Below are 144,179 nucleotides of genomic sequence, written 5' to 3'. Positions count from 1 at the left end.
TGCTATGCATGAATCGGACTAGAGGACTCTCATGGTCCCTTTTGGTCTTAAAAAATAAACACACATTCAAATATTTGATTTATTTCTCTCAGTTTCAAAGTCTGCAAAAATGAGGAAATAAGTAACACTTCTGTGAAGCAGTTGAATGTTAGGAGGCCATGTTTGTGAATGTCTCTAACTCCTTGCGCATCTCTGATGGAAGATACTATAGAAATGATGCTATTTCGATACATGGGGGTGGGTGATTAGAGCTTTCTAGACAGACAGAGGGGGAAAAAAAGAGAGGCTAGATAATATTACCAGAGCCATCTGCAGTTGTATAAGCTAAAGTAAGGGTAATCAAATCTCATTCTTCAGGGTGGAAACTGATCACCAGAGAGATCAGGAAGGAATTTTTCCTGCCCACGTACAGCAAGCCACAATTGTTAGGGGAATTATAGATTGTTGGTGAGGTTTTTTGTTTGCTTGTTGTTGTTTCATCTATCATAATTGACCAGTATTCAAGTCCAGTTACTAGACAGACTAAAGGTCCCACCCAGTAAGGCAAGTCATATCTTCCTTAAATATGTTAATAGATGAAGAGAGATCCTTTACAATGGTGCACAGAGCAGCTAGCCCTTTTAAAAGTCTCTTATGGTTTCAGTGTGAGCTCCGAGGTCCAAATGGCTATCCAATATACAGTACAGCCCCTAATGTTGACTTAAGGGCTTGTTAAAGCTTGCATGCTACTCCACTGATTAAATCTATTAGCACCACTATTATTGTTCCATCCGCCCAGCACAGCAAGTCCACTGATTACGTTTACGAATTTTCCATATGCCTGTAAGTGATGGCTCTGTCATCTCTGGAAAAAATACTGCCAAAAAAGAATGACATGGTCCATCTTTTTTAATTTATTGTCCTAATAAAAATTAATTACCTGGGGCCCAGCTTCCAGAAAGCTCCAGGGAGAATAAAATCCTAACAATGACATATTCATCAGTGGTAAATGGAGTAGAAAGTGAGTCATCACACAGGCTTAGATGCAAAAGACAAGTGACCTTGGAATTACCATCGACTGTGAAAAGTTCACATTTCGCTGAAAACATTAAGATGAGCAATTGGAGACAGCTACGTTGGTTTGGAAATGTTCCGGTGCTTCTAAGTGCGTGGGGGGGATGGGTGGCAGTGTACCCCTCAGCAGCACTGGCTTTAAGATTTTGGGGCCCCCTCTAACTCAGCCCCGTTGTTATATACCAGGAAGTTTACATGATGGGGTCATATCCCCGTATGCAATGTGCTGAAACCCACAATCGATTTAGGATCTAGTTTGCAGAATAAATGAAGGGGCAGATTCTGCCACTGCTACTCATTGTATCTAACTCCATGAGCAGTAACAATGAAATCAACAGAACTAGGGGTTGCAACATGTAATCCTAGATTTGGAGGGCAGAGCCATGAAGAAGCCAAATTTCAAGTTAGTTGACAATCCCACTCCGATTGTTGGGGAGGTCTCACACTGGTGACTAGCACTGCAAATGCCTAGTGCCAGCTGTGCCTACCGCTTGCAGAATGGGCGAGTATGTTACTGCCTCCACCTCACCGTCCAGGCCTGTTTTATTCAGTCTGAGACTCATGACTGGCACCTGATAACATGCAGCTTTTATACAATGCTTCAAACGTCAGAGTTCTTTGCAACCATTAATTAATTCTGACAACACGTAAAGCAGCAGCTGCCCCACTGTTCAGCTGTCACTGTTTGTTTAATGGCAAGACATCACGCTCCTATAACACTTTTCATCCAAGGAGCTCAGTGGCTTTGCAGACATTGATGAATGAAGCCTCAGAACTCCCTGTGAGACAGGGACATACTATTCCATTTTAAGGAAGAGGAAACACACACACAGAGTCAATGGCTTTAAAATCCTCCAAGGCTTTAATATGAACGCCAGTGGTCTGGGGGGTGGAGGGAGAGGGTCACTGGAACTAAAAATACAGCCAGTGATTTGCAGTCCCACTGCTTTTCACATCCATGCATCAAGAGAGGTCATTTATGTGAGAAAGGGGATGGTCTTTTCAAGAGACTATTTCCTGAGAAGTCCATTCAGGAGCTGTGAACGTTGTACTCCATGTGCTTTATAAAAATATGTTTATAAGTGTGAATATGGTGTAACTGGAATATGCTTTATGGAAAAGGTCTCTTGTAAGGTAATGCACAAAGCTTATAATCTACTGAGTGTGGTCATCCTATTTGTATGTATGTATCATTCTTGTATCTAAAATTAGAAATACGAAGTATAACTCTGAAGTCCTAATGTAATTATGCAAAGTGTGGGCCATTAATGATGGCTTGGAATCTTGATGGCTCCCATTGACTAGCAGAGTTGGTTGTAAATGGCTCCATCAAGCCTTCCTGCAATCCTGTGAGTCAGGCTGGGAAGAATGGAGGCTTGGGGTCTCACAGGACATGTGACCACGTCACCTAGGTACTGGAATCCATCTTAAACCTGGTTTCAGAGTAGCAGCCGTGTTAGTCTGTATTCGCAAAAAGAAAAGGAGGACTTGTGGCACCTTAGAGACTAACCAAATTATTTGAGCATAAGCTTTCGTGAGCTACAGCTCACTTCATCGGATGCATAAACGTGGAAAATGCAGTGAGGATATTTTTTATACACACAGACCATGAAAAAATGGGTGTTTATCACTTCAAAAGGTTTTCTATCCCCCCACCCCACTCTCCTGCTGGTAATAGCTTATCTAAAGTGATCACTCTCCTTACAATGTGTATGATAATCAAGGTGGGCCATTTCCAGCACAAATCCAGGTTTGTGGTGCTTTCCCATTTAGAAGGAGGGGTGGGGACCCAGAGAGACAAAAGATTCCCGCCTTGTGCCAAAGCGATCAAAGGGGGCGGAACAGAACAAAGGGGGCTGCCAGTCATGAGAAATCTCCTAGTTCCCACCTGAGCTGGAACTAACAAGGAGTGTACTGGGGAAAAGGATTGGGCCCAGACCAAGCCTAATACATTAAGGACTGTGAAAGAAGCTTATTGGAACATCCCTGAGGGTGAGATTTACCTGTATTCAGTTTCTTAATGTATTAGGCTTAGACTTGCATGTTTTGTTTTATTTTGCTTGGTAACTTTCTTTGTTCTGTCTGTTATTTCTTGAAACCACTTAAATTCTACTTCATATACTTAATAAAATCACTTTTGTTTATTATTTAACCCAAAGTAAGTGATTAATACTTGGGGGAGCAAACAGCTGTGCATCTCTCTCTTTCAGTGTTATAGACGGCAGACAATTTTTGAGTTTACCCTGTATAAGCCTTATACAGGGTAAAACAGATTTATTTGGGGTTTGGATCCCATTGGGAGCTGGGTGCTGGAGACGAGTACTTGCTGAGCTGTTTTCAGTTAACTCTGCAGCTTTGGGGGTGTGGTTCAGACCCTGGTCTGTGTTGCAGCAGGCTAGCGAGTCTGGCACAACAAGACAGGGTTCCGGAGTCCCAAGCTGGCAAAGAAAACGGGCTCAGAGGTAATTTCAGCACATCAGGTGACAGTCCCAAGGGGCTCTCTGTGACTGAATCCGTCACAGGAGCCTTTGAGCCCCAGTCCTGGTTCTGCCACTGAATTGCTGCATGACCTCAGGCCATTCACTTTACAGGTGGGAGACAATGGGAAACAGGGTAATAATACTAACTACTTACCTCCTTGTGTGATGCAGGGAGAATTAAAATAATGTTTCTCAGGATTTTGCAGGTGGGACACTCCAATAGCTCCAGTGTTTACTAGCCAAATAGGACATCACACATGCATCTCCTGGGATTATCAAGAAATTCAGACATTGTGGACTCACACCAATCTACAGAAGGCATATGCTCATTTTCAGAATTGAAAGAAGTGTCTCCCAGGTCATATTTTTAAATATCAAACTGTGTACCAAAGATCTCCATAGTTACAGTATCTGGCAGCAAGAAAATGCAGCCCCAGGGGCTTGCAATGGAAGATTCACTGATTACAGCAGAGACAAGACTTACAAACCTGTTTGCTAAGCGTTGTGCTTCAGACTAGACTGGTTTCTGATGACACTAAGAGATGCACACCAACAAGAAGTAATAAATACTGGTCCAGATCACCAGCCAGTGTAAAGTGTCAGAGCCCTTGATTTCAGCTGAACTATGACCATTTACACAAGGGCCCACAGGGTCTTAGGAAACTTGGAAAACATGAGTTCTTGCTTCTCCTGCTGATCTACATCTCTTATAGAGACCATTCCAACCCAAGGGAACTTCCATTGTCCCCCACTTCCCATTCCAGATCAAGAGCCCCTTCCTTTTGCACTACCTCTTGGGTAACCCACCTGACAGCATCACATCTGTCTATAAAAGCAAATCAACTGCCTAGATCCCTGGTTGTTATTTCAGTTTGTATAATGCACCTGTCAAAGATGCACTAGGTCCATCTACAGTTCCTAAGGAAACATTTTACAAATACATCTGAGTGACATGATGTCCACTAAAAATTCTCCCAGTCACAAAAATTAAGATTCTCCCCATTTAGCCCTCACCACAGTAAAAAGCAATGTTAAACAGATATATTTTGCAATTTACCCAGAAGAGTAATAATCTCAGAGCCAGGGAGAAATAAATGCCGATCATGTACAGAAAATTATTTATTATGGCCCTGATACTGTAAATGTGTTCATAACGCTACTCATGTGATTAGTCCTCTTGAAGTCAGACTACCCACATGAGTAAGTTTACACATGTGATTAAAGGTCTGCAGGATCAGGACTTAATTATCATTACTATAGTCTGCAAACCAGCCTGATCAAGTCTGTTTATAGACTTCTTGGGATGCTTCTCTCTCTTTCTCCCCAACTCATATACCTACCCACCTGTGCAGCTTCTACCAGCAACACTTGCCTACTACCCTGCCTTTTATTAAAATTATTTTTGAAGGCTGTCATTGGGCAAATGAAGAACAGTAAAATGCATAGGGCTAAGATCACTCATATGCTTGAAGTGATTTTGGAAGGCACAAGGTAAGCACTAGGTAGAGACAGAAGCAGCTGCGATGAAGAGGTGTCTCCCTGTGAACAAGTTGCTACCTCAAGGCCCCTGGCTGCCAGTAGTATTCCAGCAACTTTTGCCACCGTTTCCCTCCACTGTCCTATGACCTACTGCAGCCATCAGAGCTTGGGCAAGAGGGCCTGGGCATCCTGCCCCCCCGAATCCTTTACCCAAAGCCCAACAGAACTGCCTGCAAACCAAACCTTCAGCCCAACTAGCAACCATCTCCCCCTAGGCATACCTCTGTTGCTCTGGGATGTCCTTCTGTCTAACCCCAGGCTTCTACTCCTCAACCCCACACCCTAAGGCTGGCACACCCGTCCCAATGACCAGGCAGGCGACAGCTCCTCAGGGCCCCTGCCTCCACTCAGACTTCTACTTTCCCCTAGATTAGCCTGGCTATTGTGCGGTCCTTCTCAGCCTTCTTTCAGCTCTTTATTAAAGAGAGGAAACTCTCCACTAGGTCTCCTTCCCCCAAGCTACCTCACCCAGCTCTTTATGGAACCAAGCTCTATTCTTCCCCCAGCTGGGCTTTACTTCTATATAGGCCTGGCCCACCCTCCAGGTGCAAGCAGGCAGGTAAATTGGCCTCTCAAGCCCATATTAACCCTTGCCCAGTATACCTAGGTGAACATGCTCATCACTCCCCCAACCTACTACTCAAATGCCCTTCATCCTTTCCCTCACTAGCCATCACAGCCCTCTTCTATCCCCGGTGTAGACACAAGTCCTGACTCCTCCCATGACACACCCCTATTTTCCTACCCTAAACTCTCTTCTCTTTACCTCTCCTTCCTCCACTTTCCATATGCACATGCCATCCCCCCCCATGCCTCTTCCTCTCCACCCTCCCCCAGCACACACCCTTCCCCTCCCCCCACACTCCTGTCATACACCATACCCAATTCCTCCTGATGTGAGCAATTACAGTGGGAGTGGAGTCGGTAGATCTTGGTCTTTCCTACCTTCTACTGCTATGCTTTTAGGTCTCAACCACTCCTTGTGGTGCCCAGGATGCAGTGAGCTCCTTGAGATAACTAGGGTGCATTGTCTGAGGCAATTAGCAATTAATTATTTAATTTGTCTCTACAATAGTCTCCCAGCTGTAGAGACAATAAGTAAACTAAGCACTTAAGTGCTCTAAGTGTCTATCATATACAACAGCCTAATTTCTCTGTGACTCACCTTGGAATGGAGAGCCATGAACCTTCAGTGATGGAGCAGCACCTGCCTGTGGGTCAAATAGCATGAGTTTGTTGTGACCCGGTGTGCCTAGAGCAGCCCTCACTGGAAATGCCAAGGTCAGGGCAGGCTGCAAAAGGGAGAGCAAATCCTCCCAAGACTAATGGGTAACTCTGAAGTTAAATTCCCCAACCAGTCACAAACTGTGCCTCTAATCCCCACACTGGTTATCAAGAAGCAAAAAGGAAATCACACAGCCCCCTTAATTGCATTCCAGTTCTCTGGCTGCCAGTCAGCACCTAGGTCCAGTACAGTGAGAAGTTATTTAAAAAACTCTTCTCACATATACAAAATGTTCTTCTGACCCCAAAGGGCCAGCCACATTGCCAGGTCAATATTAGGTTGGATCGTACCCAAAATACCATATGGCCAGACAAACCTTTAGCATCTAAAATGAAAAGTTTATTATAAAGAAAAAAGAAAGAACAAGAAAACAGCTGTTAGATGGTAAAGCAGTCACATACATACAAAGACTTCAAAGTCCATATATCAGGTTCTTAGCAATATTGGTGAGTTTGCTGGCTTGAAAGTCCCCTTAGAAGCTTGGAAAGGTCATTCAGTCCTTTGTTCAGAGCTTTGTTTGTAGAAAGGTTAGTCCAGAGGTAAGAAGCAGGACTAAAGACAAAATGGAGAACATGCAGCTGCCTTTTATATTCTTTTTCCATGCAGCTTGTATTTTCTTTGTTCCAGACACAAGCTGCCCAGCCCATGGCCTGGAAGTCTCAGAGTTCTGTCCATAGGCATGTCCCTGCATACCTTGCTGAGTCATAAGGTGTATCCCTTGCCTTCTCTCAATGGGTCAGTTGTGTAGCTGATGTCCCTTGATGCGCCATCAAGCAGGCTAGGCAGAGCTAATGGCAATCTGTCTGAGGGGTCACCCAAATGCACAGCACAAGTTTGGAACTCCAGACATATCATACATACTACTTACAATACAAAGGTGATATAAACGAGATTATAATACCTGGCAAATTATAACATTTTTTCAGATACCTTACACGGCATATCTGACATAACTCATTGCAATTTTACAATATCGGTATTCATGATATCCTAAAGTGTCCCCCCGATTCCATACAGCAGCCCACTTGTGTCCTCATGTAAAACCCTTTTGCTGTAGGATATTTTGCTCCCTTTACTCTGTGCATGACTTGGAATCAGAAGCTTTGGGCCAAGATCAGACCAGGTGTCAGCAGGTGCCGCTCAGTTGGCTTCAGTGGAATTACTCCTACTTATATGTGGGGCCAGATCCCTGGTCCTATTGCTGCTCTTTTACACCACTTTGGTAGCACAAAGGAGCCATAAATCTGGCCTAGCGACCCCTAAATTTTCATCCAGAGGAGGGGGAACCCTGGGTGGCATAAGGTGCAAGGCTGTGGAAAAGAGTGCATGGCTACTGCATTGCAGCTGTCCCTGGCTGCTGGGATGGCCCATGGGGCCTGTGGGCAACCAGGTACAATTTAGGGCAGCCCTGAGGCCCCAAGATCAGGGAGGTAGAAAGGTAACATAAAGCCACCTTTTCCTCTGTCCCTCATCCTATGCTGAGCCAGCTTGGCTGGACCACTGGATCCAGCCCCTGGTCAAACTTAGAGCACTGGGACTGAGTCAGATTTTGACAGGGAAGTGCCAGAGTAATTTATGGGGCAATGCCAGACCCAACAAGATTACTGAAAGGGCACTGCCCTGAAAACAGCCCCTGGATGGAGTTAATTGAACCTTCATTTGCCAATTTTGGTTAATATGCTTGTATATATTAATTATTATTATTAATAATAATTTATGTGTACATGGTAACACACCTAGCAACCTCTGCCATGAATTAGTGCTCCATTGTGCAAGAAACTGTACACACACATTAAAGAGACAATCCCTGCCCCAAACATATCACGAACTAGGTTACAACAGAATACAACAAGTGGATGACATGAACAAATACAGACGCATGTGGGGCAGGGTGGGAGGAGAGGTTGAGGATGAGGTAACAGTAAAATCAAGCATAACTTGAGCTAAATGAGCATTAGTCAGCGCTCACCATTGTCAGCGGGTGAAGTCTTGGCCATCATGGGAGAGGTGTTTTATGGAAGGATTTGAAGTCAGATTCAGTGGTGGCTAGATGGATTTTGTAACAGTTTTTCTGATGCATATAGCGAGGTCTGGAAGAAAACATGGAGGTGTTTGTGGGCACTGAAGCCTGGGAGCACTGGCAGAGAGAGAGAGTGGTGTTTGAATCATGATGATTAATAGAACAACTAAGTTAGGTAGAGCTAAATTTTGAAGGGCTGTAAGTGTGACGGTATGAAGCTTGTGTTTGATAATGGTGCAGGGGTAGCCAGCGGAGGCATGAGGAGATGGGTGGTCAAAGTGACAATACAGGACAATTATTATGGCAGTAGCATTTTGAGTAGATTAGAGGCCTGGGTGAGTGGAAGTGTAGACCATAGTGACAAAGAAAGGAGGGAAGAGAGGGATTGTGGGGGAAAATCAAGAGCTTAGTATTGGCCCTATTGAGCTTAGGTTGGTAGCTGGACTTCCACAAGGAGCTGTCGGAAAAAGAGGCCAAGATTTTAATTTGGACAGAGGGAGACAGATGTGGAACAGAGAAGTAGATTTGAGAATCATTGGTTGCAGCTGTGAGGAATCAAGTGTAGCAAAGCTCCAAGCCACCCCCACCTCCTCTCCCCACCTTTCTCTCTTTGACCTATGCTTTGGCCTTTGCCATGCTGTGACACAGGCCCCCAGGGGAAGGGTCCCCTGTTCTTTGCAAACAACTCTTGTCTCGGACCTGACAAACTCACTACATCAAGTACATTGCTTACAGGGTATTTATCCACAAAGAATAACATGAAAGGTCTCTGTTGAAAGCTTGCAACTTATCAATGTTCACTATCATGGTCTGATGTAGGTACAGGTGGTATGTAAGGAATAATGTAATTATATTGAGGTTTATGCCCTTACGGTCTTAAGGTTAAATGGCATCACCAGAGAGCGATATTACTCGGTGACAGCTTGTTCATTCAGGAGTGAGTTGCCACTCCTCCCTGGTTAGCTGGTGAGGTAATGCCAGGCTCAGTTGTCTTCCATTGCCTCATCCCAGAAGAGTCAATGACAAACCATCAAAGACACCTGCAAACAGTCCAAGCCACTTGGAGGTAAAAATGGACCATTACAATAGACAGGGGATTGCCCTGCCTATGAATAGAGACAAACAAGTGTTTCCGTAGAATACAGAATGGGGAAAGGTACTCTGGATCCATTCACCAAGGAGACATCATGAAAGTTTGCATCTTAGTTCCTGTGAAACCAGCCAGCTCTGCAACAGACTGAACTTTGAGGGGAAAGCCTAGTGTATTAGATAGGAATGGTAACTATTAATAAGTGTAGGCCCTAATTCTTGTTTTCTGATTTTGTTTTCCATTGTAACCATTTGTTTCCATCACTCTCTCTTGTTTCTAGGGGAATCACTATGCTTTCTTAAATAAACCTTCCTTTGTTTCGTTACAAGTGCTGTATGATATAAGAAATGATTGTTTATAGTAAAATTGGTAAACTGGGGCACCCTGTTACTTTGGGGGCACAGGATCTGGGATTTCTGTGAGTAGCCAGTGTGAGGTGCTGAATATCACAGGGGAATGCTTCAAAAGGACTTGGTAACTAGGGTGCACTTCTTGTTAACCTGCAAAGCAAAGACAAGGCTGGCTTAGCCCAGAAGAGAGTGTTTGAGTGACTGAAGGTCTGGTGGTGTTAGGGAGCTAATACCCAGTTACCACAAGCAAGATTCCCTCCTGCTAGAGGCAGATGGTCACAAGGTGACTCACCGTCCTGGGTACCCCAGGAACAATCTCACACACCTTCTCCCTTTGCTTACATCAAGATGATGAGGTGGCTGACATACCAGAGGAGAGAACCGTTTCCACCGATTTTCTGTGGGTGGAGTTACCCAGCACAGGGGAAATTCTCCCCTAATCACCACCCCAGGTCTTTTAGGTCAGTTTGGGTTACTTAGGTATTGCAAAGTGACCTTAGTAAACTAAAGAATCTGGTACTAACTCCCTAAATGTAAACTGAGTGACCCTGACAAAGAAAACTGCTGTAGAAAAGCAAATTCTCCTTTATATTTCCAACCTGTCATTAATTATACATACCAAATATACATAAGACTTACAAATGTATTATCAACATATTTAATAACACTCAGCACTTATACTGGGCTTTAGATCCATACAACATTTTGGACACTGATGAGTTCATCCCCACAGCATCCCTGAGAAGGAGGGAGGGAGGCAAGTACAGTAAATATTATCCCTATTTTGCAGATGCAGGAAGAAGACACGGAAGAAGCCAGTGTCAGAGCTGGGACAACAACTGAGCAGGAGTCAGTATGGCTCAGTGCATAGAGCACTGGGCTGGGACTCAAGAGACCTAAGTGCTATTCCTAGCTCTGCCACTGACCTGCTGTCTGAGCTTTGGCAAATCACTTCACCTCTGTGTGCTTCAGTTTCCCCATCTGTAAAATGGGGATATGACAGCTAACCTTCCTTTGAGATCTAGGGCTGAAGAGTGCTATAGAAAGGCCAAGCATTATTATTCCTGCCTTCTCATTAGTCCATTCAACGCCATTGTCTCTTGATTAGTATGTTGGCTGTGCTTCTCTTGCATAATATGGCCCAATAGAATGACTTCATATAGGCAAATATGAATACAACACATTTCTTAGCAACATGATGTAACATGGGTAGCATGCAAGGTTGGTTTGTTTGCTTTCTAAATATTTATTTAATATCTCTTTAGCCATAATGACTTTGGTTTTGTCTGCAATGTACAAGCAGAGCAGGACATCAATATTCCATGCTTTCAGGGACAGAAGCACATAAGTTAAACGGTGCGTGTTTCAAATGATAAGTCGTTCGTTAAAAAACACTGCAGGCAGCGGCTAAAGGCTTCTTCCAGAAGAAAAAACAAGAACATAGTATTCAAAGGTTAACTGGCAAAATAGTACAAACGTTATGCTGCCGTGAGAGCGCATGCTTTAGGAATATACCAGGCAAATCTGTTTTACATTCCTGCAATAAATTCAGATAAACTCATAAAGGACCCAATTTGTCCCCAGTGTAATCCCATCAATTAATGTGCCCAAATACGCAGCAAACAAAATCATTAAATGTGGCCCAATCTTACAGTCCTTACTAGAGCTGTCCATACTCACATGATTGATTCCATTCTCTTCAAGGAAACCATTCACATGAGACCAACTCACGCAAGTAAGAGTTGCAGGTTCAGGACCAGGGTGTTTGATGTATGTGCAACATGTAACAAATAAAAAGAGTCTGATCTTGCCCTCACTGATGTCATATAACTGTCAGTACAGTTGTAGCTACAAATGTATTATGGACGCATCACTTGTTATACAGACTTTTTCTCTTAATTTTAATGAAAAATGAAGGAATTTAAATCTCACTGTAACACATTTAATCACCAAATACAACAGTTACTTAGCAGAGCCACACTCAATTACCTATACAATTATATTAAATGAATCAATGTTTTTCCTATTCTACACACTTGTAAAAATCACTCCTTTTCTGACATGTTTTCAGAGTCCTATAGCATAAGAAACACAATGTAGACTTCAGATTTTCAACATTTATTACCACTTTTCATGAGATTCCCCCCCCCACCCACCCAGGGTAATTAAAAAAAAAATCTACCATCAAAAAAAGGAAAGAGTTATTCCTGTTACTCAACACAGCTGTTTTCGCATATGCCAGGGAAAGCTGAGGGAGAAGGCAACAAGCTCTGAGACTATAAGCAGAGACCTGTTCCCCAAATCTGTCTCCTGTAACTTGGGAAGCCCATGGGAGGAAAGCTCCTGCACTGACCCTGCTGAACAGCTTGGAAAGCTCCCTTGGCCACTAGCCCCCCAGCCAGTTCATTGATACGTGCCATGGGGGTAAGTAACAGCCTTGTTGAACTGAAAGTGAGTATATTACAGGGGGTATTGGGGCTTGATTTTGCAACGTGGCCCTGATCCAACAAAGCTCTTATGCATGAGTAGTCTCACTGACTTCAATACTGATCAGGGGCCTGCCTTATGCAGGAAGTCAGGCTACATGATCAAAAGGACATCTTCTGGTTTTAAACTCTAGGAATCTATGACTACTCTCGTGCTTAAGGTACTTTGCTTGATAAGTTCAGCGTCCCCAGCGAGCTGACGTGGTTGAGTATTGTGATGGTAGTGAGCTAATGCTTAGAGATTTCTATTGTGTTGTGTGTGAATGTCACTCTAACTTATAATTTCCTTGCTTTTCAGTGTTTGCATTGTATTCAAGAAATACACCAGAACAAACTCTTGGAGGCACAGTCAGCTTGGAAAACTCACATTTTGGACTGGAAAAAAAGGTGTGTATGTACAAAAGGATTTGTTTCTATTTTTGGGTCCTTTATTTTTTACACTTTGAGAGCATTTATAGTCACTTTCACTGCTCCCCTTGCATCATCACATCATTAGTAATTTGCTTCATTTTTGAAAATACTATTATGAACATCAACAGGGGGAAAGGTAAACCTATACCATCTGTTTAAAATATAACTTTAAAAAGTATCAGAACAGGTTATTTAAAGGGTGATTGATAAGAAACTAGAATTTTTAAAAATTAGTCCATTTCAATAAATGCAAGTTGATTGTGTCCCTTTTGAAAGTCACAGTTGGCTGTGCATTTTCTGCAGCAACATGGGGGTGCAGTTTTAGAAAGTGATGTGGGACAAAATTCATCCCTGCACCAGTGCTAAGTCTCGGGCAGAAAGAGAGATAGAGGGGAGGCAGCTTGTGTCGCCCTTGGTTTGGGACTGCCAGGGACAGGCTCAGTCCTCCAGTGTAGACTAAAGTAGCCTTTAGGGCTGCCTTACCTTGCAACCCTGCTGCCCCAGGGGCCATGGCAGCAGCACAGAATTTCCTGAGCATAAGAATGCCCCAGCCAATCCCTCTCCCACCTCCCCGACACACTCTCCTGCCTGTCCCAGACTGGCTCCTGTGCCAAGGCTTTCTCCAAGGTGGAAGGGGACAAAGCCAGTTCAGTAACTCTCACAGAAGGCCTCTTGGATATTCCCTGGGGGAATCTATGCGGGTACTTTGCAGACCCTTTGCAAATGGAATTTGTGGTCTCTGCCATGGGGTGCATTCAACTGACTTCAGTGGGGCAATTCATGACTGTAAGAATTCTGCTGGGTAGTAAGTATTTGCAGGATCAGGGCCTAGGTATAGAGGCTGGATCAAAGCCCCTTTGAAAATGGCATGTTAAACAGTCTATTGTGCAATTAAAATACATTTTCAGAACCATTATTTCTACAGCTCCTCAAGTACATGAAAGAGAGATTTGATGATCAAAGGGCAGGTGTTCCCTCAAGCCTCTCAAAAGGGCTCAGAAAAATGATGGTGAGATGGACTCTGACTCAAGTCCTTGGATGTGAATACTTCCCCACAGTTCAGAAAGGCTGGATCTGGATCCAGATTCAAGCCTTACCACTCGTATCTGCCACGAGACAGGGGCAATGTTAAGGGAGCTCCAATCCCTCCAGATTACCTTGGTATATTGTACTGAATGGGCCTGATAATGACTTCACCCATGTAAATCAGGAGTAGGTCTACTAAAGTCAATGGAGTGACAACAGGGTAAAGCCAATGAAAGTGAGATCAGAATCAGGCCCCAAGTCTTCAAACCTGGTATAACCCAAACAGGGATTTAGCTACTTCTCTGAGCTAGAGTGAGAGCCTGAAATCTTACACCAGTTTTAAACTCTAACCTAAATGCCTCTCTGACCATAATTGGTCACAGCTGGGATCCCTTTGTTTGGCTTCAGCTAGAAGAAAGTCTACAGTCTGTAACGCAAAACATATGTGAACTACAGCTCTTGCTAACCAGCCACAGTCAGAGGGTTTTTTTAAATTTCTGACATGGTGGCTTTTTGTGCAGCAGCAGAGTGGTTGGAGAAGTGCAGCTTCACCGTTTGCTCTTAGCCATTCAGACAAGAAGTAGTCTCTGCATATATAATGTAGGCTACCGGTGGTATGACCTTATACAGCAACAGGCCCATGTCAATAATGCAAAAAGAGATTGGGAAACTCAGACCCAGGGCCCAATCTGTGAAATAGGGCTTCCCCATGCATGAGTGAGGGTTGTAAGGGCTTGTAAGGCATTTTTGAAGATGAGAAGCACTTTATGGGCTACGTTTTCTTATAGCAGTGGCATTGGATAGCAGGGTATAGCTATGGGACTGTACAACAGGGCATAGAAATGCTGCTGCTTATTTCCAGCACAGCTACCTTACAACGGTGGAATAAAATAACACACCAGAGTGTCTGTGACATGCTTTTTGTGGTGGGATCCTCTACAGAAAGTCAAGTCTCACTCAGCTGCCCTTTACATACCGTTCCAATTAGAAAAGGTTGTGGAAGGATTAAGACTTTCAGGCTCTGTAGAGATGCCTAGATGGACATTAGCTTCAGTTCTGGTTTCTCCTCATCTTTGTTTAATAAAGAAGAAAAACAGCCTATTTAAATTCGGGGATGATGGGCAGAGCCCACTAGAACATCAGCAACAAAAGGCCCATTGGAAGGGGCCAAAGGATCCAGCAGATAAATGATTGCAGGGAACAAAAATGAAAAACAGAGACAGGAGTGTAGGTCACTGTGTCAAAACAAGGGATCCAGACGGGGACTTGAGCAGAGAACCCTGAACAACACCTACTGCCCTGAGAAGTAATCTAAGGAGTCAGTGGATGCTGCCCAGAGGAACTTTGCCCCAATATGTGCACAAACGAGGGATTGGCAAAAGGCCCCAGAGTTGCGAAGAAACCCTTCCCCCACATCCAACTTCCTCCTCCTGAACAGATGGATGGCCACCTTGACCAGTGCCAGGAGGTGGTTGATGGGGAGATCTCAGGACTTTCTGAGCCAATGGATAGGGAATACACAGAAGAAGAGGTGCAGGAAAGAGTGAAGCCAGCTGTATCCACAGAACAGGTACAGCATAGGTAATTTTCCCTTGCACTGCTCTAGCCCTGTTGCCTGTTCATTCATTTCCCCAGAAGTTCAGGGAAGTGGAAGCCGACTGAGGTGGGGAATCTTGCCTGAATAAGACATTTCAACTGCTCACCTTCAACTTCTGGTCACTGACTTCCTTCCTTGATGATCAAAGAAATTTGGAGGGAAGGGCGCACGAGAGAAATACCCCAAATTGTGGATTTCAATGAGTTGGGAGCTTTGGGAAGGAGAACCAATCACAGACCGGTGCCCCCTCCCCAAATAAAAATGTTTCTGCCCCTCATGACTGTGGAGAAAAGCTTGAACATGTGAACACCAAAGGCTCCAACACCAGAAGGTAAATAAGAAAAATCTGAACAGTTTTATTATTAATTTTAAATCTCATGATTCTGGGGGGGCCTGACTCAGGATTTTTGGATACCTGATTTTGGCAATACTGCAGCTGATTGCTGCTGGCAGCTTGCCTGGGCTAGATTTCTTCATTTGGGAATGAGACTGAGGGGGCTGAGAAGGGAAGTCTGTGCTGGCAAGAAGTGAAGGGAAGAGGAGGTGGTGACTGAGCTGTGCAAAACAATCTGTTTGAGGTATCCCAACGTTTTTCATTTTTGGGGTGAGAGGGGGAAGAGTGGGGTGGATCCTACCTGAGCCTTAAATCCCCCTGAGGCTTTGTGAGCTCTCTCACACATGCCCCGGCGTTGTCTGCAGGCATTTGTGAAGCGCATCGCTCGCTGAGCTATTTTTAAAAAGTCTCACAAGGCCCATAGCCACTTCCAGGCCTCGTGAGAAGAGACGTATGAGCAGCCAGATGCAGAGGGCCTGAGGAAGTTAGGAAGGTAGCTGCCACAAATCCACTTCTAATCCTCCTTTAATTGCACTGGTGAGTAAAGCATTAAAGCTGAGGCAGTGCCATGCTGAAGTGGGCCACAGCAGCCATAAAGGCGGCAGCAGCAACGGATGATGCATAGCTGTGCAGTATGGGGAATATACAGTGTAGACTGTAATTAGGAAACCACTTAACTGTGAAGCAGGCTGCCCATTAAAAGCAGCTGATGAGGCCAGCTGACTGCCTTTACACAGACACTAGCCTGCTAGTATTATTGATCTTTTTTTTTTTTTTCTGGGATGCTTCTGAATGTCTGGGGTGAGGTAATCCACCAGCACCTGGAGACTGAAAATTTGCCTTTAAATTGCACCATTGAGATCTGCCCCAGCTTGTCCAGTACCACAGCCATTAAGCTAGCAAACAGTAGGGCAGTTTACCTGCAGGCACACCTCTGGGCAGACAGCCACGAGATGCTGGATGCATCATACACCTGCTTCCCAGGCGCTCTCTCACTGCACTGGGAAAATTTAAAAAACTAAAAACATTTTGAAATGTTGTAAAGGAAAGAGTCTGGACTAAATCTAAATAGAAAACTATATAACAACAGCATCGCAAGTTCTTCTACTGCAGACTTCATGCAAGGATCTCAGACTGCTTTACAAACGTGAATGAATTAAGCCTTTTCACCCCAGCACCATGAACTATATAAGTGTTTTAGCCCAATTTCACAGATGGGGAAACTGAGGCAGAGAGTTGTTACGTTACTTAGGAACAGAACTCAGGTCCAATGACGCTCAGTCCTCCTGCTACCTTCATGTCTCATTAAGCTTTATTAAGCCATCTAGTCCATCCATCCCCTGGCTAACACAGGAGTGTACCCTGCACTGTATTACTTAGCGCTTTTCGTTTGTCCAGACACTAAAGTGACTGATCCAGCAGCTCACCTCTGAGGTTGGTCTCTCAGATCAGGCTGAGGATGTATTGGCAGAGCCTATGTGGTAGGCGCTTGCCCTACTGCTGCCCATGCTGTACCAGCTCTGTGCATAAAAAAAGAGGATTTCAGTCTCCAGGGCTGCCAGGTTAGCACCTCACAAAAGCACTAACAAAGTCGCAACTTTGTTGTTGTTTTTAAAGCAATTAAAAAAACAAACCCTCCCTCCCAGCCTTTCTGTACCAAGAATTGCTGGGAAAGGCTAGAGCGGGAGAACCATTCCTCGTGTGCTGATTAAAGTGCCACTTCATGGGAGCTGACATCAGCCATTTCAGAGAGGCAGAGAGAGCTGCTCATTTGTCCTCTCCTTGTTTGTGTTCCATCTGGATGGGCTCCAAGGGGTGGGCGGAAGGGGGAGGAAGCTAATGCATTTCAAATAGGTTTCTGGACTCCTCTGGCTTTATACAGGGAAAGATTCCAGAGTGACCTAACTTTCAATTACCCAGTTCAATTAAAAAAAGAAACCAAAGGCCGCTTCTGCTAGCAGCCAAGCTAAGCTATAATTAGAATGTAATAATGAAGGGGAGTGTGGTAAGGCTCCAAAGATGATTGCATGAAAGGACACTGGTGCATAACGCAAGCTTAGGACTGAATAATTGATAGATGCAGGCATAACTCCAGTCACTCAGATCCAATGGTGCTGGAACTAGGGGTCCTGCTGCACCCCCGGCTTGAAATAGTGCTAACAAACACCAAATACGTGGTTTCTATCATCAGCATCCCCACTGTAAAAATTGTTCCAGGGCCCTTGCCTGGATCCCCTCCATCTCAGGAGTGCTTTCCTTTAAAGTCTGATCTAACACAATAAAAGCCTTTGATGTATCAGGTTTCCACCAAACACACAGCAGCAGGGGGGTTATAGAAAACACAGGAGTAATTCCCTGACTGAGCCTCCGTTCTCAGGTCAAAGGCTAGGCGGGACGAGCATTATGGTAACCATTAAAGCAGATCTCCCTTCCTCTGAACAGACCAGCAACCAGAATGCCTCATACTTTCCTACTTCCATAATGCAGGATTATGGGCTGAGGATGGCCCTGCTAACTAGGTCACGTGGGGTGGCTTGTCGGAAGATGGGAGCCCTGAGATTAGATGCTCCCTGATGAGACAGGCAGCTGGGACTCAGCCTTATATGGAAAGGCATCTTTATTTGTTCTGGGCTGCAGCTGAGACACACTGTGAAATGTTTGGCCAGTAACACCGTTTCACACACCCACATACTGTAAGGTTTCAGAGTAGCAGCCATGTTGGTCTGTAGCCGCAAAAAGAACAGGAGTACTTGTGGCACCTTAGAGACTAACTCATTTATTAGAGTATAAGCTTTCGTGGGCTACAGCCCACTGCATCGGATGCATAGAATGGAGCATATAGTAAGAATATATATATATACATACAGAGAAGGTGGAAGTTGCCATACAAACCGTAAGAGGCTAATTAATTAAGATGAGCTATTATCAGCGGGAGAAAAAAACTTTTGTAGTGCTAGTCAAGATGGCCCATTTAGACAGTTGACAAGAAGGTGTGAGGATACTTAACATGGGGAAATAGATTCAATTTGCGTAATGACCCAGCCACTCCTAGTCTCTATTCTTACATTTTGTATGGCAACTTCCACGTTCTCTGTATGTATATATAGCTTCTTACTATATGTTCCATTCTGTGCATCCGAAGCAGCAACAGGAACCTGGGTGGAAGTAGGGAAATTGGTTCTGTGAAAGGGCAATACCCCTACCACAGCTAATCCATGTGTCTTTCATACCTCAGACCCCTGAACCTGCCTCCTCTTTCCAAAATTAGATTGACATGAATGCCAACATTTGGCACAGGTCATTGTTCAGACTAGGATCCCTGCTTTACCACTGATTAAAACGAAGGCCCTGGACAGAAATTTGGAGCATTCAGAGGTGGAATTGGTTGACTTTAATGAATTAAGCTAACACCACTTCCATCCACACACTCAAAAAGGAAAGACAAGTGCTCCCACAATACTGGGAAATAATGACTAGAGTGGCTCAGCTAAGTGCAGCACTAAGAACCATGCGATATGCCCCTCAGAAGTCTTTGTGCACCCCACAAAGGAGTGCAACACCAATGTGGATACAAGTCATTGCAGCCTAGCATGAGTGAGAGTTGCCAACACAAACAAAGTCACCCAACTATAAATCACTCAAGTTAACTCTGCAGTGAGGATGCACCCAAAGCGCTTTGCACACTGGAATGAAATTAAAAGCTGTTCTGAAAATGGAATTTTCATCTGAGGGGAAATGTTAACAATTCAAAATAATTTTCCATTTCAAAGCAGCACAGAAAGTCAAAAGATCAGTGTCAACTTGGCAATATCAAAACCTTTTAAAAACGTATTTTCAGTCAAAACAAAGCGAGTCAGCACATCAGGACATTTTGCACATCTAAACAAGTTTTGTTCCAAAGATAATTTTTGAAGTGACATTTTGAAATGACTTGGTTTATTTTGACTCTCCCTACTGGAAAACTAGAAAAAAAAATACAAAGTGACATTTTCCAATAGGATATTTCAACAAAACCACATTTTCCACCAGCAACGTTTTTTTCCTGTAACATTTTCATCCCACTCTAGCCTCACAGTGAGACCTAGGTGCAGACCCTACTAGTGCCTGGTCCCCAGTTCTTTGATCTAAACACCAGTCCACACTCCCTCCAGCACTGAGTAAGCCCCATGAGGATGCCATTTGCAGCTTTGCCTTCTGGCTGACAGGAGGCTGATGCTGGCTAAGTAACTGCTGGGGTGTGGGTAAAGCAAGTGGGAGCATGACAAGCAGCCACTGAATGTCTCTGCGTCTCTCCTCTCCACCCTGCAATAATTGTAATTAGGCTGGACCTCTTCCAAAGCATTGCTGAGTGCTGAATGCTCCCTCCCAGGGAATGTGACATCAGCACTGCCCTGATTCTCAGTCATGTGCAAGCTTCATAGAGTGCAGCTTCCTGCTTTCTTCTCTACTGCTGCTGACTAAGGATGTTCTGTTGTATTTACATTAACCAGCTAAGAGAAAAACATGCTTAAAACTGGTATCTTGCCTGGTTTAGTCACGCAAGTTGTGCAGTAGTTACTCAGCAGGAAGTTCGGCTGTGTGCACATGTGGAATCAGGCCTGCTGGGGGGGGTCTAATTTCTGCTCTGCCATTGACTCACTGTGTAATCTTGGGCAAGTCACTTCACCTCTCTGCGCTTACATTTCATCACCGGGAAAATGAATGTCAAAATACTAACTCAGAGGGGTGTTGGGATGCATAATTACAATCATTAGCATTTGCAAAGTGCTTTGGGATCCTCAGACAACGGCGTTATTGAAAAGCTGAGTATGTCATTGTTGAGCATAAACAAGTGGCAGCTCTGGGAATGCGACTTGGCTACGTGTTCTAATTAGCAGACTGCTGTATTTATTTATGTACTTTGCAAGACAGATTATTGGCAGCTACACAGAGGAAGCAGCTTAAGCTGGCGAAGAGGTGAACAGGTTGTTCAATTGGTGCAGCAAGAGCAGCAGAAACCGTTCAGCCCATGCCATAGGGAAAGTGTGAGGAGACATGCACTTGTGTGTGTGTCTGAGAGAGAGACAGACAGACAGATAGCCATGGTTCATAGCTAAGGCTAAGATTCTGTCACGCATATTTTATTAAAAATCACGGGCAGGTTACGGGCAATTAGGGTGACCAGATGTCCCGATATTTAGTTGTTTGTCCTGTGTCCCGACCAATGTATGGTTGGGATGGCATTTGTCCCAATATTTTGCTTCAGCGGGACTCTGGCTTTTTTTTTTTTTTTTTTTGCTTGGAGCGGCAAAAACCTAGAGCCGGCCCTCGTGGGGGGTGGGGGAGGGGAGCCTGTGGCTGCCCCCCCATATGTCCCGATATTTTGTTCTTGTCATCTGGTCACCCTACAGGCAATAAAGAAAAATTCATGGAAGCCCGTGACCTGTCTGTGACTTGTACTAAAAATATGTGCGACAGAATGGGGATCTGCAGGCTCTGTACATCACCCAGGGGGGACTGGCTTGGAGGTGCAGGGTTCCCCCACCAGCCGCAATGGCTCCAAGCTCAGGGCTCTGGGGCACCCTGGCTGCCACCGGCAGCTCCAAGCTCCGTGCTGCCCACGCAGGCTCTGTGCTCTGGGGTGCTCGCGGAGGCTCCAAGCCCCAGGGCACCTCAGATGCCTGTGGCGGCTCCGAGCTCCAGGCACCACTGCCTCTGCCCTGGCTGGGAGCTGCCTGCGGGTCAACCCTGCCTCCCTCTGAGGCTGGGAGCTCACGCCCCTGCAGTTCCCAGCTGCCAGGGGAGGTGGGGGACCCTGCAGCTCTCAGGTGCTGGTGGCTCAAGTCACGGAGGTCTCTGGAAGCGTGACTTCCATAACAAAATCATAGCCTATTCATAGCACTCATGTGTGCATGTGAAAGTGAGATGGTTCCTAGGCTTTTAAGCCTTTGGCCCAATCATGCTAATCCCGTGCCTTCCACCTGGAAGGACATGGCAGCTGCTCTCCTGGGGACAAGAGGGAGGAGGTAAAATCGGCTTAATGTGTTTGGTAACATTTTGAGTAGGATTAAGGAGACCACGAACAGGGCCAACCTTGAGCGTTCCAGGTCTTCAAGCTACCATAGGACCCTCAAACAAGTGGGGTCTCTTATCTCCATGTGGGAGGGAGTCTGGTGGCAGTTTCTCCCTCTCCAGCAGCAGGTTGGGAGGCAAACAGAGTGCTGAACCGTGAATTGCTGCGGTATTTGCTCTGGCCCACTACACCTCCAAGTGCAAAGCCCCAAATAGACACTTGCCTCGTTTGCCTCAGAACTTGGCCATGGCCATGTAATCCATCTAGGTGTGTCCATATCGAATTCAGCGGCTCAGTGTGTGAGCATTTCTTCCTCTAGTGGCTGGTTCCAGGAAAGAGAAAGCCAGCTCATTGTTCACACCTAATAGTTACTCTTTTTGCTCAAGTGTTAGGGGCTTATGGTGGGTTTGATCCTTGCTGATGGCTGTTTGCCCTCTTGCTCATTCCCGATTTTTCCCTCCCACCCTGTTTTAGGGTCTCCATTGTGCCTCTTGGTGGATTCAGGGGGAACTAGGGCTAAAATTCTGCTGATTTAAAATCCCCCTGAAGTTTCAGGTAGATAGATTTTTCCTTTGCTTCTTATCCTGCACTGTGGTGTCTTTTGTCTGTGAGAAGTTAAACAGCTGCCATATTCTAGTGCCAAGATAGCTGCATTTCAATGATGTACGATCATTTCAGCAGTCCCTATATATAGTTTGTGCATCAGTGTATTGTTAACATTTATAAAGTGCTGTGAGATCCTCAAATAAAAAGCACTAGAGGAAAAAGTGTGTCAGATGCCTAGTGAATCAAGATATGCATTACACAGAGAAAAGATGGCATGACATCTGGTACCCATGAAAATTAAGCGGTGATGAAGGCTTAGTTGCTGACATTGCTGTGCACCTTCCTTTCACGTGCAGGGCTGACACAGCCTCATCTTTTGCAGCCCTTTGAAGCTCCTCTCAGTTCTTTGGATCATCACAATTCATACTTGTGACAGGAGTGGTTTTAATGTGGGATGGTGCTTGTACTTTTATCACCTTGTCCCAAGAACTCACTATTTCCCTTAGGTAACCTACGAATCACCCTCTGGAAAGGGTTTCATCCAGGCTCGGCTGCTGCTAAAACCCAAAACTCGCTTTGGCTTCAATGAGCGTAGGCAGGAACAGACTCAATGTAGGAAAGGCTGAAAACGAGCAACTGCTGAAAATGTGCTATCCTACAAAGGCTTTTAAATCCTGATTACACAGCTGTGAAAATCTACATATCATCCATGTCTGAATGATGTGATTCCCAAGCTCCCTATCTCCAAAGGAGTCTTGTTTCACCACAGGCCTCTGGCCAAACTTTTCCCCAAAAGTTGCACAAAACCCTCTCAGATTTCCCAGTCTACAACAATGTGCTTCTCACAACCCTTTATACATTTCACGTAGGCCATTTATCAGCCATTAGAAGGTGGTAACTTTTAGTCACTATCTACACGGATCCAGTGATCTGCAAGTGAGAGGGCCACATCCACTACCAATCCCCGGTGCCCTTATAAATTCAGCTATTTTAAATCTTCTCCCTTCCTTTTGTGTTTTGCCCAACTTAAATGAGCACCTGCTTTGGACTCTGGGCCAAATTTATCCCTAATGTTACTCCACTGAACCATCTGATCATATATAGCAAAATGTCGGCTATTATAGCAGAACAGACAGACCTCAGAGTCTAGAATCCCTAAGTTCCATTCCCACCTCTGCCATTGACTACCCATAGCTATGTTATAAATATTAATTAGGCCTCACAACTTTTCTTTATAAATAGTATTATCTCCATTTTGGAGATGGGACTACTCCTCAAGGCTAGCCAGCATCCTAGAAGTCAACAGCACTCAACAACCCTACACAAAAGTTCAGGACAGGAAATGACAAATACTATATCCAATTGAACTGCACAGACAATTTAAATTAGCAGAAAATAATAATTACCCACACTGGAATTTGATGTAGACAGCAAAGTTCATGCCCCGAAAAAGCGTCCTGGGATCTTTACTACGCACAAGCAGTCAGCACCGGGATGTTAAGGGCCCTCCAAAGGGAATGAATCTGTAAAATTTGTCCTTCATAAGATTACAATTCAAAATGCACTGTAAATGAGGAAATACATTTCAGTGGCTTGATGGGTCAGAATTAACTAAAATTTCATTAATTTCTGGTGGGTCCGTTTAGAAACTCAGACGTCCGTCCAAAGTCTCTCATCCTACTTTGCTTCACTAGGCCAGTCTGTCTACTTAGCTGATCCAATGAGGTAAAATGCTAAAGGGTAATCTAAACACATGGACCATTATTAAAGGAAAAATGAAGGAGATGTGGTAAATGGAGAAATGTCACAAGCAGAGATTATACCCTAAGTCACTGAGGGTAAACTACGGCCCGCAGGCCAGTGTTTTAAGCCAGCCCATGAGCTCTCACTGGGGAACAAGGTCGGGAGCCATACCATGCAGCTCAGCCCCTCTCCGGTGCTCGGGCCGGCTTGGCCCTGCTCCAGCGCTCCGGCCAGAGCGCTGGGTCAGGGGCCAGACCACGCGGTTTGGCCCCACTCCAGCAAGGATGCTGGGTTGGGGGCCACACCATGCGGCTCGGCCCCGCTCTGGTGCTCCAGTAGGGGTGCAGGGTCAGGGCTGCACCACACAGTTCCTGGAAGCCGCGGCATGGCCCTGCTCTGGCTCCTACATGCTCCAATGGCCTCCTCCAGTGCTCCAGTGAGAGCTGCAGGGATGGTGCCTGCAGACGGGGAGGCGTGCAGAGCCACTTGGCCGCGCCTCCATGTAGGAGCTGGAGAGGGGACATGCCATTGCTTCCGGGAGCCACTTGAGGTAAGCACCGCTCGATTCCTGCACCCCTGAGCCTCTCTCCAACTCCCTGCCCCAGCCCTGATCCCCTTGGTCCCAGCCCAGAGCACCCCCCTACACCCCAAACTCCTCATCTCCAGCCCCACCCCAGAGCCTGCACCCCAAACAGAGCCCTCACTCCCTCCCGCACCCCAACCCCAATTTTGTGAGCATTCATGACCCACCACACAATTTCTATTCCCCAATGTGGCCCTTGGGCCAAAAAGTTTGCCCACCCCTGCCCTAAGTGCAGTCAGACTAAGAGCCAAACATGAACAATTTGTCATTCATTGCAGCTGACTGTTACCTCCGCTTAACAAGGACAGAGAGAATGTTCTGCATTCATATTTGCAACGAAACAGTTTTGCACACGAAACAGCTGCAAACTGTATGAGCGTTGGGGTTTTTTAACTGTCAGTAGAGCTCTTCGTTTACTTCAGTCCACACGGGAAATCTGCAAGAAGTATTTCCACCAAAGAGAAACTAAGGGCCCCATTTTGTTCCCTGATCTAGCCCTGATAATGGACTCGACAGACTACTGGTGACCAAGCAAGAGGGTAGGGGTGATGTTGCATAGCACTGGTTGATCACTTACAATGTTTCTGTGTTTCGTGCAAGTGAGGCACAACTACTTCTAGTCTATATCTCAAATGCATTGATGCTTCCTGCTGCGAAGCTGCATAAACGGTTGTCAAAGAAGATGAAATTCCTAGCAAGGAGACTCACAAACACACAAATCTTATTCACAATAAGGAGCTTTGAGAGCAGACTAAAAGAAGGCGTTAGTGGAGCTGTGATTCTGCAAACCTGATTATCCCAGTGTGTTTCATGTCCTATCTCCATCCCTGCAAAGATCACACAGGGATGAGATGGGAAAATCAGGGCATCTGTGTGTGTCTGGAAAAGTATCTTTTGGGTGAATGATGAACAGACTGAGTGTCCAAAGCTGCACACCTTTTGCACTGGGAACCATTCCAGTTACACTTCACCCCCAGTATTCATGATTCCTAGCATGGGAACAATACATCCCTTGCAAAAACACAGCAAATTAAAGTGCTCTTTGGCTTCCATAAAATTAGAATTTCTTAATTAAAACGGATAACAGGAAATTACAGGGATGTCAGAAAACAAGGTCCCAGACAGTCTGTCTCAGTCATCTCCCTTATGTTAGAAAAGTACAAGACAGTGAAACAGGTGATCTTTGTAATGTCCACCGAAGATCTCCTCCATGTTCCTGATCTGAATCTCTGGACAACTTCAATAAAGAACAGACTGCAAAGATTCCGGGTTGGGGTTTGCGCATGTTGAAACAGGTCCTTTGAGAAAGGCTTAGTCAGTTCTATTTGGACCTTTAGCCAGGTTAAAATGATTGAATAAAGCTTCCTTTTTCTTAACACCGAGTCTTATTGTATTAACACAGGGGTCTCACTTGACTCCAACGAAAGATGTTGCTGCCTTTCTTTTTGAATGTATTACCCTACTGGGGGGAATGGTTAACAGTCCCTAACAATGATGCCCAACCATTATATTCAACCCAGTGTCCCTCACAAAACAGGTGGGGAGCATGAACTTCATAAGGCTAAAGCATACATGAATAGTTTTCTCACTCCATGCAGGGAACTGGCATCCCAAGCAATTTCAGTCATACAGAGAATTAGTGCATCTCGAAGGAGGAAGACTTCATGCATTAAGAAATGTTTGTTTCCTTCCTAGACATGGCCAATGTGCAGCAGACACTGCCAGGTAAAGCAAACCTTGTACTGTCCTCTGTCATCATGGTGACTGGGTAGAGAATCATTGGCCAATACCTGTACCTCCATTTTTAAATTGGCAAGTTTGATTAGCTTAAAAAAAAAAGTTAGATCTCAAAAGCTGCTCTTCCTCCTGTTCTCCCCATCACCTCAGTCCCAGTGGAGGAAGATGTAAGTTCTCTATATACATCTGGTTTACAGAGCTGTTAAATTCACTTCTGTTGCTTTCTTTCTCCCAGGCTGGTGTTTCTTGAGTCTTCTTGACATCAAAACCCCAATGAGTACAGAACCCACCAGAACTCCACCTACTGCTGCCAAAATCACAGCCCAGTAAGGTACCGATGGGTCACCTGCTCCCAGTACTGGAGCTGTATTTTGCAATCCACTGTTTCTGGATGTGAAAAGAAATGGATTCTCCTACAAAGGAAGGAGAGAGGATTTTACTGGCCACAAAACACTTCTGAGCAGCATTCAGTCTATATGTCACCCATCCCCTATTGAGACGGGACAGTCCTTATTTCTTTAGCAATAAAAATTGACCATTTCTACATTCTGTCTGTTGTGAAAGCTCCCCTCCCTGAACAGATTTATATTCCCCCCGCCCCCAAGTGTTCCTTTTTATACATTTCAGATCACTGCAGCTTTGGCATTGCTTCTGAACCCATTTATTGTAGATAACCAAATGCAAAAAAATAAAACTGGTTGAAATGAGAGGTTCTCACTGGGGCAATGATGCAGTTTTTCACTAAATCCCAATGAGCAGACCTTCCTGAAAACCTGTTTTTGTCAGAAAACCAGAGATGTTTTTGTGCTTATTTAAACCCCTCCCCCCGCAAAATGCAATCTTTAATATGCTTGAATTATATTGCTGGCAAGAAGGAAAGGGAAAACAAAAGGGCCACATGGGTGAGGCTATAGTGTGGTGTTTACTTACTGAGGTTGGACACTTGAGTTTGAATCTGTCATGGGAGAAGTTATTGTAGCTCTGCTTTTGACCAACTGGCTCCAGCTGAGGGAGAGAAGAGGGATAGCAAACCTAAAAGTGATGTTTTCCTCCAAAACTCTCCTGATTTTGGTGGGTTATACTGTTCTATCAAATCACACACTCCTTTGCACCCTCAAGGGGTTCTAGAATATGATGGGTCACAGGACAATTTTTCTGCCATTTTTCAAGTCCGGGACCAAAAGAATTAACTACTGTCCTATCTGTGGCAGATGTTAGTTACCTTATTCAATGCACTACTGGAAGGTGCTCAGATACCAAGGGGATAGTAGTGGTATAGAATAGATCAATCTCTGCAGCCCTTACTCAGAGAAGGAATTCACTGGGAATTTTGTTTACGTAATGACTGCAGGCTTTGGTCCATAAAGAGAGGCAGAACTTTCTCTTGCAGCAGTTTCTGGAGAGAATAAAAACCAGCGCAGGGTGAATGTGCCACTCCCTTAAACCACCTAGTATTGCATCTATTGACCTCAAGTGATGAGAGAGGCGGGAGGGAAGAAAGTGCCAATTGCATGCTAGAGAGACATAACATCATTATAGCCCCAGAGAGGAGACAGGGAAAGGGACTCCAGTAATAAGATTCAGATATGTTAATACTGGGAGTGCTTCCTGGCTCTATGGTATTGTGAAAAAGTAAAAGTAGAAACTGAAGGCAAGATGAGAGAGGTGAGCCAAGGAACATGTGAGGTGCAGGAGATAGTGCCTTATGTGTTGATGACAACAGCAGAGGAGAAAGCTACATGGACAAAAACCCCGCAGAGATGATGTGAAGCGAACCAATGAATTCAAAGATTTGCTGACTATCATGGAATTCTGCTGCCTGGTAAAGGCCAGCATCACACAGGAGTCTAAACCCTCTGGCTTGCCTACTGGTGCATGCTTTGGAGCATAGGTTATTTTTTCTGTGCCTTGGGGGAGGGCAGCAAGCATCCCGAGGGGAGTTCCCTGTAACCTACATGGTGGGTGTTCTGTCTGCGGTCCCCTGGCTATCTGTACACCTGGTACTTCCTGTGCCAGGGTGGGAAAGAATCTGGCATGGAGTCAAGAACAAGGGCTGATCACGTGTGGAGATTTTCAGCAAGCAGATCCATATCACATTTGTCACTCAGTGTGAAATTGGAGCTCCAGCCTGCTAACCTGGGGCCTGATAGCACCCCCAAGGCCCAGCCTATGTTACAGGTGTGCTCTGGGTGGGAGAGGCACAATTCCCATTGAGTTCCTCAGCATGCAGAGAGAGTGCACATGCTGAACAAACCCTCTGGATAGCAGCCTGCTCTCTGCCATGCCACTGGCCATCTCAGTGTGCTTGTGGAGGTGAGGTGAGCGAGGTTGTAGACCTGATAGATCAATGATTGGCAATGGCATGGTAACTTCTACATTAGTGAGACACAGTCAAATCAGTACCATTAGCAGTGAAAAGTTAGTTATTGTCTCACCCCTTACATATAGTATATTAACTTTGCTATATTTTGCAAATAGAAAAAAAGGACAGATAATAAAGCGGTAGATTGAATGCTCCTGACATTTTCCCACTTGTTTTGGCCCTTCTTTAGCTGGAGAAAGACACCAATGTCAGGAAGCAGAATGATTTCCCTGTGGGACTTGATCTAGTGCACTGCCACAGCCAGCAACTTCAGCCACTTGGAGAAAAAACTATGTTGTGTCTTCCAAAAACCGTTCCAAGGGCATCCTAATATTTGAGGATAAGGCCAGTCTTCTTGTACACTGTGGGATGGCAGCTACATTTGGGACCATTTGCTTGCTTTATTATGTACTGCCTGAACCTGTTTGTGCACGATTTGTCACATGGTGATAAAATCAATTAGAACACACTAGCTATGGCGCAATATTATCTAGTAAACTATAACCATCAAAGTTTTACTCTTTCCAGCTCTGTGTACTATTAAGTTATTGAGTGATGTAGATTAAAGCACAGCTGGCATGCAATTTAAGAAAAGGAGTTAATGTGTAAGGTGTAATAGATTATGATGAGATCTGTCTGCTTCTTATATAGCCCTCATCCCCATCGGACTTTTCCATAAGGGTTACCCTTGTCCCCCTTCCTTCATGACCTTCTATCAGCTGTCAGCCGGCCCTTCTAAGATGTTACTCTATATGAGTAACAGGCAGGTGCAGGAGAGAGGCAACAGCTGCTTATTGTTGTTTCAACGTCAATACCATGTTTTCCATTTCTAAAGTAGTTCCAAAGTTCATTTTCCTGATGGAAACACTGAAGAGAGCATAGTCTGTTTGTGTTCTCATAAACTAGTACTCAACTATTTTTAAACCCAACCCAGACCTACATTTTCTCCCTCCCCCATGTCTTCAGTTGATCGGTTTAGTTTAGTTTTTCATTATCCCATAATCCTCTGGGGCTGGAGACTATAGGGGTTGAGTTTTATTTACGCAGGCCAATTATATAACGAACATGTTCACAGTAACTAAGAGCCTGATTTATAAACCAAAATGCAGCCACCTACTATTCACACAGGATTTGTCCTGTCCATATGATTAACAGTACCAGCTCCCCAGCTGATGTAAACAAGTATAGCTCATTGAGTTCACTGGAGGCCATATAAGTACATATGGACAGTACATACGGTTCAAAAGTGGCTTTAGCCACAGATTTGTAAAACAAAGTTCCAAATGAAAGGATACATTCTGCCTTCACTGACACACCCAAAGTATCTGTGTATCCATTGAAGACTACCAGCATCACCAAAGCTATTTCTACTAACTAGTTTCCTTTCGTTGGCAGTGTACAAGCCAAGGTTGAATTGAACTAACCTGTCAGCTCTAGGACTGACCTCTCCATAACAGAATTGAGGTACTTTATTTAATCAGGAGAGAGAATAAAAAGAAAAATATACAACCCCCTCCAAAATGGTTACAAATATCTGTCAAAGTCAGATTCAGGACTCACATAATTTGTCAGACCACTCTGTTTATTAGCAAAGCGCTTTGCCAATGCACCCAGATGTGAGCCCCTCTCTGAGGCTAAAGATAACTTATTTATACAGCTAAGCCAAAGCCAATTTAACATAAGAGACAAAAGGAAGCAAAAACTGACAAATATACATACATATCTTATTTGCATACTAATGTTCACCAATCTCCTAGCTCAGAAGGAGCTTTAAGTTAATTAAAAAAAGAAAAGGAGTACTTGTGGCACCTTAGAGACTAACCAATTTATTTGAGCATGAGCTTTCGTGAGCTACAGCTCACTTCATCGGATGCATACCGTATGTATGTATGTATTCCACGGTATGCATCCAATGAAGTGAGCTGTAGCTCACGAAAGCTCATGCTCAAATAAATTCGTTAGTCTCTAAGGTGCCACAAGTACTCCTTTTCTTTTTGCAAATACAGACTAACACGGCTGTTACTCTGAAACCTAAGTTAATTAGTTTGAGGACCCATTGTCTCACGCGCCTTAATGTTTCTCTTCCTGACAACTATATTTCAACAAACCCTTCAAGTAGCATTTCTTTAATGAATTATAATTTCAATATAATTCATTCTACTTTCACAAATCCCAAAGCTGTATAAAGTCTTATAGTCTGGGGATGGGCACTGGGAAATAGTCCTAGGACTATGGCTCCTACATCTCCCTGTGAAGGAGGAGCAGTCCCCTGTACATTTCCCCTGCAACCACAGGGACTGGGACCGAGTTTAGCCCTTGCACAGAGCAGGAGAGACAGAACACAAGGGATGCGGAGGGCTTCTTGTGCCTGCCCCATCCCTGCATACTCACACATGGGGCTAGAGACAATCTGGCCATTTATGTGTATTGAGGAGAACTCTCATTTGGCCAGCAGCGTGCTGAGCTCTTTCAGGGAACAAGACAGGGCTGCTGAGCAAAGCAGAACAGAAAAACAATACTCTCTTACAAGAATCACACACAGCCACTCCGTACACAGACACGCACTGGAGTGCAGGGACAAGGGGTTACAAGAACACCACTAATATTAAACAACAAAGGGCTAGATCCTCAGCTGGCATAAATCAACAAAGCTCTGTTGATATCAGGGGAACTGATTCACAGTAGCTGAGGATCTAGCCCCCAGATCAGTTTTTTTAAAAAAGAGTAAGAGCTCATTGTCCCCCGTGGAAGGGTTTGTTCTAATTTGTGTAGGAGATGAGTAGCAGCCTTAACAGAATGAGAAACCCTGGTAGTGTGGAGTAAAGGGCAATCATGTCTGGGTAATGAATAAGGGGCAGTGGGAACTTACGAATGCCCCTAAAGAGGGGTTTTCCACATTGCAGCAAACATCCAGAATCAATTTATTACTTTCAATGCTAGAGGATCCTGCACAGTTACTTATTATGTAACCCAAGTCTAACTTCATTTTAGAATGGCCTAGATTCATCCCTGATTTATCCCAGCTTCTGCAGGCATAAACAAGGGTGCAGGACCCCTGCAGGCATAAAGTCTTCTCGGGGGTATGTGGGGGTGGAACAAAGTGTCCGCAGCTTTCTTCACAGCCCAGGGCCCCTGGGGAACAGCCCTGCCCCAAACCTTCTGGGCAACGGGGAATGCGCTGGCTCGTTCAGCACATTCCTTCTGCAGTGTCTGCTGATGGGACTCCCGCAGAATTCTAAACCTGCCATTCCCCCAGCAAAACTAGGCTGATGGAGGGTAGAAGAATAAATATCTCCTGCGCGTCCCCTAGGGGTGAATGCCCCTGCAGTGCAGGGAAGTAAAATCCGAACTTCCAAAGTAGTAGCTGTCATGACTAGCAGGATAGCAGCAGTATCTAGGATGCTGGGGCATAAGCTCTGCAATGTGAGGTGGAACACGTTCTTATTATTACAGAAAGCAGGACTCCGGCTGCTGGGGAGCTAAAGAGGTTTTGTACAGATTCATTAGGAAATCCCATTCTCTGAAAGAAGGGAATACCCATTAAAGAGAAACAGAATCTTAGCAGATATACAGAACCAAATGTTTACCAATGTTGCTTTAATGAACCTTGGTTGCCCAATTGGGAAGACGTTTTCCTGCGGGGCATATTAACAGGACTATAAGGATTTCTCATTTTCCTCTGGAAGAAAGAAGAAGGATCATCTGCTAGGATGAGGTTGCGTTATCTCAGGCAATTGCCAAGGATTGCAGGCCAAGAAAGGCAGAAAAGAGTCCTGGTCATTAACGAAGTTAAACACTTATTGATCTATCCAATTATACCTCATTTATCCTCGTTGTATCTGAGCATTTTCTCACATGCACCTTCTGGGCTTCTCTGTAAAATATATATATATGGATCTGTTCTACGACCTCTTACCATATTATTCCAGAGCGCTATGGCCATCTCAGCATGGCCTCTCTCAGTTAAATGAAAGCAATCCATGGAAAAGAAACTCAGGTCTGGCTTCTCATTCTGCAATTCAAAAAAATGTAATAATTCACCCCAGCGCCAAAGGATCCTTTCCACCTGGTAAATGAGACTGTTATTTCAGCCTCATTGGGCTCCTTTCTTCCTGCAGTTGGGGGCAAACACACATCTTGATTCCACCTCCAGGGGGCCACAGTCCACATGATTAGTCCATATAAAGCAGAACCTACAATTTCAACCAATCAAAAGGCAGTGCTTGTTTGCGTAACATCCATAGATATTTAAAGCCAGAAGGGCTCATCATGATAACTGACCCGAGCGGTTCCTCAGACTTTGAGACCCAGCATATCACACTTAAAAGCCAGAAATACTTGGCAAACCAATTTAGTCATTCTAATCAGTGTGGAGATAATGCATTCTTATTCTGATGCTGTAAACCAACCTAAGTAGCATCTCATCGCAGCTCATGGATTGCATCTCAGGAACCAAAGATCTAGTTTGATCTCCTGCATAACACAGTCCATGGACTTTCATCCAGTAATTTCTGCATAAAACCCAAGAACTTGTGGTTGAACTAACTATCTAACTATCGAGGAGATCATAGGGGCACCAATCACTGCAGTATCGACCCAAATGCTGAATCTCATTCAAGTTCGAAAGATTGCAACTATTTATTATTGTTTGTTGAATTCTTGAAGCTCGGCTTCAGTTTCTTAAACCTTTCAGGCAAATTTGGGCTGCTTTTCAAGTGAACACCCAAGACTGTGGATCGATACAGTGGAAGCACAAAGGTTTTATGGGGCAAGCTTGCCCTACTACTGCCAACATGGTAGCTATTCTTTGGTCTCCAGATGTCAATATTGCACCTTTCAGTAGAACCTAAGATCACTTCTTAAAATGTGCTGGAGTTCTTTGGGGATAAGGCAAAAGGGTAGATATTATGCAAAACTGGTTGGTTTGTGCCGAGTTTCACGCTGAGTTTTTGCATTCCTAACTACCACTGCATGCAAGATACAAGGTTAAAGAATGGAAAGAGAGCTGGTCGATGGCTTTTTAGAGAGGCGTCAATCAGTGCATTCCCAGCTCACATATTTCCTGAAGTCACTTGATGTCTCCAGCAGATTCACAAGCAATACACTCTTTCCTACTTTCATCTTTTCATTATTATATTTCTGCAGTGCCCATAATATGCTAGAGTCTGTGCAAACATAAAAGAAGACATGGTCCCTGCCCCACAGATATTACAGTCCAAAATAAATCTTCACGTTGGCCTCAAAAAAGGTAGGTAATGAAACAGGACTCACGCTGTCTAGGGGGATGATGGTATTTCGGAAAAAAGGCTGCACCACAACAGTAAAATCCTCACGCTGTGCATAGCGACCGCTGTTAGCCGTCAGCATGCTTTTGATCTATGTGGGTTTGCAAGATGCAAAACAAAAAGGTCATTTACAAGATTTATCTCCCCCATCAAACAAGGGTTATAAAATATGAGCCTTTCACCTCTCTAGATCATTAGTATAAATCCAGCCTAGATAGCAAAGAAAACTATTGAACATGTGGAGAGACTTTCATAGAAGGAGAATGTGAATAGATTAAATGTGCAAAGATAAATGATTCTGAAGTGGATAAAAAGAAATTTTATGTCTATTAATAAACACAATGCATAAATTAACTTGTGCAACTTAGCGTTAAATGACATCAGTCATCTGCGTTGGGGCTGAAAGGCCGGGGCCCGTCTTGCCTCTGCCCCCTCCACCCGGACTCCCACCCCACGCTCTGCGAGGGGAGGACGGAAAGGGCTGGGGCCGGGGGGTCGGCCTGCAAAAGTTGGGGATTGGTCCTGCTTGGAGTAGGGGGTTGGACTAGGTGACCTCCTGAGGTCCCTTCCAACCCTGATATTCTAGGATTCTAAAAAAGGGTTAGGGCCAACATTTTCAAAAGTGACTAGTAAGTCTGAGTGCCTCAACTCACACAACTGACACATCTAAAGAGACCTGGTTCTCAAAGGGTCGATGCTCAGTTGTTATTTTTTTTTAAATCAGGTCCCATAACGGTGTCAATTTTGGCACCCAAAAATTGGGGCACCCAAAATTAGTAGTCACTTATGAAAATTTTGGCCATAGATGCTTATATGGAAAGTGAGAATATCCATTATTATGTTAGATAGGACAGTAGTTTATGGTTATAAATCCTGATGCTTCCAGTCACAGATCAACTGTATCTTCCCCCTCTCCTGAGGTTAGGGAGAATTTTCCCTTATGGGTGGATTATTTAATAATCGTCCGGTACAGGGATTCATTCATCTTCCTCAGAAGCATCTGATACTGTTCACTCTTGGAGACATGATACTGAACTAGTTGGAGCCTGGGTCTGATCTGATATGGTAATTCCTATTTTCATAATAATGACTGACAATTCTTCTCATCTAATAGCTATTGGGTGGCCTGTGTGAAATCTGACTAGATCTTAGTTAAGTTAATACTGGACAAATGAACATAACCCAAAATAAACACCACTACATTGGCAATAATTAGCCCTTGTTTGGCAGTCCAAACAAAAGAGCCAAAGTCTAAATAGGCCAGTTCTTTCCCCCATTGAAATACAATGGTAGGGAAGCATGAGGAGACTTGCATCACCACTGCCCAGACAGTAGCTGGGTCTTCAGTCTACACATACATCAAAATGGGGTCTTTCGCCATCACCAACCACATCTGAAAATATGCTACAGTTCTATGTGGAAGATGAGACACATGACAAAAAGGGGAGATGTGGCGGGGCAGGGCAGAGATGAACAATTAAGGAAATAGAATCCAGGTGATACCTGAAAATCTCTGTTAATTATTTTCATTTCTTGTAGTTCAGGAGAGCTTTCCTGGGGGGTTAAGAAACATGGGCAAACAGTCCTTGAAAGAAAAAAAAAAACAAAATCAACACCAACCCTAGACAGCCTGTGTATTCATTAATAACATGGTGTAGTTCCAAGAAGCTCAAGATGGCTTAAATTATTAAATGCAGAAATTAAATCACTAGACTAGTTTCAAGGTAGATAGAAGAGCTTTGGACACCCACAACTTCCACTTGCAGTCAACAGGAGTTGCAGGTGCTCAACTCTTTTGAAAATCAGATCCAAACTGTTTAACATGACATAGCAGTAGCAGACAACATGTGTTAGACTTTAAAAATCTACAAATACGTGTTAAAGCAGCATTTCATAGATTCATAGAGTTTAAGGTGAGAAGGGACCATTAGATCATCTAATCTGACCTCCTGTATATCACAGGCCAGTAAATTTCACCAAGTTATCCCTGTATTGAACCCAGTAACTTGTGTTTGACTAAAACACACCTTCCAGAAAAGCACCCAGTCTTGATTTGATGACGTCAAGTAATGAAGAATATACCACTTACCTTGGGGTTTTTTCCCCTGAAGTCAATCACCCTCACTGTTAATTTGTGCCGAATTCCTAATCTGAATCTGTCTGGCTTCAGCTTCCAGCCATTGGTCCTTGTTATGCCTTTCTCCATATGATTAAAGAGCATCTCAGTCCCAGGTATTTTCTCCCCGTGAAGTTACTTATACTTCTATATTTGATACACATATATCAAGTCACCTCTCAATCTTTTTTGATAAACTCTTTTTGATTTGAAAGCCAGTTCCTTATTTACTTGCCTGCAAAGAACTGAGTGCAGGGTTTTGCACTACAATTGCTGGTCCTACCAGCAGGGTAAGGAATGAAGCTGAGTGTGGATTCAGGCATTGGGGATTCCACTGACTGTTGTAGGACCCTGATCTGGAATTGGGGCAGGTGCAAAAGGGCTTTGAAGTTTAGCAATATGAAAATTATACTGTGTTTGTGGCATGTTGCCCAGCTTCATTGAGTACCGGGGAGAGAGGTGGTGATGTTTGGCTGATGTTCACTAGAGTGCAGAAGCTTTTTAACAGTGAGGTAGGTTTCTGTAAGCCTAGACTTACTTTAGCCTTTAGTGTTCCCATGCTGACTAGTTCAGTGATCTTGAGTCAACAAGATAAAGTGTTTGTGCTTTGCTGGATTGAGGATCTAGTTTCTGCCAAAATAAAATGTTATATAGAGATGGATCAGAGCCAGAACTCCAGTTCCAAATGTTCCTGGATGTTGATGATGTTCAGATCCAGTTTCATCTTCTCTGGCTTCAGCCCAAAGCTAACTTTATAGTTGAATAAACAGGAATCCGGTAACTGCGATGCTGCCCTCATTTAAGTGCGTGCTACTTTTGTTGAAGTCAATGGGAGAGGGAAGAATTGGACTCAATATCATCATTATGATGTATAGTATCTGTAGTATTATCATTCCCAGGTTCAATAAAATCCAACAAGGTAGAGGCTTTTAAGCCCTGTATGGTTGCCTTACTAATACCAGTGATATTGATTATGCCTAAAAATAGCATCCAGTAGAAATAGATATTTGATTTGCGCACTTACGTCCCTGGAACGACACACCTCGAAGTTTCCTTTTCTATCTGACGCAGTCCAGCGATCTCCATTATCTCCACCAGGTTGACAAAGGCTCGAGGGAGCTGCAGAGTTCAAAAAAATCAGGCGTGTTAATGCACAAAGCACAATACAGTTACATAATAAGGCAGGGAGGCTACTTGTAGGAAAGAGTGAGTACAGGCTGCACTGAGAGAGATTAGTAACATACAAGGGCAGTGTAGAGGAGTGAGGAAGATGTACAGTGGATATGAATCAACAAATTCACTGGCTGCCACTGCAGCCTAACTCACTGGAGCATTTCTGTTGCTCTACAGTAAATAGAGGCTTGCCCACTTTGTTTAGCAGTCAGAATGGTACGTAGGGCTGTGCTGTATGTGCTGAATCTATGTAAGGCTCAGTCTTGACTTGCAGCACTCCTGCCCTGTGCCACGACATGGTTTTGCCAGGGATCTCCAACCTGACCAGCAACACCACCTCCTGTGCTAATCCTGAACTATCATTGAGTGGATACCACCAGCTGTGCCAGATTTTTGATGTGAATAAATCTCTCTTGGGGGCTTGATGGAGAAAACCATTTAAACATAATTTGTAAGTTAAGTTGGAGTCAGCCCAGAGAAGAAATGCTTGGTGCACTGACCTGCATTTCAACCAAGGTCCCACACACCTCTGTGCCCTAGGCATAGTAGGATTAAAACCATCTCTCTTCACCTGCCTGGCCAGTGCTGGTGTTGAGGGACAAAGCAACAAACCAGATCCTGCTCTCTGTTACATCATTGTAAATTAGGAGTCACTCTGCTGAAGTCCAAGAAATTACACCCATGTAAAAGGATCACAATCTGGCCCTATATATGGTTCATTGATGTTGTTAACCCTTTGACTGTGGTATTCAGAATTTGTCTGTGTGACTTGCCCACGCAGCATTCTGCATCATTACTAGCAATAGGCATTCCAGTCCAGACCCTCTGACTCTGAAGCATTAAGCCCAGGGCAGAGTCAGAAGGGAAAGTTTCTTCCTCATGTTGATGATGGAGAATATGGATAGTGTCCCATGATTAGCTGCAGCAACTTGACTCCACCCTCATGGCTTAGCCAAAATATTAAGTAGCTAATTTAGTGTGTTTTCTTGGACTAAAAAAACCCAGGAATGGTACAGATGGGCCATATGGTCACCTCTTGCTCTTTGTAGCAGAGATCAGGTGCCATTGTGTTACAGTCGGTTCCGATGCTATCTATTAGACACTGCAATATTATGTGTGGGTACGTGTGTGAGAATATGGGGTTATAGGTTCATATGTAGTGGAGTGTGTAGGGATCAGTGTGCAGAGGTCTGTGAATGTATTATATGCTTGTGTATGAGTGCCTTGCCTTTAAGTCAAAATATTCTTCAGGGAACGTATATACTCACAAACAAACAATTATGTATCTTTCTTCAGTTCTTGGATGGTCCCATGACCATAGTAGCTGAGCACTTCACAGTCTTTAAAGTATCCTCACTACTCCCCCCTCCACTATGAGGCAGGGCCGTGCTATTATCCCCTTTTTACAGATGGGAAACTGAGGCATGAGACTAGGTGACTTGCCCGAGTTCACACAGGAAGTCTGGGATGGAGTAAGAAATTGAACACATCTCTCCCAAGTCCTAGGCTAGTGCCCTAACCACTGACCTCTTCTTCTGTCCTCTCATGGTTATTTTCACAATCACAAGGGCTAGAAATGCAATTTAAAAAAAACCCAAACCCTAAAAGAATGGTTTAGATTCTGGAGCAAAATGCCAAGGCGAAGAGTAGGCAAGAGAAGGATTCTGTAGAAGTCCTGTGGTTGCATGATTGCATCATGTATAGGGCCCATAATTTTACTGTTCAGCTTCTGCAGTGTTAGTGTAGCCTTTTCCCTCCCTCCCCTCACTGAAATGTGAAAATCAAGAACAGCCAGTTCTTCCTCTGCTCCTGTGCTTTCTCTCTGGAGAGGTGAGGGAGGCACTATCTGACATATACAGGGAAGTCTGATTCCTCAGGAAACATCTCCTAAATTCAACTGAGCTAGGTAGTCCACGATCTGATGACATTTTTGCTCATTCTCTTTTTTTATTTTCTTTCCCCAGCTCATGCCAGTCACATGTGGGAATTACTCCTGGTACCAAAAGGAGCCCTATGCTGTAGTTTTCCCCAAAGCAGCAGCCCACCACTTTACTGCCCATTAGCTAGCAAGGTCATTGGACTATTAGTCAGTGTTCACCTTGCTACTCTAGCTATCTGGAGAAAGGCCTTGAATGAAACATAATCAGAGATACTCTGTCAGAGGTGAGAAATATCTGAGTGTGATTGCCAAGAATTCAGCCTGCTAGAGTATCTTAAAACCTTACCTCCCGGTGTAGAATATCAAGAGCGTCCTGAAGGTGTTTTACGTAATTTTCTACTGAATAGGTCTCCTGTATAAAAGGAAAATTAGATCAGTCATTTTTCCAGTGTGCAAGAAACTATAGCTGGAAAAAAAAAAACCAATGGGTCCATTCTATGACCTCTAGTCCCTAGCAAAGACTGCAAGAGGTTAGATTCTATACTATTGACCAAATGCTCCTTTTTATCTCCAATAGCAGAGGCCTGTATTTTTTGAGCAGATAGCTACTGAGTTCTGTTCCTATTGTGACACATGTGCAGCTTGTCTAGTAATTGTGGCATTTCCATGTGACAAGATTGACCCCTTAATCCAAATTCAATCTTGTTTTATAACTATTCTTGTCAGCGTTCTTTTAAGGTGCATTTTTACTCTGAAGAATGAATGAATAAATCATGTTTAATGTGTTTCACTGACTGCAGATCAAGTTTGCTCCATTTACAAAAGGATTTGTTTTCCTAACTGCCCGCCCTGGAAATTAAAACTGGGATCTCAGAATCAAGCTGGGTTCTTTCCTCCAGTACATAATCTCCAGTAATAAATGTTTCTGCAAGCCAAATTAGGTACTGAGTGATACCTATGCAACCCCACTTTGCACGTGGAGTTGTAAGGGTGTTATTGGACACATGGTGCTAGATTGAGGCCTCACTGAAAGTCAATGGAAAGACTTCAATTTATATCAGTGAGTGTTGGTTCAGGCCGATAGTTTGTCCTACAGAACCTTTACTACTGGGGATGATATGTGAGAAGGAAAGAACCCAGGCTGACTCTCAGATCAGCATGGTAAGCTTGTATGGCTGGTAGTTAGGAAAAGACATTTCTACTTGTAACATGATCATATTTGCTCTGGAGCAGGGGTGGGCAAACTACGGCTCACAAACCATTTTAAGCCGGCCCACACGGCTAGGACCCGCTCTGGCATTCCGGCCGGGGTGCTGGATCGGGGGCCGCACCACACAGCTCCTAGAAGCTGTGTCATGGCCCTGCTCCGGCTCCTACGCACTCCAGTGGGAGCTGCAGAGGGGTTCCCGCGGATGGGGCAGCCTGCAGAGCTGCCTGGCCGCGCCTCCATGTAGCAGCTGGAGAAGGGACATGCCCCTGCTTTCGGGAGCTGCTTGAGGTAAGCGCTGCTCGGAGCATGCACCCCCTGAGCCTCTCCCCATGCCCCAACCCCCTGCCCCAGCCCTGATCCCCCTTCTGCTCTCCAAACCCCTCGATCCCAGCCTAGAGCACCCTCCTGTACCCCATACCCCAAACCTCTCATCCCCAGCCCCACCCCAGAGCCCACACCCCCAGCTGGAACCTGCACCCTTTCCTGCACCCCTGCCCCAGCCCTGATCCCCCTCCCACCCTCTGAACCCCTCGGTCCCAGCCCAGAGCACCCTCTTACACCCCAAACGCCTCATCCCCAGCCCCACCCCAGAGCCCACACCCGCAACCCCAATTTTGTGAGCATCCATGGCCTGCCATACAATTTCTATTTCCCAATGTGGCCCTTGGGCCAAAAGTTTGTCCACCCCTGCTCTGGTGCCATTGTAGGGTTGCCAATTTTGGTTGGATGTATTCCTGGAGGTTTCATCACATGGCATAATCTTTAATTTAAGATTAATCTTTAATTCCTGGAGACTCCAAGACAATCCTGGAGGGTTGGCAAGTATAACTAAGACAGACCAGAAACATGGAATCCCCCTATGGCATTTTTATGGCGTCGCTTTCCGGAACACAATGGCATTTCAATGTCCCAGTAAGAATACACATGTGGCCTTTCACATTCGGATTGTTTCTTCTATTTAGATTGCAATCTCCTCAAGGCAGGGACTGTCTCTTCTTCTCCTGCACTGTACGGTGCTGGATAGATCTTTAGCTCTTAAATAATGACTACTACCAATGAAGCCCTGGTCTGGAGCGCCAATCTCCCACTGTAAAAACAGCACACTCATTTCAGATAAGGGAGATATTAAATGAACACAAGTTCCTACTGCTTTTTAGAGGTACAAGGGCATTGACTGTCTGACAAAGGGGAAATGAACGGACTGCTCACCTTGTTCATCCGCCAAGCACCCAGAACTATGTGCCCAGTTTCTAAACACATACCCTGTCCAAGCAGTATTGACACAGGTCATTGGCTCCAATGAAGAGAGTGATCAGTTTCCAGTCCTCCTTGAAGTTAATTTTCTAGTGACACATAAAAAAGAATAGAGTGCAATGTTCTAACAGCTCGAAATTGCTTAGGGACGCGGAGGCAACATTTACAAATACAGTTAAATGGGGTATATATCAAGAGTGTCAAAACAATGAAAATGAGCCACTCGGAATTAACAATGGGAAAAGTGAAGTCAGGAAACTGTGTGTGTGTGTGTGTGTGTGTGTCTCCGAGGGAAAATGTGGTGGGTGCAATACATCTTGGCTTTTGTTATGAAATTCCCAACAGAAAGGGGAATTAGCAGCTGCCTGGTAGGTTGTCAGGGTAGCTGCTGTACAAAGTTCTGTTTACTGGGAGTCAGAGACCACAGTTCTAAATGGATTTTGGCAGCAGGGGTCGGGATGGGGAGATCTACCAGTTAGTGCCAAATGCTGGGTGCAGTGTAGCAGTAAGCAGGGGAGGGAAAAAGGATTAGACGATGATGCACTAAAGCTGCTTCAGTGGAACATGAGTCACTGGAAATCCCTGCCAGCTGAGTGAGTACTACCAGGAATGCCGAAAAGGAGAGAGGCAAGCTCTGTGGGGATAGACATTTGGATTAAAACAGAAGAGTCCAGGAGGCTGGTGACTTTACTGGGCTCATAAGGGCAGCTGCTAAATCCACGTCACCACCAGCCAACAATAGGGGCTGCTGAGAGCTGGAACTCAGTGGAAAACGTTCTGTAACATGTAGTACAAAGAAAGGAATGGAAGGCATCTATTTTTAGAGCAGAGAGTTTACATAACTAACGGCTGTGAATCTATCCCACAAATAGAGGAAGGGCCTGGGAATCACCGAAGGGCTAAATTCTCATCTCATTCCCGCCCCTTTGCCCTCCAGTGGGGTGCCAGGCAGGACAAAGTCCTGCCCCCTGTTTTTAAAGGGGTGAATGATTGGAAACACACCCTGCTAAATCTGAGAACAATTTAGTCTTTTGCTCAAATGCCAGTTTTTCCACTCAGCTCTTCTCAGAGAGGAAGACACCCTGATGAAAAATTAATAATGCAGAATAACAGACAGTAACGTTGGCCCAAGGCATCTGTGCGGCTACACAGGGACACATGCTTTGGAGAGCCCTGCCTTTTCAATACTCTGACCCACCATCCAGCAGGAGCCAGGGAGCACTGGGCACTCCCATTCTCTCATGGTGATCTTCCTGGACCAACAAGTCTCTTCCCAGCACCCAGCATCCCACGTAGGCCCCACCAACAGGTGTCTCCTGTCTTTCACACACCCCAGAAAGAGCAGCACTTATGACTTTAATAAAAGCCAGGGAGCCCTTCAATCCCCTTCCCAGCTCCCATTGGACCAGGAACAGTAGCCACTCTGGAACGAGCAGCTGGCCACCTCATGCCTCCAGAAAACCTGTGACATCCTCAGGATTCCCCCTCCCCCAACACATTGCACAGTATTGTGTCACTCAGCTGGCCAGGACCATAGCTTCAGGTGGCCTGACCTACTGGCTAGGCTACAGCCATCCCCTCACCAGCACAGCATACCAGCATCGCCAAGCTCCTCGGGGCAGGGACTCCAGGGGTGAGGGGCAGTTCCTCTACACCAGACACGTGGCTCACTGCTTCTGCCTGTTTTAATTCACAGGTTTTTGACTCCACATCCTCACCAGGCCACCTGCTTTCATCTTTGCCCCTGCTCTTAACTCTCTCCTCCCCATTCCAGTCCCCTGGCCACCATTCATACTAGTATCCCAGTCCCTTCCCTTTTCTCCAACCTACCTGTGTACCCTCCCATCTTCCTTGCTCCAACTTTTGAATGGCTCAGAACCATTAAGTTAGGCCATTGCTCACCTCTGTAACTCTGGGTCCTGTACCCATCTCTCTCCTATTCTTTGTTACACTCATTTGTTGCACCTTGTCTTAAATGACATTTTTAGTTCTACAGGGCAGGGACTGCATCTTCCTATGTGGTTGTTCAGCAGCTGGTGCAATGGGAACCCAGGCCCGATCAGGGTTAATATAGAGAACGGAGTAACAATTTCCTGGCTGCCGTGATCCACCCACTGCACACACACCTTGACACCAGTGAGAAATGCCTTTATCCTTTCTCCAGCTGTGAAACCCGCCTCTCCCCACCACCCAAACATGTTACACAGGTTATAGAAGCTATGCACTTACTGAGCTGCCTCTCATTAGCTCCACCAGTTCACGCGCCTGGGTTGACATACTGCTATGGAGACAGGAAAGAAGAGCATTCAGATCCTTGTTCTGAAATGATGAGCAGAATGAACACAACTTGGGAAGGCTTCGATTTCTCCTCCTGGCCCCATTTTATGGAACTTCAGGACCACCAGGGCCACGCAGGGAAAGTGATGGCGTACATGAGAGAACAATTATAGAATAATCTGAGCTGCAAGGGCTCCAGCCATGAGCGACTGAGATGAGTTATTCTTCTTGAAGGACTGGCGCAAATGGATTGTGTTTGGAAGAAAACATTCAATTCCCAAACCTGCTCTTGGAGACAAGGTATTTCACATCCATGCGAGCTTTGCTGGCTAACTTGCTTTCAAGTAAATGGAGTGCTGGTGAAAGGCACTGGATCGACAGTCCTGGAGACTGAAGTCCTCTGTGTAGCCATAGATTGTGTGCAATGGCAATAGAGGCTGCCTGCACATTTTACCTATCAGTGGCTCTGAAGGAGTCATTCTCCAGGGTTAGGGGAGTTCAGTCTCCATAGCTCATTCAATCCTCTGCTGCTCTGCTGGTGCTGCTAGCCAGGATAGCTTTTAATGCTGATAATGGGCTCCTATTCATTAGGCACTGGGCTGTGACATTCCATCTCGTTACCCAGAAGTCATCCAACAGCTGGGACATGGCAGTGGCTTTCGGGTCTTTACCGCCCTGGTCTGACACTGAGCCAGTGACCTACATGTAAAAGACTTATGGGAAAATTCACTGTGGGAATAAGGAGTGTCTTGTGGTTAAAGCACCGGTATTGGACTCGGAAGATATGGGATAGGAAGTTCTAGTCAAAAGATGACATCTCTCCCATGTAGAAAAAGTCATAAACAAACACACACTCCTCAAATATTCAGAAGAAAGAATATTATACCATAGAGATTTATGTACAGTATAGATAGGATCAGCCTTTAAAGTTTGATAATTAGTATTAACTCAAGAGTGACCACAGGCTTGGGATGCTGCCAGTCCACCAGCTCCACATCCCACTATCTCCCTGACTAGGGTGTGATTATGCTTACTTTGCTTTGGCTCCTCCCACGGCTGAGTTGAACCCGGCTGTTTCCTTTTCAGTGCCAGTGGAGAAGCCGAAGAGTTCTGAATTAAACTTTTTCAAAATATCTTAAAGACAGGAGAAGACATGCTGGTTATCCTTTGCACTGCGAGCAAGGATCAGCATCCCCTCCTACAGAACCCACATGCCAGTCTTGTGGTTGAGGCATGGGGCTAAAAGTCAAGACATGTTCACTGAGACTTTGGGCACTTAACCTATCTGTGCCTCGGTTTCTCCATATACACATTGGAGGTAATGACACCTATCTCACAAAGGTGAAACAATACTTTAATTAATGTTTGTAGAATTGATTCAGATCCTCAGCTGGAAGGTATTATATATGCAAATTATTATTATTGTTACTGTGTCTATAATGCAGTAGGTGGAGTTCAAAGCCTCTTTGTAGTTAGCAGTACATTTACAATACTTCACACAGTATAAACAGACTCCAATTTTTCTTTAAAACTGAGTGATGCCCATGGCACATGGATATAAGATAATGATTGAAATAAAATCCTACACACTCTCAGGCATTGTCAGACTGTTCCAGAGCATGGATCGCATATTAATAGAAGAACTGTCATGGACCAAGCTCCCTCCAATTCATGGTCACAAGGACCACTTCCCCTCCCTTTTGTAATCTCCATGGCAACTACAACAATTGCGTACATAGAATAATACTAGTGCTAGGTAAATATTTAAATTATTATTAGCTTCTTTTAGACCAGTTTAGGAGCTGGAAATAAGGATGAGCCATCATCATGTGACCAGCACTCCATGGACCATCAATTGCTCTGTAGTGCATCAGTAGCCCACAGCTCCTGCAAGGTTTCCACTTTGTCACTGGAGGCAACAGATAGAAATAAAGGAAGAGCATCTGCTTTGGATTTGTGTCATGTCAGTCATTTCCTCCTATAATCTGTCCCTCACCTGTTCAGCAGAGCTGATGTTACAGCCCCATCCAGAACCGTCAAACGGAGGAACTGACTCAAACTTTTAGCAGAGGAGTTCTCCCCAATGTTGACCTGGGGTATGAATAAATTCCTCAGATCCACAACAGATGTGCATCCTGTGTCCTGTCTAAGGAAGGTGGGAAGCCAGCACAAACTTTCCAGCATTTGCCTGGCCCAGTCTTGGAGCAAAGAGTGCCTTTCCCCTTCCCAACTTTGGGGATTTTCAAAATACTCACTGGGTAAAGTCGTGTGAGCCTCCAGAGTTCCATCACCTCCAATGCTACGGAGCGGTGGGAGGAAAGAACAGAATCAAACAGTCAGCGGGGTTAATACTGTAAGCACATACCATCCGTTGTCTGGTCACCATAAGTTGCTGCTGTATCAGCTCAGGGAGAAAAAAAAAAAGAAAAGCCTCAACCAGGAATAAGGGGATAAACCACAGGTCAAGTGTGAATTCAGGGAAAGTATTGAAAGGGAGATTTCAGATCAAGTCAAACAGGGCTGCAGCTGAGGCAGTGCACACAGCCTTAGGCCATGTCTAAATGGGCAGCGCTGCATCTGCACCGCTGTACTGACGCAGCTGCGCCATTGCAGTGTGTCTGGTGAAGACGCTCTATGCCAACGGGAGAGCGCTCTCCCGCTGGCATAAAAAACCCACCTCTGAACAGCAGAAGCTATGTCGGTGGGAGAAGCTCTCCTGCCAACACAGCGCTGTGCATATGAGCACGTATGTCAGTGTAACTTATGTCAATCGTGGGGGTGGTTTATTCACACCCCTGAGCAACATAAGTTAGCCGACACAGGTTGTAGTGTAGACAGCCTTATAGACTGCCAACAGAGCACTTATTTTCCACTTATTCTGATGCTGCCCATCATAAAGAGGCAAGTCGCACACTGCCCCATCAGAGCTGTGCAGTCTAACCTCACTGGTACCTACTGTATTTGTGAGCAGCTGTTCAAGGTGCACAGATTGCACTGATGCCTGCCAAGCAGCTATCTGGGATTCTGCTATATGGACTGTAGAATAATCCCTCTAAATCTGTCATTCCCAACATGTTTACGGGCACAGTCACACTCATCCAGAAGCAGCCACCCACGGCAGCGCACGCACATTCCAGGCAAACTCCCGTTCTCTCACATACACGCACTTCCACCCAGAGCTGCTGTGTGTTTCACCTCCAGGAAAGTCCTCTCCAGGCTGTTTGCAGGTCATTCAGGCTGGTTGCTTTGGCTCCTACAGCAGTCTGGAAGGACAGTGAGAATCATTTATGAAATGGCAAGATGACAAGCAGAGGAAGTTGCGCGAAGCAGGAATGGCTTTGTCCTCCCGTGGGCTGAGCTCTACTGGCCTACGCTGTTGCTACTGAATGGGTCATTTAAAGGGTTAGTTGAAATGTACTGAATAGAATTGGCTGAAAGACCAGAATTTCTGTCCCACAGGAAATTCCAATATTTTGACATTTGGTTTAGTCCTGAATCAGAAAGAAAAGTCAAAATAGCTAATATTTTTGTGCAATGAAAACTAGAAAAATTCATTTTGAAATGTTAAAACATTTTGTTTCGGCTCAGTTCCATATTATTCTGCATTCTCCTAAGCCACTGCAGTGGCTCATTGGAATTGTAGTTTGGATGCCTTATGCCCCCATTGTCCCCTAAGCACCAGATTCCCTGGCAGGACTGTATTTCCCATTATGCACTGTGGTCATGAGACTCCCATGATGTACCATGGTAGCTGAGCCAGAAGGAGACTGTGGTGTACCATGGGAGATGTAGTCCAGTCGAGGAGTCAGCCCATAGGGGAGAATAGGGACACAAAGCTCCAGAACTACAACTCCATGAGGCACTGTGGCAGCTCAGGGGGGTGTAGGTTAATGTTGATCAGATTTTAAATGAACATTTTGATTTTCCTGATGGAAATAAATAAAACAAACTTCAGCAAAATTGTCATTTTCCTGAGGGGTGGGTGAAATCACATTTCCCAATCAAAAATTTTTTTTGATGGAAAAAATTCCCACCATGCTCTAGTTTTGAATAAGTCAACAGAGGAGTAAGAGACAAGACATCCCCATTACTAATTCACACTATTTTTAATCACCCAAGAAAACTAAACTCTGGTTCACTATCCACTTGACACCTAGGACACTGCCTGACCCAGTGTTTTAGCTGGGTCTTCAAGGCTGGTGGTGCTCAAACATTTTCAGTTGTGCCCTCCTTTACTAGTAGTGGAATCTGTCCATGCTCCCCCTCCATTACTACACAGCCAAGGCTTACTCAGCAGTGGAGTTTGGGCTGAAGGCAGGGCTGGGGCAGAAGTGGGGGCTAGAGGCAGTGCTGGTCTGGGAGTGGAGCAGGAATGCTGAGGGCAGAGCTGGGCTGGGGCCGGAGCAGGGGGAGGAATGGAGGTGCAGTAGGAGCAGAGAGGGAATGAAGGCAGAGCTGGGCCTGGAGCAGAGCAGGACTGGGGGCTGAAGGGGATTGGAGGCAGAGCTGTTCTGGGGGCGGAGCAGGGATGGAAGCGTGTCCTGTAATAGACCCCTAACCTCTGGCTGAATTACTGAAATCCTCAAATCATGGTTTAAAGACTGCAAGTTACGGAGAATCCACCATTTATACTAGTTTAAACTTTCAAGTGACCCGTGCCCCATGCTGTGGAGGAAGGTGGAAAAATCCCAGGATCTCTGACCTGAGAAATATTCCTTCCCGACCCCAAATATGGCCATCAGTGAGACCCTGAGCATGTGGGTAAGACCTGCCAGCCAGACACCTGGACATAGGCACGGGAAGTAGGGGTACGCGGGGTGCTGCAGCACCCCCAGGTTTTACGCGGGGCCATTGGCCCTATGCCCAGGCCTCCACTCCTCACTCCACGGCTTGGGTCCTGGCCAATAACCATGCTCCCCATCCACTGGCCCCACGCCCGGGGCTCGGGTCCCAGCTGCCAGCCCTCTTCCCAGCCGCTGGCCCTGTGCCCGGAGCCCTGTGCCCAGGGCTCTACTCTTGGGGCACTAGCCCCGATCCCTGGCCCCATGTGCCTGGGGCCCCGCACTCACCCCCCTGCTCCCAAGGTCCCGGCTGCCGGCCCTGTGGCCAGAGCTCTTATACTGGCTCCGCACGCAGGGTCCTGGCTGCGGGCCTAATGCCTGCCCCCAACTATTGTCCCCTTACCCCTGTCCGGGTTCCCCCTCCTAGAGACACAGCACTGCTCCTGGCCCCAGCTGGGGGAGAGGGGTTAACAGGGGCAAGGGGCTGGCTTTCAGCACCCCAACTATTAAAAGGGTTCCAGGGCCACTGCACCTGGGAGAGAATTCTCTGTAGTAACTCAGCGCCCTCCCCATCTAGTGTCCCATCACCGGCCGTTAGAGATATTGGCTGCTAGCAGCGGCAGATTGGCTATGTGCCATTGTAGGCAGTCCCATCATGCCAGCCCCTCGATAAATTTATCGAGCTCAGTCTTGAAGTCAGTTAGGTTTTTTGCCCCCACTGCTCCCCTTGAAAGGTTGTTCCAGAACGTCACTCCTCTGATGGTTTCAGAGTAACAGCCGTGTTAGTCTGTATTCGCAAAAAGAAAAGGAGTACTTGTGGCACCTTAGAGACTAACCAATTTATTTGAGCATGAGCTTTCGTGAGCTACAGCTCACTTCATCAGATGCATACCGTGGAAACTGCAGCAGACTTTATATACACACAGAGAATATGAAACAATACCTCCTCCCCTATTACCAGCAGGACAGTGGGGTGGGAGGAGGTATTGTTTCATATTCTCTGTGTATATATAAAGTCTGCTGCAGTTTCCATGGTATGCATCCGATGAAGTGAGCTGTAGCTCACGAAAGCTCATGCTCAAATAAATTGGTTAGTCTCTAAGGTGCCACAAGTCCTCCTTTTCTTTTTACTCCTCTGATGGTTAGAAAACTTCGCCTAATTTCAAGCCTACACTTGTTGATGGCATTTATATCCATTTGTTCTTGTGTCCACATTGGAGCTTAACTTAAATAACTCCTCTCCCTCCCTGTATTTATCCCTCGGATGTATTTATAGGGAGCAATCCTATCTCCCCATGACCTTTGTTTTGTTAGGTTAAACACGCCACGCTCTTTGAGTCTCATCTCATAGGGTAGGTTTTCCATTCTCTCTGAAACGTTTCATGAATCAAGAGAATAAAAGTAACAAAAAGAAGATTTCCTGGGAAAATTCAAGCAGTGACCTGTTCAGGGGCGTGGGGCTGGAAAAGCAGGGAGTGCTGTAGGTCAGGACTGAGGTCCTCCAAGAAAAGCTCAAGGCTCAGTGTGGGAGTAGCCAAGGTTCCCGTAGGTCAAGACTGAAATGGATCGACAGAGCTCTCAAAAGGGTGAAACATGTAGAACCCTCATCTGCAATATGAGCCTGACCCTTTGAGTTACTCTGTCCCCTCAACTCCTACTGAAGCCAAGGGGAGTTGAGGCAGCTCTGCACCTTGGCAGGATTGGGTCTCACCTCTGGCTTTAGTCCGGGCTATTTATTACTCAGTTTCGCAATTGCCAGATTCACTCATAGATATTGTTGCTGCAAATGGACACAGCTAGGCAAGTCACAACAATTTGCTCTCCATCGGATGGTGCCTGACACCATAACATCCAGGGAGACTAGAATTGCCCATCCCATTCTAGGCTCAGGGGAAGCACTACTACTCACAGTCAAGGAATCTCCCAGCGCTGCTACGACTTTGATGTCTGTTGGCCGTAGCTTATGTACTAGACAGAAGAAGAAAGAAAAAAAGCAGGGTTACCAGTGATCATTGGAAAATCTTATCCTGGATGAAGGGCCTGGTGATCTTGCTTCCATTGCAGACAATGGCAAAAACTTTACTGACTTCAGGAGGAGTGGGCCCAGGGTTCTACACAAACTTAGTCATCAACTAGCCTGAGGAATAAACTCTTGCAATTCACTTCTGCCTCCTGGCTTGCTCCAAATCATGTGCTTGAGTAATAGGGAAGTAAACAGAGCTTAACACTGCCTTTCACATGTCACCTTAGAAAAACCCAAAATAGATTAGATAGATTTAAAATTGCATATATTCATTCTGTTCAGTTTTCAATTGGCTTTAAGTCTAGATATAGGTTTCCTATTAACTGCTCAGATGTAAAGCATTCCGGCTATGTCCGGACAAAATACACCTGTTCTGCTCATCAAGCAGGTACACCCAGGTTGGTCAAAGCTGCTTTGCTGCAAATGTACCAGGCACATCTGGCTAGATCAAGCCAGCCAAGCTGTTGTCTGTCCATTAGAATGCAGCCGCTGTGCTGGTGAAGATGCCGGGGTTTGACAAAGTAGAATGCCCTTGCTATCTGCTGGATACACAATGCCTAACCTGGTTGTTTTCCTTTCACCGAACATGTGCGGTAATACAGTTTTAAGATTTTGCTTTTAAAAAGCACAGAGTTTAGGAACCACTCCTCTCAGTGGTTCAGCCCAAAGCAAGTTCTCTCTCACCTGATGTTGGGACACTTTCAGATGGATTCTGTGCAGGACATGACAGGTCACTGCCCCAATTCTTAAACAACAAAACAAACAGCCATATGGTTAGGAGATATTAGTATACTTAGGAACTATTTTTTATTGGATTTTGATTTGGTTGTAATATTCGTTCAGTGTGTTCCAAACTAGTTACGTGAGAGCTCGGCAGTTCTTGCCTTTCATCCTGAAATGCTGTCCAAATACTGATTAATTCAGCTGGTCGGAATATTTTTGGTGAAATGAAATTTCACCCAAACATACTGTTTTGTCAAGAGATGTACTGATTTCAACATAGTTTATTTTAGGAAGGGAGGGCAGAGGAGAAAAGAAAACTTCCCACACTCTTTAGCCTTGTGGTTAGGGCAATGACGCAGAAAGTGGGAGACCTAGGGTTGAGTCCTTGCTCTGCCTGACTGAGAGTGGTCTAGGATGAAAAATTCTGGCCTGAATCAGGCAGAGCAGGGAATTGAACCTGGGTCTCCCAAACCAGTGCCCTATCATTTTTGCAAAATGCTTGAAATGGTTTGTTTTCACTCCAATGCAGAATGAAACCAAATTCAAAAACCTTAAAAGTTGCTATGAAATGGAATTGTCATTGTCCGGTCAACCCAATTAATTAATGCTTACAGTACTCATGTGAAGCAGAATAGGTGTTATCCTCTGAAATGTCACAGATGGGTAGTCAGCCAGAGGTCACATAGTGTGCCAATTCAGTAGCAGAGCCTGGAACTGAACTTAGAAATGCCTGAGTCATGGTCCTGTGCCCACTTCTCTACCCACACTGCCTCTCCACGTCAGCAACAGTGTGTTCTGAGAAGCAGAGATGTGCCAGTGAGGAAAAGAAATTGATACAGTGGGCAAGTCCCATAAGGGGCAAGGGTGTCCACTCCTTGCCCAGACAAAGGCCATGTTGACCAGTGGCTGTGTGAGAGTTTGAGGGTATCACCTGATTTGCAGAAAAAAAATTCAAGTCAAATGTAGCTGCCCTCATCTTTAACACAGTGGTGTGGCTCAGAGAGACTACAATCCAGTTAGAGGGTGTTATAAAGGCCCAGGACAGGTCAGCTGGTTTAATTTTTTTGGGGTCGGGGGGAGAAGCAGTTTCCACTCTCTCCTTTTCCTTCTACTGCCGCTCTCTTGCCCTCTTCCATGGTATCCTTCCAACTTGGCCACTGAAGTGTAAGAATCATGAACTGGAAGGCTTTCTCCAGTTCTCTGTTTAGCTTTCTAGAAGCAACCCGGGTGCTGCTGTGAACTGTAGCCAGGAGGGGGAATGGTGGTTTCCTTTTCAGTTACAGTCTGAAGCAGTACTTGCTAGTATCACCTGTTGTTCTTTATAACTAAGATTGTGAGTCTGGTCATAGAAGTCATGGCTTCTGTGATTTTCCAGGACCTCCATGATTTCTACAGCTGCAGCAGCCAGTGCGGCTGACCCCAGGGCCACCCAAGCAGTTGGCTCCGGGGCCAGCCACACCGGCTGCTGCTGGGGAAGCCCAGTGCAGTGGCCCTGCGGGCCGCCAGAGCAGCAGGGATCCTAGGGGCAGCCCCAGAGCAGCGGCCCCAGAGCACCAATGGTCCCGGGGGCCGCTCCAGAGGCTGTTGGAGCAGCAGGGGTCAGGAGCCTCAGGGCAGCGGGGGCTGGTGGCCATCAGCCCCTGCCACTGGAGCACAGGACAGCCATCAGCCCCTGGGGCCCCCAAAGCAGATTTAATCATGGGTATTTATAGTAAAAGTCAAGAAGGGATCAGGGGCCGTTAATTTTTGTTTATTGCCCCGTGACCTTTCCATGACTTTTATTAAAAATACTTGTGACAAAATTTTAGCCTTATTTATAATCCATAATGGATGCAGGGATTCACTCTATTTTGTTTGGAAATTAAGTCCCAGCTGGGCATTACTTGGAGCTATACAACAGCAGTGACCTCATTAAGAAGGCCTAACTTAGCCACTCAGACCACTGCTTTGGACAATCATCTTCCCCAGCCATACTCACACCAACAGAACTGCTCAGTTATCTTAGGAGGCCTCCACACCTCCTCCAGCCATGTGGCAAGCGCAGGTTCCCACCACATTTCTTCAGTTCCTACCCGGAATTAGCTGTGTACTGGTTATGCTAACTCCTCTGCTGTAGTTTCTCTGCTATGGGGCAATGTAAAGCCTTCATTTAAGAGGCAGTAGATCTTAACTGGAGACATATTGCAAGTTTATGTAACATACTGTTATCACCACTTCCGTCTACATTGCCTCTAGTGGCTGGATGCCTGATGAGGCTATAAACCCTCCTTTAAAACAAGTGACCTAAGCCTGCATTTTTGGGGCTGACAGGTCCTAAGTTCTCTTGCCAATACTGTGTATATTTGGAGCAGCTGACTTACAGTAGTGTCCCTTGACTGGATTTGTTACTGTCATGACTTAGTGTTGAGAACAGTTTTAATACAGTTATTCCCAGTCCGCACTGGCTGGTACAATTGTGTTAGCAAAAAAACACTTGAAAATGAAGTGTTTAAATACCTGTTGACATAGGAGGAGATTTGTATGTTCAAAGCCTAGTAAGAAATTACCATTTACAAATTCCAAATGATGTGAAAACACCCACTAGACAGGAGCAATTTTGCATCCATGTGTGTACGTGTAATGTACAGTAAGCGATACAGGCAATTACCTGAATTGGCTTGTTAGTAGGTTCCAGAGGTGGGTATGTGTAGTTGCTGTTCCTGTATGTTCCCAGGAAGGGTTTGTGCTGATGAGTGAGGAGAGAAATACAGATCAGGCAGCAAACAAGGACATAGAAGACAGCAAATAGATCAGGATTTCTGCTGCCAAAAGATAATATAACTAGAGATGGCCTGAGCTACAAAGTGTGGATCTGGATTTTGAAACAAACTCCCTCCCCTAAAATTTAGGGGTATTCAGATCTGGGGGCTTTGGTCCAGCCCACCAGCACACATCAGATCCCTTCAAAGAGTGCAGGGCTGTTTGTATCTGTTATCCACTCCAGTCTAGGGAGTGGAGAAGTTTGGGAAGCTCTGTCTGCCTCAGCGGGGAGGAGCCTGGCATGCACGGCTCACCCTTTTCCCACAGTGGCTGTATAATTTGGATGGTGGTCTTGGTACCCAGCATCTACCTCAGGAAACATGGACTCTCATAGATTAAACACCCCTACCAGGAGGCTTGCTTCTCCCTAATGAGAATTGCACGATTGTTAATACACTAGTAATACAGAACCCAGAATCTGAAGGCGCAGGGTCAAAGAGACTTTCCTACTGGAAGAGCAGAGTTATTCCAAATGGTTTAAATCAGAAATCCACCCCCCTCTCACTTGCAGACTTTCATCCTTTAAATTAACCCATTATGCTTATAAATGGTTTGCTATAGACCTTTCGTCTCTATAGCCTGGCACATATGACAGTCACACATACACAACATCTGCTGTGTTGAGTTAGAAAAGCAAAGGGACGGAACAGATGGAGCCCATGAACATCAGAATCTGAAGTCATTTTCTGTAATAACAGATATGCTAAATGACAGATGGAACTCCCCAGAAACAGCCTCTCGTGTAACTTAGCTACTGTACTGCAATTATGAAGACTTCACATCAGAGCTGTCTCAGTAGGGAAAGTGCCACTATGAGCACGTACCCACGGCTTCCACAAAGTGCTATGGGCTTGCCATGTTAAAGACTCATTTCAAAACCCTGTTTGTCCACAGAATAGGTCCAGAATAGACAGCAACAGTGCAAGGCAACAGTTTCCAGGGCGTTTTGAATATCAGATTGTAAGGGATGTAGGGAAAAACAAATCCAACATTCATTTTCACTCTTCTGCAAAAGGAGAGTAACTGGTCGCCTTATTAAATTAATACCAAGTAAACTTGGACCTGATAAAAAGGAAATACCTCCCACAGTTTATAGTGAATCTGTGGAACCCACTGTCTCAGGGGTGTGACACAGAAGCCCATTGATGCCAACTGGCCAAGGGTTTACTGTTCTGTAACAACAACTGTTAGCAGACCTGACACTCACCACCCTAGCACACTGCTTTCATAGTATTTATCCATATAGAATATCATGTGAAGTCTCTAATAAAAGCATATGTCATACTGATCCTCAATCATTGCATCATGTATGTAGAGAGAATATTTAAGTAATTGTGTATATGTACTGAACATATGTTTTAAAGTCTGTCACCAACCAAAGAGAAAAACAAGTTTTTTCCAGAGAGAAGTTAGGATGTGTTTTCACCTGTCTATCTCTGTAAATTAAGCATTGTAAGCCAACATAATATGAGCTCAATTTACATATGAGGTCAACAAGGGGATGAGAAGACACTGGAGACTAAACCAACAGGGGTTGTCCTGTCTCTGGGGCTCAGAAATGAGCTTTGAAGAATATAAAAAAAAATGCAAGGAGATATTTTGTTATCTTTCAGAGAGGAAGAAAACAGGACAGCGCTTTTTGCAATCATGAAAGAGGGATCCCAGACATGTTGGCTGGAGATGCTGGGAAATTGTTTCTCTCACCTAAAGCAACTTTAGATGATGAGGGGTTAAGCCTGTTTATAACACACTTCTTAGAGTCTAAAGTTACTTACTTTTTGTTTGATATGTAACTGTTTCTGTTTCCATTGTTATCCTTATTCGCTATCCCTTAAATCTTAGCCTTGGATAATAAACATAGGATTATTTTCACTATAAACATATCTCAGTGCTGTGCTGCTATATTGGAGCTGATCCTCACTTGAATCAAACAAGCTGGCGCATGCACTGTTCCTTTGGGGGCAGTTTACCTGGTAATTTCTGCACGTGTCCAGTGGCTGGCACTGCAGGGGACTGCTTCGAGGGGGCTCAGGGATTGAGGTGCACCTATGGTTAACCTGCCAGGCAAAGTAAGGGCTGGCAGAGCCTCAAGGTGGTGGTGTCAAAGAGCTGACACCCAGGTAAGCACCAGCAAGTGTCTCTCTCACTGAGGCATGGGTGTCACAAGGTGACTCATAATCCTGGATACCCTGAGAAAGTGTCAAAGGGGGTGAAGACAAAAAGCGGAAGTGGCTTTAAAAAAGGAATGGATAAGTTTTGACTCACAGCATTTATAGTTATCCTTGGTAAGATAAAGGTAATCACCAACTTCAATGCTCATCTCTTCAGAGGTCAGGAAAGAATTTCCCAAATCCTCACTCATTGCACAACTGGCCAAATTTGTTATTTTCACCTTCACCTAAAACATCAGCTATAGGTCATGTCCCAAAGTGTGATACTGGATCAGGTGAACAGATGGTCTGATCTGTTACAGCAGTTCCTGTTATGTTCCAGACAATCAGCTATGCTAGTGATTTCTCTGTAGGGATTTTACTACTAAATAGTGGCTGGAGGCTCAAACTCATGTAATGAAGGTAGGTAAGAAAGACAGAAACACAGATGATGGTGATAGACACATGAAAAATTCATAGATGGGTAATTGCTGTACAGGGCAAGGAGGAAAGAAACTAGTAGCATCTCCCTCTATTGTCATATAGCAGCTCAAAAGTCCATGAATGCACTGATGTTCTGAAACTCACGGCAGAGTAGAGTTTATACATCACAAATTTTTAAGAAGAAGTTAGAAAAAGGGCTGGGGGAAAGGGAGAGAAGCAGCTGTCCAATTGTCGAAAGAAGAAACTGCTGAGCTGGTGTACAATGACAAATGCATGTGTTGGAGGTTGAAGGAAACATGAAACTCCCTAGATCCATACACCCAATGGGGGAAAGCTACATACACATGTAAAGCATACATGCAACCTCTTCAGTATTAGTCACTAGGGACCAGATTTTTAAAGGCATTTAAAGACACCAATAGGTGCCTCGTGGGATTTCCAAAAACATCTAGGCACCTAACTGCCAATGAGTTCAAAGGGAAAATCCATTCTGAATCCCTTTGAAAATTCCACTAGGTACCTATCTGTATCTTTAGGCATCTTTAAAAATCTGGCCAAAGATCTAAAAACCGCTTCAGCCATGTTATCAGTCAGTTTTTGTAAGACGGTATAAGACTCAGAAACACTGAAGAGCTATTATGCAAGAAAATATTCACATACAGTTAACAGAGAAGCAGAATTTTAGCAGACTTGTTCCAAAAATACTGGATCTTTTCCAAGAACCCACCCATCCCAACCCCTTGCTTCCATAATGGTACAGAATTTACCGGAGTTGGGCAACTCAGGGTAATGTTAGCCTTGAGGTCAAAGAAGTCAGTTTTCTCCCCTAGAGGTTGAAGCTGGGGAAAAAAAGGGGGAGGATTAGTTTTGTAGCTGTGTCGTCTCATCTTACATTTCTGTAGCAATTTTAAACCCAAAGAATTGAAAGGTGCTTCAAAAATTTAATTAAATTCAGTAATTGCATAGCTCTTGATTTGCATGTGATTGAAATGCAGCCATTTCTTGGGAGGAACGTGGCAGCTGTGTCACAGAGCACAGTAACACTAGGCAGTAGTTTAGAACAGGAAGTAAAGGAGCATACTGTATTGCTGGGGGAATTTAGGGAGGCAGAAGTAGCTGTACTGGAATTTGACCAGAATACCAGGGCTAAGGCCTTGTCTAACTTTATGTCTCCGTTGAAACATGGCATCAACCACAAAGTGCGACAGGCAGTGAGGATAAATCTTCCATTTTTTGTCATAGCACCAGTGAGTAAAAGGAAAGATAAGCATCACTGCAGGGGTTCCTCGATAAAAACTCGGGATCCTCCCTGACTAAACTCCTTTTAAAAAGTGAATTTAGAGTAGGTGAAAGGTTCTGGGCTGACAGCCATGGAGACTACAGTCCTCTGCTTCTCCACAGAACAGGTACAGCAAAGGCTACAGCAGTACAAGCATCACTTACACTGCCATACAAATGTGCCTCAGCCCCAACCTGGAAGGTGAGAAGGAAGGTCAGTCAGTCTCCATGACCCAGGCAGTGTTCAATGTCTCTTTCATGGAGACTGTTAGCTAGTGCATTCCATGGGTTTCATTCTTGTTGATGTGGACACCTGTCCAACAGGATGTGAACTGAGATGCATCAAATTCAGTTCACCACTTAGCCAACAGATGGAAGAGACCTTTAATCAACACTGACCTGGGATGGATTTGAATAGGTGACCTCAAGACGAATGGTCTGGGTCCCCTCAACAGTGGCCTGAGCCACCCAGTCCCGCAATTATTACACAAAGGAGATGATTTTAAAGATACTTTGAATCAGTTCTGGTTGATGAGCCAGATATACAAGTTCATGCCATCCCTACCATGGTGTTCCAGAGAGCCCTGGAGAGCTGAGACTGGGATTTCTGACTCAGATGGAAACAGTCTGGTGCAAGGAAGGAGATATCTGCACGCCCATCCTGAAAAGGAAAGTGCAAAGGACATCTGAGTGCAAGAAGTTCGTTTATACTTTATTACTTTGGTTCACTGAAGTTGGAGCAGAGGCTATTGGTAGTAACTGGCATTCCCATTATACACTCCCATGTGGAAGGCCTACTGGCCATCTGGGGAGATGAAGTGGGGTACTACCAGGAAGGATCACCAAGTACGAGCAATGGGCCAACCCCAAAAGGATAAACACCCTAAAGTTCAGATGTTTAATGTGCTGTTCTATCCTGGCTCTAAAAATGGCATTGTTGGGTTCTGTGTTTTGTCTTTCTCTCTAGGATCTCCAGTGCCACAGCCACAAACTCAGCTTGGATATGAGAGTTAAGGTGGGCCTTTTCCTTCTCATGCATCACCACCAGGAATAAGGGTGCTGCAAACCGCACAATGCTCCTCAGTGGGTTTGCTCAGGTATAGCTTGGTGGAAGTTAGTACACAAGTCTACGGTTGATACACAAGAAGCAACAGAAGAAGAAACTCCATCTCTTGTAGCTCCCTCTTTTTCAGCAGCGTCAGTTCTGCAGGGCTAACAGGAGTAAAAAGCAGTAAGAGTTGTTTGTCACTGACGTTAGCAGACATAACTGAGTATACCCACAGTGTCACCTTTCAGAGCGGAACTCCAGTTTATTACTGATTTTGTAATATCTGAAACAGTTTGGGTTTGGAAGTTTTAAGAGATTGGTTTTCTCATGAGATTTTAGGGGTGGATAAAAGAGTTTGGATTAGATGGATTAAGGCCACAGAGTTTAGATCCAGAACTGAACTTCCTCAAGGTTTGAGGATGTTTTGATTAAGTGTTTTGAGTTGGCTCATTAGAGAAGTAAGGACCCGCTGCCAAGTTTTGGATCTGTATGCGATCTTCCACCAAGTTTGTAGCCAGGATTTTGGGTCAGGCCCATTTCAAGTTTGGATATAATATGGAAAAATATCTGATTTTTTTTTTTTTTGCAAAACTGGAAGAAAATCATTTTTGAGGTCTAAACATTTTTCAGAAACAAATTGCATCTATTATTTTTCATTTACAAGTTTCTAGCCAGGGTCAAAACCCACAGGAAGGGCTTTTAACAAAGGCTGATCTGAGCAGAAATCAAAGCCTATGATTTTGTGAGATTTTTCAGCCCAATTTTTGCAGTCTCAGAAAAGGTTTGTTAGAAGAAGAAGCTGAACGTTTGCAATTTGTCACCAGTTATTTCTGGCATTTTCTGGTTCCCTCTGGCCCTATAATACCACAGCTCCTCCTGTTTGGAATTTGACTACATCTGTTTCCAGTTCCAGCTGAAATCAGGAAGCACAGATGTGTGAAAAAAATCAGTGAATGGTTTTCAAGTTTCAGAAAAGATTTGTGTCAGTTCTTGGATTTACTAGCTTGCTTCAGTCACTATTCAGGCACTGGAGCCCCATCCTACAGCCAAAGATGCGGGAAGGGCTGATTGCCTAAGATTACATTTTGGACTGATTACTATGTAGATCTCTCTCTCTGCACAGGCATAGAAGAGTAAGATCATGGGTCAGAAAGAGATGACGACGCTGTTAGTTAACAGTGAGGGTTATTGCCAGACAGCTTTAAGAGCTCTAACATTATGGCCAGGGCTCTCTGTGTATTTGCATATGCTGCTTGATTAATCAGTTTCCCCATCATTAAATGGGGATGATGATACTGGTATCCTTTGCAAAGTGCTTTGAAATCTACGGATTAAAAGCACTATATAAGAGTATAACAATAACACCTTTTAGCTAACACCTGCCCTTGCTGAACAAGTGTGTGTAGATATATCTTAAATGTAATCTTTAAATAATTTCTCAAAAGTTAAAGCAGTAATCGGTATAAAAACAAATTATGTAAATCCAAGTATTGGTAACTGTTCAAGGAATTCCAACAGCATAATATACCCAAACCAAATTATATTCATATGGGAACTTCAAGAGCACCTGGCAAACCCTGATACTTTCATATACTCTAGATGGGTGGGTGAGTGCATGCATCTAACCTAACTACTGAGAGTGACCTATAGCCATACCTGAAGAAGAGGAATCTTGGTATTTCGGAAGAAAGGCTGCAGTACGACCGTGAAATTCTCCTGGGTGTCATACCTGCCGGACTCCACTAGCTTCCAAGTGCTGTTCTGTAAGAGACAAAAAAGACCATCATCAACCCACCAACCACTTTGTCATCCTTAAGTTGTGTGTAGGGCATGTAGCTGCACTTCCACCCTTGGGCCGACACAATCAGGGATCACAGACCTTCAGGGCACATGGCAAAACCCATCTTTTTGCCCTAGTGGCTGAAGAGGTTTGAGCATGATGGGAGTGATTGTTTGTGAGGGATGGTGGCTGGGTGAGGAAAGTCCCACTTATGGGTTTGTGTTAGGGATAGAGTTTTCCTGCTGATTTTGCCACACTGATATTTTAAATAATAACAAAAGGTACCCAGAGTAGTAGATGGGCACTTTTTGTATATGTTGTTATAAATTGCAACAGACAGATTGCTGGCAAACCCTCTGCCCTGCCTCAGTTGTAGGCAAAGCAACTGCACTCATCCTGGCAGATGTACCTGGTAGGCTCTGGTAGCTTCCATCACCATCGCTAGCTCTTGTGACCCTTCTGTCACTGGGAAAACACAACTACACAGATCTCTGCAGAAGAGGTTACAGAAGTGACAGAAACAGCATTAGAACAAAGAGTGTAGATTCAAGAGACACTCACCCATTGCCATTCAGCATCCACGCCACCTGGGAGCTGAGCTGGATGTCTATATATTACCCTTTCTATAAGAGTGCCAAATGGCCTTTGCCATCTTGCACAATCTCAAGCCACAGTTTTACCTGTCCCTTTGCCCTACATGAGTGGTGCAGCTCACATATCAGTTTGGCAACTGCTAAGCATATCAAGGTGATATGAACTGCACTTATGTCACCCTATATCCCATTATTTTGGGGCACCTAAAGGTGTTCTCTACACTGCAGCTGGGACATGCAATTCCAAGTTGGGTAGATGTATGTGTGCTAACTCTTGGTATCCCATAACCATAGCCAGTGGAGTCCAATCCTCTATAACTCTAGGCTTACCCCAGGGAGCCCAACAGACTCCACCAGACAAAGAACCCCAATGCCAAAACCCATATCAAATCCAGGGAACCCTTCCAGCCCCAACCCTGATCCCCGCTGGGAGAGCCCTACTAGCCTCGGAAGCAGGGAACCAAATTTTGTCTTTTCTCCCACTGAGAGTCAGTGCGGACGCCAGAGTAGGCGAAAGCTGCCTTACCCAGTGAGATGTGTGGTGCACTGTACTTGGTTATCCAGAAACATCTGCCTCAAGGGGAGGAGGTCCATTACTTCAACCAGATTGACCAGAGCCCTGGGAACCTGAAAGGAAAGTCAGAGCTTTGCTTGGCAGGAGCTTGTCATGCAAATTGCAATGCCTTTATTTTAAAGTGCAGACACAAGTGCAGCTCCCCCTTTCTGCCCTGGTTAACTACTCAACCAGTCCTTCCCAATTGTTGATCTTTCCTCTCCACCTCACTTGACTGAACTCGCCCTCCTCCTGCCCCTGGTTGTATGTTGGTGTCTTATTTGTCAGGCTCTCTCTCAGCATTAGAGATGAAGGCAGTGTAGGCTGCATTATGGAATTCATTGGGATACATTTGGTTCAAGGGGCCACCCCTGAGCTACCCCACAGCTACTAGAACTGGGGGAGGAAGAAGCAATGCTGACCAATGAGTTACTAAAACCACTTACTTCTGCATGCAGAATATCGAGGGCTTCTTGAATGCGGCTGGTGAAATTTACAGCTGAATAGTAATCCTCACAGAAAAAGAAGAGAAGCAGGAGTTACTGCCAATGACGTCTCACAAATGGCTTGAGACAACAAAAAGATATTGCACTGGGCATTCATTCCCATCCCCTTATTTCTGCCATGCTAGGCTGTGGTCAGTGGAATGTTCTTGCTCTCTTCCAGAAACCAAGTGGCTCAATTATACCATTACTCCGCCCTCAAATGTAGATAGGCGGAGTACAACCTTGGCTTTTCTAGAGCTCCCTGTTGAGCTGTAGCAGACTGAGTCAATGTCCAATGGGCCCCTCATCTCTGGCTGAGGGAAAGAACCAAGTGGTAAGTGTGTTCGAATGGGGTCAGCCAAAATATGATGAAAACAGAGGCACAAATGTTTCCGGGGTGTGTCATTCTACTGCTATCCATTGACATCATTAGCAGGCAAGGACACACCAGCCATAAACATCTGGCAGCAGCACAGGAGCTTGACTAGGCCTGTTTAGCCACAAGGATCCCCCCACTCTGTTGCACCCTGGGGGGGGCAGAGGACCTCAGTGTGCTAGTGGTAGTGAAAAGGATTGTGTACAAAAGAGACTACACCCGAGATTCAGAGCCAGGTTTAGAACTGGGGGTGAGGGGCATGAGAGGTCCCATGCTCTCCTTCTGGCAGCCACAGTCTGAAGCAGCATAAAAATCTCTGTAGCACTGACCATTACAGAGACTTCCAACGTGCTCCGTCCTGCCTCCAACACCACCCTGTGCCAGGACTTGTGCGGGGAGGGGAGGCGGGCGGTATTGGACTACTTGTGGTGGCCTAACACACTGCTGAACCAGGACAATTCTTCCCTGGTTAGCTGGGGGGCTTTTCCAGCCCCTGTATACCACCAAAGCCGAGAGGAAAGAATCCCGCCCTCTCTCCCTCACCTCATGCCCCAGACATGGTCAAGAAAGGCAGGCTCTTCTCTCTCTCTCTCTCACTTCCACATAATGGCTGGTTCCTACCCCACAGCAAGCAAGCAGAGACCACAACAATCTTAGTCTGCTACTGCTAACTGTTTAAAACTAGGCACTGCCAGAAGAGTATCTATCACTCCACACAGACCCCACAGTACTCCACAAAATTCAGCTTTGTCTGGCATATTGGGTGACCCTCAGAACTCAGGGACTTCCTTTCCCCTACCTGCAACCTTGGATTTCATGGGACGCAGAGGCTGGCTCTCCTTACACTGGTGTTTTTACACCAACACCAGTCAGCCTTGCTGCCATGCCAGCTCCTCAATCCTGCTACTTACAGGGTCTTTGCAGTAGTTGCACAGATCATTAGCTCCAATTAACACAGTGATGATCTTCCAGTCAGTGGTGAAATCGATTCTCTGCATAAAGAAAGAAAAAGTGTAAGTTCATTATGTTCCCTACTGATGTGCACACTGGGTATCTTTGGAGGCAGATCTGTTCCATGAAGCAATATCTGTTCCTTTTCATGCTGTGAGATTAAACATGCTGCATTCCAGTCAACTCACCGGATCACTTTTCATTAGTCTCACCAGGGCTCTTACTTGGTCCGGTAATTCCCTGTGGAAAAAGACAATTAGTGAGTCTTAGGAGAGACCAGCATCCATTGGAAGAATATTTATCTAGATATCGATATGGCCCCGGGGCACCTCAAACTCATGAGTGAATGTATCCTCACACTATTCTTGTGAGGTAGCATTCTCTCCATTTTATAGATGGGGAACTGAGACACAGAGACTAAATGACTTGTCCAGGTTCGCATGGGAAGTTTGTGTCAGAAAAGAATTGAATCCAGATCTCAGTCCTGTCCAGTGTTTTAACCTCAAGACCATCCTTCCTTCACCTTGTTTGACTCCCTAGAGAGCAGCTGAGAAACCCCCCACCCCCGCCAGCTTTTCGGATGCCAGGTGCAGCAAACCGCTAGTCAGCTGACAGCATCATTAGAATTGTTGGATCAGTTTATTTCTTATCGACTAAAACAGCAAGGGAGCGCCAAACCCAGAGCTCTGTACAATCCCCTGCATTAACATTTGTGTGCACTGAATATTTCCAAACCTACATTGATTCGAAGGAAATGTGCACAATAACTATTGAAATAAACATCGGACATTCCCAGGATCACAGCTCAGAGTCAGCACTTCACACTCTATATTGTGCAAATTAATGTTTCCAAAAGTTTTTCGGCCCTGATGAAAACTGAAGCAAGTATCCAGGACACTCAGGAGGGGGCTAACAAGACAGCCTTTTAATAACCATGCTAGATCTATAAAAAGCTTTGCCGTGGATTCTAGGTTACCTACACTAAACTGCTGGACCTCATTTAGCTGCTCTATCATTACGTTGATCCTCTAATATGCTCAGAATCTGAATGGAAAGCTTTGGCCTTGCAGGCAGTTCCATGGTTTTGGAATGAGATGCACCTCCCTCTGGGCCCTTGCTAGAAATACTTCACTACTGTACATCATTTCATGACATACATCTGCTGATACTAATGAACCTGACATGCATATGCTTTACATGGTAATCGGAACTTTGTTTTCATAGACTCATAGAATATCAGGGTTGGAAGGGACCTCAGGAGGTCATTTAGTCCAACCCCCTCTCAAAGCAGGACCAATCCCCAACTAAATCATCCCAGCCAGGGCTTTGTCAAGCCTGACCTTAAAAACTTCTAAGGAAGGAGATTCCACCACCTCCCTAGGTAACGCATTCCAGTGTTTTATCACCCTCCAAGTGAAAAAGTTTTTCCTAATATCCAACCTAAGCCTCCCCCACTGCAACTTGAGATCTTTACTCCTTGTTCTGTCATCTGCTACCACTGAGAACAGTCTAGATCCATCCTCTTTGGAACCCCCTTTCAGGTAGTTGAAAGGAGCTATCAAATCCCCCCTCATTCTTCTCTTCCGCAGACTAAACAATCCCAATTCCCTCAGCCTTTTCTCATAAGTCATGTGTTCCAGTCTCCTAATCATTTTTGTTGCCCTCCGCTGGACATTTTCCAATTTTTCCACATCCTTCTTGTAGTGTGGGGCCCAAAACTGGACACAGTAGTCCAGATGAGGCCTCACCAATGTCGAATAGAGGGGAACGATCACGTCCCTCGATCTGCTGGCAATGCCCTTACTTATACATCCCAAAATGCTATTGGTCTTCTTGGCAACAATGGCACACTGTTGACTCATATCCAGCTTCTCGTCCACTGTAATCCCTAGGTCCTTTTCTGCAGAACTGCTGCCGAGCCATTCGGTCCCTAGTCTGTAGCGGTGCATGGGATTCTTCCGTCCTCAGTGCAGGACTCTGCACTTGTCCTTGTTGAACCTCATCAGATTTCTTTTGGCCCAATCCTCTAATTTGTCTAGGTCCCTCTGTATCCTATCCCTACCCTCCAGCGTATCTACCTCTCCTCCCAGTTTAGTGTTTTCCTTTGCTGTACAGCATATATCATAGGAGCAAAAGGTATTTCCCCTCTTCCCCCAATCTGACACACAGCTCTCACTAAGGGTTTGTCTACACAGCAAGTTAGTGCATGGCTAGCCATGGTGTAAATCTGCAGTGCACTAGCTTGCCATGCACTTTCTGAACATGTGGACACCGCTACTGCAGACTAAACGTTCCATAGCGTGCGCTTGCCGTAGTCCCATCAACCAACCACAAGTGGTCAGGAGTCAGGACCACTTTTTAGTTTCATTTTTCAAGTAAAATTTGAGATGTCCTCTAAGGCTTCAATTCAGCAAAGCACTTAGGCATACACTTAACATAAAAGAGTGGCAAAGAGTCCTATGGCACCTTATAGACTAATAGACATATTGGAGCATAAGCTTCCATGGGTGAATACCCACTTCGTCGGATGCATCCAACGAAGTGGGTATTCACCCACGAAAGCTTATACTCCAATACATCTGTTAGTCTGTAAGGTGCCACAGGACTCTTTGCCGCTTTTACAGATCCAGACTAACACGGCTACCCCTCTGTTGCTTAACATAAGAGACATGCTTAAGTGTTGTGGCTGAATAGGGATGGACTTAAGTATGTGCTTACAGCTTACAGTCAAGCACATGCTTAATTGCTTTTGCCTGATAAGGACCTAAGAAGGTATCTCCCTTTCCACGTATCTAGGCTTGGCAGAATTCAATTTTTATTTTTTCTATAATTCCAACAGACAATATCAACTTTTATTTTTAAGCATTTTTTCTATTTTTATCCATTTCAATTTTAACGGTTGTGCAAAATTATGGGGTTTAAGCATTTTTTATGTTTATCTATTTAAATTTTCATGGCTGCAGGAGATTATGGGGGGACAAACATAATTAAAGACAGTAGATGATGATTAAAAATTAAAGCTTTATAAATTTTAAAATGCAAACTGTCACCATCCCATCAAAATGTACGAAGTAAATACCCTCAAATCAAACACTAATAAGTTATCAAGCAACATTTTTTTTTTTACTTTATCTAACTGGAATTTCAATTATCGATAGAAATTTTTTCATTGGTTTGTGCTTATGCGGTGAAATCAGTGTGTGCTGGCATTTACTGATAAAAATCTATTCCTTCCAAGCCTGCACATACCCAACACGTTCATTAAAACCAGCCTTTTCAGAAGCAGCCACTGATTTTTAGCCCCTCAGCCTGAGAAAACTTTGAGCCTGATTCTCAGAACTGATGAGCGCCCACCACTACACTTGATATCAGCAGGTGGCTTAGCACAAAAACCTGAGGCACACCAAATAATTCAATTTTGAAACTCTTGGCCTTAGCTTTCATTTACAGCCCATCTTTTTACCTCTGGATGACAGGAAGAGGAATCTCTTTGGCTCCGAGAATGAACCCTTAGGAGCATTACAAAAATAGAGCCACATATTTGAACCAGGAGAAACCATTCTTTCCTCTTTATGTCCAATGCCGTGATATCAGAGAACTACATGGAGATAAACTTATCTCCTTCGATAAGGCTATAAATAAAGTGTGATAGAAATGAACTCTAAGATGGGTGCCTCTGAGAGTTCAGGGACATTACCATAGTGTCTGTTTATACAGAAAACAAACTCATGTGCTGCTTTCCTTCACTGTCATAGGCCTTCCACATGAGGAGATGGTGGGAAAGGGCAAGGACTGGTGGGCGTGGCGCGGCTGGGCAGTGGGAGAACCAGAAGGAGTCTGTGAGTGTTGTTTTCTTCACCCCCTTTATAAAAGGACAAAGTACAAAAGTACATTTATAAAAGTAAAAATATTGCTGGGAAAGCTGAGCAGCTCTACTTCCTGTCTCTGCCCAATCCAGGTCCTCTGGTGTGGCAGGTGGAGAGAGGAGAAATTCACTTCCTCACACCGGTGACCCAGCAAGTGTACAAGAACTCACTTGTTTCTCGAGATTTGTACAAGAGTTTGAATTTTGCAGTATAAGTACCTGAGAAGTACTTAGTACCTTTTAAGTTTCTGATTTTACACTATGGACCTAACTCACACCTCATGTAAGAGGATGCAGCTCAACTGTCTTCATAGACTTTAAGGTCAGAAGGGACCATCGTGATCATCTCATCTTCAGTGAGTATTAAGTTGCACCCTCTTGTACCAGATCTGAATTTGGATCAGATACTTAGCTGCAAATTCAACTTCCAAATGAAGCAGTGTCTGTAACTGACTCAGATTTGCCACCATCTTGAATTTCACAGGAAGCTAGAGATGGTCATTAACATCAGTTGCAAAGAGTTTTTCACTTATCTAAGGGTCCAGAGTATGTTCCCTGAAAGGTTCTGGCTTAAGAGCCCTGGAAAATGAAGTTCTTTATTCATCCACCCCGCAGTTACTTCTCTGGCAGTGCAGGCTTTGACAGTTTGGTCCCAGCCATGAACTGTAGGGACTGAACATCCAGAGAGAAGGTAGCTCAGATTCTATGCCTCTGGCACTCTTGGCATCCCAGTTGAGACTACTCACAAGGGTCCAATTAGCGCCAGCTGTACTGATGGCCTTTGTCGTCATGTGGACAACTGTCCCCTAGGGACTAGACTGACACATATCAGCTCAATTCAGATGGGCTACCAGACAGACACCTGATGGAAAAGACATGATTGCTGCTGACCTGAGCTGTATTCACACTGGTGACCTAGAACTGAAAGACTGTTATCCTGTTTCCAATCCCCTATGATAATCAGCCAACCTGACATGCCTTTTACACCAAATAAGGTAGGGACAGCTGGTTTAATTGCTATCTGATTTTTATGCTGTAAGATCAGCCCAGGATATTAGATCCCTAAACCCTGCAGGAGTTTCCTGTTCACATAGGGAGTCACTTCATTTGGAAATAAAAATGAATTCATTATAGAATGAAAATCCCTCCTTTTGCAGGAGTAGTAGGCAGAGGGAGATATTTCATAGCATCTAGCCAATGACTCCCATTTTGTCAGTGAATATTAGGGTGAGTCAGAAATCATTCTTGCAACCTGCAGGAGAAATCACTCATGAAACATTAAAACAAGATCTTGATCACTGATAAAACCTTAACAGTCATCACTTAGGGAAAGCAAATGCAGGAGCTTTCTTGGCTTCCCGATTCAGCTGCCAAGTGGAGCTGCTGGGGAAATGGAGGATTTAAAAAAAAAAAAGAGAGAGAGAGAAAGATTGAAACAAGAGTCTTTTTAGCACAACCAATTACCAATGTCAAATACAAGCACAATCAACCAGAAATCCTGCCCAAACGGTCAGTGGCTGTGCCCAACTCAGCGGCCAGCTGCTTAATTATTTAAATACAGTATTAAGCCTCCCATCCTGCCCCATTATCTCCACATCAGAAGCTGAGACTTCTAAGATGAAAACTTGGATTCTCTTCCTAGAAAGTATAACACCGGGGATTAAGTATGCAGCCGCCTTCCATGAGGCTGCTTCTCCCAGGACATATTCAAACTGCATGAGGCTGCTACCACATTGAAATCAAAGGAACTGCAGCCACTTACACCAGGTCTAAAACTGGCCTAAAGCCTATGCCTGGCTGTCACCTGTCCTCATCTCTTCATAAGATTCTAGCAGCCTGATTGGTTGCTTTGTTTTTTTGCTGTCTCTCTCAACCACTCCTCCCGACCCTTCCAAATGTTTGAGGCCTTAATCATGGAAGATTTCATGCAGTCTCTCCCCCAGCTGCTCATTGCAAATTCAACACACTTTCACTTTCTACCACACGCAGACCATTTCCTAAAAGCCCTTCGTGCCCTAACGTTTAGCTTATAAGAGACCAAACAATTTCTTCACTTTCTTGCTCCTGGGGCACGTATGAAGACTAGACAACAGTTCAGTTCCTGTAATGGTTTTTCCAGCAAAGCTGTGTCCCAGGGTGGGCTGCTGCCCTCTCTTGCTTTTAATGGACAATGTGCTGAACTGTGCAACGCCTCCTGTGGACTAAGGTAAGGTCACCACACTCACTTTTGCCAGTGAGTGGTGATCCCAGGTCTTGAGAAGTCAAAGGCTAATGCACTAACCCACTGTTCCCTCCAATCTGTATTCCCAGCTATATTGCTTCTTTCATCGTACAATAAAGCTCTCCTTTGGGACAAGGTATTTCCACTGGTGTGCTTACCATTGTTGTGATCCAAGGGGTCCTGGCACATGCTTCATTATATCATATGGCTATCTTATGAAAATCAAGTGAGCCATTCAGTTTATGTTCAATACAGCAGAAGCTCTGGAGCATGAGCCAGGCATCAACTTGAAGTACCCACTAGACTGGTTTTGCTCGCTATTAAGTGCAAGTTATAACAGCACATGAGACACATCAAAGGAAGTTATATGAAGTAGCCACATCCCAGCACCCCAAAGGGGGGGAAAAATCAGCATACTCAGCCACTGCTCCAGGAACTGCCTGATTGAGAAAGGCATTCGGCTCACTGGCTCCCCCTGTGCCAATCGAGTAACCCGTGAGGTTATGGTTGAACTCCCAAAGGATATCTGAAGGAGGAAGAGGATAATGAGAAGGGAGTGAGCCCATTTGCTCATCACACAGGGGAGAAACTAGCATTCACCATGCCCCCCTAGATTCTTGGTTTGTGTTAGGGGAAGGCTGCTGCTTGTTCTCCACTTACCTTGCTGTGCCCACCCAGGGGAAGCAGAATATTGGGCACTGCTGTTTCAGTCAAGTGATGCCAGAGGCTTAACCACTTAGTGTAGATTGTCAGACAGCACTGGATCAAGTTGCCTCCTGACTCAGACCTGGTGCAATCCCACTAACATCAAGTGCAATCATGGGGGGCGAAGAGGAGAGGTGGACAGAGTATGTACAGGCCCATTGTATGTGACCATCCTGCACATTACCATGGTTAAAGCTTGAATGAGAAACCCCCTGGTCAGCAGGCAATTCTGTCAGGGAGCCAGAAGGGCCCTTGGCCTGGCTGATCTGGAAGGAGCCGTGAGAAGCTTATCTTAGCTGGAAGTTCTATTGTGCATATCTTTACAGCTATGCAACATCACGCTCGGATCGCAGACCTGTGTATTAAATGCTTACATGCAAGGCAGTGAATTATTCACACCCCTCTCTGTTCATTATCCTAATACTGTTGCTCAAAAATACCCGCCCCCAACACCTTTGTGTCTGTGGGGGCAAAGAATGTGTTGGTAGTCGAAACAAAGAAAGACACAATTATATTAAGGGTTCCATTTAAAAACTGTTGATAAAGGATTAATAAATGGCTTCATTTTAAATATATCATTTTAAAGGGATTAATAAAAAGTTTTAATAAATGATTAATCAATTTTAGTGTGCCATAAATCAATAGATGGTTTACAACCATGGTTTATAACCTTCTAGAACTCCTTCTACTGATGTGCTTTTAGCCATCTGTTATACACTTACTACAAAGGTCTGTAATATGCTTATAACATGGATTAGCCCTTTATAAATGAAACCTTAATATAAAGTGTCATTCAAAAAATGTGCTGAAACTTCACAGCCAGATGTAGCAGGTGCCAAACCACCAATCTGAGTTTTGAGAATAGTTGTGAAGTTGATGGACAGGAAAGTTCCACAATTCCCAGCAGTGCAGACATGCAAATATTCAGCAATATTCACTCAAAACAGGGGCGGGCAAACTTTTTGGCCTGAGGGCTGCATCTGGTTTCAGAAATTGTATGGAGGGCCGGTTAGGGGAGGCTGTGTCTCCCCAAACAGCCAGGCATAGCCTGGCCCACGCCCCCTATCCGAGCCCCCCTGCTTCTCACCCCTGATGAGATGAGTCTCACCCGGGACTCCTGTCCCATCCAACCCCCCTGTTCCCTGATGGCCCCCCCCCGGGACCCCTGCCCCATCCGCTCCCCCTGCTCTCTTTCCCCTGACTGCCCCTGGACCCCCCGCCCCTAACTGCCCCCTGCTGCCCCCTCCACTCCCCCCTCCTTCCTGACTGCCCCCCTCAGACCCCTGCCCCATCCAACTACCCCTTCTCCCTGACATCCCACAGACCCCCCCGCCCCTAACTGCCCCCCACCACCCCATCCAACGCCCCCCTCCTTCCTGACTGCCTGCCAGAGCATTGTGCCGGTGGTGCAGTGAGGTGAGGCTGCAGAGGACGGGACGGGAGCTAGCCTCCTGGGCCAGGAGCTCAGGGGCCGGGTAGAACGGGCCCGTGGGCCGGATGTGGCCCATGGGCCGTACTTTGCCCACCTCTGACTTAAAATATCTGATCTTGGCAAACATCCCTGTCTGGAAAGGGACTTGCAAGAGCATTTGCAGAAAGCTAACACAAACAGGGCACAAAAACAGTCACAGCAAACTTATTTAAAAATTCAAATTAATATTCACTGAGGCTTTTTTGCAGCCTCCTCGCAGCTTCACTGATGAGGCAGCCCAGGGGATCAGTGAAAATATGGGCCATTTCCATGAATGTCCAGTCTTGTGAATTACCCCAACATAGATTTTAAAAGGTTAAGAGAAGTTCATAGTAAATTGCTGTCCACATCATAGTCATGGTGTACCAATCAGTCCATTCTCTCCCTTGAATCTTGACAACTGCAAAGCTTCTACTTACTAGGCAGGGTTGTTACATTCTTTAAAGAAGCATCCCCTCCAATACTGCAATTGGAAAGAGAAGCAAAGGCTAAGTCACTAATCTTTTAGCGCTGCTCAGACAATAAGGCGATAGATGACAAGTACCTAAGACAGATTTCCTGTCCTTGCCTGGAGGATATGAAGGATCCATGACACTTGGAAACTAGAGGTGTTTCACAACTGGGTGGAGGGATCAGGGTCTAAGTGCTTGTTTAAGGGCTTTAGTGAGATTTTTGGTAGCACTGATGCTGTCAGAAGGGTTCATGTGTGTGTTTTGCAGCTAAGAATGTGACTTCAGGTCATTAGTTGTGGGAATGCAGGAGCACCTGGCTGCTGGGAGGGTGGTTGGAATTAAGTCACTTTTTTAGGGAGGGGAGAAACTGCAGGTGGATTTAAACATCCCAGGTCTGCAGAAGTCAAAGGGATTTAAACATCCCCTGCAGTGTTTATGACCTGAGCTATGAATTTTTGGGCTGGTACACAAGAACATGTTAATGTGAAATTGGCCAGACTAGTATCTCTGTCCAAGCTGCTGAGTGAAACACAATTTAAATAGTGAAAAGTAAACGTGACTGTTAACATTCATTTGGGTGTAATAATCTAAGGAGTCTATAGGGACACAGGAAAGGAAAGAGTTTGGTATACATATATAATATTTATATCTGGACTGTTTTCCATTGAGTGGTTCTACCTAGAAGCCTGATCCTGCAAACACTACAGGACAATGGGACTATTCATGGTAGCAAGAGTTACAATCTTACATGGTGGAAGGATCAATCTCAATTCCAGCAGTACAAAGCAACACCAAAGCCAATTCAACCAGCCCCCTATGGATTCTACCTGTGTTGAGGACTCCTTGAGTGACAGATAGCTGCTATAGTGGCTCTTATTCATCTCTACATAGCAGAAGCGTGTCCAGGGAGAAGAATGGCTGGAACATTCTTACGCCCCAGTGGTTCTCAGCTGCCAGAATGACTCCTTGTGCCTGGGGGCACTTGGCTGCTCTAACTTGTAATAGGGGGCCAACACAGTACAAAGCTTCCTTGGCCCCTTCTCTGGTCTTGCACTGAGCACAGCTGAGTTGTACCAGGAAATCTGGCCCTTTATCTCTATGAGGGTGGTGAGGAGTGGAAGGAAGATCTCCAGCCAAACAGCAGCAGCAAATAGGTGGTTTTTATACAGAACCTTTTCTTTTCTTTGTTAACAGAAGCTTAAAAAGAGCAAACCTTGAGCAGCCCTCTCGAATGACAGCAGCTGTGATTCGTTTGCCTTGGTGATTTTTCACTGGCTTTGGCGAGAGATATCTATTTACCTACCTATTCATCCAGTGTGTGAAACCCTCTGTGTATAGAAGTCAAAAAGCTAGTGACTGGAGTTGGTTGAAAATGTATTGCTGAATTTTTTTTAAAAACAAAAATTGCATTTATGACAAAAAACAAATTTTCAAAAGAAATGCCAAACCCGACAAATGAATATTTTTTTCCAGTTTTTGACAATTGGGGAAAAAAACAACCTTTTTCATGAGAAACAAAATATATTTCTTCACTTCCTTTATTAATGACTTACCTCCAAGCCAGCCCCCGATACTGTGTGTTCATATCCAAGATATTGTTTGGGTCAGCACCAATTCCATTACCAGCCTAAAAAAAAATGAACCAAGACAAAGACTGAATTATTAACATTTTGGGCATTCATATATTCTGGTGATCTTAAATTTTTATTTCATAAACAGGTCTCTCCTTAAAAGTCTGTTACATTTGGGCTTGTGATATTTTGGCACCTGGCTTTTCAGGAACAGTGTTATGAAAAATAGCACCAATTCGTCAATAAATTCTTTACATAGTATTGCTGTACACATGGCATAAACAAAATATATGAGTGCATGACGTAGTATATAAAGGTTGTATTGGCACAAGTTTGGATGAGCTGTATAATTAATTCAGGGTTTCACTACTCACAAGTAATGAAGCCATCTCAAGCTCCAGCCAATAAAACCTTCGGGGCGGCTGTATCACACCATCACATATTTCCCCTGAATGTAAGTTTTGCCACATGACAGGAAACTGAACATTAAAACAGCCATGCAATGGGCCAAACTCTGCCCTCAGATATGTATGTGTAACTGCTATTTCTCCAAAGACTAAATGTACCCAGAGATTCTACACAAGGGTATCAGATACCAAAATAGCAGCAACAACTGCTGTATCTCATACTATCAGGTAGTATCTGATACTATCACATGGCAACTGTAGTTGAATGCTGACTGTAGGGATAAACATGGTATGTATTTATTCAAATGTTTGTGCTGATTTCAGTGGGCTCATGGATGCAGAAATCTGCAACATCATACCTGCCAGAAAGTTGTGTGGTGTGCGTGCACAAATATTCTTATGACTCCATTATTTGGAAGTGAAATGCCTACTACACACATGAAAGGAGATCATCCTCACTGAGGACTAAGTCCATGGTGAGTTTGATAAAGAAACTGGTTATCAGTTAATCAAGCACAATGAAGAGTCTGAATATTTTGGCTCTCTTTTCTTTCACACTCATCTCCAAACAGGCAAAAGCCATTTTACTTAACTAGAAAAAAAACCCCTACACCATAAGAGAAGGCAATAGATAATTATCAGGCAGAATGAACTGAGACACAGATTCAGCAGTCCATCCTATTCAGCAGAGCACTCAACCTTGTGGTTAACTTAGAGCATGTGCTTAAGCCCCACTGATTTCAATGGGACTTACCCTCTGGCCCCAGGTCCAGCAAAGGATTTTAACAGGTGCTTAAATGACCTGCCTAAATTAATACAATTCAGTTGAAATGTTAGGATTAGAATCCAGGAGATCTGACACCTTGTCCCCTGCTCTAGAACTCTGTCTTCTGCCTATGAACGAGTATTTCACTAGCCCAGAACAAGAGCTCAACTCCTCCCCCCACCCCAGTCTGAGGAGGCAAAACATTTTGTTGTTCCACCAGCAAAACAAAACAAAAAAACAAGACAGAAAAAGCACAAAGCTCCTTACAGTCAGAGAATCCCCCAGGGCTGCTATCACTTGCACATCAGCTGGTTTGAGGGCATGCACTGTAAGGCAAAGAGATGCAGTTAAACCTGGACAGGGAACAGAACCATGCTTTCCCATCACTGCTAAATATAAATTATTCCACTATGTATTTGTGTATTTACCCGCATTTTTTGTATTTTTATTTTTGCAATGCCCAGATAATGAAACAGGAGATTTCTCCAGCTCGTCTTGCCGGGGTTGAGCAGTCACATGGAGTTAGCAACAAGTTCTTACTGCTTAAGACCACTGACAAAATTGGGAAGAGCAAGGAGCGAGTCACGCCACATTGCTGGAGGCCAGTGACCAACCTCCAGTGTTATGGAGACCAGAATGAGGATAGGGTGATTCACTATTACAGAGCAGGGGCATTGACAGTAACTGCTGCAACAAGGCAGAGCAGAGTATGAAAAAAGGCACAATGCTCAAAAAAAGCTGAATACTACCAGGTATCGGACCACAAACTATGGAGTCCTGCCTCCAAATCCACTGCTCCAAGCACTAGACCACTCGATTTATAGGATGTGTCAGCCCTTAAATTTTGCACAGTGCAGGAGTTATCTGCTGTAAATAAGTTAACTGCAATCACTTTGTCTGACTAGTCCCTACAAGGATGATTTGGCATCATAACTCTTAACTAGCTATAGAAAGTAATGTCCTTGCTTGGCGTAATTTTTCCACAGTCCAATAATTATTTAAGCACAATTGAACGAAACATTCCTTGAGATGCTGTTGAAAGAAAGAAAGAAAGAGTCTCCTACCCCAAGCAGACCAGGTTACCTGAAGTTGGAGAAGAGCTGGATGGAGCCCTGTCCTCACACAGAAGCTGGCTCCCATAATTCTAAAGGAAGAGAAGACAGGCAAAAGGAACAGAATAATGTTAGACCAGGAAACATAGTATCAGCCAACGTAATAAATCATATCCCTGTTTGTCTGTAATTAATCAGGCAGACGTTGGTCACTGAATTCAATCGGTCACACTCAGGGCATGTCTACACTTGAAACTTGTTGTGGTTGTGTGTGTCTGTTAAGTGACTGGCAATAACTCTAGTGGGAGCAGTGCCTACCACTTTGTTAAGCCACGATTAAGGTAGCTTTCTCTGGTATTATTGCAGCTGCACAGCACAGCAGTGTTAGAAAATAAGTGCTCAGTGTTATGGTCAGCCATCCCACAGTGCACTGCTCTGCTGCTGTGCTGTATGCATTCTAGCATTTTTTTGGGCCGTGCTTTGTGCAATGCCTACTGGCAGACATTAGAATTCTGGGGCTTGAGGTCAAACTGCATAATTCTCATAATTCCTGCCTGTTTATTCCCATGATCCAACTGTTTTTTTGAGAGCCAGCCATTCCCCTTTTCAAAGCACTGCCAGGCAGCATAGAGAAACATTGTCGAGGCAGCAAAACACCTACATGAGAGCTTAGTATGAAAATGTATGAGGCTATTGCCATCTGGAAGCTTGCCACCCCAATTGCTACCAGTCAGTAGCTAACCAGTTTGATGCAGGTAAATCAGCTGTTGGGGCTTTTGTCATAGAGGTGTCACCTGCTATCAAGAAGATTCTGCTCCCCAGGTCACAAGACTGGGCAATGCAGAGGAGGTTATTAATGGGTTTGCACAGTTGGGGTTTTGAACTCTACTGGGACTTTTGATGGGATCCATGTGCCGCTCCCGTCCTCCATATCAGGCTTCAGCGTTCATCAACTGAAAGGGATATTTCTCCATGGTGCTACAAACCTGTTTGGTCACCATGAAAGGGTCACGAATACAAATGTAGAGTGGTCTGGAAAGGTTCATGATGCCAGGACCTTTAGAAACTCTAGCCTATTTTCTGCAATGAGAAATAGAACTTCTGCTCCATGAACTCTATGGACACTGATGGTGTTGCCATTTTTCTACTCATGCAGGGAGACCCATCTTACCCACTGCTTCCCTGGCTTATGAAGGTTTTTACTTGACACGTGGTTAAGCAAAAGAAATTGTAACTATACCCTGGGCAGCTTCAGAATGATAATGGAATGTGCATTTGGAAGCCTGAAAGGTAGATGGAAGATTCTGACATTGAGACTGATGAGAAACATCCTGGTACAGTAGCTGCTTGCTGTGTTTTGCACAACCTTTGTGACAGCAAGGAAGAGAGCCTTGTACATGGATAGGAGCTGGAGGTGGGCAGACTTACAAAACAAAAATTTTGGTCAGATAAGAGGTCTCTACAAAATGACTCATGGGCACAGAGTGGAGGACACACTGTGCTCATACTCTGAGTCGAGGGGCCACTTGTGAAGAATGTACATGCTTTTGTATAAGGCATTTATCAGGATTACTGTTCATGTCTTCTGTATGTGTACTGGTAGAAGGATTTAATTATACTTGAAGTGCGTACAGCAGTTTATGGGCATTTTGAGTACATTTTATGTGTGCCTTGTAAAATAGGGCTTGTTTTGATGTTATTGTTCATGTGGATTTTATGACACTGATGCTGGACATTTCAGTGAATGATTCAAGACTCAACTATGACCATAAAGAAATTTTCAATTCTATTTAATCAATACACCAAGTTGAACTTGATTGAACATTCATAAAGCTGTGCAAAATTAGACACTTTCAGGGCCATGTGCTTCAGAGGTTTGATTGCCTCTTCATCCACAGCAGATGTGTCTGCTGTGCTGGCCATTTGCCTGTCCTCTCTTTTCCCCCTTCCTCACGTTAATGGAAAGAGGAAAAAACGAACATTTATCCAAATTGTAGTCTCCATTGTGAGAATGATAAAATGTTGCTTTTTCCTTGATTTTGGAATTTTATTCCCACAGGCTCTTTCCAGTCTTGGCTGAGCTTGGCAATCATTAGAAGTTTGCAATCTTCCAGGTTTGTGTAGGCATATAGTGGGAGAAGGTGGCTATGTGTGGGGGGTAGGTGGGGACGAGGGAGGGGAGAGGAAACTTTGGGGAAGGGTTAATAAATGTCAGGTGGGTTGTGTGGGATGGCTAGCTAAAACAGGGCGCAGTAGAGTTAAGCGAATAATTGCATGTGCACATCTGCAGGCTATCCACACTTTGGAGGATGCTACCCTGAGCATGTTCCCAAAAGGCAGAGAAGTTTGCCCATTGTCTTTTTGAACAGAAACCAAGGAAGATATGCCAGGCGGCTGTTTGCCGGGATGGTGCCCCAAAACTGGCGCAGGAGTGGAAGGAAACCATGAGTTATATGGACAGTTCCCAGAGAGCTGCTCTGCTGTGCAATCTCCATGCCAAGCCAAAGAGTGCTCTATTTTTAAATGTCTTGTTTTTAACACCTACAGTTGAGCATACAGTACTCCGCAAAATTCATAGAGTTCTACCTTAACAGTGGGGGGAGGGAGGGTGATTTACAGCAAGTGCCTTACAGTCTTGCTTTTTTGAAAACGTTTGTAGTGTGAGTTAGGCTATTTACCTTCTACCTCATGCGGGCTCAAGGCTGAAGGCATTAGTGACATTGTGAGCCAGACACATAACTTCTGATTTTCTGTTATGTGCTGCTACAATAAAAGAGCTTGTCCTTCAAAGAGCCTCATGGAGGCACTGCATGGATTAACCACTGGGGGAGTGGGGCAGGAGGAAGAGGCCAACAAGCAGTGTGTTTGACAGGGAGGGGGTGCCGTGGGAGACAAGACTAAGTGATGTGTGTGCGCGTTTGCATAGTCATAGGAAAAAAGGCCGGGAGAGTTTCTACTGTCGCTGGCAGGGCTGCCATTTTGAGTGGTGGATATGGGGAGGGGATTAAAAACCCAAGAGGCAGAGAGAAGGTAGATCAACATGGCAGTGCCCTTACAGGACCCTCAGCTAAGTTGTTTAACTCCCTCTCTGTACAGCTGTATTTTAATATATCATTCAGTACTTACTGGAAATGGGCCCCTCCCCAGTTTAGGGTTCAGGCTGATCCTCTGGCTGTGATTCACGGGAAGAGGTAACCTGGATATCCGTGACTGTCTACTTGGGGTTCATGGGTCAACCAGGGAGTCCACACAATGCAGAGGTTGGGTGTAGTATCTCCAGCATGTGGTCCAGCTCCTCATGGATCCAGCAGACTGTGCTAGCTCTCCCAGGGGTTCTGTTACACGTAGCGTTCCTATAGTCCAGCCACAGCTCATCTGCCTTACTGCGGTCCTGGAGAGCCCCCCTCTTTTACATTTGTCTTGCTGGCAACTGCTTGGGGCGGCAAAATTGGTAGAGCCGCCCCTGCTTGCTTCCTGCTTGTAGACCTATGCTGTGTGACAGCCTTTCAGATGGGCCTGATCATCTTCATCTCCCAAGAAGGCAATGAAGTCCAGGATTTTAGTATTGGTCCACAGTGAAGCATGAAGCATGACTGCTGAATAATCCGGAGAATGCCACGGATATGTGAACTCCACTGGAGCTGGAATTGCCAAGGACAGCACCTCGCTGCATGCCAGGATTGAAACAGGAATGTTCAGGATGACTAGACAGACCAACACAGGTAGCTGGCAAAGCAGTGTGGGATTCTAGTAGGTAGACATGGTAGATGTGCACCAGTTGTTTCGGGATGGAGATGTATCCGCACCTACTCGGTTGTGGGTAAACTCATTCTGCATCTCAGCAAACCCACTTCTAAAGTGTGCTTATTAATGTGTGTTAAAAAGGCCAGATGATTCACAACAAAATAGCGTGTGTGTGGATGCAAGGCACTTTTTAATGTGAGATAACACAAGTCAAACAATACACTTGAAATGTAGAGGAGCCTTTAGTTTTATTCAGATTGGAAAAGCAATCCTGGCTGATTAATGTGGTATCTGAATACATGCAGCTGTGGTTGGTGATGCAAGCCTTTTCCACAGCCCTAGAGCTACCTTCCTTTTTTTGTACCCTTAGCCTCCTAAATGCCTTCAGTGATCAATGATTGTGCAGACTCTACCTGATCTGGTTCCTGTGCTGGGGTCGGCTTAGAAGATGATGGTAGCGGTGTTGTTATGTCTGGCGTAGTTTGGTTGGGATACGTATAATTGCTGTTCCTGTACGTCCTAAGGAATGACTCAGCCTATGAAATAAGGAAATGTGAGTCAACATGAAGCTGCAGAAGAATATATGGAGATATCTGTTCCCCAGCCACCAATTCAAATATGCCTATAGACCATTAAAATTACTGCATATTCTTAGTCTCAGGAATTAAAAAGGGCCCTGCCCTTCTCTAACTGGTTTTGCAGACATATTTATGAGCCATAGAAATAAGGAAACATCTGAAATATATGGGTAATGTTATGATAACTACACACACACATGCTCTTGGACACTCTCAGCGCCCTTTACCAGTTTGACTAACATCTGATTATTATAGCAAAGGCTGTTAAACGTTCTGGACCAGCTGGTGTCAGGGTAGCAGTACTGATTTCAGTGGGGCTATGCGGACTGACATCAGCCGAGAATCCGACCCTTCACTTTCCCCATTGATGCTGTTTGAAGTGTGAAAAATAAATACTCAGCTTGGATGGCGAAGTTAGACTGGACACAAATCTGACATCAGGAATCATAACATTCAGAAACCAGTAGGAGAACACTTCAATCTTTCTGGTCACTCAATAACAGACCTAAAAGTGGCAATTCTTCAACAAAAGAAACTTTAAAACCAGACTCCAACGTGAAGCTGCAGAACTGGAATTAATTTGCAAACTGGAGGCCTGAATAGAGACTGGGAGCAGCTGGGTCATTACAAAACCTAAACTTAATTTCCCCAATACTAATTTCTGACTATTGTTACTCATACCTTCTTGTCAACTGTCTATAACGGGCCACTCTCTTATCACTTCAAAAAGTTATTTTTTCTCCCTTGGTATCCTGCTGTTAATTGATTTATCTCGTTAGACTGACCTCACACTTGGTAAAGCAACCCCCATCCTTTCATGTATTTATACCTGCTCCTGCATTTTCACTCCATGCATCTGATGAAGGGGGTTCTAACCCACGAAAGCTCATGCCCAAATAAATTTGTTAGTCTCTAAGGTGCCACAAGGACTCCTCATTATTTTTGCTGATACAGACTAACACGGCTACTGCTCTGAAATCTTAGACTGGCCTGTTTAAGCAGGTTTGATTTCCAGCTTTTATGCACTAACATAAAGCTGCTGTCTTTGTGCCAGCCTGTGAGGGCACGGGTGCCAGGAGTTTTCCTCCCTCTTGCAGTCCACTCTCATTGGGAAGCATATATGTCCCAGGTGCTAACTACCCAAAAGGAGGAAGGGAGAGAGAGGACAGGGAGCATCCAGCACCCTCTCCAAGGTAGTGGAGCTACTGCTCTGGAACGCACTGCACAAGAAACCCTGCTTCACAAATGAGCAATGAGGCATGTGGCACATGCATGAATATTTTTCAACCTACCTGACTTGGACATTTGAGAGTGATCACCGTTTCAAGAAAATGTGCGTCTGTCTTGTTCCCAAGGGGTTCCAACTGCACGGCAGAAAGAAAACATGGGAGAGAAGAAATAAAATGAGATCGAGAAGGGAAGATCATGAACAGCTGAATATTATCAGCCTATGGAAACAAGTAGAACAGCAAGAAAATTTGCTATGTACTGTATCTCTCTATGTTGAAATAGCAGCTCAACCCACAAAACTCAGGGCCCCAGGATTTTATCAGATTTAAAACATATTAAATTGGCTACTTTCCATATTACGTATGTAGCATGCATGATGCAATATCCCACATTTTGATCATCTCTTGGTGCAGGGTCCTAGGTGCTTACGAGACTATACCCCAGGATATATTCTTTGACACAGCCAGTTTGTGTCCAGGTGACTTTACATTACAAAGGGAAATACTGCCCACCTGTAGGAAACACAATTCTGTTCTCAACAGAAGTAGGGTGGTTCAGCAGCTACATAGTGGGTCATTGTTCTTTGCTGCAAAAGGACAGGGTGGAGAAGACAGAGACAGAGACTGATATCTTCTGCAGTCTTACCATGTTGTTCCACAAGGCACGAGCAGCCAGGGAATGAGTCTTCTGGTGAAAGTGGAAACAGTCTGGGGCAAAATACGAGCTGTCGGGCAACCCCTCCTGGGGAAAGAGACAGGTACTGTTACAAGAGGGGTAAGCAGTGATGAGCTGCCAAAATCTTAACAACGGGTTCCCTCCTCACCCCACGAGGGGGTCGTTGCCCACCCCCGCCCCCCGGGACTCCTGCCCCATCCAACCCCCCCGCATTCCTTGATGCCCCCTTCAGGACCCCTACCCCATCCACCCCCTCCCCTGTCCCGTACTGCCCCCAGAACCGGGCAGGAGGTTCTCGTGGGCCACCGTAGTGGGTGCCCACCCCATCCCTAAGAGCCAGAGGCACCTGCCGGGGGCGAGGTGGGGAGTCCTGGCGGTGCTTACCTGGGGCAGCTCCCAGGAAGCATCCAGCAGGTCCCTCTGGCTCCTAGGGGCGGGGGAGCGTAGCTGAGGGGGAGCAGCCACCTCGGAAGCAAGCAGCGGCTTCCCGCTCAGGCCCAGGGAGGCGGAGGTGAGCTCAGGCGGGGGGGGGGGGGCGGGAAGGGGAACCTCCCCACCCCAGCTCACCTCTGCCACCCTTGGCCTGAGTGTGAAGCCACCACCTGCTTCTCCGTCCCCTCCCCCAGCTTCCTGTGAATCAGCTGTTCGGCGGGAAGCCTGGGAGGGCTGAGAAGCAGGCGGCGGCTTCACGCTCAGGCCGAGGGTGGCGGAGGTGAGCTGGGGTGGGGAGGTTCCCCTGCGCCTCCCCCCCCGCCTGAGCTCCCCTCCACCTCCCTGGGCCTGAGCGGGAAGCCGCCGCTTGCTTCTTAGCCTGTCCCGGCTTCCCGCGCAAACAGCTGATTCGCAGGAAGCCTGGGGGCGGGGCAGAGAAGCAGAGCGGGGTGGCGCGTTCAGGAGAGGAGGCGGAGCGGAGGTGAGCTGGGGCTGGGAGTTGCCGGTGGGTGCTCTGCACCCACCAAATTTTCCCCTTGGATGCTCCAGGGCTGGAGCACCCGTGGAGTCGGCGCCTTAGGCGTCTCTTTTGGCCAGTGGTTAAATTTAGAAGCCCTTTTAGAACCCTTGCGGAACAACCGGTTCGAAAAGGGCTTCTAAATTTAACAATCGGTCCTAGCGAACCGGTGCGAATCGGCTCCAGCTCACCACTGGGGGTAAGTATATGACCAAAAATGCCAGCATATGATGTATTATCACATTCTTCTTCCAACAAAAACTCCGTTACCCCAGACCTTGAAAATAGTCTTGAGGGCCTCTGAGAACAAGACAGTTACCATCCTGGGCCAGACCAAGCCATTGACTTAGAACTAAAGAGTACTGTAGCACTTTTACAAATATGATTAAAACTTACAACTAATACAATTTGCCATGTCTGAGGCCAAGGTTACATGGGCACTCAGCAGTATTACCAACAATCTTTATCCCCTCCAAAAACATTTCCCGCTGCTTTGGATCATGGCTCACTTGAACTGGACAAACTAACAAAGCAGAATACCGAGGGCCAAATTTAGAGTTGGTATAAGGGGTTCAAGTTTAATGATCCAGAGGAGTTGTACCAGGTCTGGATCTGGCTCACGGTTTTTTACCTCAGTCTTTGGAATGGTCACTTCCTGCAGAAATGGCTGCACGACCACTGTGAAATCTTCCTTGGTGTCATACCTTCCACTTTCAACTAATTGGTGGGTTTCCTCCTAAAGAAGGCAGAACAATCACTCACTGCTCCTTTTCTTCCATTCTGCTTATTAGGCCCCAGGCTGACCCTCCTGCAGAAGTCTCATCATCTGAACATGCAAAACCTGAAACCAAGGGCGACTCCCTTCTTGTACAAGTTAGTGAGTCATGAGCTTCTTGAAACATTGGCTTGCAAAAACCCAAATTAGAAAACTACTCATTTGATGTTCCTTATCAGAAAGGCACCATAGAGGCTGCAGATGACCTACTGCTCAAAAGCCAGCTGACTGACCTAGGGAGACCCCCACTTTAATAGGATTTCCCATCATGGGGTACCAGGGATTTTTCTTGAACCACTTAAAATGCTTTCAGTTCAGCTGTCCTCCATCACAAGAGTTCTTTCTTGAACTACCAGTGCTCCGCAATTTAATCCAATTTCCCAGCAAGAGGAGTATCCAGAACTGCTGCTTCAACGGAATCTCTGATCCGTCTGAAAGAGCCACTCTGTTTTAGCACCTTTCTGAATCACATTTTAAAGATCTTGAGCAGCAGATCTGCCCCTATTCCTTGCCTGATCCTCACCTGCCCCCTCCAACTCAATTCAGAGTGACTTCTATGAATCTGCAGCTGACTAATGTGAGCACAATTTGTGCCCCATATCTGGTAGATTCTAGGCTTTGACAGGTCCCTGGGTCAGTCACTTCAAGCATTATCACTGCTAGAAAAATTTATTATTCCCAGAAGAACAAAGGGAGACTGCTGCTAAAAAAGAAGAACAAAAGGATTATTAAGCAATTCTCTGCTAAATCTCTTAATACTTTCCTCTGCCTTACCTGATACCTTCTATTAAAAGACTCTAGCATCTTAGTTTCAGTGGAATTGTCATCATAGTTCAATACACAAGGACACAGATTCCTGCAGGAAGAAAGTGATATTTTATTTTTGTGCTGCAATCTACTGGGTTTTTTCCCCTGAAAACAGGTACAAGAACCCAAAGGGTAATGGACTCCTCCAAAGGTGAATTGTTGTGAAAGGCTCATCCATGATAACATTGATTCCAATATCTAGGTCTTCCCAATAAATATGGACACACTGAAGTTTAAGCACATTTATTAGGGATAGATGCATTCATGTAAGGTGAGGAGATTGTTACTGTGCCAGATATGCCACTGTGGGCCAAATTCTGCGCAGCCCCATTCACTTCAGAGGGATTGCACAGATATAATTAAGAGCAAAATTTCTATAGACTTGCTCCAGTTTCCCCCTCACCTGTATCTATCTCCCCTCATCCATTGCTGGCCCTGTCAGTAACTCCTTGCAATCTCACCCCTGCTGCTCCTATCACCTGACAACACCTCTACTCCCCATTTCATTACAAATCTCCGCAGAAAACATCTCTTTTCTCCCTCTATCATGTCACTACAGTGAAGAACATCAGAAAGAGTAGCTTACTCTAACACTGGAAAAAGAACTTTGGCAGAAAAAGGAAAAAGATACAATCCCTAAAGCTAATCTCTCCCCCTCTCTCTATTTATAATTATAAACAAATAAATAATGCTTCACTATAGTGTCTACCTAGAACCTTGCCCAAGCCCTTCTCCTGGTCTCCTGCTACAGATTTAAAGAAACAGCACATGTATGCTCACTTAGCCTATATGTCCTAATAAAGAGGAGCCAAGACAGAGATAAATTATTTACCTCTACAGGGCATTCTGGGATACAGTTCAAAAGACATAGTACAAAGTTGTATTTTGAAATGTAGGTCAGTAACATGCCATTCATGAGCCTTCTACACTGTGCCTATTTAAACCTCTGTATACCTGGCTCACTGCCAGACCTCTAAATCCCCTTGCTGCCAGAGAGACCCAAATGTACTACAGCAGGACATTTGGTTAGGATGGGAAGGTAAAAGATATATTTCTGAGGGATCAGAGAAACTCAGCTCTAATCTCACAGGCTCTCATCCTGGCCTTGTCCTAGTGATTAGGATCTTGTGATAAGCTTGTACTTTGTTAAAGGGAAACTGCAGCAAAATAGAGACGATATTCTAAGCCAACAGCACTCAGTCTGTAAGAGCTGCTTTGTCACTGACAGTCAGAGAGCCGCTAAATCACAGCAAAATGCTGTGTCATCATGTTCCTTCTGTGAAACTCCATTCAGTGAACAACAGGGCCCTTCCGATCTTTCCCACCACCTTATCGTGTCAGAGTGATGTCGTCAGGGACGCAGCTGAAATGAATAGAACAGGGATTGCTACTGAGGGTGCTGAGCACAGACCAATCTTGTGGTTCTCCAGCTCTCGGGCTGTCGCGGCTTGTGCTGCATAGTGTCAACACACAGGGCCTCCCTAAATCCTGGCCTGGCCACTAATGGAAATGGCTACTAACTACACTACAGAGAAGGAACCTCCTTTCTTTCCCCACATCTCCTGGTTACTCAGTATATGCATACAGGGAGAGAAAGATCTCCTACTCTCCCCACTGCTGGAAGCAACATAATGAGTAACTAAACATCCCACAAATGTAATTGAAAGACTAATTAACAATCCAGCTAACAACCACCAGTTGGTGAGAGACAGCTAATGTAGGTTAGGGCTCAAAGAATGTAGCTCACACTGGAACATATGTGAAAGCAAAAGACTTTGAAAGGTAAATTCTGCAATTTAAATAAAACTGGGTTAACGTAATCAGCTTTTTAAAACTCTCATTTTAATAATTTTGAAAATTAGCTGCCTTTGTCAAACAATGTAATGCTGATCTGTGTGTGCTAGCTCTTAATCAATTTTGCAGTTGGAAGTCTAATTTGCTGTTGTATAATTAAAATGGCAGTTCCATCAGCAGTAGTCCAAGCTGGAGACAGTGAAAGAGAGACAGGTATTTTTAAACACTGCTTTGAAAATATAATCTATACTGTGTATGTATTTTATATTCACACAGGAAAATAGTACTTAGTTATCTGAAATATTGTAATCCTTTTCCTTCAAGGGGAAGGCTTCCACTGAAGATCTTACAGCTTTTCCTGAATACGGGTGAGAGCTGGAACATAAGTCTGTCAAACCTCATGATTAGCCTTGGGCAGTTAATGGTCTTCTCCTGGTACAAATCCCGGAGGGTTACTATATGAAATACTGTCACCAGATTGACAAATGCCCGAGGAACCTGCCAAGAGAATAAACAAAGTCAAAGCTCACAGAGAACAGTAGTGCCACCCCTGCTCTTCCGAGCACAGGCAAGCAGGTCAGGGGCTGGTCAGCTTTTTTGTTGCTAATATAACATGTACCTTAATCTGCTGATCCAAACAACCTTTACTATTTCCACTAGAGGTTTGCAGTGGGCTGGCTGAGTATTAATCTCAACAGGAAATCCTAAATTGGGTTTGTTCTACCTTAAATACAGAGCTGCAGCCCCTGAGACGCATGATTCTAACAAGGCCAGATCCCAAAACGGCTGCTCTCTTGAGGCAAGCGTCTGATACCCTCACTCATGCTGAGGAGCCCCGTACTCCATGAATAGTCCCATTAGCTTCAACTAGGAAAAGGATATCAGAATATGTCCCTTAATAAAAATAATAGGGGCTGTGCTGTACAGTGAGTGGGCAGATATGCTACTGCTAGGCATAGTTACATGATTGTCATGAAATACCATATATTTGTCAATATATTTACATTACTTGACTCCCAACACATCAGGTGGAATTCCAGTCCCCGCAATCACCATTCTTTCTGTAAAATACTTCCTTAAATTCTTCCTACAGATTAGAGCAGCGGTTCTCAAACTGTGGGTCATGACCCCATTTTAATGGGATTGCCAGGACTGGTGTTAGACTTGCTGGGGCCTGGGGCTGAAGACTAAGCCCCACTGCCCGGGGTCAAAATCCAAGGGCTTCAGCCCTGGGCAGCAGGGCTCAGGTTATAGCCCTTCCTCCCCAGCACTGAAGCCCTTGTGCTTTGGCTTTGGCCCCCCGATCTGGGGTCGCGGGGCTTGGCCGGGCTCAGGCTTCAGTCCCCGGTCCTGGTGTTGTGTAGTAATTTTTGTTGTCAGAAGGGGGTCACGGCACAATGAAATTTGAGAACCCCTGGATTAGAGATTACTCTATGAAACATCTACACATGCAGAAGTAACCACTGAAGCTCAAGAAATTTGTCTTTCCTATTGGACCCCTCTCCCTAGGCTAGCAGTAAAGATTTCTTTTTACCTCTCTGTGAAGTATGTCCAAAGCTATTTTTATATAGTTGATGAAGTTATCAGGAGAAAAATGCACCTGTTGAAACAAAGGGTTGAATTTAGTTCTGGGCATTGTTTCCTCAGGCAGATACAGAAGCTACTAGCTGACTCTTAGACCACAGTGATTGGACTCTTGGTTCAGGGTACATTGGCACAACATGTAGCTCTGGAGCATCTCTGCTTCCCCAGTTCCCTTCTTGAGTATCATCATAGGAAAGAAGGATTTGGCCACCATCAGAGGCCATTCACTGAGCCAGTTCCACTGGGCTTACTGATAAGATGTCACAACTTCCTCCACATTCACTATCAGGTAGTATCAGAAGCACAGCTGTCCCATCACTAAGACTTTCATCAATGGAGGTCAGTCTGAAGAAACATTCTTCTCATATAATAGAAAATACTTTAATATTTTACAAGTCAGGTGTGTGGGCTATTAGCAACTTGACTCCCATTTAGTCCTTGAGTTCCATGAAATCTCAGTTGCAAGTACATCCCATGCAGAAAATTGTACCGGACAAACAGAGAAATTAGTGTGAGATAAAGTCTATTAGGTCACCTTGTCCATTTCCCTCTGCCAGGGCAAGATTTCCCTCTACAATATACTTGAATAGCTCTGTTAATTGTATCAAGTAATTGGGCCTTTACCCCTTCTTTTATGAGATTACGGAATAGTCTAATAAGACCTTATTGTTAAAAGTGTTTCCACCCCCATCACATGATATTCACCCTTAATTCTGCTTGGCTCAATTTCATCCCATTGTTCCTAATGATACCCCCTTAGTCCACTCTATAAATCCAGACAACACACTCATTTCCCTTATGTATTTCCTGTTTCTCTGCTCACCAAGCCACATTCTAGTTTGTAACATAAAGGAAACATCATGTTCCTCTGAATGGAAGAGGAGGCTCCCACCCTCCTGCACAGACCCCTGCCACCTTGTGTTTCAGTTCAGATGCAGAATGTTAGTAAGTCATTGTGTTTGCTCTCTTTCTTTCATGGATACTTTACAGTCTTTATTTTCCTTTATCTGAAATCAGTCATCTAGAATGGAAAGCACACATTGTGCTCTTAGTGTACAGGGAAAACAACAAGGTACCACCACTGTGTGAGAGGTGCATAGAGGAGGCTGGACATTAATCAGGAGTTTGCCATGAACTGTGGATAGAACCTCTCTCATGTCCATGTATCTCATAGTATACACATCATGTTGGACTCTGGCAGCATGCGGGGGGGAAAAAAGATATAGCTGGTAAGATGAAATGGGGAATATTCTTGACAGTTTATTATCTTATCTATGTATGGAAAGAACTAACTTGATCAACAGAAAGTTATCTTAGTTTGTAGCAAAATAAAGTAGTTACAATAAAACAATCAGTAGCCGTTCTTAACAGTATTACATTACTTTATCTCAATCTCAGGTTGAATGACCGTCAAGTCTCAGAAGAATGCTGAGAGCTGTCCATATGCAGCCTAGCCAGTTTGGTCCATTAAATCTACCTAGCTGAGCTCCACTATTCCACTCTCCAAAATGTACCAAATAACAATGACATTTCAAGTTCACATAAGAGACAGATCTAAGATCCCTCGTGACTTACTGGATCATTGCAGAATTTGCACAGGTCATTTCCTCCTATCAAGAGTGTTATGAGCTTCCAGTCTTCCTGGAAATTTATTTTCTGTATTCAGGGGAAAAAATAAAATAAAATAAAATAAATAAAAAAGATAAGATAAGATAGATAAGGAAAAAATTGCCCTGCAACAAGTTAAAAGAGAATTATGTTTATCTTTGGGGCATGGACTATGTCTTTCTGTGTGTCTGTACAGCATCTAGCACAATGGAGTTCTGGTCATGGCTGAGGGGCTTTGAGCACTATGGTGACAGATGTGATGCGATGGAATCATGGAATATTCAAAGTCTGCTGTTCAATTTTATTTTATGTATCTTTATGAGCTTGTTAGTGATTGTATTCCTGGCTAAATGGATAAGTAAATTTCCTGCAGGAACTAAAAGCAATGGAGGGTAATTAATGCAAATCTCCATTAGAAACAATACAGATAAAAAGTCAGTTAAGTTTACCCTGAGGAAGAGACACCACTGGTATGACCTGGTTCAAAACACACAAAGGGCTTGAATCTGTATAGAATGGCAGCCCTGACCTGGGGAGAGTCAGACACTATCAAGAACTGACAGGCATAAGACTGTGACCACAGACACAGGCCCTGCAGAAGACCTGAAGTATTTTTAGATCTTCCAGGTCTCCATGTGGAAGATGGGTGACCACCTACTAAGCTAGGCATGTGTAGAAGCTGTTTATTGTTTTTAAGATATGCTTTCTCTGAATTGCAGCCGTGTTAGTCTGTATTCGCAAAAAGAAAAGTACTTGTGGCACCTTAGAGACTAACAAATTTATTTGAGCATAAGCTTTCATGAGCTACAGCTCACTTCATCGGCTCACGAAAGCTTATGCTCAAATAAATTTGTTAGTCTCTAAGGTGCCACAAGAACTCCTTTTGTCTGACTTGTTTTTGTTCTGAATAAAACAAACTTTGTGATAACTGGCTGGTCACTGGCTAACCCTGTCATTCTCTCAGGGAATACAGCTGCAGGTCAGGTCTGCTGAGGTGATCACAGTCAATTGAAAAGGTCTGCAATGTAAGGTCCCGGTCTGGCAGGAGGGAAGAACAGGACAACACTCCAAGAAAGTGATGGCTGGAGGCAACTGCTGTGGGAACTCAGACTATGTCTTCACTGCAAAGAAGTTGGGTTTTTTTTTAAATCACAGGATAACTAACATGTTGGCTATCCTGCTGTAAAATTCCAGTGGAGACAAGATGCTATAGCTGTATTGTGAATTAAGCTCTACAAAGTCAACCACCAGCTGGGGTATCGCGTAGACCAAGTTGCCTAACTTCTTAATGGTAAAAACTTGTCTCCACTAGGATTTTACAGCAAGGTAAGTAGCGTGCATTAGTTATCTCACTGTAAAAAACCCCTTTATGTAAAGAAGACAAAAAGCCCAACTTGATGGTATGCTGAAACATACACTGCACAGAGGGATGTTGCATTCTATTCACTTTATCACTGCCCTACCCATAGATTTCTGCCTGACATCTACTGTTGATCTGTTGTGCTGTTAGAGACTAATGACCCAAGACAGCTGCATTATACTTAAAGATATTCATGCCAGCCAAAACTCACAGTATCATTCTTCATCAGGTCCACCAGTCTCCTCACCTGCGAAGGGGCATTCCTAAATATTAAAAAAGAAGAAGTCGACCGATGAACACTTCATGATAAATAGGGCATTGAGAAAAGCAGATGAATGAGCAGAGTCCATGAAAACCCATTCAAACAACGTGGTATTGAACTGAAGACTCCAGTTGCAGCTTTTATTGGACTAAATATAGTTACAGAAATAAGCCACATCTGGAGTTGGAGAAACAGTGAAGAAACATTTAGCATCCATCAGGCATCTGGCACTGTGGGTGCTGTGTGAAGGCTACATAGTGCACCATCCCCGATGGAAGAGAGAAATACATTAGAATCGACTTTGGGGTGGGACTGGCCTATTGTAATTCAGCATATTTGAAGGTTTTAGCTTTAAGAGGATGGTTCCTGGTCAGGCAGAAGGTTACCCATGCCAAAGGACCTCAAATAGCAGTGTGTGTGAGTTTAAGACTAGAGTTGAGTCATACCCTCCCTGGACTATTGGTGGCTGGAAGTGCCACTGTGAGATTGCCTTGCATCATCCCTGCCGATGACCAGTGCTGTTAGAAAAATGACAATGAGCTGTGACAGAGATAGAGAGAAATCCAGCCCCTTTCAATGGGACGATGGGTCACTGTGAGCAGTGCAGGTTTAAGGGAATTTAAAAAATGGCCTCCCAGTGAATTGCATCCAGAAACAGTCTTTCATTTCTTGTAGTTACATCTTTTTTTAAAAAATCCCCTCTTTATACTTCGATTTTATTTTGTTTCAACCTACAGCCAACTGGAAGGATACAGCCGACCAGGATAATCTCTTTGAGTGATAGCAGCCATAGAGATCTCTCACTTACTGGGAGTTATCTACCTCTGTGAGATTACTGTTATAAGAAGTTATATGGCATCAACCTGCGCGGTACACACTGACATAAAAATAAATTCCAAAATCCGCCTCTGGGCAGAATAAAGGAACTACGAGCCCTTTGGATGTATTAATACAAACAAAGAACCTTTACAATAAGATGAGAAAGGGTTGACATGAATTTCACTGAAGACTGAACGTAGTCTAACTGGGTTCTATTCCAAACTCTGCCATGGCCTGACCTTCGGCAGCTCAACACCCTCTCTGTCCCTTAGTATCCCTGGGTGAAATCAGTGAAGTCATGGCAAAGCTCCCACTGATTTCAATGGGACCAGGATTTCTTCCACCCCCTCCTTCCACACATTCCTCTGTCAAGTGGGAATAACAATTTATTTCACCATAGGGCTATGAGGTTTCATTAGTCAATGTTTGTAAAGCACTTTGAGCTCCTTGGATGAAAGTGCTAGAGAAGGGCAAAATATTATATTGTTACTGCTAAGATTTCCTTTACTATGATTAGGAAAGCCACACTGGCCCTTGGCAAATTTCTTAGCTGTCAGACTAGAGATGAAGTATGGAGGACGAGTTTGGGTTCTACACATCTTTATTGGCCACGTTTGCAAAATCAAACATTAGGAGTGTCTACATTCCATTTTATGTCTAAACCTACTGACATTTGGAGCATTCACAGACCTGTAAGAACATTCCAGGTTTGGCACTTCTCTAATTGGAACTTAAAAAAAAAATCTACTCCCCATTAAAAAAAAAAAAAAAAAGTATTTATCTGTCCTCACTTACTCAGAGCGAGCTCCTGACACGGCCTGATTCAGGAAGGCATTATGTGAGTTCTCCTTCCCTGTGCCAATGGAGTAGCCTTGAAGGGAAGGATTAAACTCACGAAGAATATCTGGAAAAGAAGAGACCCATGAAATGCAACTTAATTCAGTGGCTAATGAGATGGAGCCAAAACCAGAACTTGCCCCAGAAGGACTTTAGCAGATCCCAGTTAATAACTTGAAGGTAGTCGTTAATATATTGTGGGTGCAAAAATCTCACCACTCAATTATTGTTTCACCTCCAGATTACTCAGTTTAATGAATTCAGATGTCTATTTCAACTGGTTGCACAACATGGGCAGTATGCCCGGCAATGTCATTTTGATCAGTTTGCTGAGTAATACAAGACTATGTAATATTAATCAAGTTACAAACTCTTACATACTCACTGTAAATTTAGAGATGGGTTTGGATATGTCCAAACTTCCCAGATTTTCAGAGTTGTTAAAAACCAAAGTGCTAATCTGGATCTGAATTTTGTAAATGGATCTTATCTTTTATAGTGAACTGAAAACCTTCCAAATCCAATCACCCTTGAACATTCAGGCATATGAACTCCAAATCTTGCAGCATAGCTCTATTTAAGATATTTTTTTTTAATGGGCAAAGGAGAAAAGTTAAGTAAGTATTCTCTATAGTCTAAGGACTGAGACAATTTGATTCATCCATTCCAAAAGTACCTCAGACAGAATAATATACTGAGAATAATATTGAACCATCCAAAATCCCAGGGAATTACAAAACATACTGTTATGTCATGCACAGCAAATTACTGTGGTGGCTGTTAAGCAAAGTTTATTCACCACTGGATAATGAATGCAAAGTGATTGAGTGTGCCGTGCTGCAAAATTGCAAACCTTTCTTCATGTCTGTTCTTTAAATTATTAAACAGCTCAAAAAATATGCCAACGTTAGGGAAACAGGTACTTACTTGTTAGTGTCGTGACTGTGGTTATGTTTTCATCTCCTCCAATACTGTTATATGAAAATAAACAAGCAAAAATATTTCAAAAATTTTAGTCACCAGTATTTACTTTCTAAGGTATTGGAATAAGTAATAGAGCGTCCCCTAACGGTGTTTCTATGCGTATATACATATACACAGACGAAGAAAATTACAGGCTGCGATCCTTATTGTTGGTTATAAAATTTGTTAAAGACGGACTCTCTGTGCATGCCTCACATTGTACGTTTGCCACAAGAAAATCAAAGGTGTCATGTAAACAGAATGTCAAAGTCTTTTAAGTGAAAGAAATGAGAGAATTTTAAACACTGAATGTAGTTTCCACCATTTCTGCTATAGTGTTCCCCTTTAAAATCTATACAATTATCCTTTGTGAGTTATTATCATGACTATAGTATTCATACTATGCCTGTATACTGGTAATGTTAGTAAATAGGTAACACTGTAAAGACAGTAAAACCTCAGAGTTACCAACACCATAGTTATGAACTGACCAGGCAACCACATACCTCATTTGGAAGCGGAAGTATGCAGACAGCTGCAGAGACCCCCCGCCAAAAAAATTTTAAAAAAATTAAAGAAAGGCAAATACAGTGCCGTACATGTTAAATGTAAGCTACTAAAAAAAAAAAAAAAAAAAAGGGAAAGTTTTAAAAAAAAAGATTTGACAAGGTCCATTTCTGTGCTTGTTCATTTAAAATTAAGATGGCTAAAAGCAGCATTTTTCTTCTGCATAGTAAAGTTTCAAAGCTGTATTAACTCAATGTTCAGTTGTAAACTTTTGAAAGAGCAACTGTAACGTTTTGTTCAGAGTTACAAACAACCTCCATTCCCAAGGTGTTTGTAACTTTGAGGGTCTACTGGATTAAAGAGTGATCACTATATACATATATTTTTCTATTTCACTCAGTTTGAAGAAAGAAACTAGACTTGTCAGTTTCACTTTCTGTTTCTATACATTTACACTTTCTCCTGAACTAGTAATTCTTCTGTAATTCTGCTTCTAATAATGTGGAATGTTACATTATTAAAAAGTGTTTGTACTAAAAAAAAATTAGGGAGATCCATCTGTTATTAGATTTTTATAAAGATGTCCTTTTCAAATTCCTCCTTAAAAAATAAAGCCTAAAAAGTTGGGCCTATATTACTTGTACAGTGTTCCTTTAATCTGGAATGAGGGTATTTTAATACACTACACTAGTTGATATTTCTAATTACAAATGCACGAGTGAAAATGATGGGAAAAACATGCTGAGATTACAGTTAAAACATAAAAGTTTTCATAGTTACAAAAAATAGAGAATATTGTTATTCTCAATATGGCGCTTTTGAACTGTGTAGTAAATACCAGTGCCAGATGTAAAAGTCCAGGCCTATACGGATTGTATAATGTAGCTAGAGTGGGGAAAGGGTCAGGAGAAATATTGACCTTTTGTGGAGTGAGAGAAGCAATGGGGACCCAATTCTGCAGTCCATTTGCAGGTAGAACTCCCGTTGACTTCGCATGGGAGGTGTGCATATGCAAGGCTGGAGCTTTGGAATGAGGGCTGAAGTTTGTTCAAATGAATGAAAAATCTTATTCCCTATCAAGAATACAGACGTGAACAGGTGCCACTCCCAGCCTGCTTTAAAACAAAGTCCACACAGAGAGTGAAGCCAAACGCACTCCCCTCTTTGGATTTGGCTTTATCAACAAAGAAATGAATAAGAACAAAGTTTAGCTCAAGGCTCCTCCCCAAGCTGGGATGCTCCTTGGGAGTGCTCAGCCCACACCTTAGATCCTCTCAGGAGAGCACTTCCTTTATATTCAGAGGCAGGTGACTATCACCTGACCCAAGTCAGGAAAACCCACTTAACTATTTCCTAATAAGATCAACACCTACTAACTGAATAGGATAATTCAGGAAGACATTGTCAGTCTGTCACAACAAGCTCTTTCCAGTGTTTTCAGTAGTAATCTAGGGAGATTCTTATGCCAGACAAGAAGTGTATCTCAGCAGCCATAGGGCCCAGAGTTCAGACACCATGACAGTTTCCCCAAGCACAAAAACAAACATTTAGATGGGACAGAATTTTAGGGCACTCACCTCCAGGAGAGACCTCGGTATTGTGTCAGAACATCGAGAACATTGTTTGGTTTGGACCCTGCCCCATTACCTGCCTGATACCAAGGGAAAGGGAGAGAGTGAACAGACCTTCCAGATAAAGCCATCCACTCTATCTGATCATAATGAAAGCAATTAGAAGGGGGGTTAATGAGCCACGCTACCCTCCAGATTCAGTATTTGTTCTTAAAAGGATTGAGGGTATTTCAGTTCCACACCACTGACTCATATCTAGCCTGTCTATTCTTGATGGGATGACGCAGAGGTGTTACCCACATTAGACATGATTGACTTCTAAGGGAAGTTAATTTAGAGCTTGTCAAAAATGGGAACTTTTTCAAGGACAATTTGTCCCTGTTTTTTGAAACTTTCCAAAACAGCTCTAAGTTCATTTAAGATAAAAGGAATAAATACACTGGCAGCACATGGCCCGGGACTCCTGCTGGTGGGGTGGGGTAGGCGGCAGCATGCAGCCCGGGACCCCTGCTGGTGCTGGGAGGGAGCCAGGTGGTGGTGCACGGCCTGGGACCCCTGGTGGTGCTGGGGGGAGAGAGTTGGTGGGGCTGGGAGGCTCCCTACCCAGCTCCACGTGTCCCTGCAGCTTCTAGTGGGAGGGAAGGCTAGGGAGGCTCCAGGTGCTGCCCCCGCCACGAGCTCCGGCTCCACAGCTCCCATTGTCTGGGAACCGCAGCCAATGGGAGCTGTGGGGGCGGTGCCTGTAGGCGGCAGACCGCAGAGCCCCTGGTCCCTCCAGCTAGGATCTGCAATGACATGCTAGCTGCTTTCGGGGAGCCTCCCCGCCAAGGTAAGTGCCACCCTGCACCCCAACCCCCTGCCCCAGCCCTGAGACCCCTCCCGTGACTCCGATGACCTCTGTGACAGACACGCAGCCTTAGTTATGAGTGTTAAAAGACCATTTTACACAATGTGCCAGACAAGAAGGAACTTTTGGGGCAAACAAAGTTGAGTGGATTTCCTAGGAAATACTCAAGGGAAGCAAGTGCAAATTCCCACCTCCAGACCCAAGCTATGGATGCTACACTCTGAGGAGAAAAGCACTGTCTGCTGATTGCTTATTTGCAGTCTCTGAATATCAAAGACACCAGATGTATAAGGAAAATGCTAACCTATGCATAGAATCATAGGACTATAAGGGACCTTGAGAGGTCTTCTAGTTCAGTCCCCTGCACTTAAGGTAGGATTAAGTATTATCTAGACCGTCCCTGACAGGTGTTTGTCTTAAAAACCTCCAATAATGGAGATTCCACAGCCTCTCTAGGTAATTTGTTCCAGTGCTTAACTACCTTGACAGTTAGGAAGTTTTTCCTAATGTCCAACCTAAACCGCCCTTGCTGCAATTTAAGCCCATTGCTTCTTGTCCTGTGCTCAGAGGTTAACAAGAACATTTTTCTCCTTCTTCCTTGTAACAACCTTTTATATACTTGAAAATTTATGTCCCCCACCCCACAGTCATCTCTTCTCCAGACTAAACAACCCCATTTTTTTCAATCTTTCCTTGTGTTTTTTAGACCTTTAATCGTTTTTGTTGTTCTCCTCCAGACTTTCTTCAATTTGTCCCATCTTTCCTGAAATGTGGCACCCAGAACTGGACACAGTTTTCCAGTTGAGACCTTATCAGCATGGAGTAGAGCAGAAGAATTACTTCTTGTGTGCTTGTTCTGAGTAACAGCTGTTATGAACTTGTAACCACAGAAACACCTCTTGGTGGGGTTTGAAAGACAGATCACCTGCCAGAGTCCTTGTTGAGTTGGGAGTGATCACTAGTAAGTCTATTAGCATGAGTGCATGTCCTTGTATTGTTTGTAATATGTTTTCTCTGTATTGATTAATAATGAACGTGCTTGCTTAGAAAGGGCTGTGTGGTACCTTATAACTGTGGGCAATTACACTGCTTATAGCCTCTGAGGAGAAAGCAAAGCAGGCCTGCTTAGGCAGTCCGGCTTTTTGGGAAACTCACAGTGTAGGCAGTGAACCATGCAGCCTGGAACAACCCCAGTCAAGAGGAAGAGAATAACGGGTCTTCTTCCAAGAGAGGTGACAGCTGATGAACTGGGAGCCTAGAGTGGGTGCCCTTGCTAGACCATGGATGGGGCAATACAGTTGCCCTGAACTGTGACAGTTACAATCTGCCTGAACAAGAAGTCCTGCTTATTGTTCCACGGAGGTGCAGTATACACAACACCTGATCTATGTTACTTTGGCTCTTCAGTCATTGGGTCAAACACTGAGATGGTGCAAATGGGAGTAGCTTCATAGACTCCAATGGAACGATGCCAATTTATACCATCTGGAGAACTGGCACATTTTGTTTATGCTGCTTATTATTTGTTAGGAAGGTAAGTATCTAGGGATTTTAGCTATGAGCTGTAAAAACGTATGCAATTATAGCAAATTCACCCTGACCATTTTTATGTGATGTGCAGCATAATCCACCAGTTCTCTGTGTGCAGCATTCCTGTTGACTTAAATTGGAGTTCTGCACATAGAAAGATTAGACCTGTAAGATGATTAACAGTTATAGTTGGACCATGGTACAAGACAGCATGGAGAACACGAGTAGCCAAACAGAGCAAAACAGTGTTTGTACTATTCTCTTTCATTAGAATTCACATCTGTCCTCATATCATAGAATCATAGAATATCAGGGTTGGAAGGGACCTCAGGAGGTCATCTAGTCCAACTCCCTGCTCAAAGCAGGACCAATCCCCAATTTTTGCCCCAGTTCCCTAAATGGCCCCCTCAAGGATTGAACTCACAACCCTGGGTTTAGCAGGCCAATGCTCAAACCATTGAGCTATCCCTCCCCCCATATATCCCCCAACATATCATTCAGTTCAGCTATGGTTATCCAGTGATCTGCACTTACTGTGAGCGAGTCTCCCAGCGCACTAATCACTTTGATGTCTGCCGGCCTCAAACGGTGAACTAAGGAAAAAAAGATTGGGAGGAGAAGGGAAGTGTCAAATCACACTGTAGTGGAAGAACTTTTCTTTGGGATAAGTATGAAGCATTCTAGAGACTCCAGTTCAATAGTCATGTTAAGCCAGGTCATCATGACCCTAGATGCTTCGAATGATAAATTGACAAATACTGGCATTGATCAGAATACTCAGCAGTTAGGAGGGCAGTCATTGGACCAAGTCTTGATCCCACTGCTGCAAACCAATTACAGTGAGAAGGCCAAGGGATTTCCCTCCACATCTATCCAAAGTAAGGTTTTTATTAAGCCCCAAGAAATGGACTGATGACAGGCACAGCTCCACTGACAGCAATGGTGCTTGGTATTGCTACAGCTTTTAAAAGGAAACCAAAATCCATCTGGGAGAGAAACACACAGAAGTCTTAAGATTCCAGGCTGGATCTGAAAAAGTATCACATATTTTCTCCTATTGTCTGGTTGTCATTTAACTTATCATTATAAGCCAGGTTTTCAAGCAAGCCATTCTTCCATTTAGGCAACAAAATAATAATTTTCAAGAGTTCAGCATGGTGAGTGCTGAGTTAAGCACTTTTGAAAATATGACCCACATTTAGGTGCCTGAATGAGAGCGGAGCTCTCTTGCAAATCTGACCCCCGTTGTGAGTTCTGAGCACTTGAAAATTCAACCCTGAGCTCTTTTGAAAAATCTGGCCTACATTTAGGCTTGGAAGGATTAGATCTTTATTGGTAAGTGTTGGTAAACGTCAATTTCACTGTACACAGAAACTGACAAAAGAAAATATTTTCATCAATAGTTGAAATTTACCAATAGGCAAAGGAAAAAAGGAGCTTGAGAACTTAAGAGTTTGAGTTAAGGATATTTACTTGGTACATTTTGATATGCGTTTTAACAGTTATAAAGCTTTAAATCTCACCATCTACTATAAAATAATTGTCTGATCCCCATCCCCATTGTCTGATTCCCCCTGCTGTGGTTTCCTACAACTGTGAAAATTTAAATGGATAAAAATAGGGGGTGAAATGCTTAAAACCCATAATTTTGCACAACTGTGAACATTTAAAATTAATAAAAATAGAAAAATGCTTTAAAATAAAGATATCTGTCTAAATAATAAAATAAAAGTCAAATTTTGCCATGCCTACCTATATTTCAATTTGTGATGTGAGACAAATAAAACTGAAAGAAGATTCTCATTTTAATATAAGGCAATGCACCAATATGCATATATTGACCTTGATACATTAAAAATCTTCTATATGCACAGCATTTGTTTTCCCTTCATCTGATTTATTTCTTGACTTCTTAAAAATGTGATATATATCCTGGGTCTATAACTGGCCTCTTTTTTAATTTATTTCTTTCATAATGAACCTTTACATAGAAAAGTTATCCATTAAAATATACTATACTGAAAAAAGAACACATAAAATTGTAATTGCCAAAGGAACAAAATAGATCACAGCAGTAAATTCTGAATTGCAGAACAACATTACAGGCTCCTGAAAGCGCTTTCGGTTCTGAACATAGGGGAAATTAAACTACCATTTCTCTTGCCCATGGTCAGCAGAACTAACTGTTAGATAGCACTACCATCCGCAATTATAGGCAGGCTGATGACTCCAAGGTATTTTACAGAGTGGACCATTCAATGTGATTAGTGAACTGTGACTTAGCTGGGAAGAGTACATCCAACTTAGATACAAACCTGACTGATATTAAGCCAACCAGATAATTTAACCAAAATTTGACTGAAGAGTCTTTCAATCTTATCTAAAGAACTCCCTCTGTGGCAAAGCAGGAACCATACTAGGAGTCTGCAATGATCCATTTCTCTTCTGTGTCTGCAGGGGAGCTCTCAAGAACACATTAAAGGTTAAGGTCAGAGAAACCTGTGATACCGGAAGCATCTGTCAGTAATTCACATCTACCTCTGAGAAAACTACCTGTAAGTAAAGGGATAAGGACTACAAAAACCAAAATGTTTCAAATATGTTTCCTTGAGCTTAGGCTGTTTAAACTGAAATAACGCTAAATATCTAATTTTTTTCATCATTTTTACTGTTTTATTTTTAATTTTTTGGAGATGGTGGTGGCATTTGCGGGTAAGCTGGGTTGTTAGATACCTAGGTGTTCCTTTACTTCCTTATCCTGTGCAACATTATGCCTGCTATCTGTGCCTCAGTTTCCCCATCTGTCCAGTGGGGATAATCAGAGTTCACTGACTCATTGGAACGCTCGGAGGCTTAAATCATTACTGTTCAGAGAATGCTTTGAGATCATTGACTGTATGGGGCTAAAGATGTACAGATTTATTATAACTGCATATGCTACTACTTGGGCAGACTAGTTAGATTCATTTTCTGCCTTTTGCCAGTTTCACTTTGTAGTTCACCTATACTTAAGGCCAATTCTGTGTATGTGGCTTTATAAACACCACAGGGTAAATTTTAAATAGCTTACCTAAAGCTGCGTCTTTTATTACTGAAGTATTTTTTACATTAATGAAATCATTTAATACTTCAAAAAAAGTTACATTTTGTGCATAAAACTAGTTGACAGTGTCCCTTTAAGATCAATTGAAACAGCTCTTCAATAAAGATTTTTAAAAAATCTGTACCTGAAACAGGAACTGTATTAGAGGGATTTCGATCAAAACAGGGAATGCTTGTCCCATAACTCCTTTCCTGGAAGTACACACAGTATGAGACATTACATGATGCTTTTTATGGACAGATGGTGATAAATGTTTGGTGTCCCAAGGGATTTATATATAAAAACAAACTGAGATCTTCCTGAATTTCCTAGAGTGAAACTGAATTCCACACCATTTAATTATTGCACATAAATAGGCACACCTGGTGGCTTATGCTTTTGGCAAGTTATATATTGGGCTCTCTTCAAAACTGATTTGCTTCTGTTAGGGGATGACCCACTGTTTTGAGCATCCCCTAACTCCTGGGCATGACTAAGCTAAATTTCCACCTCTCTAGTGCTTCCTCTGGATGTCCAGGGGTCCCCTTCTTCTTGTGAAGGCTCGGCCTTCCTACCAGGTCATTTACCACCAATCCCTCTCTCAGGGTATCAGAAACCTTCGTCCAGCATGGATAATCAACACCCATAGTCACGTGCTAGAACTCCCCCTGCAAGTGCAAAACCAAAAGCAACCTTAACTTTGCTGGTGCAATACCACCATGATTTTTTCATTTTGTCTTGTTTGTTTTGTGTATTCACTCCTGCACTGTAACCCTAGTTAAGGGCAAAGTCACAGAAGTGTTATAGGATGCCTTAGGGTGTATGCACCACCTTTCTGGCGGATGGTGCCCATAAAATTAAAAGCCTGCTACTCAATCATAGCTAACGGCAGGCTTCTGGGCGGCAGCTCCGTGGCTGTGGTGACGGCGGCAATTCGGCGGCGACTGCGTGGGGTGGCAAACTTGCTAGAGCCTCCCCTGGCTAACGGAATTGCTCCTTCGTCTCAAATGGTAGGGGCTTGTGCTTTTGATAGTGAGAGTCCTAAAGTTAATCCCCCTTGGTTTTTTATCCTAGCTTTTTTATATCACCAATTTTAATAATGATTCAAATCAACAAGCAGGAAAACTTGATTTAAATCACTGATTTCTAATCATGTTTTGCATTTGTACTTTTTAGCTATTTTCTGAAAGAAAGATGGATCCTCATTGATTGATAACCATTAAAATATGTTGATTTGAAACTAAATATATCCTTTATTGTGAATTTTGTGCTTCTTTTTGCTAACTAGGAGGATAAAATAAATTGATTAACATTTATTTAGACAATTATATAGCTTAACTTGTGTAGTGCCCCCTATCCATCCGGTTACCTCCTTTAGTGTCAATCTCCTTAAAGGTTTTGATGGACAGGCCTGGGATCCCGCCACCCACTCAGCAGGGTGTAACTTTTAGATTGACCCTTGGCATCTAGGTGTGAGTATTTCCTTGGGACAAGACTCCAGCATGGGTGTGTCCTATATCTCTCCAGTACAGTGACCAAGTGGGGAGTTATCTGGTTTGAGTGAGAGTGCTTTGGCCTTATGACTTGCCCAATCCTTCTCTTCTAGGTCTGCTTTTCATCATGCCATACTGTTCCTTCTCATCTCTGCACACCCTGAAAAGTGACTGGCCCGATACTGTTGCTCCTTATGCAGGTGTAAGTCAGGAGTAACTAATGAAATCTGTGGCATTACACTAAAGTAAGTGAGATGAGAATCAGACCTAGGACATGCAGTACCAGCCCACATCTCACGTGGGTTCCTAGGGGTGCTGGTCCATGATGCACACTGAACTCTTGCTCGTGACAATGGATAATATCACCTTTGCAATGTTCAGCACTGTAGTAACATTGCCCAGGATCTCTGCACTTCGGCCTTGTCTTTGTGGCCAGAAAGGTTCTTTTTTTTTTTTTTAACCTCATGATAACTAAGATGAGTGAGCTATCCCAAGGTAAAACCACTGTGATAACAAGGCAACTCAGTTGGACCACAATTTAAACCAGAGGTGGGCAAACTTTTTGGCCAAGGGCCACATTTGGGTGGGGAAATTGCATGCAGGGCCATGAATGTAGGGCTGGGGCAGGGGGTTGGGGTGCAGAAGGGAGTGCTGCATGTGGGAGGGGTTGCGGTGTGCAGGAAGGGGCTCAGGGCAAGGGGTTGGGGTGCAGGGGAGGAAGGGGGCTCCGTGAGCTGCCCTTGCCTGCAGGCACCACCCCCCGCAGCTCCCATTGGGCGGGGTTCCAGCAGTGCACAGAGCCCTCTGCCCGCTGTCCCCTAGGGGCGATGTGGTGCCAGCTGCTTCTGGGAGTGGCATGGGGCCCGCGGTGCCACAGGGGCGGCAGTCCTGTGGGCCGAATCCAAAGCTCTGATGGGTTGGATCCGGCGTGCGGGCCATAGTTTGCCTACCCCTGATTTAAGCTCAACAACAGTTAGCCTGAGGCTGACCTTGCCTACTTCATCTTGCAGTAAACCTAACTTGTCTTGCCTTCCCTGTGTTTTTACTTCAAGATAGCTCATCTGTGTTAGTTACCTTGAGATAAAAAACACACCCTTTTTAGCAGCCAAGACAAGGCCTCAGGCTGACTAAAGACAATTTGGCCCATGCGACAAAAATCCAACTAGGTAAGGATGTGGCAACAGTATAAGTCTTTTAGTCCTCAGCCATTCACAGCATGGAAGCAAAGAGTCTCAGGCTTTGGATTCACAAGTGTCCCCATGTAATAATGTTCATGAGACAACAACACTCTTGTACCAACCCCACCCACCCAGTGGAGTCACGTATTAATTTATACGCTACGCCAAGGCTTTTTGTACCTGAGACAGGGCTTCAGGCTGCGATGTCCGAGGGGAAGACGAGTAGTTACTATTTCTGTATGTGAACAAATATGGATACTCCTGCAGAGAGAAGATACATTTAATGGCCATAACAGAAAGACAATCAGCTGCTGTTGAAGACAATTGGCCACTTTCAGATCAGACAAAAAATTGATTCAAGTCACCACTCGTCCAAGTGCTTCACTTTGTGTGGGACTCCGTTTTACTGCTGAAATTGATCCAACTACAGACACTTCTCTCCCTTTAAAGAATAATTCACTTTATTCATTTCAGACGAGATGCACCCAGCATCTGAACAACTATGAAAGATCCAGTGTGGCAAGGTGGTTTAACTACACATTGCCATGAAGTCCAGTTTTCAGGCAAAAATCCTTGGTTCAACATTTTAACAATACAAAATAGTTTAAGAGGCTTAGAGGCCATTTGTAACCTAAAGCTTTGTGAGCAGACTCAGGAACTGTGTCCCCACACATTTAGGACTGAGCCGTAGTCTCTTAAAAAAGGCACCCATCTGTATAAACAATTAGATAACTTGGAAATTCTGTAAGAGGCAGTTAAAATCCCACATTAAAAAGAAAGTCCTGTTACCTGAGATGGGCACTGGGCCCGAAGCATCTCTGTATAATGATAATGCTCTTTCTTCCCAACTGGTTCCATCTAGAAGAGGACAGAACACAAGTGTCTTATACTCAAGGGGATGCAGCCGTAAATCAAGTGTGTTAGGATCTAGAGTTTAACTGCAGACCCATCTCTGTCACATACCAATACACAAAAACACTGTGATGTGTGTGACTTAAGCTGGCTCTATGCATAACATCAAACCACAAAAGCAAGGAAATGAAAAGTTAAGGCATCTCACATAACCAGCTTCGTACTCCTCCACCTGGAGATGACCTATTTCCGCACTAGAGCTAACACCACCTCCTTAACTCTGCCCCAGTAGGGATGCCAGCCTTCCAACCCCATTCCCCAGTCTCCCCACTACCATTAACGGTCACACTTCCCCAAGAATTCCCTCCCTCCCCCATCTACCTTATATTCTGGAAAAATCACACTTCATTCGTTTAGGCAGGATGGCTTTCTACAGTGAATAGTTTTTAAGGGGCCTTGTCAAAGTTCACCAGGAGCAAAGCCTTTCGTGCCAGCACCCCTTGCTAGTCATTTATCAATTGATTGAAATTCAACTCAAAAGGGCCCCTAGGGTTTTCAAACTCCACCACCACCAGTTTATTGCCTGCTTTAACCGCAAATCAGCTGGATTATTCGGCCCTGATGAAGGCCTGGGTTCTTTGGGTTAGGTTAAGGGAGCTCTTCTCTTGTCCCAGTATCAACCAGAATTCACCCTCAGAAGAAGCAGGCAATCCTTCTTATTTCATCTAGTAGGCCCTGGTTGGCTACTGCCTCCTCTCTACCCTTTTAGCCCCTGGAGAACCAAGTCTGTTGACTCAACCAGTACAAGAGCCTGAGTGGCTTCTCTAAGCAGTGCCCAGAGGTGCAAACTCACGGTCTCTTTTTCCCCAGTGACACCTTTGTGTCAGGGAGGCAACGCCTCCAGCAAGGGGCAGAGAAAGCCTGGTACCCCCTGTCACAAGCCCACAAAAATCACAAGACTCAAAATGTGAACCTTTTTTAGGGGCCAATTTTTAATTGATTAGAGCTCAGACTAATTAACTGATTTTCTTGAAACTGCTCAGAAAATTCAAGCTTTCCTGAGAGATTATATGCTGAAAATTTGGGCAGATACACTGTTTTTAATGTAAAAAAAGGGGGGGGGGGGGCCTTGAACTTTCCATTTAAGTACAAAATGGAACACAATCTTAACTCTGACGGAGCAATGGCACCACCCTGATTCTTTCATTTTTGTTTGGGTGCTATTTTTAATCACTCCCTGTGATCCGACTTTGTGATAAAGAGTCACAGAAGTGTAATACAATGCCCTTACTGCATGTGCACCATCCTTCTGGGGAACAAAGCCCACAGAATTACAAGCTTGCTATTATCACAGCTAATAGATTTGCTCTTTTATCTTAGGTGAGCGGGGCTTGTGCTTTTGATGGTACTGCTTTTTACTCCCATTTTTTTAATACACGCAGCCACCGCTTGTTACAAAAGCACTATGTGTTGCACCTCAAGGCTGGATACAGGACTGTTTTTTTTCCTACCCCTTGTTTCTCTTCCCACAAGATGGGACAACTATTAATGCATCATTATGGCAGCTGATGAAACTGAATATTGACAGATGCAAGACGAATATTGGAAGGAATAACTGGACTACTCTTACTCCTTGCTGGGTTGTAAATTCATTGTAAACACTCAATAAATAAACTTGGGCACCGTTGTAGATCACTCAAGGAAAGTCTTTGCTCAATGTGCAACCATGGTCAGAAAAGCAAGGGTGCATAAGGAATGGGACAGAAAACACTGAAAATATTATAATACTATTATATAAGTCATTGTTACATTCTCGCCTGGAATGTTCAGTTTTGGTCATTCCATCTAAAAGGAAATAAGACAAAGGGTTCAGAGACAGGGTTACAAATGCTTAAAGACTTCTGTTGGAGAAGCATTTGGAAAGGTTAGGACTGTGTAGTTTAGAGAGGAGAGGAATAGGAAGGAACATGACTGAAATATAGAATACAATGAATGTAGAGTAAAAATAATTTGGGAGCTCCCACCTTACTCTCTCATAAGCAAGAATGAGGAGCCATTTAATTAAACTGATAAAAAGAAATGTTATTTTTACACACCATAGCCTGTGGCACACGTGGTCACAGGCTTATGGCCAAGAGGTTAGTAGATTTCAAGAAAGGATGAGACATTTGTATGGATAATGAGAAGAACCACAGTTACATTAGACAAGATTTAAAAAATATTAGAAAGGATATAAACCTTCACACTTTAGGACATAAACTAATCCTTAACTGATGGGAGATAGAAAGGTATTTATCCCATGAGCAGGTTATTCTATTTGGTCCACCACAGAATTTTTCATCTTCCCCTGAATTTTCTATTACTGGCAATGTCAAAGACAGGATACTGGACTAAATGGACCACTGGTCCAATCCAGTTGGGCAATTCCTATGTTCCCAAAATAGAAGTAAAATGTTTAATGAGCATATAGAGGATGATGGATAGTACAAATCCCTCTGTGGTCGCTACCCAATTAGGGTTCTTGTCTTACTGACTTGTTTTTCCCTATCTTGTAGGGCTGGACTTTTCATGGTCTATTTTGTTACATGAATCATAAGTGAGGACAAGAGCAAAAGCTTCTTGTCTAAATTCTTTAATACAAATGAAGGGCACTTAGCACCTAGATATATTTCCAGAGATAATGTTACAAAGCATTTACCCAAATTAATCAAACTGTCCATTGTAGATATCGGCATGGTAATGTGATGGTGGACTAAATATACAAATAATTACTCACAGCTTTTCTCAACCACCTGCCAATTTTTAACAAACCACTTTCTTAAATATATAAAGTTTGTTGGAACCTTGCTCCCGACCAGCAATTAAGTATTTTGTAAAAACATCTACAGGGCACCTGGAATTCACACATCAAGTGGAAGGAGCAGAGCATTTTGGAGACAAAAAAATCGGCTCCTTCCTACTCTGCTGAGTATTTACTGCCACACTGGCCATGATTTATATCTCGTATCAGCTCCTGCTGCAGTGGGTTTGTTTTTTAGCAGATATCACTGGATGTTATTCTGATGATAGTAAGAGCTTCCCCTTGTCAAAGATGCTGATCAGATAAAGAAATCTTCTGTGCCTTTTGAACTCCAGAGATTCTTACCTGTCATATAGTCTTATGCAATTGTAGGCAACCATAAAGGGATTGCAGATAAGAAAGTCTACTCAGAAAGATGCCTTTCTGAGAATCTCCAGCTTTACTAAGAGATTTCAGTGTTGAAAGAGCAGAGGCATGGAGATGAACAGCCTTAGGTCAGTTCATCGACTCAAATGGCATCTCCAAAAATATAAGAAGCTGACAGCAAATCCTGGAAAGGCCCATCTTTGACACTACAACTTCATTTTTCTTAACGTCTGCCACACACACATGAGTTTCCCAAAATGTCTCCAGAATTAAAGTGACAAGAATAAATTACAGAAGAGGGGAGTGTTAAGAGGTGTAGTCAAGGGGGCCAAATAAAGGATATGTATTCGGTAGAGATGTGAATTTATATGGAGAGTCAGTGAAGCAGAGTGATACAGAGAGGCTGTTCCAATGGCCCGAGCTGCAGAGAAGAAGGCTCTCCCACCAACAGGTACCAGATTACTGTGTGAAGGCAGACAGGGGAGTTTGATGCTAGGTGAGGGCAGTGATTTGTCTGGGAGCTGTGTACACATCCATGGAGAGCTTTGAACATACGGAGATAAATTGACTTCAGTGGAGCCAGGATTTTGCCCCTGGAGTGCAGTTTTGTACTGGACCCTGCAATGAATGAGGGGGAGGGCAATAGAGTTGTTTCAGGATGGGGATGGGGAGGTCACACTTCTTTGTACAATACGTGTGAGAAAGACAGCAGCGTGTGGCATTCTGCACACGCTGGAATCTGGAGAGCTGGGATTTGGAAAGACTAGAGGGAAGGGAGGCTTAATAGTCTAGATGCTATGAGCACATGAACCCAGGAATGACAAAGTTCTAATACATTCTCTAATTTTAGCTGCTGAGATGCTAATTGCATAGTCCAGTAAAGATGTGGGGTGGGGATGAGAGGTATGAAGGCGGATTCTAGTTTAAGGCTTTAATAAGAATCTCCTATGGCTTCACTACCTGATGCCGTTTGCCAATGAAATCCAGGATTCTTAAAACATTGGCCGAGCCGATCCCAGACAAAATGTTTCCACCTTCTGTTAGCAAAGTGCAATTTTTGGTGGCAAAAATTGGCAAAATTAGCTCCCTCCCCTTCAAGTAAACTCATTATTTGCACCCAGTGGGAAAAAAGCTCTTTCATAGACATTTCACAGGGAAAAAATTGTGCTTAGCAGATGGAAAGGCAGATTTTTGCCCTAACTCTTTCATATTTGTGTGAATAACCTCAGTAGTTTTGCACTTAAACCCATTCAAAAATAATATTTAGTTTAGGAAGTGTTTTCTGTCTTCAGATGTTTTACAAATCATTTAATTAGTGCTGGTAATATTTGTGCGAGCTAGGCAAGTATCATCAGCCCTGGTTTATAGGTGGGGAACCTGAGGAACCTGAGGCAGACTATGTGACAGTGCTTAAATTGGCTTTCAGTCCTCCTATTAATTTAGCTAGTGAAACTGAGCCAAACACAATGACACCGGAGCACAACACATCTTATCATGGCATCTGCCTTGCAGTAAAAGAAGAGTTGAGATATGAACTTTGACATTATCCTTATGAGCATTCATGGATAACAGAGATGCAGCCCCTTTGTTCCAAGGTTACAACCCTGATTACGATTACGGCTATGATTATGTCACGGAGGTCATGGAAGTCACGGAATCTGTGACTTCCATTGCCTTCCGTGATATTTTCTGCTCCGGGACTGGAGCTCCCAGCCAGCCCCCACACCCCGCAGCTCCCAGCCACTGCCCTGGTGGAGGGACCCCACAGCTCTCCAGCCGTGGCAGGCAGGGGGACTGAGCTGCAGTGGGTGGATGGGGGACCCCCTGCAGCTGCCCAACTGCCCTAATCATTTTTGTTGCCCTTCTCTGCACCTCTGCCAATTCGAATATATTGTTTTTGAGATGGGCTGACCAGAACTGCACACATGGATTTATATAGTGGCATTATGATATTTCTGTTTTTTTATCTATCCCTTTGCTAATGGTTCCTAAAATTCTGTTCACTTTGATGACAGCTGCTGCATATTGAGTGGATGTTTTCAGAGTACTATCATGAGTGGAAACAGCTAATTTAGCCCCCATTACTTTGTATGTGTACGTGGTATTATTTTTTGAAAGTGCATTACTTTGCATTTATCAACATTGAATTTCATCGGTCTTTTGTTGTTCAGTCATCCAGTTTAATGAGATCCCTTTGTAACTCTTTGCAGCCAGCTTTGGACTTAACTATCTGCACATTTTGCCACCTCACTGTTCACCCCCTTTTCCAGATCATTTTATGAGTATTTTGAACAACATAGGTCTCAGTACAGAACCTTGGGGGACCCTGCTATTTACCACTCTCCATTGTGAAAACTGACCATATATTCCTACCATTTGTTTCCTGTCTTTTAGCCAGTTACTAATCCATGAGAGGACCTTCCCTCTTATCCCATGACTTCTTATTTTGCTTCAGAGTCTTTGGTGAGGGACCTTGTTAAAGGCTTTCTGAAAGTCCAAGTACATTGTATCCACTGGACACCCTTGTATACATAGTTGTTGGCTACCTCAAAAAATTCTAGTAGACTGACGAGGCATGATTTCCCTTTACAAATGCCATTTTGACTGTTCACCAACATATGTTCATCTATGTGTCTGATAATTCTGTTCTTTACTATAGTTCCAACCAATTAGCCTGGTACTGAAATTAGACTTATTGGCTGTAATTGCCAGGATCACCTCTAGAGCATTTAAAAAAAATGGTGTAATTTGGTACAGAAGCAGATTTAAGCAATAGGTTACATACCACAGTTAGATCTGCAATTTCATATTTGAGTTCCTTCAGAACTCTTGGATGAATACCATCTGGACCTCATTATTTATTACTGTTTAATTTATGAATTTGTTCAAAAACCTCCTCTATTCACACCTCAATCTGGGACAGTTCCTCAGATTTTTTTTTTTGTTCTCTTACTGTTTTGTTTATTTTTTTATTTGCGGTATACATTTAATTTGAGCCTCTGTTAAGATATTGCCTCTCCCCTTGTTGGTTCCATGATAAGCTGCTCAAGAAGTGATCATTTATAGTGTCTAGACATTTTATCTCTGCATCTCTTCCTTAGGTTATACATACCCCGTCAGTATGCAGATAATTGAAACCCCCCATTATTATTGCATTTTCTGCCTTTGTACCCTCTCTGATCTCCCTGAGCATTTTACAGTCACCATGCTGAGCAGGTGGTCAGTATAAATTCCTACTTCTATACTCTTATTGTTCCAGCATCAAATTTCTATCCATAGACATTCTATGGTACAGCTTGATTTATTTAAGATTTTTACTTATGCTTTTTTTCACATATAGTGCCACTCCCCCACCAGCCCAACCTACTCTGTCATTCCCATATATATTGAACCCTGGTAGTACCATGTCCCATTGATTATCCTCATTCCACCAAGTTTTCAAAATGCCTGTTATATCAATATCGTTCTTTAATGCCGGGCACGCTAGTTCACCCATCCTAGTATTTAGACTTCTAACATTTGTATATAAGCACGAGTACATTTTGTCAATATTCAGTTCTTTGCCTTCATGTGTTATATTTAAATGGGACTCTTATGTTTGACTCTTCTTCACTAGTTCCCACCTGTACTTTACCAACTTCTTTCCTATCCTTTTTACTAAGCTATAGAGCTTCCCCTTTAATAAATTCATCCCTAGGGGATGTCTCCACCTGAACTGTGTGCTCCTCCGCACCTGTTGGCTTTCCCCCAGCCCTTTGTTTTAAAAAAAGCTTCTACAACATTTAATTTTACATGCCAGCATCTGGTTCATTCATTAATATCTGCTCCTCAGAAAACAAAACAAAACAAATCCCTGTGGTTTTCTTTAACATAGCTCTGCTAACCACCATTTATTTATTCGCTTTAATTTAATCCTTTTTAAAAATATGTGTGTGTGTTGAAATGTGGCTGCTGGCATGACTAGGGAAACAAACAAGAAGGCTGGAAAATTTTGAAGGAAGAGGCAAATTTCTAAATAAAAAGGGGGGAAATGCCTTAAACTGAAATTCTGGTAACAGATCAGATACATCTAAACAGCAAATACACTAAAGGGAGCATTTTCAAAGCACTGGGACCAGACTTCACTTTAGACAGGTGCAAAAAATGTGTCTGAATTTTTGCCCCCAATTAAATTAACTGCAGTCACAAATCAGAGTGCTCTGTCCTTCACACTCATTGATCTGCAGTCACCATCAGCTAGTTGGAGGTGGAAGTACCTAGAGCTCTGCCCAAATTCAATTACATGCACAAATGTTGAGAATGCGAATTGCCTTTTGGTGCTTATGCTCTGGGGTTAGGAATGTCCGGATTTCTTTGAAGCACCAGTCCCCAGAAAGAGACATTTTCAGCCTTCTGCAGCTGTAAGGAGTCTGTCTATCCTGGATCCAATGCAAGCCTTGAGGCAGAAATGGAGGCGCCTCCAGACCAACCATCCCCTTCAAAATAGGAACATTTTGGCAAAACTTTATAAAAGGGTTTATTATTATTTGTACTGCTGTGGTACCTAGGAGCCCCAGTCATGGATTAGGACTCCATTATGCTCAGCGCTGTAGTGTTATAACTGTTATAACATCCGTTTAGGAACTGGAAGGCCAGGCCAAGACCCAGATGCATTCTCTTGGATGGGGTTCTGTGTAGCTGATCTGTGACCCTGTGAGAGAAGTCAGGCTCACCAACAGAAGGGATTTTTCTTTACTTTTCTGTACCCTTATGCGTGTTTGTGCCTGCCCCATATTTAGGAGACTCTGATGTTGAAAGGAGGACATCTCAGGGAATTTTCAAAATGCTTACTGCAGTGTACATAGCTTTGTAACTGAAAGGAGAGGTCATTCTGGACTGCGTCATTCTGGACACCTTTAAATATAGAGTAGTCTCCCTACCTGTCTGAGGGTGGTAGCTATGAGGGAGCTTTCATCAGCTTCCCCCATTCCTCGCAGTACTGCTAATGGCAGAACCCTCCCTACTTAAGGACTGGCTGGCTTCTTGGTTCCAGGCATTTGTGCTAAGCCTATTCAGCCCTAACATCTTCAACACTTCTTACCATGTTGTTCCAGAGACCCACGCCCAAGGCAGAGCACTCCTCTTCAATGATTTCCTCTGGTGTCTTTGGTACGGAATTGCCATTAACCTGCCAGCCCTGGAAGAGAAAACATTTTAGAATAAGACATGATGGAACAGCACTACCTCATTTATGCATTAGGCCTGGAATCAATGCTTGGAGGATGAAATGATACTCAGCACTGGAAAAACCCAGTTATAAAATAATCTGAACAAGTAAACATGCACCAGAAGCCGACCTCCACTGCAGCTTCTGAGTAGAGAGACAGAACAGGACACTGTTCAGAGACATGACTGATGTACTTGGTACTAGGAGGCAGCTCTGAAAGGGCAATACATTCTATGATATAGCAGGAAGATCAGAGTAACTGCAAAGCAGGTAGTGATAATGAGAGTCACATGTGCAGGTTGAAGAAGAATATGCTAATAGGATTAAAAGAGCCTGCTTTGGAATAAAGAGCTATTTCTCTAAGCTGATGTTTAAAGGTATTTAAAGCATTGGCCTAAAGAACTTGATCTTGACCCTTTGATAGCACATATTGTGCAATATTTTTCAAGTAAAAGCCACAGTGTTTGACAGACTTTAGTAGCTCATGCACAACATCCTGTGGGTCTAGGCAGCTCTGTCATATATCAAAGCAAATGAAGAAAACAAGTGCAATATAGCTTTACATTTAAAAACAGCTAGTATCAGAAAGCCTGTGCTGTCACAGTGTAATTCTTAAAATCATGTGTGTCAAAGAACTGAAAAGGGCTGAAAATTTAAAAACTAGACAGCAACAGACCACAAATTCCAGTGGTAGAATCATAAAAATTTAGAGTTGGAAGGGACCTTAAGAGGTCATCTACTAAGTCCATCCTTCCCACACGGAGGCAGATCCAAATATATCTAGGCCATCCCTGATAGCCATTTATTTAATCTATTCTTAAAAACCTATGACAGGGATTCCACAGCCTCCCTATTCCTAACCTTTCTGTGATAAAGTTCTAGCTGCTGCAATGACTAGATGACCTCCTGAGGTCTCTTCCAACTAGGGTGACCAGACGTGCCAATAAAATCGGGACCGTCCCGAGTTTTAGTTCTTTGTCCCGTGTCCCAACCAATGCACGGTCGGGACACCATTTGTCCCGATATTGCAGCTTTGGCCACTCTGGTGTTTTTTTGTTTTTGGGGGTTTTTTTTTTTGGCTTCCCCCATGTGTCCCAATATTTTGTCCGTTTCATCTCGTCACCCTACTTCCAACCCTAATCTTCTATGAATGACATTTATACTTCAGGGATTCCATCAAGAAGTTATTCCTAGATGGTCATCTGATGCAGCCAGACTATATCAGGAATTTAAATCCCCCAAGAATGAACACAAGGTTATAAAAGTAGAGACCTTTTTCATCTTCTAGATCAAAGCAGGCAATAGCAATAGAAAGAAACTGTTTCCAAACTGAACTTCATGCATTGTGGTCAAAAGCCTGGCAAATTATTAAGAGACTGAACAGAGATTCTAGTCTGGACAAAAGAGAATTGCCAATCACCGAAAACTCCATTGCATCCCAGCTAGTGGCCAATGGCAAAACTCCTAACTGAGATAAAGCCTTCAGCTGTGCAGTTAAAATGATGGTTGGTTGCTGAGAGATGGCAGTCTCTGGGAGTGGACATGAACCCGATGGCTCCTTTTACCAATCAAGAGCATGACAGGGCTGTACATCAACTCCTGGTCCAGATAATATCCACAATGAGTTTGTCTCTCACCTCGGGCCAAATCATCAAAAGTTGGCTGCTTCAGTTTCTGATCATTGGACTCAGGATTGCAGACTCCCCAAAAGTTCAGTGCAGAGCAAAGATCCTAGCTGTTCCCAAGCCAGGTAAATCACTGATAGGCCCCAAGAGCTACCAACCACTGTCTCTGCTACATGATACCTACAAAGTCCTGGAGAAACTAATTCTGATGTAGATTAATGAGGTCATCTATCCCCAGCTGCCTCGCATTCAGGCTGGATTCAGGAGGGGATGGTGCACCCAAGATCAGGTTCTTTGACTCAAGATGTGGAACATGCATTTGAGTCAGGAAAGAAAGTTGGTGCAGGCCTTTTTGATCTCATGGCAGCCTATGACACCATGTGGCATATCAGCCTGATTGCCAAAGTGTTGCAAGTGATTCCTTGTAGGCCTATGCTCTGGTTCATCTAAGAGATTATTAGTAACTGACAATGCATCCTGCAAGTCGAGCAGAAAATCAGTCCCATTAAGCGTCTCTACAATGATCCTCCACGGGGATCAGTTTTGGCTCCCATTTTGTTCAATAATACACACATACGACCTTCCCAATACACAAGCAGAGAACAATGTGTATGTTGGTGACAGCCTTATTTCCAACGCTGGGTACAACTTCCACAGAACTGAAGGGAATCGCAGCCAAGACACAGATACTTTGTCCATTTTCTTCCAGAAATCTCAGTGAAACCAAGACTGTGGCAACTACTTTCCATCTCAACAATCATCTTGCCAATCAACCCATCTCCATCAGTGTCCAAGGGCAGCCACAGCCATTTCAATCAGTTGTCACATACTTGGGAGTAAAACTCAGTTGTAGCCTGATATACCAACCTCACCTGGAACACCTGAATGTGAAGCTCTCTTCCGACACTGCCTTGATACAAAAACTATTGGGGAGCTTCCTGGGGAGCAGACCCTTCAATCCTTCATACATCTGCATTAACCCTGCTGTTTGCACCCTCAGACCACAGAGCAGTATTCAGCTGGAGCAGCTGCCATGCTGAGCTTGTCAACACGGAGCCAAGTTCAGCCACGCATATTATTAATGGCTGCTTGAATTATACACCAGCCCCCAGTCTGCATGACACACTGTTGTGACTATTGGGGTTGCAAAGTGTACCCGCATTGTGAACTCAAATGTAAAAAGTATGTGGAAGTTCATCAGATGTTAAAATAACCATGAAAACTAGGTCAACTTGTTTACGACACTGAATGTTTAACAAGTGCAAGAGAACCAGACAAAGAGGCTGGATTAGTCTAAAGCAAAAAGGCCATTTTGATATAATCCCAGGACTGCTGAAATCATGCTTGGTAAAAACTGAAGATGTGGAGTCAGAAGTTAACAGACCAAAATTAGTGTGACAGATATTAGGCCTAATCAGTGGACAAAATAATGAGGGGGATGAACTATGCCACCCACTTTTCCCCTTTTTGGGTTTCTTAAGAAAAGAGTCTTTGAAAGAAACATTATCAGTGCAATTCAACTCTCCCTCTCATCTCCTGTCCCACCTTGCATCCCAGCTCATCCTTCAACCTGCCAACTCGTTTTGATTCATCTAAAAGACTTTCTTCCTTAGAGGAAGGCTAGCTGTCTTACCTCTTGTTTAAGGAACTTTGTTTTCACCTGAGAGTGCTAAAAGCCGTCACATTATCATGACATCCAGTCCTCATCCCATCCAGGGGGATACCTAATTTTCAGCACCTCGAAGGCATGTATGATCTTGTATTGTATTCCCTTCCCTTTTTGGGTTATTTTCTGCCCCACTGTTTCTTTCTTCCTATTCTTTCTCATTCTCTTGGCTTTTCATTGAATCCTGAAGTCAAATCATATTGCATCCATCCAAACCTGCCTTGTCGAAGTACAAAAGGTCCAACCGGATGATGTCCCTGACCAGATTGTAACTAATCAGGGTTCAAGCAGTAGATGTTGTGGTCTACGTGCCAGCCAAGCATCCACTCATAACTAACCAGTGGGTCAGGGTGCCAAAAAAAAAAAATCAACAAAAGCCATGTTTCACCCATCTTTTCTATCCTGTCTGTCTGTTACAAACAGGATGAGTGAATGCCTTTCACATCAGGACTGAAGGTAAAATTAACCTGCTCCTTTTCTTCAAATAAAGGTTGCTTTGAAAATAAGAGACTCAATACTTTTACTCCAAAAAGGAGAAAGATTTTGATAAGGTCTGACTAAGCTGCTTTGCATAAACACTTAATCACATTTTCAGTATAAATGCTTGTTTTAATTTCTTGTTCTTTGTGTTTAATCAATAAACTTTCAGTTTGAATGGATGCTTTTGGGGGTTTGCCATGTAACTGAGTAAAACCAAGGCTTCTGTTTAAAAACAACCTGGAACCTATCTATCAGTTTGTAATGCTGGACAGTGAGAGAGGCTAAGGACACCTTTAACTCTTTGAGCCTTTGAGATGAATATCCATACAATAACACATAACTCCCCCAGACCTTTGGTAAGATGCCATGACCGTTAAGTCCGCCAGGAGAGCTGTGACAAACAAAACCAACCTATTACACCTGCAACTGATGGCCCATTTTCAGACAGGAAACAATATGCAGTGCCACATGGACCAGGCTCAACAAGCTACTCTCTGGCTCATTCAGAGTTACCACAGCTATGCACTGGCTTGGCCTGGTTTCCTCCCCACTCCGTGACTGTGAGGCAGCAATGTAGACAGTAAGTCCTGGAGGAAGAGTGCCCAGTGAAACATGTGGAGTGGAGGGTGGTTTATCACCTCTGAAAATCAGGCCTCTAGGTGCATTCTGTGATCACTTCCACCTGTTTTACACAAGTGACTTAAATCAGAGTGACTTCTGGTTGACATTGTTGTAAGTGAGATTAACACTCAGGCCCTTAGTGGCTAATCCTGAGGTGTGTTCTATATGCCTGACCTTCATTGACTTTAACCAGAGTTACACATCTCAGGATCAGGCCTTTAAGGAAAGGAAAGGACCAGCTGAATATTCCTGTCTTTGTCACCAAAGGTGATCCAGAAAGGAAGGAATGGTTGATGTTCACTCACCGTTCTATGAGGCAGATTTATTTCTTGGAGGAAAGGCTGCAGAATAATGGTGAAGTCATCCCTCAAATCATACCTCCCAGATTTCAGCAGCTTTTCCAAGTCATTCTAAATGATAGATAACAATGATTTCACAGGATCAGCTCCAGCATTTGGCTGGAGAGACCACAGTACAGTTTATCCATGGCTTAAATGAATTTAAGGTCATCTCCATCCCTAATAAACCACGATAATCAAATGATGTAGCCAAAGACAAAAGGAGTAATTCAATTAAAACATGTTATGCAACAATTAGAAATCTCCCTGTGGCTCTGAGAGAATTGCATTGGATTAACACCATTTTCTTAGAAAGAGTAGCAGCTAAGGAAGGTAATCAAATCTCACGCTTAAGGACAAAAACTGGTTCCCTGCAGCTTGTAGAAGGAATGAGAAACATGAGACAGCAGCACATTCAGCCACTTGTATTATAGAAAGTTTCCAGCTTCCTCTAAATCATCCGACATTTGTCAGTACTAGAAATAAGATACTGGACTAGCAGGACCATTGCTCTAATTAGATATGGCAAATCCTATGTTACTATGAGCTATAAAATAATTCGCATCTACAAAAGGTGCTGAGATTGCTTAATTATACTAATGTTATATTACTCTCCCATGCTACTGAGCCAGAATAGATGTCAGCAGAGCTGTGATTATGGGGTAATTTGTATTAGACAAATAACCCCTCACCTCCCTCACCTTGAACATGAGTATAGCAGTCTACCTTTACCACCCTAGAACAAAAAACAAGAAACATGGAAAAAGCCATACCTGGTAGGACCATCTCAATATGATGTCATCAAGTTTGGAGTCTTCGTCAACACAGTTACATGGCTTCCTGGATGCATTACTGCAGAATGAGGGAAAAAACCAAAACGAAACAAAATAAACCCAAGCTTTCAGGTAACAATTTTCGCTTGATGAGGACAAGACTGGAACTCTAATATGCCACTGACAGTCATGTGTCAGAACATGTTTGAAGGCCAGTAAGCATCAGTGCAGAAGGCTGAATATTGACAAAGACCAGAAACCACATGGGACACCTTGCTCTTCCACTTTATGCCAGAATTTTATTGGTTTCCATGTCCAATGTTTTGGACAGCTTCTTGGCTTCTGAACCTATTCAGCTGGCAAATACACCAGGCTTGGTTTAGTTCAGGGTCTGTCAAGTTGGCAACACTCCTACTTGAATTAGCTGCCGCAGATAATTTAGCATTAGCTTTCAATCATTTCCATTTTCTGTCGCATTACCAAACTGAACTCTCTTGCAATACTTTGCACAGGAACTATTGCCTTAATATTGTGGTAGCAGCCCTCAAGCTGTGCAATTATTCTCACACCATATGTTATACTACACTGATTATCATTTGTGAACTGCTAGTAAACACTGTGCCAAATTCAACCCATAACTCAATGAAGTCTCATTGGTGGCTAAAGCAGGCACATCTGGCCTCTCTACCTGCCTAGTTCTATGCAATGGCTATTTACTCCATTTTTTGAGTGAAATGTAAAACTGATGTCCTGAATAGCTGTACTTATTAAAGATCACATGGCACTTTTTACAAGAGTAGAGGGGTAGAACATGGTGTACTGGCCAAATTCAAATGTTGGTCATTAGATTTTGCCTTCTTAATTTCCACTTGCAATCTCTACTGGAGAAGGGATCTTTCTCTTCTTGACTTAAATAGCTTTGCTCTTGACCCAAACTTCAGTGTAGCATTGCTAAGCTGTTATGTAATTGCCAGCGCTCCTTTGGCATGGAGCATTTCACTGATGGGTGGAATGTCACCTATGCAAGCTTGTGAAGTGCTTCAAGATGGCTATATAAGTAGTTATGGCTGTTTATAAAATATTTTAATCCAAAGAATATTCCTTTTTGAACATTGTGGCCTCTAGAATCCTAGAGTCTTTCAGAGATTCATGGCTTCTGGGATCTAGAATTTATTTGCCATTAATCAGAAATTTTCTGCAGGGAAAACATTCCAAGTGTTAATGTGCTGAATTTCATTTTGCTAGGTTCTAAAGGCATCTGAAAAAACTTAAAATGCACTGCTCACAAGACCTTAGTACATCCAGCGCAGTCAATATGTAGGCATTGTTGCCATGTCTCTGGGGTGTGTGGAAATGCAATACGCAATCAGGAACACTAAACGGAGATCATGGCCCTTACGTAGTTCAAAGAACATCTCTTTACCTGATTTTATTCTGATCACTGTGTGAAAGAGAGAAGATTGTGAGCTCAGTGGAATCCACCAGGTTTACAAAGGCTTTGGGGACCTACAGCAACAAAGGTAGAAAATTAACTTGCAGTATTTGCAATTAGAGCTTTTTATTCATTTTTAAAATAGTACTCTCTTATTGCTTGTGAAGATTTCTACTTATTCACAGAACTGGTACAGCTTCCTTCAAACTCATCAATGTGCATTACCCTTGACCAGGAGGGACCCTCTCAAAGAATCAGTGATCTCAGTCATGGCTGATTCAGTCCATGGCCCTCCTCCTGTGACTGCCAGCCAGGGTAACATTAATTTGAGAAGATGGGTTGTGATGTGGTTGTGAACTGCGGCCAATCAACTCATTTTACATACATCACTGAAAGACCACCAGGTGATGACAGCTGTCATTTATTACTGACCTACATTGCAATTGACCAGGTGAATTACCATTTAGATAGTGAAGTATGCAAGGCCTAGAGGTGAAATGTTCCTTGTTACACTGGAGTACTAATCTCTCATACCTCCTTTCTCCCAAATCAAGACGTAGCTTTCCTAAAGGACGTGCATAAAGATATCTCATTGTTATGAGCGTGAGTGACATGAACAGAAACATAAGAAGGGAAGGGAAGAGATTCTGATGATAATGAGCCAATGGGACTTAGGCAAAACTCTCACTGAAACTGGTGACAGCTGAGCTGTGGAGTGAGATTTGAGTGAAAAATGATGAAAAGGCTTCAGGGTTTGGCCCAATACATTCAAAGAGTAATAGTTTTTGCATATGTATTAGACCTTAGAGAAAAAACAAAATTCTTGATGGGTGCTATACAAATACCTTAGCTAGGATTCACAGTAAACACAGAAAGGTTCTATTTACCATTGAGATGTACTTATAAATGCTAGTTGTATTAATAAAGCAGTATGGTCTAGGTTCAGCATATTTCACTGAAATAATGATTTGCCTGGAGCAGTGGATGGACAAGCAGGAAATGACTTGCACTGTGGTCTTCAGATGAAAATGGAAAAGGGAAAAAAACTCAACATGATCTTTTTAAATGGGTGACGCCCATCTTTGGTCGGCACCAGTCATTACTAGAGGATTGACATCTTGTGTGTTAGCTAGTCTGATTGTTTGACTAGTCCCCAATAACCCTGTATTATGTACATCAATGAATAAACATGGTGATATTTTCGTGGACTGCCTGGCTCAACAGGAGTGAAATTTACTCCTGTGCAGAGGGGTCACAAGGTTAATGCACCAATTAAGATGTCAAAACAGGGCTTAAGTGGTGCATAGGCCTTAGCTGGACACCCAAACATCTAGTTATCTCTTTGTATATATCCCCATTTTTAAATGTCTTTTCATCTATAAAGTGTATGTGAATAAAACATTTGTTGACAATAGGTGGGATTTTCAAAAGTGACTGACTTAGAAGCACGAATCCCATTAAATTCAAGGAGAGATATGTGACCTTCAGTGACGTAGCCACTTTTGAAAATCCAACCCAGTAGCTTTGCAGCTATACATGTAGCTCAGTAAGGGAACCTGGGGGAACCTGGCAAATGAATCAGGTACCGTACAGGCTTAAACCTGGTGAAGAGATCTTACTTCTTGACACAAGAAGTCCAAGACTCCGGTAAGTCTTTCCATGCTGTCCAGTGAGCGATTATCCTGTTAAGAGAGAAATAATTTAGAACAGGGTGTGTGGAAATATTCATGTGCTCATGGCACAGAGCTGGAAAAGACCATTCAAGCCATCATCAAGACCATCAGGAAAAGCAAAAAAGTCACATGTTTCTCAGAAGTGATGGGCTCCATTCATGTAGTTAATGTACCAGAGATACTACTGGTAATAGTCACATTGTAAATTCAGCTTTATCCAGCACCTAAGGCAAGAGGAATCTAGGATCCAATAATATGATTTAACTGGGTATGATTAGACAATTTAAACATAAAATCACAGACTCAAAGAGAGAGTTTTTTCATCTGAAGACTCTGAAATGGAAGAGACCTATTATGCCATCCTTGGAGCAGATTACCTCAATAAAGCCATTACTAACAGAAAATGATCTTCATACAGATATTACCTTCCTTGCGGGAAGACACACTCAGGTCACAGATCATCCACTCCTTGTGTAGCATGCCTCTATTTTAACCTTGTAAATGCCTCATCCAATTCACTCTTGGCCACCTCTGGCAAAAGCGCTTGTGTGACTTTCCTTAGTACATGTTCCATTAAGTCTAACTGACCTCTTAGTTAAATTTCCCCTTTTCAGCTCACTCCTTATTATGCCCCCTTAACCCTCTTCAATGATTCCTTCTTTCTTTTTGTGTTACTGCCTCTCAAGAATTTATAGATTGTTATCTCCTCTCCACTCCTTGAATAGAGTAATTTTCAGAGGATTGATTAAAGCCCTGCGGGAGAGAAGATGGTTCAGGCTTTATCATTTCATGGGATTTTTTTTTAAAAACAAAAAACAGACAATTTAATACAACCTGATGCACACCAAAGGCACCGAGAAATTGCTTTTTCAAAGGATCTTTATGAGCCAGAAACAAAAGTACTCAATAGCCGGGGTGGTTCAGCAAGGAGACAAGTGACACCAGAAGAAGGAGAATCTGCCACTCACTCATCTCTCCAGTTTGAATTTGACCCCTTTCAGCTGAATTTGCTGGGCAAGCAGGAAGGTGCTTAGTGGTGAGTTCAAAATATAAATGCTCAAATGTAAAACTGCAGTGGACAGAGTGCCCCAAAATGGTGAAACTCCTCGGAAGGATGATGAAGATGCAGTGAACTGTCACATGTGCTACTAGATGGTGCTCAGATACTATGGACATGAGAGTGGTACCAGAACCCACATAGAATAAAGACATCAAAAAGAGAAGCAAGAAGGTAACATTGTAGCCTGATGAAAAATGAGGGGCAAAGAAAAATATTTACACTTTTAAAGAGACTTTTTTGTTTGCTTGGTTTTTTTGTTCCTTTTCTGCTGTCCACCTGAGACCAAACCTTAACCCTTATCCCACAAGGCCAACAGGGGTACATACTCACGTGGTTAGCCTGTGCCACAAAGATCACATGGTTATTTTTAGCATGCTAGCTCAAGCAGAGCTAGTGCACTTCTGTCTACCTGGGTTGGGAGACCCTCTCCCCGCTGCAGTGTAGGCATACCCTAAGTCACACAAGACATCTCATTTTATTTAGCTTTCACATCAGAATCTGACTTGGGACACTGGCTGCTCAAAGCAAACGATTGGATATACCAACCACCTTCAGCCATTCCATCTAGGTCTTCAATTTTGTCAGCTCTCACAGCCTAGGTTGAGTTGGACGAGATGGGAGATCCCTAAGGAAAACAGCCATGCTGTCGGAGGTGCTGTTGGAGATTTAGTGAGTAGCACTTTTCCTTCCGTGAGTACTGGGTTGAGGTGGACAAGAAATTCATAATGAATAACGTACTGAATTAATTTATGCCTCTTCTGCTCACAGAATGTATTTGGTACTTACATAGTTCACATCACTCTAATATCTGTGTAAAGAGATCATGCTCTTCTCATTCATTATTGAAATTATTCACCGGTAGCATCTGCAGGTAAGTCTTGCTCTGCAGCTGGTATGATATTCTTAATTCAAGTTGTTTTGAGTCTTATGGTATGTTTGTTTCCTGACTGGATGAGTAACTCTTAGATTCAGGTTCCAGGTTCTAGTATGGCTGAGGTTTTAGGTCAGTGCTCATAATAATCCCAAGGTCCCATAGTCAGAGCTGGGATTCCTTGCTCAGATTTAGACCACACTCCGGGCAGCTTACCTGGTGGGTAGAGGCACAGGAAGAACACAGGTTTTCAGCACTAAAAAAAACTGTGATTAGCTTCCAGTCATTTTGGAAATCTATCATCTGAAAGGAAAGAGCACAAGAGAAAGCAGTTGGTGCATTGTGTACCAATGGCACTAGGGAGAAGATAAGAGCCCTGCTCATCACTTGCATTCCCCACCCACCAACCATTAGCCCTCTTTCCTGTGGGTTTAGGTGAAGCCTCTAGCAGAAACTCGAAACCACCAGAATCAGCTGAGTTCAAGTCAGCTGAACACTTGTGAGTGATGCAGATGCCATGAGACATGAGAACATGGGTGTACGGGGCCTGTTGACCCACATTAGCCTTGTGCTGCACAAGACATACCAAAGAACAGTTGGACAGGAGATTTGAATTCACCAAATTTTATGCTAAGTCTAATCCCAAACACCTGTGGGCCATGCTCCCATAACGTCAAGGACCATGCAGTACCATGGGCTCCCAGCACAGAAAATAGTAAGTGAGCCACAGAGTCAGTTGAACAATCACATTTGCCAGTTAGGCCAAGACCCTTTTACCAAGTCACAGGTCTCCAAATGTTTAGACCCAAACAATGGGGCAGGATACAAGGAAATTAGTGCATGAAGTTTCAGGATAGGATTTTCAGAGCGCCCAGCATTGGCTGAACTCTGCACTCATTGAAGTCAACCATTGATGTTAGTGAGAGCAGACTCAGTGGGCGTTTGTGATAATTCCACCCTAAGGTGAAATGAGGAAATGGGAGAGACTTACTGAGTTCTATTATATTCCAGCAGGATTCCTAAGCAGGCCACATGCCATCATAGGGATCAAGCATCCTTGATTAGCAGGAGGCAAACTAGGATTAACTTTAACCAAATATTTTGAACACCACGACAAATAGGGAGAAACGTCTTCAGAAGCAAACAGTAGGTTCTTTGGGATGGCAAGACTAATTTTGTTTTTAATAGAAACACCGGAATTCAGTAACTGTTTTTTTGTTTTGTTTTTTTAAGGCAGCATTTTCCATATCTAACAGACCCTTTGTTTTGTGTTCAATAGAACTGGTCAAAAATATCTTAAACTTCAAAATTTCATCAACATTTTGAAGTTCAAAATGTTTTGAAATTTGATTATTTTTTCTCATTTCTTTCCTCCCCTTTCCACCCCCCACCCCCAAGTGCTGGTGTTCATTGTTATGCTGAGTGTTTTAAACATACCTGGTTCTCTTTCATGCATTTCACCATTTTTTTAGCTTGATCCAGTATGCTTCTGTTGCACAAAAGGAAAGCAGAAATTGTCAAGTCATTTTTAAAGAACACTTTGGCAGATTTAATCATTGAAAAGAACAGCATGGGACTTAGGTACAAATCCAAAGACACAGTCAGGTTGCTAGGCATCTGTTTACCCCCATTCAACCCACTAAATTGTTTAGCTGATGCAAAAAGGAAGGGCTCATCTGAAATCAAAAGATCTGGTGTGTTAAATGGGCCACAGCAGGGCCGGATTAACGCAGGGGCTTTACGGGCTGCAGCCCAGGGCCTTGAGCTAAGGCGAGCCCCGAAAAAATAAATCCATAATTATATACAATTCAGTGGTCACCAACTTGTCAATCACGATCGACTGGTTGATCCTGGAGCCTCTGCCACTTGATCGCGATCTCCGGGCCGCTAAAAATCCAGGAGCGCAGCAGGGCTCAGGCAGGCTGCCTGCACACCATGGCCCGACTCCGCTCCCAGAAGTGACCGGCTGCTGGCACGTCTCTGTAGCCCCTGTGGGGCGAGAGCGGCTCCACACGCTGCCCCTGCCCCCAGCTCCATCCCCGCAGAAGCTGCAGGTTGGCACCTGTGGGCACGGGCAGCACATGGAGACACGCTGTCCCCCTCTCCCCCAGGGGTACGCAGAGACGTGCCAGCAGCTGGCCACTTCCAGGAGCGGCGTGGGGCTATGGCAGGCAGGCAAACAGGCTGAGCTCTGCTGCCCCGCCAGTGGGGAGCCGCCTGTGGCCTTGCACTCCCTCCTGCATCCAAACCCCCTACCCCATGTCAAAATCCCCTCCTGCACCAAACTCCCTCCCAGAGCCCGCACCCCTCACCCTCTCCTGCACCCCAACACTCTGCCCCAGCCTGGAGCCCCCTCCTGCACCCAAACTCCCTCCCAGAAAGAAACTAATATAATAGCTGTTCTAAGGTAAGAAGTAGGCTATTTTGAACTAATATAACTATATTCCACGTGTTTTAAGACTGAAATGTAACCACAGAACGGCTTTATGTTAATTAAAGGGCAAGTTTAGTATAGCGTTAATAGCCTCCATGCCATAATTGTGATCATTTTGTTTTAAATTAGGAAAAAGACTTGTATACAGGAGCCCCACAAAATCTAATAGCCCAGGGCCCACAGGAGAGTTAATCCAGCCCTGGGCCACAGAGCCACTTGTCACTCCTGTTCCGGATACGAGAAAGTTGAGTCACATTGGCGGGGTTTGGTGTTAGGAAAGCTTGTCCTGTCCCTGCTCTACATGTTCTGAGTACAGTTAAAGGACTTCATTCTCATGGGGCTTTCAGCCCTGTACCTTTCACCAACACTAAATTCATTATTCAGCTAAAAAAAGAACTTACATAGCTTTGGTTCCGGACACTGTTCTGCTAGTTTTGGGAGGAAGTGGCTGATGCAGTACAGAGGGGTTAAACCTGCTAACAAGAGCTGAACAACACACACACAGTCAGTACATTCCCAGATCCTGGGAACTACCACTCTGCCTCTTCACCCGTAACAGAATCAAATCAGCCACAAACTGCTAGGATCTCAGGCTTCTTGGTGGGCATCAGGGACCCTCCGCTCTTATCAGTGATGTTGTTCCTCTGTGTTATGAGTTTTGAAACAGTGGCATGAAGTTGGAATGATCTGTTCTAGCCCTGGTGCCGCCTGGGTATTGGGTATCTCCCAATTGTAGCAACAGGAGCTGTGCACAGAGGATTTAGGCCGCCATGGGGCATTATATGGAAGAGAGGATATTTACAGGGAGTACGAACAACCAACTTCCCCCAGCACTGAAGGAATTTCCAAGATTAAAAAGAGCCCCATTTGTGCCCATGGAAAATGAAGAAGACATTAACTTGTTAGGGTGAAGATTTTGGGGAGATGGAAAGAGTACCTTCCCTAATCCCAGTGTTGTGGTGATCCTGTCTGCACCCGAGGAGAGGTGGCTACAATGCTCTCCACAGCAAATCAGTGCTATCCAAAAATGTCAGCTGGAGAGGTCACTGGAGAGCTATTCTGTGAAATTCCCTTGCACTCCAGGGGATTTGCATTCTGCCTCCAGAGTGGCCCTCCCTTAGCTCACTCTGACACCCCACTTATGGCTGCACTACGCACTGATGCTGCACCCTCTCTAAAGAGCCTAGCAAAGCTGCAGGACCAACCACACATTTAATGATACCTGGCAATGGATTTGCTTAGAGTTCAGTGTTGAGAACAACACAGCAAGACACACCTGATAGTGTTCCCATGCTCGCCTGAAGGAGGGTCCTTTCTGGGCTATAAATAGAAGAAAAACCTGAGTTGATTTTTGTCACATTTCTCAAAAATCAAAATCATGTTACAGCACAGTGCTGATTTCTTCTCAAGAGCTCTGTGTTTCTTCTAACAGCTGATAAAATCACTACACCTGCTCCCCCATCGGAATGGGATCTGTCTCCCCCACTTTCCCTAGATTTTAGTAATGCCACCCGCTGTTGCTGAGTCACAACAGAACACTGATTTCAGGGCTTAATATAAAGGTAAAGGAAGTAGTAATTGTCAACTCTTTACCAACAGTATTTGTTTGTAACTTATCAACCTTATTCCCATCTAACCTAAACCCCTCTGCTAAACATTTACATAAATAGTGTGCGTGCAAGTAGCTGCATTTATGCATGCAAATAAACAATTTCAGTGCCCAGTTGATGCATTTGGCCCTGCAATGGCACACACCAGTGAGTGAGCATGTATGTTTGTACATGCACGGTTAGAAGTATCATTTTTAAATTTTAGTCTAGAATTTTAGCTGGTGTAAACTGGCATAGCTCTAGTGACTGCAATGAAGCTAAATATATTTGCACCAAATGAGGGTCAGACTCTTATTTTACTTCAAATGTAACAACAACCCTGACAAGTGGGAAAACTGTACAAAACATGGCCAAGGAGCACGGTGGATCATTCCAGCATCCGTGGAATGTGGTCTCAAGGTTAGCGCAGGGGACTAGCCATCAGGACTCATGGATTCTATTCTTCACTCTGCTAATGACTCCCCGCATGCCTTTGGGCAAGTCCCTTCCCTGTTTCCCCATCTGTAAGCAGGAGGCGATACCACTAACTATACAGGCTTCATCATAGTTTTTATGAGGCTTACTCAACATTTATAAAACATCTGACATCCTGGGGTAAAAGGTGCTCTTTAAGCAAAAACTATATTGACTAAGAATGAGTAGGGACATAATGACAGGTTTCAGAGTAGCAGCCGTGTTAGTCTGTATTCGCAAAAAGAAAAGGAGGACTTGTGGCACCTTAGAGACTAACCAATTTATTAGAGCATAAGCTTTCGTGAGCTACAGCTCACTTCCTCAGATGCATATCGTGGAAACTGCAGCAGGCTTTATATATACACAGAGAATATGTATATATAAAGCCTGCTGCAGTTTCCACGATATGCATCTGAGGAAGTGAGCTGTAGCTCACGAAAGCTTATGCTCTAATAAATTGGTTAGTCTCTAAGGTGCCACAAGTCCTCCTTTTCTTTTTAGGGACATAATGGCTCAGATTCTAATTTTTCAAAGAAGTCCGCTACCCTGCTCTTGCACACCCAGGCACAAGAACAATTTTGTGGATGGGATGAAAATTGGGTACTCCCTAGAATCTGGTCTTCATCCCTGTCATGTGCAGCTGTGTAAATTGACATCATAGCAGTAGCCAATGCTAACCAATGAAAGTTCACTGTTACCTTTTGAGTAAATCTTCATGATCCATCCTAGAATCTGGGGTCTGTAAATAAGCATGGAACAAGAAAAGTGCTATTAATAAAGCAAATAGTAGACTACCTCTGTCATAGTCCAGTTTTGTATTTCAGATATTCACTGTGGTAAATAGCATTTTTCTCCATTGCATTTTAAATTACAACACATAATTAAGGTTTCCTTATTGCAGTTCGCTTACAGTTTGGAGACCATTTCTTTGGTACATTCTAACGGTGCATTCTATGTATCAAAAGAGTTTTAAAAGATGAAATACCACACTTTTGTATAGCTGAATGAACTGCTTTTTAAACTATACTGAAGTTTCTGTTCGCCCAATCTCTTTCCAACAGGGGACATGATCCAAAGTCCATTTAAGTCATCAAGACTCTGTGAAGTCCACTAGGGACTTAGCTATTAGTATTGATTTTATATGGAAGGTGCCCAGCTTCTACAGTTATGGGAGGCTGTGTACAATCCTAAAATAGATAGATGCCCACTGATTTCAGTGGGCTTTTGGTTGAACCGACACAGACCTAGAGATGTCTCCTTTCCCAAAGGCTGTATGCCTTAAATGCAAACCATTCATACATTTCTTTCTATAGCGTCTCTCACCCATGCCATTCAAGGTATTAACATAAGAAGAGTCTTTTTAATATGGAAGACCATGTGCAGAGATACAAGGGAAGACAGAAGGATTCTTAGTTCTGGTAAAGGAAACTCAAGAGTTAGGGCAGACCAAGTGTCATAATTTCTTCTCAAAAGGGGAGAAATCAGGAGGAATACAGTAATTCTGACTGTTAGAAATTCATGAGTTCTGCAACCCAAAACCTTATAGGAAGTTATGGCAGATAGATGGGTAATACTGAGATGTTTTACAAATACGTATCTCAACTCTGTGAGGCTCTAAGTATTTCCTACAAGATGCTAAGCACAGCCAGCCGCAAAGGGAGTTGAGGATGCACATCACCTCACAGGATTAGACCCTAAAATGTTAAATTGTTTGTGAAACTTCTACAAGTTTGAGATTCCCCCAAATCTTTCTGGTTTCTCCTATCCCCGTTTTCCCCTCTCTGTGCATCTCCAGTTATCCCACAACACACATTCAATATAAATTTCAGGCTGATTAGGGCACAACAAAGAAATTAAGGGATTTCCAGTTCTTAGTGCTGCAGCAATATTGTATTCTGCATCTCAGATTCAACAGGAAGGATAGTTACCCAAATGGACTCCCTCATATTTCAGCAACTGGGATTTCAATCTTGTTTTGAAGCAAAACAAAAAAAACTCACCACCTCCACAAGATCCTTCGCTGTTGATTCTAAAGTATTTAGGAATACAGAGTAGGAAATATATGGTAGTTGTGACAAACAACTTTGTTATTTTGTAGTTATGGGCCTGGGCTACAAAATTCTGATCCAGATATGTATCCAAGCTTCCCTAGCACTCAAGGGAGTTCTGATCAAACATTCCTGTTTAGGTCCAACTCTCTTCCATAGATTTATACTCAAATTCTTAAGGCCAGAAGGGAAAATTATGATCAACTAGTCTAAATGCCTGCATAGAACAGGCCAGAGAATTTCACCCAGGAAAAGCCCACAGTTCTGTGGTTGAACTAGAGCATCCCTTTTAGATAGGCATCCGATCTCAATTTAAAGAATTCACATGATGGAAAATCCACCACATCTCTTGGTAACCTGTTCCAATAGTTATTTACTGATAAAAATTGCACTTCATTTCCAGTTTGAATTTTTCTAGCTTCATCTTCCAGCTATTGGATTTTGTTATGCCTATATTTGCAAAGAGTCCTCTTATCAAATATCTTCTCACTGTGCAAGTGTTTATAGACCCTGATTGCATTTCCTCCTGCATGAAGTCAGTTGGGTACTGATAGAATCAGAGCTATCGTATGGTAAGTGGTTAATATCAGCTACCTCTTGTCTCCATTTACTCGAAACCTTTAAAAACATGTGAAAAGTTTTGAGTCTTGATCACACCACCAGCAAGTACAGACCTTTAGGGCCCACATTCTGCACCATTCAACTCAGCAGGAGTTTTGTTACTGATTTCAACAGAAACGGGACTGAGCTCTTAACGGTGAAGTATTATAGTCAACACACCTTGCTGTTATACTTACAGTTTGCAAAATTCCTATGGCAGCAATTGCTTTAATGTCAGATGGCCTCAGAGTATGAACTGCAGAGATAAATCAAGGTCTTCATGTTAGAAAGATCAGTGGCTTTGAAAAAATAATTACATTCTTCGATGTGAAAACACAGCAGAGTAAATTATAATCATTATTGGCATTTATATTGGGCTTTTCAGCTGGGAGTTTTAAAGCAGCCAAAGTCCGATACTCATTGAATTTCAATGAGATTTGGGTGCCTGACTCTCTTAGCTTCCTTCGGAAATTTCAGCCTTCATCCTCAAAACACTTTGCAAATAACAAAAGATCACACAACAGTCCTGTGAGCTGTTGACATAGGTATCATTATCCCCAATACAGGGATGGAGAAACTGAGGCAGACTTGTAAAGTCACTTGCCCTATTATTACGTCTGGATTAGAACTCAGGAATTCCTAGCTCCCAGACTCAAACTCAGTCCATAACCATGTCTACACTACAAAATTATGTCAACCTAACCTCTGTCAGCATACAGCCACCACAGTTATTAAATCATTTGTGTGCACACACTTGGCTGCTTGTGTCGGCGGTGTGCGTCCTCACCAGGAGCGCTTCTACCAATTGTATTGTCAGCATGGGGCATTGTGGTATGGCTCCTGGAAGCCAGTAACAGTCATCTTAAGCAACTCAATGTCTGTACTGACACTGCATCGACTTTATTACATTGACTGTGACTGTACAGCGCTCAGGGAGGTGGTGTTACTAAATCAGCATAGAGAGGCACTTATATTGGGGGGAGCCAAATTTACATGAAGACACTCCCACAGCTACGTTGACGCAAAGCAGCTTACGTCAACCTAACCTTGTAGTGTGGAGTCAATGTCTCTCTACAAGCTTAGAGGAGGAAAAGCCTCCAAGAGGATGATTTTTAAACACAGACCTGAAGATGCAGGAGAATGAGACAGCTTCTCTAGCTCACATGGAAACTGGAATCTTCTCAGAGGCTGTAACAGCAAACAGATGGGTTCTTTTCTTTTTAACAAGGGAATTTAGGCTAAGGTAAAATGTTGGATCAAGAGGCCTAAAGATCTCTATTCACCAAATGGTTACAGCATGTGACTTAGACTATGATTTAGTCAGAGGTATTTTTAGTAGAAGTCACAGACAGGTCACGGGCAATAACCAAAAAAAGTCACAGCCAGTGACCTGCACATGACTTCTACTAAAAATACCCCTAAATAAATCTTGCGTGCTGAGGGGTGGGGAGTGGCTTGGGGTCCTGCCGTCACCGCTCCTATGGGTGGGGGGTGGCCCGGGGCCTCGCTGCTGCTCCCAGTGCCTGGGGCCACCAGAGCAGTGGCCAGTGCAGCTGGCTCCAGGGCCGCCCCAGCTACTCAGGTGGCCCTGGGGTCAGCACCAGCCGCTGCAGAAGTCCTGGAGGTCCCAGAAAGTCACGGAATCCATTATTTCCATGCCTTCCGTGACAGACTTGCAGCCTTAATCATGGCTAGTGGCAGAATCAGATTCCCCTCATACTGTCCCACCAATATTCACCACCCTTAGAGGCACAGGGATGAAACTAGTACAGAATTCATGGCCCATTCAGTCCAACGTCTCTCTGGGAATGTCTACACTGCAATTAGACACTTGCGTCTGGGCCATGCCAGCTGACTGGGGCTCAGACGAAGGGGTTGTTTAATTGTGGTGTAGACATTCAGGCTGCAGCCCGAGCTCTGGGACCCTCCCACCTTGTAGATTCCTAGAGCCTGGGCTACAGCCCAAGCCTAAACAGCGACACCACAATTAAACTGCACCTTAGCCTGAGTCCCACAAGCCCCAGTCAGCTGGCCTGGGCTAGCCATGGGTTTTTAATTGCAGTGTAGACATACCCTCTGACAACAAGGGATTTTAAGGGGAAAATTACACCCTGCTACAGAATTCTGTAGGATGGTTCCAAAATAAATCTATAGAAATGAGATCCCTCTCTATTAAATTCTATAGCTTTTTAGAGAAATTTCAAGAACCATATTAGTTTCATCCTTTGGAGTAAGCTGTACATTGGGAGTGGTAGGTCCTCAGATTCATTTTTTGTTGACGACCATAAAGTCTGCACAGATGTGATCCCAGTTCATTTTTGCAGGGATTTCCCCAGCCCCCTGGCATGGTTAGTGAGCTGGTGGGTCTAGAGCAGGATTATAGGTTATTCCAATAAGGTGTGCTTACCACTGTGTAAAGGGCCAGCACAAGACCTGTGCAACACCTAAGCCATGTCTGAGGACTTAGGTGGTGCACAGACTTTGTCCCACTCTCTGGACAAAGGCGAGTTTCATCTATAGATATTCTACAGACTTTCAGAAACATAATACCAAGCTATAACTCAAGGATCCATCGAAAGCTGTTTCACACAGCATAAATCTCTTATGCACAAAAAACTAAGTTATAAGAATATTATTAATATTGCAAAGTCCAGTATTCAAAAGTTAGGAAATAGCAGATTTAAGGTTGCCTGCGCAATCTGTCTCACCCTACACGGCTCCCACTCCTAACCTCACTCCCCAAACTCCTCATCCAGACTTAGTTTCCCCACCCCCAAATTCTTCCTGGCTTCTTGTCCCAATTCTCCTCCCTGCTCCCGTCAGATGAGGCTCTTCTCTGTACTGCCTCTATTCCCTCCCCACACTGGTTCCTAGTCCCAGTCTCCTCATCCAGCCAGTGCAGTTTTTTCCCCAGCTCCTTGTCTGATCTCAGTGTTCCGCCCCCAAAGCTAACTGGCTCCCAGTCCTCCTGTTTCCTTCCCCAGCTTCCAGGCCCCGTCTCCCCAGCTCTGGTTTCTAATCCCAGTCTCTCTGCCCAACCACAGTGTTGCACATTGGTGTGATTGAGCCAGTCGCCCAATGACAGGAGAAGCTCCAGCCCTCTTGCAAATGTCATCCCTGTCTGGGGGAAATCCCAGGAGGTGGGGCAAGGGGGAAAACAGCTAGTCAGGGGGGGAAGAGCAGCCAGTAAAAGCTGCTTCAGGAAGCAGACAGCACTTTCCCCTCCCTTCAAGAACCAACATCAGTCTCACAGAAAGGGAGGGAGAGGAGGGAGCCCTGCAGTTCTGTTCTCTCCTTCCCCTGTGAGCAACAGGGATGGCTCCTTTGCTCTTCCCCATTGCCTGCAACACCAAGCCTAAGAAAGAGTTGAGAGGGGGTGAAGATCCCCTGAAACTGCCTCACCCAGGCCTGGCAAGAGGTAGAAAAGCCCTGTACCTGCAGAAGTAGCAGAGGTGAGGCTGGGTGGCAGAACTGATTTGGATTGGGGCAGAATTAATTGCTTGGCAGAGGACAGGCAAATGTGAGGGTGAGAGCTCCGAGGGCCAACATCACCTTACCCAATACATTTGGAAGAGTGGGCAACATTAATTGTCTCACACACGCCCTGTGGGTGGGCAGGGGGAGTTCAAAAATCAAAAGGCAGAACAAAACACAATATAATCTTTTTAAAATAATAATCTCATGGATTTTATGGAGTCTGACGCATGAGTTTTGATCTCTTGAGGTGGGCAATACTGTTAATGATACTTCAGTTAGCATTACCTCCTGCCGAGCCCTCTCTACAGCCACTAGTCTGCAGCCTTGGAGAGCTCAGTCCATGGTAATGCAGCTCCCGAGAGAGCTCTTCTGGCAGGCACACAGGAGAACACTGGCATAGCACAGGGAGCCAGACTTTCTGCTTCCGATGATCTTATGGTTGTGGCAGACCAAAAACACAATACAAACTTTAAAAAAAAAATCTCTTGATTTTTGGGGTCTGACTTGTGATTTTGGAAAATTTGGGGTTAGCAATATTGCAACCAGTCCCAGTCTCTCTCTCTCCTTCCAACTTCTAGTCCCTGTCCCATCACACTCCTTGTCCCACTTACTCCTTTCCCTCTCCCCAGGTCCAGCTTTTGTCCCCTCTGCATTTGAGTTAGATGGCTTCCTCCGCCATGCTGCCTGAGTACCAGCAAAGGGCGGGTCACTGACAGCACAGGAGAGACAGGCTCCCTGCTCCTAGTTCTCCTACCAGGCTGCACCCCACAAGGAAAGTCCTTTTGAGCTCCCAAAGCCCTGGGCAGAAGCATGCTCAATCACTCTGTGTGTAGGAGGGTGGTCACATGCACAGTTCAGTCAGACATAGGAGCTGAGAGAGGTTAGACTGTGCTCAGTGAGGATGGAATCGTCTCAGATTTTAGTTGTTAAGATCTAGTAAGAGCATGTGCAAACTGCATTTTTTTAAAAAAGACTTAATGTCTTGGGTAAATTTGGGTGGATTTGCAAGGGGATGGCAAAAGGGCACATCCCTGATACAAAGGCCACCCCACCTGCCAAATTTCAAGGCCCTGCTCCAAAAGCATGGGGGTGCTGCAGCATTTCAAAGGAAAGGTCTCCATTTTTTAAGACGATAAAACAACATTAAACCTTGTTCCCGGAAATGGCTGAACTATTTTGGCTGAAATCTTGCAGACAAATTTAGCCTAGGGCAAATATGCCGCATTTAAAATCTCAGTCCAAACGAATCAAGATTGGCAGCTGTAAGCAATTACAAACAGGGTCTTACAATGGGAAGTGTAGGGCAACCTTAATAAATTGGTGGTGCTGCTAGCCCTGCCCAAGCTATCTTGGAACTTCTTGACTTTGCAGGGCCTGATCTAGCATTAACGTAACATTAAGAGTATTTATTTATGTTGCATTTAATTCTGCACAGTCAGGTTCGGCCCACAACATTTTGGCACCTGAGGGGGGGAGCTCAAATTATGCTCCCATGCCCACTCGCTTGGGTCCAAACTTTGAAACTCTGGGTCCTAGTGGTGCCCCCGCCACAGTCTGGCACCTGAGGCAACCGCCTCAGTTCACCTCATGGTAAGGCCAGCCCTGTGCACAGTTACTAATAATCCAGACCACAGGGTTCTGTTCTCTCTCTCTCTCTCATTGAGGGGTTACCCACAACAATGTAGCAGGACATCAGGTGGTGGCAGGTATGGTATTGAGAATGGAAAAAACTAAAGCTTTCTTCATGCCAGGGACTTACCTCCAGTTTCTTTTGTTTCTTGAGGTAGTTACTTTCCATCATGGGATGAGCTGCAGTGCCTTGGGAAGGGGATGGGGGTGGAGAAAAATCCAACAATCCATTAGCAATGAATTTCACTCACTCTTTGCTAACATGCATAAACTCCTCAATAGATAGAGATACAATTAAATGTGTCTATTTCTGAAAGGGAGAGAGTTTCACCTCTTCTCTCTCACACAGTTTCCAAAGCTGATCTCCACTCCAGTGCCTGTCACTCTGCACCAAATGTATGCCCTCTGTTTTTAAACATATTGGGCCATAGCTTCTGTGGATGCAATCTGCATAACTATTAAAATAAATGCTGGAAAGCCGTTTACAACAGCTGTGAATCTCATCTCTTAACTTTATGATCTGTGTATATAACAGATCTCATTAGCTTCTGTACCCTTTGTCCTCCCCATAGCCACCACACATTACTTATTGAGATCCCTGCTGTGTTATGCTTGAATTTAATTATAAGTTCCTCAGGCCAGGGACTTTTTTTATTTGATTTGTAAAGTGCAATGAGCACCTAGGGCACTGTATAAATAAATAATTCTCTCATAAGAACATAAATGAGATTTGCGACCCAGAATACATTTCAATGTCTGAGTCAGCCTTTAATTTATATGACATTATGAGATGCCTTTGGTTGTTTATTCCACACACATTTAGAATAGTTAGATTAATATTTCAAACAGGTACATGGTATAACTCCCAAGAAAGGAGTAATTTACATAAGGCTACTCCTTTCACAGTCAGCAAGCAACAGTGTCATCCCATGAGGTTATGGTTAGCCAATGAAAGTTTGCTCTGGTGATGTAATACTTGAAACTTCATCTGCCACTGGAGAGCTTCAATGGATGGAGTTTCTGTGGAGCCAGAGAGTACTGAGGTCCTCCCTCTCCTGACTGAATCTACATTCATTTCCATTTAAATTAATCTCTTTTCTTAATAAAGAACAGTTTATATTCAGAATTTCTCAGAATTCATGTGGCAAGGGATTGAATGGGATACCTGGGTTTGGTTTGCTCTAATGAGATAGGGGTTAGATGCAAAGTTTGAATCTAGATCCACATCTACACTTCCCAACCACTCAAGGGCGTTCAGAACCACCTCTCCTTATGAAGCACTAGTGTAGAGTCAATCTCATGATAATACTTAGCTCTCATATAATGCTTTTCATGCATATATCTTAAGCTGCTTTACCCAGGAGGGTTCCATTTTACAAACGGGGAAACAGAAGTACACAGCAGTGAACTGATTTGCCCAAGAGATTAGGGAATAGAAGTCAGGTGTCTGAACTTCCAAGCCCCTGGATGTTGGTGCCTGTTTTTAGAGTCTTCTTGTGTTTGGCACAATAGCATTTTAGAGTCCAACAGAGAGAGGAAACTCAAGAATTTCCTCTGAATACTTGTGTTTGTCTAGCTATCCATCCATGTTCTTAGACAAATATAAGGGCATTACATGTAAAAGCATGAATTGTTTTATATGACTGACCAATCTTTGTGCAGTTTTCATGTGTTTTACCTATTTTTGGTTCCGTACACACATTTTTGCCATACTTTCTAGAATGTTGGGAGATAACTTTTTTTCTAACAAGTGTGATGCACACCCTTCTTTTTGCCTAGGGGCCCTAACCAAGATCAGGACACTCTAGGTGTTGTGTGCACACACTGTGAGATACAGTCTCTGCCCTGAGCAGCTTACAGTTTAAGTAGATATGACAAAGGAATTATTCTTCTGCCCATTTTGCAGATGAGGAACCAAAACACAGAGACGTTAAGGCCTACATTCACAAAGGTACAAGGATTATGTATAGTCTGACCTTTTGGTGCTGTTCTTCCCTCCAGGAAACTTCAGTACACCAACTGAATGAGACCTGGGAGGTCAGTCTCCAGAAAGATACAAACACACCATACACTATCATCACCATCACATTTACCTAAGATGATCAACAATAACCATGCCATGTGTGCCATCCAGAGTCATACATGCAGATTGTACCATTCATCTTTCTGCTTTGAAAGCGTCTGCTTTTCACTTGATCTTTGCACTTCAACCATTAGAAAAATATCAGCTTCCACACATTTTCTAACAAGACTTTTCAATGTCCAAAGACCTTACCTTTCAAAGATAGCAGCCAAAGAAAGAACAGCTCTGATAGAAGCTTCATGGTTAGCTATTTGAGAAATGAATATTCTAGGAGAGATGTCACTTAGGCTTTATGGGGAGGTGGAGGGGTTGTCAGCAATGAAAATGTCTTTCCTTCCTCCTGCTTTTATACTTCAGCAAACTGCTAACTTAGCAGCCATAAACTTTATTGGCTTCCTCACTTTTGTAAACCCAGCCTTTGAATTAAAGTGATAACGATAATATTTCAGTGCTGTACTTCAAAAAAATAAAGACGTGTGCTGTATGTTATACATGATTGCATCTGGAAGTTAAAGTAAGGGGGAGCAAGTCGGGAGGAGTACTGCTACTCCTCCTCTACTAAAAGCCCAGGGAGAGTTGCCCAGTCTCTTGACGCAGCGCTCATCCTCAGTTCACCCCCTCCCAGGCAAGTGCAGTGGTTGATACCCCACCTGTGTCACTGAATCAAGTAGCTCACTCTCTCAGTCTGCAGGTACAAGAAATAAACTATACTCTTATCTGTGTTACCCTGAAAGGTTCCTGGTGACAATATAAAACCATAAGAATGCTGCATGTACCACCAAAAGCAAGGGATCATAATATGTACAGCTTGGGTATGTTTTAGTCATTGAATCCAATATGTGGGTACTATGGTTGGAACTAACATTTGTTAAATAACAAATACCATACCAAATAACAATACCGCTTACTCCTACATGTTAAAAGCACATTCATGGCAGACAGTTAAAACCATATATAAATCTTTGTAGTTCTATCACTCACCCAATGCATGAATATTGTTATGCTTAAAGGTACTGCATAAATCACAAATCTCTTGGAGATCGGGTGTGAACACATCCTTCATAACATATCTGTCAGGATGAATTAATAAGGAGCCCCTGTCGCCCCTGCCAAACACTCACCCCTAAGCCAAAAGGGAGTTGTGAACCTTCCCAGGAGTTTGGACTGAGGGGGATTCACTAACTGTTGTGACCAGCGTGAGAGAGAACGCACAGAAGAACAGAGAAGAAGGGAGAGGCAAGCAACCCAAGCAGGAACCTGTAAGTACAGTGTGATCCTGTAAAGACCTAGAGAGAGAAAGAGACAGGTTTGGTGTTGTCTATAGAGACTTGTGGGCTGCAAGCAGGCCCAACCTTAAGGAAAATGGCACCCTGGTCGAACTTGTATTTTGATGCCCTCTCCTTTCCCCCCCATCACCCCAGGCCCCCTGGGTTTCTCCCACCCCACCACCTTTGGGCCCTGCTGCCTCCCCTAGTGTTTAATTGTATTGAAAGAGATGCCAGAGCTCAGCCCTGGCACAAATTAAGCACTGGCAAGGCAACATGATACTGGTGGGTGCTGGAGGGGGGCCCAGCTCTGAAGGCACCGCCACCACCCCCAGCAGTGCAGAAGTAAGGGTGGCATGGTATATGGTGTATTGCCACCCTTACTTCTGCGCTGCTGTAGTGGCTTGTGGTGCCCGGTGCTTAGCATGTGGCTCAGCCCTCTGGCCACTCCTAGCTCGCCAGGGATGCCTCTTCAGATTTTGGTGGGGGAGGGAGGAGGCAAACTTTTACTGTGATTCCAGGGGATACTGAGGCACCCAAAAACTCTAGGGTTTGTTTTTTTTTGCAGATAACTTAGAAATTAGCTATTGATTTCACCATACACACTCAAATCCACAACCATATTTCCATCAGTAATAATTAATATTTGCAGATAGGGAAAGCAAGAAAAATGTGGCTTGAGAACTTGTTAGAGTCAAAATTCAGTGAAATATACTTCTGAATTGGGCTTGTTACAAATGGACTAGTGAATGAATTGTTAAATCAACTAATCATTTCTGGTTCTAGGATATTCATTTTGTATGTCTTTGACGTGCGATATTGACACTTAGTGGTTTTTGCAGTATTGTTGTAACCATGTTGATATCAGGATATGAGAGCCACAAGGTGAGTGAGGTAATATCTTTAATTGGACCAACTTTGGTTGGTGAAAGAGACAAGCTTGCGAACCCCACAGAGCTCTTCTCCTGGTCTGTGGAGCTCAAAAGGGCTTCTCTCTTTCACCAACCAAAGTTGGTCAAAAGAAAGTTATTACCTCACCCCCCTTGTCTCTCTGTTTGTGTTTTAACAGCTTTAAAGCTTGAACTCTTTGACTCTCAACTTCTATTGTCATTAAAAAATTATCTGGCCTCCCCCATAATTTCCCACAACTGAAAAGTAAAAATTATAAAAATACTAAAAAGCTTAAAAATAAACAATTGATATTACATATCAAAGTTATAAAAAATAAAAATTGCCTTATAGCAAGTCTATTTATAAGCCACCAGAGCAGCAGGGTTGAAGTGGGGGGAGGGATAAGGAGAGGAGATGTGGCAGAGCCAATCCACACATTTTCCTCACACTAACAGCAGGAACCCCAGGGACTTCCAGGGGATGAATGAGGTTGCAGAATATGGGATTAAGTCAGAGATGGGAGTAAAGAAATGAAGTACGTGGTGTCAGCCTACCTGCTATGACCTCCTTGAAACCCACTTACCTTTCATTCAATCCCTGATTGCTTATCCACACCCTCAGGTTCTTTTTTTTTTAACTTTCTGTTTCCAGTACTTGTACTTAGCAGTATACTGAAATTCCCTGGGGCAGGGCCTTGCTTAAGCTGCTGGGCAAAGTGCTATGCACATTTCTATATTGCATCAAGAATAAGGAAACTCCTTGGTTAATCTGCCATTAAAACTAAACTACAGAATCACTGTGTTGGGAACATCCCTGGGACAGGACACAGCGCAGTGAGCCAGCATGCTACTCCCTTACCCACTGTGGTCCCCACTCCCACTCCTGTTCAGATGCGGGGGAGGCACATGGGGGAGCTGATCTCACGCTCATCTCTCCTGTGCACCCACCTGCCTGACTTTGGGGAGGCAGCCCCTGGGACCAAGGGAGTGAAGCTACTGAGCCAGGGGAGCAGGGAGGACCCTCACCTGCTGATGCGGTGCAATTTGAAGATTTTCCCCCAACAGCTCAAGTCATGCCCTCTGCCCCCAGGCAGCCCTCCCCCTAACCCTCAGTTGCCCTATGGGAAAGCAGCTGTTCCAACCCTACCTCTCCCTGCCGCGCTGAAGCAGCAGCTCTTCCCTACTGCTCCCAGCCATTTGGTGCATGTGCTGTTGGTTCACCTCTCCCGGTCCCGGGCTTCAGCAAGCAGGAGAGGGAGGGCGAGGGCTCAGCAGGGAAACCCTGGCAGAAAACTGGGGGGGGGGGGAGGGAGGATGTGACCCTGCATGGCCCTCCATGTGTCCCCTCTCTGCAAGGAAGGGATGGATGGGAGCAGGCTGCAGCAGCGCCCCCGGTTCGTGTGGTGCTCACCTGTGCAGAGTTAAGTGTGCGCTCCTTCCGGCAGTGCCAGGGGAAAGAGCAAGCCCTTTCCTGGACAAGTGGGGCTCTTAAGGGAAGATGGGGGTGGGCCTGCTACAGTAACACACAAACTAGATAGCAGGAAGGCTGCTCCAAGCCCCCAGCCGGGACATATAGAGATAAGCTGCTGGCGCACACATCCCTTCTCCTCCTCAGTCAGCCACCCACCCCAGACATCAGATCAGGAGCCTTTCAGCACAGCTCTGCCCACTCCCCATGGCTTCTAACGCAGGGGGCCCTCTGTCCCAGGAGAGTGGGGAGCCCTGGGCAGCTGCTGCTGCTCCTACCTGGAGGAGTTACCTGAGTGCCTAGTCAAGCTGCGGATTGAGGCCTCCTTCTCCAGCTATGTGTGTTTTTATCTCCCTGGCGCTGGCCAGGCTGGCTGGCTGACTGCTTCCTTAAGCCCAGCTGGCTCTCGGTCCGCAGGTCACGTCATGTGGGAGGTATCAAATGCACCCCCCTCAGTTCATCACACTGGGCAAACTGCCCTGTTTGCCTTGGTCAAAGGCCAGCCCTGGCTGTAAGCTAAAAAAAACTCCTTTGGTCTTGGTTTCTTCCACATTCAGACACACAAAGAATGTACAGAGTTCTGTGTGCAAACAAAATTGCTTCAAAGCAATACTGCACCACCACCAATTTCCACTCCCAACCGGAACAATCTCCTAGACTCAGAATTTTTGGCTAACCGCTCGACCCAAAAGAGGTAACATTATTATAATACACCATAATGGTAGATGTGTGAAGCACTTTACAGGCAAATAAAGAAGTCCACGTCTCTGCTAAGGCTTAAAATCTCCTGGGCCTAGTGGCACATGAGGCCACCCATTTTCCCCCCACTGCTGACTGCACAGAGCAAGATGTTTGTCTCCGTAAGGACAGCATCCTTTCAATTATCCTGCAGCAGGTCACTCTGTCTCCTTCACAGCCTATCTTCCCTCCAGGTGGAATCCAAACTAAGACATACCTAGCACTTCCACCACGGGATAGCCTGATGACAGGACCAAACCTTCATAGCTATCTCTGTCTGATGACTGAGTCCACAGCCTGCTGACCTGTGCACACAACACTGCCACATTGGTGACATGATCTCTCCAATGAATTCCCAAGATCCTTCTCAAATAACACCGGTGAAGAGCCCTCGGCGTCCTGCTGTGCATGCCACTACCTCCCACGTTGCCGAGGCACACAGTAATGTTGGTAAGACAACAGCATTGTACAATCTGCTAAGAACTTGGGGCTAGATCCACTAAGACGACTTACGTGGTACCAAGTATCAGAGGGGGTCGCCGTATTAGTCCATATCCACAAAAACAACCAGGAGTCCGGTGGCACCTTAAAGATGCATGGATGTCTCCAGGCATCTGAAGAAGTGGGGTTTTTTACCCACGAAAGCTTATGCCCAAATAAATCAGTTCATCTTTAAGGTGCCACCGGACTCCCCGTTGTTTTTAAAGAAGATTTAGACATTCCACTGTTGAGTAGCACCTAAGCTAGGCCTGTTATGAGAGTGGTTGCCTCCCCACTCCATTACAGTCAATAGCCTAATGGTGAGGGCACTCTCCTGAAAAGTGGGAAACTTGGGTTTAAGTCCCTGCTCCAAATTAGGCAAAGTGAGGATTCACACCTGGGTCTCCCACATCCCAGGGTGGTGTGCTAACCACCGGGCTATTGGCTATATTAGAAAATATACATTTGCTCCCAGTTGTATTTTTTTGCAGAGCACAGGGACTGGGTACACCTACCAGACCCAGTTCCACACCTAGTTTGTGAATGCCATGGCGGGGCTTAGATGTGAGATAGGATGCTGAGCTGATCAGCAGAATCAGGACAGTTTGGCGCATCTGCAACTGTGGAATTTAGGTGCCCACTGAGTTAGGAAGCAGCTGAGCAGGA

At 44.1% G+C, this 144,179-nt stretch overlaps 1 protein-coding gene across 1 annotated transcript; it reads right to left on the bottom strand.

Annotated features, from left to right (window-relative positions):
- Positions 1–24,826: 24,826 nt before the first annotated feature.
- On the bottom strand, positions 24,827–142,675 carry PLB1 (phospholipase B1). Its single transcript, XM_084623038.1, has 58 exons — positions 142,587–142,675; positions 136,720–136,778; positions 132,608–132,671; positions 131,681–131,739; positions 129,534–129,574; positions 128,049–128,092; positions 127,174–127,258; positions 125,776–125,827; positions 124,555–124,641; positions 122,354–122,416; positions 120,726–120,808; positions 119,303–119,381; positions 118,497–118,601; positions 113,674–113,769; positions 105,365–105,433; positions 104,756–104,836; positions 102,050–102,116; positions 99,357–99,415; positions 96,452–96,525; positions 94,332–94,375; positions 93,363–93,471; positions 91,698–91,749; positions 90,094–90,174; positions 88,469–88,534; positions 87,332–87,432; positions 85,108–85,189; positions 84,190–84,294; positions 82,580–82,675; positions 81,997–82,068; positions 80,540–80,662; positions 76,414–76,474; positions 75,598–75,656; positions 74,140–74,213; positions 72,554–72,597; positions 70,376–70,484; positions 64,061–64,112; positions 63,833–63,913; positions 62,507–62,572; positions 62,034–62,134; positions 61,324–61,405; positions 60,791–60,895; positions 58,652–58,747; positions 57,576–57,647; positions 54,063–54,140; positions 51,377–51,437; positions 50,579–50,637; positions 47,084–47,151; positions 46,144–46,187; positions 44,923–45,022; positions 43,841–43,892; positions 41,620–41,700; positions 39,494–39,559; positions 37,120–37,214; positions 35,483–35,564; positions 33,966–34,070; positions 32,611–32,706; positions 27,263–27,337; positions 24,827–26,745 (listed from the first exon to the last, which is right to left on the bottom strand). Exons 2-58 carry the CDS (start codon positions 136,759–136,761, stop codon positions 26,524–26,526), a joined length of 4,467 nt encoding a protein of 1,488 aa, XP_084479164.1. The 5' UTR covers positions 136,762–136,778; positions 142,587–142,675; the 3' UTR covers positions 24,827–26,523.
- Between the last annotated feature and the right edge of the window lie 1,504 nt (positions 142,676–144,179).

This window comes from Lepidochelys olivacea, assembly GCF_965140295.1.
Source record: "Lepidochelys olivacea isolate rLepOli2 genome assembly, chromosome: 3".
Classification (NCBI taxonomy): domain Eukaryota; kingdom Metazoa; phylum Chordata; order Testudines; family Cheloniidae; genus Lepidochelys; species Lepidochelys olivacea.
The sequence above is the reverse complement of the archived record's forward strand: the minus strand, read 5'-3'. Positions and strand labels throughout refer to the sequence as shown.

Coding starts and splice junctions, on each gene's coding strand:
- PLB1 (XM_084623038.1), bottom strand. CDS start 136,761: ATGATGGAAAGTAACTACCTCAAGAAACAAAAGAAACTGGAG. Junction 93,472..94,331: donor CACAGTCACGACACTAACAA/GTAAGTACCTGT, acceptor CTTCTTTTCCAG/ATATTCTTCGTGAGTTTAAT. Junction 35,565..37,119: donor AGGTGTGTCGTTCCAGGGAC/GTAAGTGCGCAA, acceptor TTTTCTTTCAAG/GACTGTTTGCCCATGTTTCT.